The sequence below is a fragment of the Schistocerca nitens genome, chromosome 7, assembly GCF_023898315.1.
Source record: "Schistocerca nitens isolate TAMUIC-IGC-003100 chromosome 7, iqSchNite1.1, whole genome shotgun sequence".
In the NCBI taxonomy this organism is placed as follows: domain Eukaryota; kingdom Metazoa; phylum Arthropoda; class Insecta; order Orthoptera; family Acrididae; genus Schistocerca; species Schistocerca nitens.
The window spans coordinates 245,125,610-245,269,788 of NC_064620.1; the positions used below are offsets into that span (position 1 = coordinate 245,125,610).

Genomic DNA, 144,179 nt, shown 5'->3' on the forward strand with positions numbered 1-144,179 from the left:
ACACAATTACAAAATTATGATTATGTATCTACCTTAAAATAATTCTACAAATTCTTTCCTGTTTCTCACATGCAGTTTCTTTTCATGAATAGACACCTCAAATTCTTCCAGCAGGTCGAATTTCCTCCCCCTCTTTTCCATGTGTAATATTTCCCAGTATTTCTGAAGGAGGTGGCCTGTTTCATATACATGACTTGCAACGGCTGATTTGTCAGTTACTTAATCTGAATGCACCTTTGTTTCTTTTTAACCCACGAGTTAAGTTTCACAAGCTGCTGATGAGAGCCTCGTCTCTCTAAACATGTTAAGTTGTACTGAGGACAGAGAGATGGTTGGATGCTACCAATTACTGTGTGCCTTGACACGAATTGCTTCAAGCAGTTTCACAGATAGAGGTAACATGCTCTTAAGTCATGATTTTTCAATGATTGTTTTCCAATTACTTCAATTTATTTTTTAAACTTAAATATTCTAGTTTACACGTGAATTAATGAAAGTATTTTCTGCAGTTACACACAAACAAGTAATACCTAAGTGTGCTACATTTCACTAATGATTTTTCAACAATTGTTAACCTATGAATTACGTATTCACGTTTATATCCTAGGAGACACGTAAATAAAAAGTATGTAATTATAAATGGACAACATATAAATACACAGTTCTAATGTCAACCACAATCTTATGTACTCGAGAAGTGTACTGCATATAATTTAGAAATAAACCCTAATGTGCACCATCATGAATGTCTTTTTATGAAGGTACTGAAAAACAGTGTTTTTCTGACCTAACTGTAGACTATAACTAAAATGAATACTAGAAGTTAATAAAACTGAAACGGAAAAAAAATTAGGGCTGAAAGGGATATGCAATGACTGTCGGACTTGACACTAACTAGCTACATGCCCGAGAATAAAATTCAGCACAACTTCACTTAGTCACTAGCAACAATATTCATTTGCTCACTTTCTTCAGAGGGCATGGCATGGCATGCTCTCGTATCTTTGGTCTACATTAAAGCCACGCTTAATTTCAGACAGCTTGTGGGTGTACTGCATCTTATTTTTGTTTACAGGTGTCACCAGAGACGTTTCATATTGTCAACTTTTCATATGGACAGTGAGGAAGAGCTAATTAACATCTTCGTCTTTTTGACATATCAAAATTTTCTTCTAGTACTTACCGCTGACTATGTCACACTGACTGGTCATCATCTACCTAATGGCTCAATTTAAGGTAGTCTAACACTTTGAAATTGAAACAATTGAAACTTGTAAAAATACAGGTTTCCTTGTAACAAATCAAAAACCAAGACCTTTTCATCCCCTTATGACAAGGCCAATAAAGATTCCCTCAACAAGAGTCAAAGATACTTAATTGCTTGCATTAGTGTCTTCATTGGACGCACATAATTTTAAAAAATCGTATTTATGAGTGGATTCTAACAATCTGCAAATGATCAGGTGACAAATGCAAATGTTTAAGAATACTCTAGGTCAGAAGGAAAAAACTGATTTATTTTCTAACATATGAAAGCCAGAAACCATTTCTCTCTAAACCAATGGAAGTAATACTACTGAGTGAACACGAATACATGAAAAACTGTATCATATGTGCAATATATACCTGAAGGACAATTGCCAAAATAGGCATATCAATGTATGAATATGAATAACAATGAGTACAGATGAAAAGCACAGTGACATAATTAACAACAGGATCAAATAAGTCCAAATAAATCACGCAACAGCTACAAGATCGAAAAGTTTTATTTCGAACAGCAATGCTATACATTTTCAACAGCCAAAAATTCAATACATCAAAAGACCGCAAACATTATAAATAAATTCAGAACTCTCACTCCCCACAATCTTTGTGTATGACAAGCAGAACAGAAATGGTTAACATTTTCCCCCCACTGTGATCCTAACCCCAAGGAAAATGTAGCACTTTTATCTACGACACATTATAACTAAGAAGGTACCCCTTAGTTACAAATAAATACCAGAACTGTGGGATTATTTAAAAATATGACTTACGTGGTCACCGAAATGGTTGCTGATGAACATCTGATGGGTTGTGTCAGAAGAAACTGTTCATTTGGGTGCACAATGCTCCATTCAGTTCTTCATATTATGGAAAACCGATATTATTGGATACTGATAATGGTACTGTTCCTATCACATTCACTGAATTTCACACACTTTCACAAAACAATACTGAGTAACTGTAATTATTAAGTCCTGCCCATATGCAATTGATTATCTTGGCCAAGACACTGAAGTGCCCAACAGCCCATGTGTATTACTCCAATAAAACCCAGCCATGCACAGGCTTACAGGAACTGGTGGCAGCAAAAATTCCTCTGGAAACCTTTTACAATCAAAAATATAAAAGGATGTGAAAAAGCAATAACTCACCAACAGAAAATGAAAACAGTAAAATGACGACAACAATAGTCAATTACTAAAAACTGAAAACAATGTTTAACAGAAAGAGAACTGTCATAGTTGACCCTGCAACTGTCATTCACGGAACACTAAGATAAAAAATTTTAAATAAAAATTTTTAAAGCCCAACGAAACCATTGTTTTTCTACAGATAATTAACATTAGCAATGACAATTGCTTTCAGACTGAACAAAGAGCAATCTGTATCATATTACTGGTGCATCAAAAAGAATAATGTGACAATTACCCCCAAATCCTAAAAATGTTTGTGGGCAACAAAATTATGAACTATAAAGAATATTATACCAAGAAGTATAACACTTCACACTCCAGTGTCCCAAGCTCATTAATGACAACTACATGGAAGTTTCATGCAACATCTGTTAACTGTATCGAATAGCCTGCTTTACTGCTGCACTGTCAGCATTAGAGATTAATTCTGAGAGATCCAAGTATTTCTTTTTGGAGATTATCTGGTCACAAATATGTATATCACAGTCGTAATTTATGGTAACATTCACACATGGACCCTCCCCTCCGCGCACACGCACACACACACGAAAACTTTATGTACACAGAACTGCATTCTATTAGTACATTCACCTATTTCATACATTTACAACAAACTATGCTAGTTGCAACTACTTACTATTAACAGGCCATTTCAATCATTTATTTTCACTGACTTCCATCACTGAGTCTATCTTTTTTGTCCCCTGGAGATCCTAATGCAAACGTGACATCTTTTTCTGGCATTTAACTGTTACCTGTCATTTCTGGTTAAAAAACACAAGAATAAGAAAGGACATGACAGCATGTATGCAAACAGTCATTTGTTGATTAATACGACTGGTAGTAGATGCATAGTTTCTTTCATTTCCATTACTTAGTGACAGAGAAGGGAAAGTCTTATGCCTTAATAAGTGTGTCGTCATTGTAACCATACTTTATCAGTTCCTACAGCTCGAACATAATACATACACAAACATACAGCAAGAAAGTGAGAAGGCTGTCAGCATCAAGAGATGAAGAATTTGTTAGACATCAGTGAGCATAGACATAAATTGAAATTCATTAATAGACAAATGCTCTACAAATTCTGTTAGCTGTTCTCTATAACCATAATATTGGAAAGGAAGCTGGAAAGTAATAACTAAATGCCAAAACAACAGAAGCATTTGACACAAATACTGGAAACAAATTTGTGCACAAAGTTTCTACATCTTAACTGGATATCACAGATTAAAAAGATTTTTCAAAAAGTAGTCAAGAACAGCACTAATAAACAAAATTAAACCCATTAAAAAGCTGGTAACTAGTTAAAGATCACACAGAATCAAGTAACTATTAACTTATGTGTTTTCCAACCCAGCTAAGTAAAATGACTAAATTAGTAAGTCACAAATGTTGCAGAGATTTCTTAGTACCTAAACAATACAAGACATTGACATAACAAGAAAATTGACAATTGCTTATGCATGCACTTTACTTTCTTTAGAAACTGTTAAATAGAAGCATCAGAAAATCATAGCCTCCCAAAGACTATTTGAATTACCCCAATGTACAGAACGTCAACAATAGCAGATAGCAAGACAATTATTCTTCTGCAACAAAAAGCTATTTTACACAAGACATCTATGGTGTAGTGAATGTAACCTCCCTGACAAGGGTCAGTTATTTCTGGCAACTGATGGCAACCCTGGGAGTATCTGTTGCTCCAAAGTGTCTTTTTTTTACCTAGGGCCCACTTTTGTATCTCTGTTAGCAGTAAAATTATCCAACAGCCAATATGTTTAACAGCAATGGTGATTTATAAAATAAGGGAAGTAAATTTATTTTTAAAAAATTTATAAAGGAGGGTTACAACAAGTTAAACCATATAATAATTACTAACCAAATACTGGTCAAACTTTCATGAGGACCCAATGAAAATGTTTTTGAAACCCTACCGCCCAATATGAAAGCTAGAATGCCCACTAGTGGGCATTAGGGGTCAGACTGACCACCACTGACAGTATTTTCAGAAAGCAGTACTCACAATGACAGTGTAGTACTCAGACAGGATTAAACCAAGAAACTGTGTGCAGAAGGAGAAAAAAGGTGAGGGGTGGCAGCAGGATTATTTCCATGAGAATTTGACACACACACACACACACACACACACACACACACACACACACACACACACACACACACACACACACAGAGAGAGAGAGAGAGAGAGAGAGAGAGAGAGAGAGAGAGAGATACAACCAAAATCTTGTAGGGATTTAATATAGGATGTCTGATGTTTAAGCTTAAGTTTATCATAATAAAATAAAGTGAAACTGGTACACTCAAGTGAACTCAAACTTCACTAATGAAACACAAAACATTACTCCAAGAACAATCAGTTTTAGCTGCACGTACACTTTCACTTCGGGAGTTATGTACTCTTTTTCCCGGTTAAACAATTACTCCACCAAGACAAAAATGGTAAGCATTCCACAACAAAATTATAAAGCCTACCTTCTTCAAAGAAGTGAATATTTCTCCATACTGTGGAAAGATAAGACACCACTACACCTTGTGTGCATAATTAAATGACCAGCCCTCTTAAATGATGCAATTAAATTCCACATAGCTGGCAGCTCAAAGCAGTCAAAACTTAAGGAAACATTGCATCAGAAAACTTTTCTTGTCAGTACTGCAGGACTAATAACAATTTTGCAATGGATACAACCGCCCAGAAAAATACTTACGGACAGACTATGTTTTCTGGGATAACTGGACACTGAATGTAAACGAAATGTGTATAAAAAGTGTCAGAAGCTTTAGGAATTCATTCTCAATAACAATCACTATAAAACGTTAATACTAATTTGGATTAGAAAATAATTCAATATGGAGTTATGAAAGAATTCCCTGTAATGGCTCTTGGTTGTGTGATTTACTTTAGATGTGCATTTTCACTCTTTCTTCTTTATAGTTTACCATGCCACTTTTTATTCTGTCTGATTGTAGTTTGTTCTGTTTTAGAGTAACTTCCATCATAACACATTACAAAAATGTACTAAACATCTGGTATGACGGATATGCAGTACGTGTGGACTATCCAATGTGAAAACAGATGCATCACGTCAACTCTACACTCAAAGTTACCTTATGCAAGAATGTTGGTACAACTCCACCTACACTTGCAAGAGACAACCTCATTTGAGAAGAGAATTGTAGATGGTGGGAATCCATGTGATGTATGAACACCTGAGCTTGAGGAATGGGTTTTTCATACTTTGGATAATAGAGGGAGTATAGTGAAAAGGGAAGACATGAATCACTCGACGGTCTCTAACATTCTCCATGAAAATCTTCAGCATATTCATCACCTTCAATGTGTGAAAGGATTAAGTGAGTGAGACATTTGTCTACCCATGTTAGGGTAGAGTCATGCCAAGACTAACTATAGACAAGAAAGTGAGTAAAAAATGCACATTTGACATAGCTTATTCAACCAGGAGTCACTAAAGGTAAGTCTCTTTGTAACTCACTAGTGAAGGAGTTTTGTACCCACCCTCAAGTGAACTATTCGCAAGTTTTGGCGTCGAGAATAAATCCCTAAGGTTTCGTAAATGCTCTTACAAAGTGGTCAAAATTAAATTAAGGTCAGATTATCTACAATAAGCGTATGATAAAGCTCTACAGAGTAGGCAAGAAAGAATTAAAAACTCAATTTTGTTAATATTGATAACAAGACACCTCTTTCATGCAATGTCTATACCTACAGGGGCTTCACACTTGCCCTTCATAAGTCAAACACAAACAATATAGTATAGACTAGTGAATTTCATGTAGCGTAATATGGCCAATGTAGAAGCTAAATTAGGAGGTAGTATAACACTTAGGTCTTGTTAATGAAACACTGTACAACTGCAGAGCAATAAAGTAGTTAAAAAATCACTCATTTAACACACACAACCAATTACAAATACAAGCTATTTAGCACATTTATGGCCAGTGAATTTCAACTGTTTCATGCTGTACCTCCTTGCAGAGCAGGTAATGACATATGCACAGGCAAACTTTCTGTATATAGTTACTAGCAAACAGTGTCATGAAAGTAACAACACATGGAACCTAAAATACTATTACAAAATCCATAACCAAAGATGATAACTACTGATACTACAAAACTAAAACGACTTTGTGCACAAACAATTGCATTAGAGAAAGCAGGAATTTAGAAATGTCTTAAAGAGTTACACACTGGGCAAAACTGGGTTGGTGGAATAGTATTAGCAGGAGGACAATAAGTGGAGACTAGATCCAACTCGTACTGATTAAAAAAATCAACTATAACAGACTGCATGGGTAAGTATCATTGATTCACAAAAGCTCATACAAATGCACTGAAGTTAGTTTGCACACCAACCCATGTAGATATGGAATAGCAACTATCTACCTACCTTTGACATAGCTTCATTTAACATATGTGTAGTAATATGGGAAAGTCTTGAATATGCATCACAACACGTCCAAACAAACTAAATACATCAAAAGCAGAGCAACGCATTTAAAAATATCAGATTCTTATGAGGCAAGAATGTAACTCAGTTAAAACTTTCAGAACTAAAATGTAGTAATGTTCAGAATTACTAACAGAATTGCATGACAAGTACACACACAAGAAAGGGGGAGGGGGAAGAAGAAGATGAAGTAACACATGATATTACATATGTAATGTAAAAAACCTCAACTTAAGAGAAGTTCCTCTCTGCAAGTTTAGACTGGAGCACGAGTTTCTCGTATGTGAATAAATATATCTTTAAAAAAATCAACCAGAGTTCGTTATGCCATCAGAGTTAAATAGCAATGCACTGCTTACAAAGTGGAAGAAGATCACAAAGTTACAAACCACATCTCCACATCTAAGAATACATCAATGCATGCAGGGCAAAAAATATAAAAATAATGGAAGTATAACTTTTTGTGCTATCTACAAAGGCATCATTGATGAAGCTTGCTGTGTGGCTCATTTTTCCACTTCCAACTTAATTTATCAAACTTCAAGATTTATCTGCACTTTTATATTTTGTAATGAGAACACCACCAAATTAAATTATAAATTAAAACATTTACTACAACTCTGGTAATATTTTTAAACATTCTGAATTGCAAAACATCAAGGTGGATATTAATTTAAGAATCTGTACTTTCAAAATACAAATGGTTTATGCTGAAGGAGCAAACCATTTTTGGGGCAAAATATAAGAAAGTGGTGATTTATGTTGTTTCAGAAATATGCACAGTTATGAAACGAGTAACAGCAGTTTCAGTTTCAAAATAAAATATTCAAATTCAGACTGAAGAACATGATATACTATGAAACTTTACATGTAATAGGAAGAAATACTAACAATTTAAGGTTCCACTGAGATTACTAGAGTGCAAGGACACTGCTCTTACTGACATGCGTAACCCTTCACAACCACTAGGGTTATTTTGACACATTTTAACAATAGAATGATTTATCAAAATACGACTCAGAAATTTTTATCATTACAATGCTTGAAATAAAGCACTGTAACTATGCATTTGCACAAACTTAAGCACATATCCATTTTTATCTTAATTTTACTGAAGTTACAGTTCTGGAATGAAAAAGAGCTAATTTTGAAGCAAATAAACATATGTAACTACTTTTACAAGTCGAACAACGAATATAATGGCTTATGTACTGAATTATTTAAGTTAGTGATGATCTTCAGCCACAATATTTATCAGAAGTATCATTATTATGCTGCAATACAAAACGCACCAACGTAGAACCTTATTATCTGGTCATTAAAAACGTATGTGAGTGCCTATCAAATCAAACTCATTAAAACTATTGAAGTAAAGCATGCACTTGAAGCTCTACTGTCAGTATGAGAACACACACGCACACGCGACCACAAAGTGAAGCACCAGGAACGGAAGGAGGCTACGAAATTACTGTTCGAACTGGTCCTTGACACTCTGGATACTGACACTGGGATGTATTTGACATCTGAGCTGGTCCCACACGTTGTATACGGGATGGATCAGGGAACTTGCTGCTCATGGGAGTACCTCATATCACACGAGCTGTGTATGAAAGAACATTATGCTGTTGGAAAATGGTACCACATACTGCAGCAAGACAGGTAACACATGAAGATGCAAAATGCTTGAAGTACCTTTGTGTCATCGGTGTTGTCTCAATGACTACCAGCTGTAACCTTAAGACATGTCTGATGATTCCCAGACCATGAAGCTATGAGTAACACGACTGTGCCTCTCTGAAACATTGGAAGAATGGGATATCTCTCCCTATGCTGCCACCATACTCACCAATTATGGTCATCTGCGGCATTGAAGAACTGCCATTCTTCACTGAATGCAATTCGATCCACGCTTCCCATTCGCAGCATCACTCCAAACAGCCGTTTCTGTTGGTGTGTTATCAGAAGCCTACACATGGAAAGTTACTTTGCTAGTTCAGCTGTTGCTAGTCTCCAACAAATAGTGTGAGTTGAAACTGAATGTTGCATGAATCTAGTACTTGTTCTTAGGCTGCAGGTACCCATATGACAGGGTTACCGTCTACCTGGTGTACAGTATGGCAATCCTTCCTTGCAGTGGTCAGACTGGATCAATCGGAGCAACAAATATGCCTGCCCTAAAGTTACCATACTGTCGAACAACAGGCCCCTGTCATATCCGAATGCCCACAAACCTGGGTATATACAATTCAACTTGTCAGCTAAATGGCAACCCAGAATGAGGCCGCTTTCAAACTCTAAGGTGCTGATAATACTTTCTCATGTGAGTACACAGCACCTCCTGTGTCGTTCACAGTGACATCTGGTGCTGTTCACATCCCTGACAGGTCTGACAACACTAAACACGGACAACATTGGCGTACTCTGGTAGCTGTTCTACCAGTCGGAGAGCTGCAACTGTAATAATTTACATGCCTGTCGATGGCACACACGTTTATGAAGTTACATCGACATCCGACCGCATCTTCTGAGCACTTCAATTTTTTGTCAGACTGTGTGTGTGTGTGTGTGTGTGTGTGTGTGTGTGTGTGTGTGTGCGTGCGCGTGTGTTCTGCTGATATTCCAAACACAAGCAACCTAACGATTTAGCTGTAAAGTTTACTGAATAAATGCTTCTTCAGAATGCTACCTCACCATGTGAGTATTTTTTTATATTTTTCGGCACATACAATATTTCTCATTTTATTACAACCTTTTGTAAAATTATTATATTCTGGTATTCTTCATTCTATACTAGAGAGTTAAATCACTACACATATCACTAACAACATGTTTTATGAGTTCAGTTACTGTCACTGGCTGCAACGGGTAACACTTTCCACATACAATCTTCATGGGCTTTAAACATCAGATACACCGTGATTTAACTTTTAGCTTTAGTATCTGAAGTGAAGGTGCTATACTGTTGCCACCTGTTTTCCACCATTGTAGCATCTCTCTCTCTCTCTCTCTCTCTCTCTCTCTCTCTCTCTCTCTCTCTCCCCCCCCCCCCCCCCAACATGTTTAGGCAGGGTATGAGTGGCTGCTCTCTTGCGCACTACTGGGTTTACTAAAGTTTTTCCCATTTCACATAAAAACATTCTTTGGGAAATTCTCTCATTGTTATACTTGCATATATAATGAAGGTGTTAATGATGTCAATCATTTGGAGAAACAGGCAAGTGGTTAGCATCTGGTTTTCCTAGACGTTGAATACGTAGAGAACATTTCATCTGTTGTGTCTACTCATTTTCTGGTCTTATTGTGCCATGTTATAATTTCTGGTTTCTCCTCATCCATAGTATTAGTTTCAATGACAATATCACAATGAAAGGTGGATAATTTTCTTCCCGTTTCTTCAGCTACGAAACTATGGTACTATCCTTTCTGGACCAAAAAATTCTACCTCTCATGTGAAGAAACTCGAGAAGTAGCTCCCTCTTAATTCTTTCTAGGAGCTTCTGCACAAGTTTATTTACTGTCTCTCTAGACGAGTTTGACAATGTGAAGTGACCCTTTTTTTCCCTCCAGAATAAGATTTCCATGCCCTAAGTATATAATGTACTCTTCAATTCCTATTTTGCAGACTTGCTTAGTACATACTGATGGAAACGCATTTGCCTTTAAATGCAAGCAGTTATTCACCCACCATCGCATACTAAGAAACAGTATGAATTATGTCTGTCAAACTGTGTATAAGTATTAACACTTCTCTGAAAGCAATTAGGTGATCAAGTTCTGTAGGCTTTGGTCTGTATCTAATATTATCGAATCTCAAACAGCATAACAAGAAATGAAAGCACCACAAACATTTTCTTCTGTGAAATATTGCAATGCTAAAAACCATTTCCAGGTTTTCGTGTGCAGCTCAGGAATGCCCTACAAATATCAACAGATCCAGAAGAGATTCCATTGGCTGATTTGGAATCACAGTGTCTTGTGAAATTTGATGCAATGTTTGATCAGTTGAATGATTAAGTCATTTGTAAATAGCAGCAAGAAGCAGTACACATCAGTTGTTTTGCAGCTTTTGTGAAAGCTTTCGCACCAGGGAGATGCCTTACAAAATCTACACTTTGAATTCCAATGATGCGACTAGAACAGTTTTTCATCCATTTGCAAAACTTTATCCTTTCCAACAAAGAACCCGCGCATGTTAAATCAGCTGCTGTACTTACTTGTGATTCTAGGTTGTCTCTTGATGAGAGAGAATTTAACAACAGTCCATTTCCTCTCCATCAGAAAATTCATCAAATGCCTCTTGCGGAAGCTTCCACTTCCTTCTAGTTCTACTTCATATGGATCCATTGCTGAATTAACTACACAAAGTGACAACAGACAAGCAGCTGATATGGGATACAACTGTAAGGTTTCTTAGTGCAAAATGATGGGAAAGTGCCATACAGAGTGTTGGCACCACCCTAAAGAATACTGTTGCATGTTTTCTTAGAACTCTGGTTTCCATTATAGATTCTATTTCTGCACAAGGCTCACACATTACTTCCTAGAAACAGTATCGAAGATCATGAAGACAAATACCTATCCATTATGTAATACACACACCAACAAGAATGACTAGTTGTTCCGAACACTCCTTAAAGGTATAATCCACAACTTGTGTCCCTATATACAACGAAAGAGATCAGAAGTCCTGAAAATTACAGGCCAGTATCACCTATTCCCACGATATCAATGCTGTATGAAAGAGCAACTATGCAACTACTGTGAGGACAATAAGTTAACCACTTCTTCACTGTGTGGCTTTAAGGTTGGCCTACCCACAACCAAAGCTGTTAAACCTATCATTTCAGATGTTCTGCAATATTTTGAAAGTCATTCTTTTACCTGTGCTAGGCTCAATGATCTGAGAAAAGCATTTGACTCCCCATAATATGATATTCCAGTATCGAAATTTGTGAAGTGTGGTATCAAGGATAAATCTTAATCTGTTAGATAGGAGGCTAGTTGTCACCCTAAGAAGTGCAGATCAAACGCCCTACCTGTTACTACAGCAGTGCCACAAGGTTTCGTGCTGGATCCCTTCTCTTTTTCTAAAATAGATGGAAGAACAATCTAGTACTGCCCAAAAAGTCAATGATATATGCAGATGATGCAACCTTTGTAATGACCAATTCCAATATAGACGAAGTGAAAAGAAAAGCACTGACAATGACTGAAATTTCTGCACAGTGGCTACACAAAAATTAATAGGAAATAAAAGCTGCATTGAAACTTTTCTTCATAAACTAAATTACTGGTTAACACTGATCTGTCACATTACTGGATACTCATTGGAGCCAAAATGGGATACACATAGCAGCTATGCATTTAAGTATTACAAGTGATCTACTTACTACATAAATTAAAACCCTGTGTCACTAAGGAACAGCTTCGGTCTTCCTATTACACTTTCTTTAATTCTCACTTACACAAAAATTCTACGGGGCAACTATCTGCTGCAACAACTGTATTTATTTAGCAAGAAAGCAGTGAGAACGATTACAGGCATTTCAAGCGAAATGTCACACATGTTACATCTCAAAGAATGAAAATTATTAACTGCATCTTTCCTCTTACTAAAGCTTGTTTCTTCTCAATGAAAGATCAGTCTGTGACCAACTTGCGGAAGATTACTTCTCTTTCATTCCAAACTTTAAAGCAGTTTTTTTTTTACACCCTTGTTCAACTTTAATGCCTTTCAAGTTCGTTTCTGACAAAATGTAATTACCCGATTCCTTCCCACAAACAGCAATATATGCTCTGCATAGCATCAAAGATTAGGAAACTTGCATTTACATTAAACAATGAGCTAAAAACAATCTACACACTGTCAGTCTACCAATTGATGGATACCTTCCTCACCCATCTACCACTAAAAGCAAAATTACTATTTGATAACAAATTAGCCATCATATCAACTCTGCCACACATTAATAGTTACTTTGCAGAAAGAGCAACACACATTTACACAAAATGAACATTGTTTAAGGCTACAGTGTGATAATTTCAAGAGAGCACGAGACTAAACCAATCATGGCTCAAAGAAAAGTAAATTAGAAGAAAGTGCGTGCTGTAATGCGGACAGATAAGGGAGATTATATACTTTGGGGGAGGGGGGGGGTGTACGTGTGGATGCTATGCTCTCTTCCCCAATGTCACTCAGTCTTACATCCCCATAAGTCACTGGATTATCCATGTGCAAAAATAATATTCATTTAGAGAATTTAGATTTTGGGGAGAGGAGGGCGGCAAAGGTCAATAAATCTCAACACTGATGCTAATAACTTGTGATGGCCCATTTTTAAGACCTATAACATGACAGACACTGTGGGCATGGGATGCTGATGGTTATAAATTAAAATCAATGTCATTTATTTGATGCTTTCTGCCAGGAGTGGAGTAGCTCTGTGGCTCCCTCCACATATTTCTCACACATACATAGATAGCATGACAGGTACCAAGTTTCATGTTTTATTTGCACTCGTTTCCATTATTCATACTGCACAGGTACTCATGAAACCTAAACACCTGAACAAAAGAGGCTGTCTACATGAACACACTTCTCCTTACACGAATGAATGAAGCACATTACTCGTTAATTTATTAAGATCTATATGTGAAACTGTCACAATAAAAGCCCCCCCAGGACGTAATTCAAAATGAAAGAACTGCTGCCACATTATGTATTTGCAGGAAAATATGGTCATGGACTTCAAACTGGACACCCACACACTGCATCCTTCCCAGGAATTTTGTGCCCCCACTGTAACTTCTTACCATTTTAAAACATTACAAACCAACAAGAAATTGAAATTAAACATGCATTCGGAACATGTGAACAAAAGAAACTTCATTAAAAACACCATTTCTAATACACAAACTTCAATCTCTTTCAATAATGCGCTCTGTACAGATGAGAAGAACAATTTCTTTAATGTTAAAAGCATTATTTGCCACCCTTTTTGTTCATCCCACGTATCTAGTGTCAACCAACACAATTCTATCAGGTGACATCGAATTATCAACTAATTGCAGATGTAATAGAAATAAAATTTAAGTAATGCAAATATCAGTAATCACAATCTCCAACATACATTATTTCTTTCGAACTGGAAATTCATGTGTAAGTTTTGTGCCTACCTGCCATGTTAACTATTGCTGCCATACCTCCAGATCTACTAATCTTCTTTAGACACTTCAGTCTCTGAGCAGCTTCACTCAAAGTGAGTAATGTTGTGTTCAGTGCTGTTATCCAAACTGGAATTTAGTACAGACACTGCATTAAAACTGTATGCAAACAAAACCCTTTCTCTGCTTGATAAAAATCAATCTGCAGAATCACACAATGCACATGTTATTGGAAACTCATTTTTACAGAATGGACGCATAAATTCTCACAATAAGGTACACATTACCAACTGAAGTTAACACACAACCTCAGCAAAACATTGTGTTTTGTATCAACTGAGTCACAAACTATGTAATGAGAGCCAAAATGCAATAAATCTTTCAAACATCTACCTTACAACATATTCAAATTTTCACTCCCACACACTACCTACTTGCACAGTATTGCAAATAATGATTACAAATACAGACCAACACACACAGAACTGAATTGGCCAGTAGAAGTATTTCATTCTGTGTAAGCATTTTTTTTTTCTGATTACCTTACAGATGATGCATTTGTGTATCTCATCTTAACTGGGAGCAGTTGCCATCTGATGCAGTATGGGAATGTGTGATCTTTGATGAGAAATTTATCACATGTTGCTGAGGTGACTTCCGTAGAATTCTCAGGACTAACTGAAATTTACACATGAATGGAAAGCCACACACATCACTGTACTGATGACCAACCAATTATTCTAAATTGTCTCCAAGCTGCCTTAATTTTAAGTATTGGGCAACTTCATATATACTTAACATCATATTGCACTCTACTACTGTAACTCTCATACAGCAATAAACTTGTGAGCAATTTTTTGATGGTTTCCAACATTACTATATCCTAAATACTTTTCAATTAATGTTCAAAGTTTACCATGGGAAAAATAACTTCTTATATGCTCAATAAATACAGTGACTTAAGACAAAATGTCAAGCATAAAAAACATGTTTTCTCTGTTCATTGCTGCTAACAGCCACAAATTTTAAGAGCATTTAAATACCAAAGTTTACAGCCATCTTAACAGTTGCTCAGAATTTCCCATGTCATTGGAAAAATGGGCACAAAATCAGAGAATTCACCTCTTTAGTGTGTGTCACATTTAAAGAACACCAAACACAGTGAAAGAGTTCTTGGCAAGAAATAATGTCGCTAGGTACAACATTAGAACACTAGTGGACTCATCTCCAAATTTTTCACAACCCAAAATTACCTATCAACAATGTGCATCATAAAGGAAATATGTTTTACTGAAAGAGATTTTAGGGATACCTTCAAAGATTAAGAGTGGTAGTCTATACTCACCTTGAGGCATGAACTGCTGGTGTTGGCAGTTGTGTGCATGAGATGTGCTTGCTTGTGTGTATGAATGGTGTGTGTTTCTCTTTTGCTGATGAAGGCTGTGGCTGTAAGTTTTATGTTAATGTTTTAATTGTGGTTGTCTGCAACATAACACGTCTTCCTACAGTAAGTAAGGATCTATCTTTTCTTACATTGTAGAGTGTAGTGTAAGCATATACAGTTTCTGAACATAACAAATTCTTCCAAGTACAGCAAGTTATTGATTATCTGGATGTGGATTACGCAGTTTGTGGCTTTTCCATTTATAATTGTGTAAACTTTGAAAAATAAAAGCTAAGCCTTTGCATTTCGTTACACCTACAACGAATGTTTTGTTTAGAAAACCCTATTATTCAGATGACTCACATTTTATCCTGAGGATCCTGTAGGCAGGACAAAATTCATTTTGCTATGCCAAAGTTTTGATTCTCCAAAAAATGAGAACCGGACAAAAAAAGACAATGAGAAACAGAAAAAATTGCATAACCATTTCGCCAAAAATGAACTGAAAGCAAAGATACAGAAGAAAGGGGGGGAGGTGTGTGTGTTGGGGGGGGGGCAGTTGTCAGTACATCAATACAAGTAATGCAGTGATCTTTTAAATGTAACATGTAGCACCCAGAATGAGATTTTCTTTCTGCAGCGGAGTGTGCGCTGTCATGAAACTTCCTGGCAGATTAAAAACGTGTGCCAGACCAAGACTCAAACTCGGGACCTTTACCTTTCGCGGGAAAGTGCTCTACCATCTCAGCTACCCAAGCACGGATCATGACCCGTCCTCACAGCTTCAATTCTGCCAGTACCTCATCTCCTACCTCCCAAACTTCACAGAAGCTCTTCTTGGAAGGTAGGAGACAAGGTACTGGCAGAATTGAAGATGTGAGGACGGGTCATGAGTCATGCTTGGGTAGCTCAGATGGTAGAGCACTTGCCCGCAAAAGGCAAAGGTTCAGAGTTCGAGTCTCGGTCCGGTACACAGTTTTAATCTGCCAGGAAGTTTCTCAATATGTAGCATGTCTCGTAATTACAGTAACTGGCAATTTCCAGTAAAAATGTGTATTTAGGATTGCAGTTTCACATCCACATTGAAACAAAGAATCAGGATCCTGCTGTATAATGGTAGCCAATCAATACTGGAAATTAAATACACGTGAAACTAATCTATCTGAAAGGAACTAATCCAGCAAATCTTCCTTTGTTAAGGGAACTAAGGAGATCTTAGTTAACATTCACAACCTGTATAAGTAAGACTGAGAAAATTGCGCCATAACACACTATTTGATCATAAGTATCCAAACAACTACCGTATTTACTCGAATCTAAGCCGCACTCGAATCTAAGCTGCACCTGAAAAACGAGACTCGAAATCAAGGAAATCACACTAGTTTCGTAGTTTATTAGGCTAACAGGATTTAAATGAGATAGCAGCAAACACAAAAGAATACATGGCAAAATGTTTATATTCGTATTATTCTTATGGTGAAGAGAATACTGCATGTGATTCACAATTCATAAAAGTTCCTATTAGCAACCATCTCTTCTCAAAGGTAGGAAAAAATTCAGAACATTGAGTTTCCCATATTGACAAACATCCTTAACAGTCTTGCCAGTCGGATTTTCGTAGTACATTGGAATGCTGCTACATTCGAAGATGAACAATACGGAATTTGTATTTACTTCGTTGGATAATGTATGAAAATACAGTGGTCGAAACTCGGGGTGGAGAAAAAAGCTTGTCTTCCACCTTTCTTTAAATTTATTTATTGACGCAGAGGTTTTGGCGCCAGTATTTATCATTGTGGCTGCAAAGCATGCACGTGTAGCGCTACATATATTTGTCGGCTGAAGTTAGTTGTGGCGGCACCTACCAACATTTTTCAGAATTCCCACTTATTTTGCACTTGATTCTAAGCCGCAGGCGGTTTTTTGGATTACAAAAACCGGAAAAAAAGTGCGGCTTAGATTCGAGTAAATACGGTACTAGTGGACACCTTTATGACAGCTTCCAACTCTGCTGCAGACACTTTCAACCTTTCACATTTTGAGTTCTATTAAGGGGATCACACTGAAACCATGAGAAATACCTCCATGCCATAACACATCCTCCTTACTTCACAAATGGCACTATACACGATGGCAGGTAACTACCTCTACACATTCGCCAAATCCTTTCATCAGATTGTCTCAGTGCATAGTGTGATTCATCACTCAACATAACTTGTTTCCAGTGATGCACTGCCCAATGATTATAGTGGACTACCTCAAATGTTGCTTAGCACTTATAACAGAAACGTGTGGTTTATGAGGAACTGCTTGACCATTGTAGCCTATCTTTTAAATTCCTACTCACAATCTATGTGCTGGCTGTACTGATGACAGCACTTTACAGCTCAGGAGTAATTCTTTCCACTGATTTGCTTTTAATTTTTACACCCACCCTCCCCAATACTCTGTCACTCGTCAGTACAGATGTCTACCTGATCTTTGTTTAGCTGTGGTGGTTCCTTCGCATTTTCACTTCGCGATCACATCAGAAGTCAGCTTTTCAAGCATTGAAATGTACCTTATCACTGTTACACAGTTGACATCCAATGAGTCGTCCACATCTGAAGTTCCTGAGCTCTCCTCAACAACCCATCATGCTGTTACTGCTTTCTGCTGACATCGAAATACTCTTCACCTCCTTTTATACTGTCTAGTCTGCCTCTCAACAGGCAGTGGTCAATTCACCATTACATAGGATTGTCCAGATACTTTTTATCAGAATGTAGCCTGATAGTTCAAAATTTACACCAATCGCTACACTAAATGACAGCATTCTTTTTTTTTCCATTTAATATAATCTCGCCTTTTTAACATTTCAATGTGTGAAAAACCAACCTGAATAAATAGGACACATCACACATTATATTCCACAGTACATTAGAACTGGGAGTTATCGTATGCAAGTGCATACCACCACCAGTAGAATCTTATGTGATGAAGCCTGTAGCACTGAAAACCAATTAAATTAATGGCAATTTTGCAGAAAATTTCTGATAGCAAATTTATGAGGAATGGTTGAATGTTCATCTCAATGAGGGGAAAAAATGAAGCAGTATTATGGTTAACAGCATCCTGAAAGTTTACATGGGAACACATTTCTGACAACTTTTGCAGTGCAATTACATTAACAGGATTGCTGAGTCTTCTATAAATTAAGCCATTTTTCCCTTCTGACTTGCAATGTTTATACAGGTAATCTCAGAGTTTCAACATTGAAAGCCACTATCTAGCACTTACTAGAGGCAGGAGTTTTGGTCAGTAAGACAATTTCCATTAAACAATCACTCATGAGCTTATGACAGCCATAGGGAACACATGAGACAGGTGAAGCTGCTCCAATTTTTGCTGGATTGCAGAGGGTAGAAGAATTTGTCAATGTTTCTCAAATCGGTAGTGTTTTAAACTATCAGAAGTGTAGAAGTATTATGTAATGAAGCACAGTTTGCAAAGAAATAAAATTTCAGCTAATAAATAAAGTAATAAACTAGTTATTTAATAGAGCACGCACACACACACACACACACACACACACACACACACACACACACACACACACACACACACACACACACACAAACTTTGAAAATTATTGGAGAAACCTGTACATGGATAATAATATAACTCATGATTAGGTCATCAAATCCCACATCAAATATTGGCATTTGGAACAAACATTTACTGTAATGCAATGGCTACATATATAGAACCACCAAGTCTTAAACTAATGTAACTGTATTCCTGCCTCACATGTTTGCCTATGAAAAGCAAAATGAAGACTATTTTAACAGTTTATTACACACACACACAAAAAAAAAAAAAAAATATCTGCAGGACAACATACTGAATTGCAGTTGTTTGGGGCAAAAAGCAAGTACTACTTACAATTTGCAGGTAAATGCTCTCTCCAAGTCTCATCATTCTGCAGTAAAAACAACCCCAAAGGAGAGGTGGTACAGATTCATGATCACAAGCATTCATGCAAAATCAGACTGAAGGAAAATTTTACTAACATAATAACAAAGCACACAAAAACGATTTATTAAGTGATTAAATGAGAATCTGTACATGACCAAATCTGTCATTTGCAGATATATTTTGTTTCAGTTCAATTATGCCTGAACATAAACTACCAAATATTACAGGAACAATTGCAACAGAGAAATCAATGATGATTAAAATAGTAAGATAATGAAAAATTACTATAACAGGAAGAAAAATTAACAAAAGCATACAAATCTCGTACACCGAGTGCAAGTAACACTAAAATTACTTAATCTTGGATTAAGCTTTTCCTTAAAATGATAATACAATGGCATATAAGGAACGAACCAAGGTCAAAACTGAGGTTATACCCATATCATCTACGCTTGTTTCATGACATTAATTCAGTGTTTCTGAGTTATCCATTGTACTGCATTAATACTAACCAACAAGTGCAGTGATAAATCAGGCAATGCACTCAACACTTGGTAGCTGGCAGGCCTATGGATGAGCCCTACAAACTTAGCTCTGCCGTAGCTTTCCATTCTTGGAAAAAGATGCGTTTTCAAGGAAGCATGAAATATATAACAAAGTATGAGTATACATTTACAAGAATATTTATAAGCATCCCTAAACAGTGTTCCAAAGTAACAAAAATAACCTTAGCACTCTGCAATGTCTCCATACATTTGCACCATTTACATGCATGCTGCCATGTAGCTGCTCGCAGCCACAGCAAGCCTCTGGCTTCCTCATGGCTGTCAGCAACATTTTAAAATAAGACCTAATAGATGAGCAGCTCTTCAAGCACACATTATTCCCTCGCCCCAGGCATATGACATTTGCTTGAAAGAAACTGGCATTTATCTGTTAGTTTCTAACACAAAAGTACTGAACACTAGTAACACCTAATAAGCACACTTACATATTTAAGTGGCACAGAACATATGTTCTATGTCAGGATCTTTTCTTCCGGTTCCTTAACTATTCATGCAAACTAATGAAGTAGTTAACCCCAGCACCATAAATATGTGACCATCCCAAAATATTTAGTTGCGTAAGATGACCAGAAAACATTGATGTCTCAAATGAGGAGTGAACTTTTTTAAAATTGTCAGAAAGACAGGACACCTAATTCCTGTAAGGCATGTAACAGAAAAAAGATCATACGTTTGGTGAAGATATGCAAATGCATAACTACAATCATCAACATGGGGTCAACCTTTCTCATTTATGCCTAGCAAACTTGCATGCATAATAATAATAATAATAATAATAATAATAATAATAATAATAAGTTCAAGTCAATGTATTATAGTAATCTAATCTCATTCTTCCAATATCAGACAGCAAAACTACTTGCCTATTAACACACAAAAAATAATTCACCTACAATTGAAAATTGTATCTCACACATGGGCATAGTCCTTTCTGAGGCCCATTCTATTTACATGGAGAGAAATGGAAGAGGCATTGGGCAAGATGAAGGGAGAGAAGTCACCAGGTCTGGATGAGCTAACTGTAGAGATGGTGAGGGCAGCAGGAGAGGTGGGGATACAATGGCTATATCGAGTAACGAAAATTGTGGGGAGACAGAAGATGATCCAAAAAGACTGGAAGAAGGGAATAACTGCCCTGATCTTTAAGAAGGGAAACAGAAAAGAGTTCAAGAACTATCACGAGATAACACTGATGAGTCATTGTGCAAAGCTTTAACTGCAGGAACAGCACTATGAATATGGAATAGATCTACTAATGACATTCCCAAAACATTGAAAAAGCATATGATAGTGCATGTAGAAGCAAAGTGTGGAAAGCCCTGGAGAACAGAGGAGATTATTTGGAAGATAAGGGAAATACACCATGAGTGTGAGCTGTGTGAAAGTGGGAGCAGAGAGATCAGCTTGGATTAAACAGAGGAATGGCTTGAGGCAGGGAAGTGCACTTTCACCATTACTCTTCATCGTAGTGATGGATGATATAATGAGAACAGTAGCACAAGCAATTGGTGGAAGGATGATGAAAGTTATGGTGTTTGCAGATCTGATGATCTGGGGGAATAAGGAGGAGGAAGTACAAGAGCAGTTGGATGTATGGGAATGAACAGTACAAGAATATGAGATGAAATTTAGTATAAGTAAGAGTGAGATGGTTATCACAACAAGAAAGGAGAGACGAACAATGGGAATAACAATTGGCAGGGAACGACTGAGAAGAGTGGAGAGTGAAGTACCTAGGAAGCCTGAGAAAGTAAGATGGAAAAACGACAGAGAAATAAATGAGCAGGGGAGAAAAGCAGAAGCATTTCAGAAGAGAGTCAGAAGCCTGAAATGGAGCAAGGAAGTACCCCAAATCAGTAAAAAGGTTATATACCAGTCATACTGTGTTCCGACCCTGACATATGCATCAGAAACCTAGGTTATGAAAGGAAGAGAGAAAAGCGAAGTACAAGCTAGTGAGATGAAATTCTCGAGAAACAGTATTGGAGTGACAAAGAGACAGGTTAAGCAATGAGAGGATCAGAGAGTTAATATAGGTGGAACCATTACAGGAGGGGAGAGAGAAATCAAGGCTGATGTGGCATGGACACATTAAGAGAATATAGGAGAACACGATACCCAGCAAGATACACGTGATGAAATTGGAAGGAAAGAAACCAAGAGGAAGACCGAGAGACAGATGGCTGAAAGGAGTAGAGAAATGTGTCCATAAGAAAGGAGAAGACTGGACGAAGGTGAATACGGGGAGATGGCGGCAAGACAGAAGACGATGGAGAGGCCTACGTTCCACAGAGACCCGGTCAGAGGCTGGAAACTGTCGAAGAAGAAGAAGAAGGTGGTGATGATGGGCATAGTAAAGTAATCTTCACAATATTTTCACTAGAAGAGCATGATCTCTTTCACAGCAAAAACTAGTAAACTTTGTCTTCGCAAAACTTCTCTCTGCCAAAAAGAGAAACACCCCCACAAACTCTGAATTGGAGAAATGCATGGAAAACCAGGCATCTACCTAACATTTAATTCGCAAGTCTGCCAGCAAAACTCTAATCTAGATTCAACGTGCACTCCTCTTTGTATTTAAAACGAACTTCAAAGCCTTGTCTAGTGTTTAAGTAAATGGAGCTGTATTAAATGTGTGTGTGTGTATAGCCAACAATACCATGTTTCACTGGAATCACACAGCAATTACATTGAAATGAACTTGTGCCATCACTCAGCTTTCCTGTAGCTTTCTTACACATTATGAACCGAATGGTTCCTCCTATTTTACTCTTGTCCTGCTGATTTATGCTGTATTATCTGATGACCATGTCAACAGACCACTAAATGTCCCAACAGAAAAAGTATGTCAGTAACGAGAACCTTTTGTTTCCTTGATATTCCAATTCAGTGCTTTGTTAAACTCGTTCTCAATATTCTGAATTTTCTCCCACATTTACCACCCAAGCATTGATTCACTAAGTAGGAAGTATTAAACTTTGAAGCCCAATTACTGGAACTTATATCATAAGTAACCTAATCATAGAAGAAGCACTACTTTCATTGCTCTAATGCAGTTATGATCTGAATCCCAAAAATTTATACCAACACCCTACCTCTCCTCTATGCCAAAATTTTTACTGGATTATACTATTCCAATCAAACTCATCATTGCAGCCAATGCTTGAAATACTTTACGTTTATTTTCTACTTGAGAACAATTTCCATACCTAAACTGCCTGTCACATTGGTAAACTCTATTGCACCTACTGTTCAACAATCTTTGCTATGACTATCAATAGAACAGTCATCATGAGTGCACGATTGTGTGTTATATTTACCGCACAATTTTTTACATTTACTACCCTCAATTCAATTGAAAGTACTAATGGTAACAATTCCACCATTAAAACTAACATCCAGGTGTACTTTCAATTAAAATCACATCTTGTGCTCTAGAGCACTGCCTTCACATCACTGTGCCTTGATCTGTTACCACTATAGTCACTATCCACTTTAGCACTGTCTTCCGTTTGTATGAAACTATTCTCCAGAATTACGTTGTTCGCCACCAACATCTACTTGCTTCAAACAAGAATGAAAAATCCATACAGCCAACCCATTCAACATTTCCAGATCATTCCTTTTATTTCCCTATGTTACAAGAGTAACAGTGGTTCCTCTCTCCAAACAGTCACTGTAGTAAGTGTTCCTCTGAACTATTGCCTCAAATATTCAGCATACTTGGATGTTTCCTTTTAATACTTTGACCTGTCAATCCTCACTAATCCAGATTTTTTTCCTTATTACCTGCTAACTGAGTACATTCAAGGGGATGGGCTTACTACTGCCAATTATTCTTTATTCACACACATCTGGACAGTTTTTCCTCCTGTTTCTGCACTGCACATGACTTACTGCATCACAATTCTGAATGCAATGAGCTGAAGTAGCTGTACCTTCTCAATACTGTAAAACCTAGCAAGCCCTAGACATTTCTCAGGTGTCACCTATACCATAATTTCACACATATTTTTGCTGTCGTCTTTCTGTTAGTGTAAAATAATGATGTAATGACTTGTTTGCTACAATAGTTCCTTGCCAAACAACTTTACCACTGAAAAGCAATGTCAAGCACAATATGTGATACAATGCATTGCAAAAACAGTCTGACATGACGCCTATCAGATATGTGATACGATCCATGGTACAACTCGTAATAGAACAATTAACCCGAGTACCTGGATGATATTTCTGATTCAGTTGCAATCATAATCTCTTCTTAACAAGGCACTGTTAGGCTATTTAAAGCTAACAAAGAGAAGTACTGGATGTGCGCGCGCGCGCACACACACACACACACACACACACACACACACACACACACACACACCTGATCATTATAGTAAGACAAATTACTGGAAGTATATAAATGAAGTTAAAATGTAACCAAGAAAAATTTATTTTTTCATGGGACCACCTTACACCTGTAAACAATAGTTACAAATAATAATAAAGTATTTCTACAGCTGTTCAATTTCACCAAGCTAGAGGAGAATTCAAAAGAAACATTGCTAGATTTGAAGTGAGATCTGTCACCTTCTATGGTGTAGCAGAGGGGCAAACTCTGCATAGGGATGGACAGTAAGTTTGAAGAAATGAATGGAAGAAGCCTCTGATACGGAAAACCCTGATTTCTTCTTTGGCATTGTGTCGAGCTCCTCATATAAAGAAACAACAGGAATTTAGCTTTAATTTTTTTTTATGTCTATCACAAAGTTTACCGAGATCTCAGAGCACAAACTGAAACATCCAGTCAGTATTATCGGCTAAGAACTCAGCTTGTATCAGCAGCATACAAAAAAGTGAAACATTAGGTAGCTCCCCACAGCAGGCAGCAATGAAGTAACGTGTGAGATGTAGCTGCCAAACTCGACAGTAGAAATAAGTATCACCCTCTTTCCATAGTTAAAAACAGTCTCTACATGTTGCTATATTTTGCACAGAGCAATGTATGACCTAAAATGCACCAAACAAACTGGCCAACAACTACCTTCTCCACTGAACACTTGACTAAATATGCCCAGTGTGAATTATCACGCTAACTATGGACACCAGTGAAGATTTGAAGGGGAACAAAAACTTTTCCCAATCTCTTTAGAATCAAATGAAAGTCTGCATAGCACAGAACACATGCATAATAAAAACCATTATTTTGATTTTTATGCAAAAAGTGGAAGCTTTAAAAAGAAACTATGAGATATTTGTAGCTTCACTTACTTAAAACTACTTTTTGTGAGGTACATCTGATGACTAAATACTATAAGAAAATTGTCAATCTCATTCCCCAACCTTTTGTGACCAACTAGAAAATTTATTTACCATTGAAGCACTTGTAATGTTGAGAGTACTTAAGGCACGTGTCTGGTCTAGCAATCTCAAAGTGACTGAAACAATGGAACATCCATGAAGGCCATGGCAGCCAGAGACAGTACTCCTACAGGAAAGTCACATTTGCGAAAGGTTAATTGTTTAGCAGTCTTTCTGTTCTGCCTGTCTGCAACTCAACATTTCCACTATATGCTGAGTAGCAACCTATACTTTCCATAATATTGTCAATAAGTGAATGACAACTCAACAGTAACAATAGAAACCAGTGCAGAAAATGATCACAATTTCTATTCACATACTGGCAGACAATCATTTGTTTAATTAAACATACACTACCACAGAAAAAAATTGTACCCCTGGAAAGACAACACCAGTTTTGATCCAATGACAGCATATGCCACCTGGCCAACAGTAGATGTACTGATAATGATTTCAATATCATCTGTCAACAGATAGCATACTGGAATTGCCACCAGAGCAACATCTATCTCTCCAATTTAATAGGGAATACTCACAGCCAGAAGACTCAATGTGGTGCAAAAGTATGAAGCAAGCTGGCAACCATGCCATGCAGAGACAGTCTTGCTTCCTACAGCCAAAAGAGTTTCAAAGGGATCAAATTGTAGTCTTCTGTGAGGCAGGATGATCCTTTTGGAGAAATATCACAGAAGTTGGACGTATTGCATCAGTTGTGCAGTGATGCTGGTATCAGTGGTCACGTGAATATTCTCACATATCTAGACGAGATTCTGGATGTCCACAAAGACAACTACTACAGCACAGAAGAGGGCTTGTGGCCTAAAGTGTCTTTAACTTTGGTGTTTCTGGAGGGAGCATTAACCTGTGCTCGGTACATGCAGAATGTTGTTAGACCAGTTCTTTTGTTATTCTTGCAATCGGAATGTGATGTGTTGTTGCAACAGGATAATGTTGGTCCGTACACTGACCACGAAACAATGCGCTCTGTAAGGGTTGCAAGAACTCCCCTGGCCAGCACAATCTCCACACTTGTCTCCAATTGAGCATGTGAGATATATTATGGGATGAAAAGTGATGTGTCAACCAATAACTCTTACAGAGCCATGTGAACAGGTCAAGCAGGCATGGCTTAACGTATCACAGGACAGTACTTGCCATCTGTATGATTGACTGGATGCCAGTCAGTTCTTGTATTACCGACAATGGAGGCAACACCATGTATTAATATCGGTGTTTCAGCATGGCACAACAACTAGTACCTAAGAACCACTTATGCTGTTTATCTGTAAATGTAATCATTTTATGTACTCCATATGCACTGTTGCAACAACAGATCTTGAGTGAACTGGAATTAATTTTTTTCCAGCAGTAACAGATTTTATCACTGCCAAAGACTGTGTGTGTGCGTGCATTCTGAAAAGACTGCTGTGCTGCATCTAGGACCACTTTATCACGCATGGAAAGTGAGTTTAGAATTCCATGTGGTCACATGTAGACCAGAGAAGACACCAGCACTACTTTATCTGCTAGTTGAACACATTAGAATCTTACAGTAAACTTTGTTTTAAGAAAAGGATGTGACACTGGTTCAGTATCCCCTTTACCTCAATCCTTCACAAAGAATTATGATGTTTGAAACAAATGAAAATTCAATGAGAATAATTCTTTAGGTGTTAAATGGCACCAGCCACCAGTGACACTAGTTCTCTTTCCCCATTTGTAACAGTGGTTACGGCTTAAGATGTTTCCCCTCCCCAAGCATCATATTATAAGCTACTTTCTTTCTTAGCGAACCTTTCATTCGAAAAGTTTTACTGTGGTCACAGTTATGGCATAACCAATACGTACATTTCCACTTTCACAAAACTTGTAGGACAAAATTTATATGTGTTGCTGACTTAATAATCATACACAATAAAGCCATACAACATGATTCATGCCACAAAATATGCTTCACATTGTCCATAATTATTAAAATTGCGTGATTTATGTAATAAGAACTCCTCTATAATTTAAAAATTTTACATCTGCTCTCCACTGTTCTTCCATAGAGAAACATTGGTGAAGCAACACTCACAATTCAGTGAACTACGAATGAGCCCACAATACTAAAAAAAACATTACCTTCAATAAAATAACTTTAAATTGCTGCCAAACTAGAATATTAATCGCTCAAAGAAATTCCTAACAGCACACATTCAAATATAGTTACGAACTATAATATACTTGACACCAATCCTTTGAGCTAATGCAAATTACTACATACCAGCATACAATGAATGCATGTATATATGAAAATAACGTACAAGTGACAGTTCAACTAATAATAACTGAAATGCTGTACACACAAGCAAATTAACAACCAAATCCAGACTTTGCACTTGAAATAGTGGAGACATGTTCGTATCAGCAAAAACAGTGAATGAAAACCAGCACAAGTTTACAATATTGCATTAGCAATAGCCAAAAATAGCTATACTAAACAAATTATAAGCATATGTGCAACATGAAACATGATTATCTACATTAAATCATTTCATTAGAAGTTATCATTTAATGAATACTCACTGAAAGCAAGCTGATCAAGATGTTCCCATTTTTGCTTCATTATTATTTGTTTGAAGACCTGTAGTGGTACAACATTAAGATCCTTTTCATATAAAGAAGAGAGTTAGTCTGATGTGAATTTGTTGGCTACAAAATTTTGTCATACACATCCAATGGCTTTCAAAAACCAAAGAAAACCCCAAAACAATTAGGAGTCTAGCATTTCTTTGTTGTACAAGCATGCTCGACAAACTTTGGGAGAACCTCATTACCTATCTGCATCATGGGCCGAGATCAGAATGTACTTCATTCCATTACTATGACGCTCAATGAGAAATGTTTCAGATTTACTTTATTTGTAACAAAATGCTACAGCAGATGTTACTGTGAAATCTAGCACCAGAAAGTAAAATTCGAGAATAATGAAACAATTAATTTAGTTTCACTACCCTAAATGAAACAGACTAAAAAAACCTGGAACAGATGACATTTCACTTGGCCTTTTAGTGTATCAGCTACATTCCTGTTGCAGTTATTAACATTAGAGACCACCCTGCCAGGGTACACCTTTTGTATAATCAATGCTGGCTCTTGAAATTTCCCACTTGGCATCAAATTGCAGTCAATGATGGATAATGATGTTGAGTTTGATACCGAACTTTGGTTTTTGAAGTGATGAAAAATGGCATTACATTGTCAGACAACATAACCAATACAAGTACTGAATCACACGAATGCAACGTTTGTACAATATTTAAGGAAGTTGAGCTCTCAGCATCATGATAAATTCTTTGTACGAGCACTACCAAATGTCCACATCCTTCTGCCATTGATCTCGGGCCCGAGAGGTCTGTAAGAGTGTCCTCATAGAGGACCATCATAAGATGGGAATAAATCAGCTTGCAGAAATGGGACACAATCTAATGTATGTTACATACTTGGTTAACCATGAGCACTAAAACCTAAGCCCATTTGAAGAGCAACTGTTCATTATGTGATTAACTAATAACTGGTAGTGGCATGTGATAGATGCAACTGCTGTGTAACAGCCCGCCCCTCTGAGATTTCTGTTTAAATAAGTCCTGCAAGTCATCTAACAGAATAACTTGTGGGCAATCGCAAGCACTACTACAATGAGTTAACAGGCAACAACTGACCCTTGTCAACTGTAACCGTCCATCCGTGTGTGTGTGTGTGTGTGTGTGTGTGTGTGTGTGTGTGTGTGTGTGTGTGTGTGTGTGTGCGCACATTAGCACTATTCAGGTTTAAGGTTTGTTACCAGTACCTCCATTTGACATTATTCTGTGGCATGAATACTACTGACAGTTTAATAATACTTGCGTAAGAGTTATTTTCTGCAAGTCATTCAAATGTAAAAAAGCATTGACAATTTGATGAAGTATTTCACTGTACGCAGTCAAATAACAAATGGTGATGACACTGGTTGTTTCTCTATATTAGAAAATTAATCCTGCTCATTGCTGTTTACATTCCTTAAAAGCAATGTGAAGAAGCCAATGTGAAATATATTGAACAGAATCACGAATGATACAATAAATTCTCCAAAAGATTAATATTCAGACAATACAGCCACATATTGCATGCAATATGATTCAGTATTATTGGTTTCACTCGTCAAATGAAAGCACTATCAGATTATCACTGCTCTGGAGGTAACACAGTAAGGGGTTAAAAGCAACTTATCTGGTGAGCAAAGCTGATAGTGAATCCAGCTGTGTTAGATCTATGGGTGCTTTATCTGTATACTAATGTTATGTGTCACAATGCTTCAGCAGGCAATGCTTGTGTTTTCTATGCTTCCAAAAGATTGTCAAGTTTTCCCAGATTTTTATACTAAAATATTCCTTGCTTACGAAAGTTCTGCAAGCACTCCCGTAAACTTGACTAGCCAAAAACTAACAAATTTCTCACATTTTGCAGCAGATAAGCAAAATATTAACAAGTTTATGAATGATTCTCAACCAAAAGAGATAATAAGTACAATATCTACAACCGGAGAATGCATTATTTGAATTCTTTATGTTCATGGTTTAGTAGTTTTAAGATTGGCACGTGAGGCTGATATCAAATAAGCAGAAGAAAGAATGAGTCTGCTGTTTGTTTAAAGAAAAAAATGGTTCAAATGGCTCTGAGCACTATGGGACTTAACATCTATGGTCATCAGTCCCCTAGAACTTAGAACTACTTAAACCTAACTAACCTAAGGACAGCACACAACACCCAGCCATCACGAGGTAGAGAAAATCCCTGACCCCGCCGGGAATCGAACCCGGGAACCCGGGCTGTTTAAAGAAATGTCATGTATGTGTGTGGACAACCAGAAGGAGACATGAATGTTAGTTGCAAGGAACAGAAAAAGGTTAAATCACTGCCTTTCAAGAGGGAGAATAAAATTGCAATTAACTAGAGGTAAGAGATATTTGCACATCTTTACTACTATCCACAACTGCTAACCGAAAGTTCAAGCATAAAATGTTGACATTTTTACATGCAACATACAAATTAGAACAGTACTTAATAGTAGACTTGGTGCCACTGAAAATAGAAATAATTATTAGAAGAATGATATTGTTAAGCATTGTTGAATTTTATTGGTGGAAGACTTAATATAAATGGTGAGAAAAAGGCTCTGCTTGAATTCTAAATAGCTATTATTGAGAACATTTTGAAGGAACCAAAATGATTGATGTGTGTCGTAACACACACCACTTGCCTCCAAATACCAAGCTCAGAGAACTTATCAGTAGAAATCTAGAGACTTATTCCACCTATTACAGAGACCTGGAGATCAAAGACGAGTTCCAAGATTCATCAACATAAATGGACAAAAACTGTGCCTTAACATTGTTTAGTATCCACACTTTCATGCATATTACACCTTCAAACACTTCAACATACCGTTAAATACATCATCTTTCTAATTTAGTAACGACACGTATGAAAAGACGAAATTCTAGGTAATCTTTCTGTTCCTTTAAGCACACGTAAATACTAATTTTAGAAAAACTAATTTATAAATTATATCAATATTACCTTAGGATTAATCTTTTTCATAAAAATATCTTCATTAATCTCTCTGTAACTGATATAATTACTTGTGAAGTATAATTTGCAAATATCGAGATACTGCAATAAAATGGTCACCTATGCTGAGGACTACGTCATGCTATGCTCCCGATTTTGCCATTAATGAACCAGATGAAGATACGAACCCAGTCTCACTGCTGATCTTGTATGCCAAATAAAACCCAATGAAAACATTGAAGTATGCAAAAGGGCAAATATCTTTTCCAACAGTACTGACTGTGTTAGGTTTCTAAGAAATTACATTGTACAAACAAAATCTAACCTCATACATTAATCCTACAAAAATAACAGAAGTACTTGCCAAGGGATTTTAAGATCAGTGCATGGATGTCATTTCTGGTTTGTAATATTAGTTGATCTAGAAAGAGTTAAATTTATTGGAATAACAAGTTTTGACAGGTTTTTTTTGTTAACTGTTCGTGACCAGGAATGTCAGCTGGCAGAAATTACCTAAAATATGTACTGCTCTCATATTCCATGATTAACTGTTGACCTTAAATTCCACTTTACTTTACCTTTGCTCAATTACCAGTCTTAAAATGTATGTAGCACAATAACGACAGAAGTGCTCAAATGGAATATAAAATAGCCAAGAAGAAATGGTTACTACCACTTGTTCACATTTTCTTTAGCTCTTCCAGAGTCTGCAGGTAGTAGAGTGACCTTTGGCCTATCACAGGATGGAGACAAAAGCGGTAATTTTCATGTGATCCATCTTATGAACCTAAGGAAAAAGTAGAATCTTTCGTTTATTCAGCACACAACAAACAATAAATCACCTTAGGTTTGAAGAACGAAGCTCTTCACCATATGGCTATCTTCAACCTAATTAATTTTAACAAGCGAAGTAACAGCAATAAAATATAGGCTCTTGAAAATGTCATTTTACTACAAAATTTCCAACTTGGCACCTTTGTTCTGGCATATACTACCTCTTATTGATCAGTGTGCCTCATTTTCTTCAGTAAAGCCCCCAACCATGTCCTTTTGTCACACTCACTGACTTAACACCACGGTTTCTCCACTTCACAAATGCAAATTGTCACATTATTACAACTGTTTCTTCCTATTAAAAATATACATATTACACTGCTAATATTTACATTAATTATCTGACCATTTTAATTCGTGGTTTTTGTTACATACTGATAAAGGCCAAAGGAACTTCTGAAATGCAGTCTGGCTCTATCTCATTCATACATTATTAAATCTGTCCCAGTGAACTGCTATTTTGCTTCAAGATCAGTTTCCTTCACTTCTCCAAATGCAAAACCCCTAAATCTTCAATTTCTTTCATGTCTTATGAGCAACTGGCTACAGTTTCTTTTCCACAATGACCCACTTTGCTCTTTTTTTTCTTACTGAGAATGTTCTCAAATTGTTTGCCTTACATTATATTTTACAATCAGACACTTGTTCCATCTTTGTAAACCCAATTTTTCAAGTTGTATTCTAAAATACTTTTTTATGGTATGTGAATTTTTGCACTACATGGTTCAAGAAAATTTGGCAATTTCTCTGATTTTTTTTTTCTCAGTGTGAGATGACTATCCTCCCTTTATCCTTAGCTTATTCCAACTACTCCTTTAACTCAGCCCCCTGTGCCCACTAATGCATTTGCTGTCCTGTGCACCGAACTTTGAAACATTACTTGTTTACTAGATCATGAGAGTTTTGTGAAGACAAAGGTGTGCAAATTACTATTAAGCATTCTTACAGTGGTCTAAAAACTGAAGAACTATCACATTCAAGCTTTATGCTGAACATTCTCTAATGAAAACATTCAATTTGCTGACAATTCTATTTAAGTACCACAATAGAAGATGTCAACAACATGGCATTTATAATGACCAAAAAATGTATTCAAGAGAAATGATATTCGAAACATTCTTTTCTGAACTGGTAACAAAAACATTTGCCATTATAGTATAGTGGAACAAAACCAGAGAGACAAGAGTTGGAAATTTTATGTAAGACAATGACTAGGGACCTGAAAAATTTGCATTTTGCGATAAATGCGAACTCTGCCTCAAATTTGAAAACACGAAATTACTTTAGACTGTTTCACAGCAAACTGTATGCAGATGAACCATTTTATTACAGATAGTTTCAAACAGTATTATTTTCTGCATATAAATATAAGAAATGTACCTATTTTTGGTCACTGGTATTGTACATATGGTGAAGCCCAATTTCAGAAGTAAGATGCTTAACAATATGCCCAAATTAAAAAATGCAACAACACATCATTCACTCGATGCTATAGTGTCATGCCAATTGTGTGTGGTTTGCTGGTCTGTATACGATATAGGCCCCATAATCCAACATAATACTCAGCTGAGGGACCTAGCATCTTAGAGCAAAGGGCAAGTGTACATTTGTTTGTTAGATGCAATTCAGAAATTGGCATGATGCAGACGCATGGCAGTTTTAGATGGCAGGTATTTAGAACTGTGGTTGCATCAAATACCACTACACACTGGGCCCAAGTTATGTTGTTAACAACAGTCTGCGAATGTCAAGAAGCAATTATGAGGTCGCCGTTCCTAACTGCTTTGTACTGTGCATTGCTCGTTTTCCTGTTCCGAAATGAGGAAAGAGAGTAATCACAGATTTCCATTATGATCTTAAACACCAAAACGGATCAGCAATCCCTCCAACAATGTGTCAAGTCTCCTTTCACAGAACACGGGTGCAGGCTGCTGCACTGTGAGAGGGAGGCTAGGCCTCTCCCCCATCAGTGCTCCTCTACCCTCTGGTGATCAAGATACCGCTTTCTTTGTGCCCACAACAATCTGCAAGGTATATGGTGTTCCCACTCTGCACTATAATGACTGCAAAACAAAACCGGTCACTTATTTCAAATTTCAACTGTGCCAAAATTCTGCCCCTAACGTTTCAATAGAGGGGGGGGGAGGGGGGGGGAAGAGAGAGAGAGAGGCTGAAAATAATATTTTGTAGATTGTGAAGTCATTTAACTGAGAGATAAAAGAAAAATGTGGAGAAAAACCTTATATCAGACACACGTTAAGCTCACTGGCTGCAAATGATTATGTTTCTCAAACAGATGAATCATTTGCCGAAAGTTTACATACAGCTGAAAGAAGAAAACAGAATTTCAGAAAAACTGTCGAAGTTTGTGTGAAAACAAACATTCAATTCAAGAAGTTCACCAATATGCACTTCTCTGTGTCACTTTTTCAAGACACTAAGACTTTCTTCACCACTCATGACAAACTTTTAGATTTGTGCATCTAATTGTTTCTTCAACAGGCTGGCAAAATCCAAACTACATATACTGTCTGAAGAATTCAGACTATTACTCTAAGTTCAGAGCTAAAGAAAAAGTGAACAAATCTTATTTCACACCAGAAGTGAAAAATGGGACTCAAGAAAAGGTACCATGCACACAGGAGACACCAACAATCCTTCGAAACTAGTAATATAAACATCTCAACTGAAATTTGTTTAGTGCAATATTTGTGAAGGTACCTAATTTCTGGCAGGAAACGAGAAAGCTCTATTCTACTTAAAAGTATGAAGATCTAGCCAGGCCTAGCTCGAAAATAAACCTGGTAGTTTGAAATTATTCATCAGCTTAATAAATCCTAACTGTGACAGAATTGTAATAAGTATAGACTTATTTCAAGCTAGACTTTAATCAAAGAATGGAGCTGTACTCCCTGCACCAAACCCTCAGCTAAATAAAAAAAGGTTATGATCTCAAAATGTTATTCCAATATCAACCCGCACATGAACATTATAGAAGATTCTGGAAGTAAGCTGCACCAATCCACCATCTCACAGCAGGAAAAAGAATGTTCATTGAGTCACTCATCACCCTTCAGTAAAAACCTATCCAAACCTATCCCTGAGTAATGTGACGTGTTCAAAAATTAACAGAGTCAACATGACATATTACCACATTACCACACCTATTGCACAAAAACTGATCAAATCCTTGTATTAAAATCATAATGATACATGAGAGTAAAACCATCTTATTAGGTGATAGCTGCTTGAGTGAAGTGCTTAAAAATGTACATGCACATTTGAAACAACACTGCAACAAAACCAAAAAATTCATGGTGCATCATGCCTGCAAACATTATGTTACAGAATTCTCAAATTTTATAGCACATCACAATTTTCTCCTCTTGTTAGAAATTACATGTTGCAGACATTCATTTCCACAAAATCTCTGTATATATGATTCTTTATATTTAACGACAATTTCGTTGTATTTTACAAACCATCACTTATAAAGAGCCGCCTTAATACCAACCATTTACAGATTTGTGTATCCTTACCTCCACTCTTAGTATACATCACTGGTCACTGGGTAATCCTTTCTCAGAGACCGAAGCAGTTTTATACTATATTCTTTGATTAAATACCTGGAGATCACCGGAGATTGTATAATTTCTGAAATCCCAACATTTTATATATGTCAAGCAAACAAGAATCAGGTACATCTGGAGCACTTTAGTGAACACATTCTGCTCTACAACGACAGACTCGCAGCAAACCACGAAAATTGGTCAATTTTATTTATTATTTTCTTTTACGTATGAAGCTCCTCATGTGACCGGATATTTTGTAGTTCTCCATGTATTTTTGCTCTAAATACAGTGATAATCATCTTGTTAAAAGCTACATTTCTTTAAATACATCATTATCAGGACAAATACAGATGGATGGGATCTATACCACCAACAGCTTTCTGCACATGATGGAAGGATTAAAACACACATTCAATTCAACCCTTTTTTGAATACAGAAACATTCTTATTTTCTACACTTTCATTTACACATTTTGTACTTGTAAACATTTGCATCATGACAGGAAAAAGTAAGTCAAAGAAAACATCACATGCACATATACTCATCAAGTGACAAATGTTTAATTTTCTCTTTTATATAAAATGTTAACAAGTTACACTAAACAGAAATTGGAAAGGGTAATGTCAACAATTTTTTAAGGATGAACATCACTTCAGAAGATGTCTGTTAAGAGTTACAATTCATTGCTAGTACGTACCAGCTTCTTGTCGAATTCCCATCTACAAACAGCACATCTTTAGCAGTTTATCAGCTTTGGAACAAGATTTACTCAAACAATAAAAATATTGACAATATGCAGGCTTATACTGGCAGTATAAACCAAAGTGCACTTACATATAAATTCAACAGAAAGTGATACTTCGTAAGAAATAATTTATGAAATGTTAAATGAAGAAGCTGGCACATGTGTGCTTATACTACACTATTATCTATTTTACCTTCTAACTATCTGTTGACAATATTATTCGATCCATTTGTCATTGAAGATAGGTCACTAAAATGGAATACTGTGGCTAAAGATTCTCTTGACAGCCACATATGTGAACAGCCATACAATGCAGGAGGGCTCTCCAGATTCTGTGCCATGGTCACCTTTCATCCGCAGGAGACTGCTGAAGTGCCTCTTGAAGATCTTGGCATACCCCAAAATAAAAGCAGAAAGTCCCCCCCTCCCACAAATCCCTCCTCAACGAATCACACAAAGCAAATACACATTAAGCAAGTGTGATAAGTAAGGTACTCTATCAATGGGTATCTGAGTAACAAATGTCAAAATCAACACACTTTCAGTACAAAAATTATAATCAACTCAAACATGTCGCAGGAGCTAGGGAATAATTTCAATCTTACACTATGCACAAACATAAAATGCTGAGAACTATCAGACAAAATAGCATAATTTTTCACAGTTACATCAATGCTTATGCTAAAATATAGGGAACCGGACTTAAAATTCGATAGCCATCAAACTGATCTTGCCGTCTGAGAAACAGGACACAAGGCGAAATGGAAACTCAGAAACCCTTGCACAATACCAAACACTTAAAAAATTCACGAATCCAAAGTTTTTGCCAATTTTCTCGGATTATTTTTGTATGAACCACATCGAAGAATAATCTGAAAGGAAACGTAAAACACACAACATATATATCCAATATTCACAAGAAGTTCAGGTACCTGTAAAGAAAATTCGATTATGCTTATTTAACAACTCTTCCACTAGACACTATCCTTTGGTGACAATGTTTGACACCAAAGAAATTACTTACAACTTCAGTGATTACACCAAAATTTACTGGCAGACAATTATGAACATTATTTATCAATATTGCCACTGGGCAAGAATTAAGAACTGATAAATATCTGCTGCCATGACTACATATGGCAATATATCTGTACTAAGACATGAATTCCTTATGATTAAAGCCATACAAAAACTGGAACACACATCAAAGGACATGAAATGCAAAAATTTACTTACAGTCCCAATCCATTACTGGCTCTCAGGTGCACCAGGCTGTGCACCATAACCTCCGTAGTTAGGGTAAGTATATGGAGGTTGTCCTGGACCAGGTTGCTGAGCAGGTTGTGGTGCAACTGCAAAATATCTTAAGTAAATATCACAGGAATATCTTCAACAAAAATAATTGCAACAGTGTAGATAAATGGAGGGAAAATTTAACGTAAAATTGCAACTGTGAAACTTCCTTAGGTTCAATCTTAATCCACATGGATTTTGAAAGCCTTTATAAGATTCTGGAATTAGGTATATGTGTACCCATGCACACAAATTCATAGAAGCACAAATTTCACATACATGGCCACTACCACTTCCTTGCACTACAGCCTGACTCAGGCCTTAGCATTCAGATGAAACAAGAGGGCAGTTGGCAGTTGCAAATTTTGCTTTTGTGAATATTTGAGTTTTTCACATCTGATGAAGGGCTTAGCCCAAAACCTGGATATATTCTGCATCCTTTTTCCCTGTGTCTAGTAATCAATATTTAATCTGAAGGTACATTCACACAAGCCACAGAAATTTTGTATTACCAACAGTGGACTGGTAAGGTAAGGAATGAGTTCTGCACAAAATTGGAGAGGAAAGGAATACGTGGAAAACACTGACAAGTAGAAGGGACAGGATGCAAGGACATGAGGAAATGACTTCAGATAAAGAAGAGGTTGGAATATATACAGCAAATAATTGAGGATGTAGATTTCAAATGCTACACATCAAACTAGGCAGAAGACCTATAATCCCTCCCAAATAATAATAATAATAATAATAATAATAATAATAATAACAATAAACCCCGTGGAGGCCCGGGAAAAGAATAGGCCTCCGGTATGTTCTGCCAGACGTAAAAGGCGACGAAAAGAACAAACCACTAATAGGGCTAACCCCCCTTTTAGTGTGATTAGTTGGTTCAGGACAGAACTAAAGAAGCCTCGGACAAGCACCGTCATGGTCGGGGACGACGCTGGAACCCTATGCCCACCCACAATGGTAACGACACTGCTAGCCAACTGGAAAATGATTTAAATCCAAATAGAGGTGTTTTGCAGGATATGCTTCCTGCAACCACCCTAGAAGGAAAACAAAGACAGAGGATGAGTTGGTCTGATGAAGTTAACCGACATGTTCTGTTATTACAATGCAACAAACTTAGGAACCAACGCAACTGGATAGAGATCACAAGTATACACAACATTACCAGATACCCAGAATTAAAATTTTTAACAGAACGACGACTAGCTGATCAGATCCGTGTAATAATCAAAAATAACAGGATACCCCCAGTCAGAATTAGAAAACATCAAACAACAAGTACAACAAATACTGGAACAAAATAATGTGCAATCAGAAGAAGAAGAAGAAAATACAGTAATGGACTCAAACATCCCAGAGCAAACAAACAAAGAACAACACGCACCAATTAAACAATAAGAGGAAAACGAAATCTTAAGACAGCCACCAGGACAAGCACAAATACAACACGAAGTGACATACATGTTAGATATAGAAGAAAAATTTCAGCTGACATATACAGAATACAAAGACACAAATACAGACATTAGACCATTCTTGCATAGACCACCAAATAACCAACAAGTCGAAACAACAACAACAACTATCAACACAATCATACACAACAAAATAAATGAAAATACAACTACGGAAGAGTTACAACTACTGGTTTATATAGGAGCACTCACTACACTAAATATACACACCAGGCAGAGATCAGAGCCAACACACAGAAGAAACCCACAAAACCAGCATGGCAACACAGGCTACAGATCAGAATAGAAAAACTGAGAAAAGACATCGGACAGCTAACACAATTTATAAGAAATGAAATCTCGGAAAAAAAACGAAAAAGGTTAGGTAAAATCTCACAACAAGAAGCGACAGAGCAATTAGACGAAAAGAAGCAGAAATTACAAGCATTGGCCAAACAACTTAGAAGATACAAAAAAAGTGAAAATAAAAGGAAACCAAACATTCAACACAAACCAAAAGAAATTTTATCAGACAATAGATAACACACACATTAAAATAGACAATCCACCAAACATAACAGACATTTAACACTTCTGGAGCAACATATGGTCAAACCCGGTACAACATAACAAACATGCATGGTGGATACAAGCAGAAAAAGACACAAGATGATACCACAAATGCCTGAAGTGGTAATTTTGGAACATGAAGTCAGCCGAGCAATTAATTCTACGCACAATTGGAAAGCCCCTGGAAAAGATAAAATAGCTAATTTCTGGCTAAAGAAGTTCACCTCAACACATTCACATCTAACTAAATTATTTAACAGTTACATTGCAGACCCATACACATTCCCTGATACACATGGAATAACTTATCTGAAACCTAAAGATCAAGCAGACACAGCAAACCCAGCTAAATATCGCACCATAACATGCCTACCAACAATATACAAAATATTAACTTCAGTCATTACACAGAAATTAATGACACATACAACACAGAACAAAATTATAAATGAAGAACAAAAAGACTGCTGCAAAGGAGCACTACGATGTAAAGAGCAACTGATAATAGATGCAGAGGCGACATATCAAGCTAAAACTAAACAAAGGTCACTACACTATGCATACATTGATTACCAAAAAGCTTTTGATAGTGTACCCCACTCATGGTTACTACAAATATTGGAAATATACAAAGTAGATCCTAAATTGATACAGTTAGTAAACATAGTAATGAAAAATTGGAAAACCACACTTAATATCCAAACAAATTCAAATAATATCACATCACAGCCAATACAGATTAAGCGTGGAATATACGAAGGAGACTCAGTAAGTCCTTTCTGGTTCTGCCTTGCTCTGAACCCACTATCCAACATGCTAAACAATGCAAATTATGGATACAATATTACTGAAACATACCAACACAAAATCACACATTTCCTATACATGGATGATCTAAAACTACTGGCAGCAACAAATCAACAACTCAACCAATTACTGAAGATAACAGAAGGATTCAGCAATGATATAAATATGGCTTTTGGGACAGACAAATGTAAGAAAAATAGCATAGTCAAGGGAAAACACACTAAACAGGAAGATTACATATTGGATAACCACAGCGACTGCATAGAAGCGATGGAAAAAACAGATGCCTATAAATATCTAGGATACAGACAAAAAAAGGAATAGATAATACAAATATTAAAGAAGAACTAAAAGAAAAATATAGACAAATACTGAAAACAGAATTGACAGCAAGAAACAAGACAAAAGCTATAAATACTTATGCTATAGCAATATTGACCTACTCATTTGGAATAGTGAAATGGAGTAACACAGACCTAGAAGCGCTCAATACACTTACACGATCACAATGCCACAAATATAGAATACATCACATACATTCAGCAACAGAAAGATTACCATTAAGCAGAAAAGAAGGAGGAAGGGGATTTATCGACATAAAAGAACTTATATTATGAACAGGTAGACAATTTAAGAAAATTCTTTCTAGAACGAGCAGAAACTAGCAAAATACACAAAGCAACCACTCATATAAATACATCCGCTACACCTCTGCAATTTTATAACCTCTTCTACAACCCTTTAGGTCACATAACATCAACAGATACGAAGAAAGTAAATTGGGAGGGGAAAAAAAACCCTACATGGCAAGCACCCGTATCATCTAACACAGCCACACATCGATCAAGTCGCATCCAACACATGGCTAACAAAAGGCAATATATATACAGTGAGACGGAAGGATTCATGATTGCAATACAGGAGCAAACAATAAACACCAGATATTACAGCAAGCATATTATTAAAGATCCCAATACCACAACAGATAAATGCAGACTTTGTAAACAACAAATAGAAACAGTAGATCACATCACAAGCGGATGTACAATACTAGCAAATACAGAATACCCCAGAAGACACGACAATGTAGCAAAAACAATACATCAACAACTTGCCATACAACATAAACTTTTAAAACAACACGTTCCCACATACAAGTATTCACCACAAAATGTACTGGAGAATGATGAATACAAATTATACTGGAACAGAACCATTATAACAGATAAAACAACACCATATAACAAACCTGACATCATACTCACCAATAAAAAGAAGAAATCAACAAAACTAATCGAAATATCCATACCCAATACAACAAATATACAGAAGAAAACAGGAGAAAACAGGAGAAAAAAAATTGAAAAATACATCCAACTGGCTGAGGAAGTCAAGGACATGTGGCATCAGGATACAGTTGACATTATACCAATTATACTATCAACTACAGGAATCATACCACACAATATCCACCAGTACATCAACGCAATACAGCTACATCCAAACGTATATATACAACTACAGAAATCTGTAATTATTGATAGATGTTCAATTACCCGAAAGTTCCTAAATGCAATGTAACATATACCGTACAGTTAAAAGGAAGTCACGCTTGATCACGGTCCGCGTCACTTTCCATTTTTGACCAGACATAACGTCTGAGAATAGAAAGAATAATAACAACAACAACAACAATTATTATTATTATTATTATTTACAGACAGTATATCACGACATGTTTGGCAGCATTGCAGCCACATAATGTGCACCGTTACCAGCCACTGTTGCCCAACACTGTTTGCAGCAATGCAATTTCTGGGTCAGAAGCGTTTACACAAGGCCACACTATTGCCCTAAGATGGACAAACCAACACTAGTGAATACAGGTGTGGTACAACCACTGTTGCATTACAATAGGAATAACATTAGAAAGAACACGAGATTGGGATTTATGGATGTATTCTTTATTAACCAACAGCATGTTTTAGAAATTATAACTTGTCAACTAATGCTGGATATGCACTTTTCCTACTATTTTACCAGTATCTCAAAACATGTTTTCAAATATCTTAGAAGCAACTGATTAAAGAACCACTAAAACCAATACAAATATGATAGAGGGTATAGCAATTACAACTCTAATGGGGATCATCTTTCACTTTTTAAATACTGGTGATTTGTAGGGAAATTTAATGTACCTCTTTAAAGTGCTTTATACATTAATAAGCCTGATTGAACCAGAAGTATGTAATGTTTTGGTAAGACTGAAGACTCATTGAACACCATATACCACTCGACAATTGTCTCCTTGTAAATTTGTAAATTAAATATCATTCTAATAAATCCAACCAAGTCCCCATATTTTCAGCAACAGTTTATACATAGTTCACATTAATACCTACAAAAGGTGCTATCATAGCTCTTGTTTATGGATACTAAGTCTCCTTTCATTCATTCGTTCATTCAGGCAGCCCAATAACACTTCCTTCACAAACTGACAACATTATACACAATATAATTGTCAGGGTGACAGTGTTAAAGGCGACAAGATCTACACGGACCAAATGCGTCTACCAATTCAGAACAGGGCTCAAGAAACATTTTGTTAATTACACATCCCCTTCCACACCTGTGAATGCTGTTTTATTACATGGGGAGGGTAGAAAATTTTGTAATAGTTAGTAACATTGTGAACATGGGAAATTTGAATGGGCTGATAAAAAGAATGGTAACAGCTACATAAACTGTTACCACAGTTACTCCATAATTACAATACCCTAAGAATGTATCCCATACAGAATCTGCAAGTTTAATGGAGGAAACACTTTACCACACACCATGTGATGACTAAGACAATGTAAAACTACAGCAACCGCTAAAACTTCTTTAAGATAAGTGGACTGCAGGTGAAAAATGGAAATACCAACAAATAAAATGAAAAAGTAAAACCTAGGGAACTGCAGAATCTGTAACACAGAATGAATAAAGTTCAGTTGCTACTGCAACAACAATGGTATTATCACTTAACCTAACACGTTAGACAAACCTGCCTGCATATTTATGACTACAGTCCTATCCCACAATCACACTACTTTAACAACACAGTAAAAATTGTGTCTATATCCATGCACAAGCAAACAAACCCAATATTTATTTCTCTTCAACACACTTTGTGAACACACGATCATACCTGCACGGCTTGTGAAAGTACGCACAGGAATTTCAAAACTCCAAGTGCATTTAATCTACAGTCAAAACAAAAAGCTAATGCACGTGTATTTTTTGTGTGGTGATGAGAGTGCATGTAATACTATCAGCCAAATGTTACCCATCTTTTGTACACAATGTCACCTCCTGTGGGGGAAAACACTTCAATGTGAGCAAATTGTAATGCCCTCCAATAAAGTTGGTACCATTCATTTCAAAAACAAAACAAATGATACACGTTGTTGTTGTCTTCAGCCCTGAGACTGGTTTGATGCAGCTCTCCATGCTACTCTATCCTGTGCAAGCTTCTTGATCTCCCAGTACTTATTGCAACTTACATCCTTCTGAATCTGCTTAGTGTATTCATCTATTGCTCTCCCTCTACGGTTTTTACTATCCACGCTGCCCTCTAATGACAAATTTGTGATCCCCTGATGACTCAGAACACGCCCTACCAGCTGGTCCTTTCTTCTTGCCAAGTTGTGCCACAAACTCTTCTTTTCCCAATTCTATTCAATACCTCATTAGTTATGTGCTCTATCCATCTAATCTTCAACATTCTTCTGTAGCACCACATTTCGAAAGCTTCTATTCTCTTCTTGTCTAAACTATTTTCGTCCATGTTTCACTTCCATACATGGCCACACTCCATACAAATACTTTCAGAAACGACTTCCTGACACTTAAATCTATACTCGATGTTAAATTTCTCTTCTTCAGAAACGCTTTCCATGCCATTGCCAGTCTACATTTCATATCCTCTCTACTTCAACCATCATCAGTTATTTTGCTCCCCAAATAGCAAAACTCCTTTACTACTCTAAGTGTCTCATTTCCTAATCTAATTCCCTCAGCATCACCCGACTTAATTCGACTACATTCCATTATCCTTGTTTTGCTTTTGTTGATGTTCATCTTATACCCTCCTTTCAAGACACTATCCATTCCATTCAACTGCTCTTCCAAGTCCTTTGCTGTCTGTGACAATTACAGTGTCATCGGCGAACCTCAAAGTTTTTATTTCTTCTCCATGGATTTTAAAACCTACTCCGAACTTTTCTTTTGTTTCCTTTACTGCATGCTCAATATACAGATTGAATTACATCAGGGAGAGGCTACAACCCTGTCTCACTCCCTTCCCAACCGCTGCTTCCCTTTCATGCTCCTGGACTCTTGTAACTGCCATCTGCTTTCTGTACAAATTGTAAATAGCCTTTTGCTCCCTGTATTTTACCCCTGCCACCTACAGAATTTGAAAGAGAGTATTCCAGTCAACATTGTCAAAAGTGTTCTCTAAGTTTACAAATGCTAGAAACATGCCTTTCCTTAATATAGCTTCTAAGATAAGGGGGTTGGGGAATGGGAGCTGGCTGTTGGCAAGAGATATGCTAGGAGAAGAAGATTTTCAGATAGTTTTGCTATTGGTGTTTACAATAGATATGACCAACTATCAGAGTCTAGTGGAGAGGAATCTCTAGTAGCTGTAGATGCAGCAAGTATGCAGCAGACCTCAGTAGTTACGGTGGCTAGAACAGTTGCAAAGTCGAAGAGGAAGAAGAAGGTTCTGCTGTTAGGTAGTTCTCATGGCAGAGGTGTAGGCCAGCAGTTGCAGGAAGTACTGGGGACTGAGTACCCGGTCACCAGCATTGTGAAGCCTAATGCAGGATTGGCTCAGGCGACTTAACATAGAGGGAGTTATGTAGGGACTTTACTAACGAGGATCAGGTAGTGATTGTGGGTGGGGCAGGTAATAGTATTGATAGGGATGGGGAGTATGACATAGATGGTGACCTGGAAAAGATAGCCACTCGGACTGGCAACACTAATGTGCATTTCGTGGAACTGTTTCAGCGCCATGATCGGCCTCATCTTAATACAGCCCTCAGGCGTAATAACATGAGACTTGGGGGTGTGCTGATGACAGAAAGCATGGGTCACATTTCAGTGGTGTCTGTTGAGTGTATCAACAGGACAGGTTTCACTACACATGGTCTGCACCTCAACAGGTATGGGAAGGGGAGGTTGGCAAAGCTTATAGGTGACAGCATAGGTGGGGTTGGTGGGATCACTCATGGGAAAATTCCTGCAGTAGTGAGTGTCAGAGCTGCTCCTTTTTTAGATTGAAGTCAGCTGACAGGTATTCCTGCTTAAGGGAAGTCTCTCTAACAAAGGAACCACTTTTGACAAAGCTTAGGTACCCGAGTAATGAGGGAGTTAGTATATTTCATCAAAATATACAAGGTATTAGAGATAAAGTTAGTGAACTGCTTATAGATGTTGACTCAAATTATTGGCATATCTGAACACTTCTTAAATAAGGAGATAATTGAGAGGCTTCCTTTACCAGGATACAGGTTGGCTGGCAGCTTTTCGAGGAGCTCTTTGCGGTGTGGGGGAGTAGCCATGTATGTGAAAAACGGCATCCCATTTGAGTCAATATATGTTTCAAAGTACTGCACTGAAAAGGTGTTTGAATGTTGGGCAGGTGTAGTTAAATTTAACGGAGCTAAACTTGTAACTGTTGTTATTTATAGATCCCCAGATTCCGATTTCACAACATTTTTGCTAAAGCTAGATGAGGTTCTTGGTTCACTTTATAGGAAATGCAAAAAGTTCGTTATATGTGGTGACTTCAATATTAATCGTATAAGTGATTGTGCAAGGAAGAGGATGCTGGTAGACCTCCTTAATTCATATAATCTTATGCAAACCTTATTCTTTCCAACGAGAGTGCAAGGGAACAGTAGAACAACCATTGACAACATTTTTGTTCATTACTCATTACTAGAAGGGCATTCTGTTAGCAAAAAGGTGAATGGCATTTCAGATCGTGATGCACAAATTTTAACTCTAAAAAGATTTTTGTGCTGCAACACGTGTTAAATATAGTCATCAGCTGTTTAGGAAAGCTGATCCAGTCGCTGTAGAGACCTTTGTAAACCTTATCAAGGAACAAGAGTGGCAAGATGTTTATAGTGCTGATACAGTAGACGATAAATATAATGCTTTTCTCAAGACTTTTCTCATGCTCTTTGAAAGTTGCTTTCCGTTAGAACGTTCAAAACAGGGTACCAGCACAAACAGGCAGCCTGGGTGGCTGACTAGAGGGATAAGAATATCTTGTAGAACAAAATGGCAATTATATCAAAACGTTATAAACAGTCAAAATCTACATGCAGCAGCCCATTACAAACAGTATTGTAAGGTGCTTAAAAAAGTTATTAGGAAGGCAAAAAGTATGTGGTATGCAGATAGAATAGCTAAGTCTCAGGATAAAATTAAAACCATATGGTCAGTCGTAAAGGAAGTGGCTGGTCTGCAGAGACAGGTCGAGGATATAGAATCAGTGCGTAGTGGGAATGTCCGTGTTACTGGTAAGTCGCATATATGTACAGTATTTAATAATCACTTTCTGAATATAGCAGGTGAACTAATTAGAAACCTAGTCCCAGTAGGGAATCATATAGCGCTCTTACAAAAAAGTGTTCCGAGACTTACCTGAAATGCTCCTCCATGATACTGACAAGAGGGAGAGTGAGTTAATAATTAAATCACTAAAGACCAAGAACACTCATGGATATGACGGGGTATCTAGAAGAATACTGAAGTATTGTTCTATGTATGTTAGCCCAGTACTTAGTCATATCTGTAACTTTTCCTTTAGGAGTGGTCGGTTTCCTGAGCGATTAAAGTACTCTGTAGTGAAGCCACTTTATAAAAAGGGAGACATTGATAATGTTGACAATTTTAGACCATTTCTATGCCATCAGTGTTTGCTAAAGTTATCGAGAAGGTTGTATATACAAGGTTACTTGAGCATTTAAATTCACATAATTTGCTGTCAAATGTTTAGTTTGGTTTTAGAAATGGTTTAACAACTGAAAATGCTATATTCTCTTTTCTCTGTGAGGTTTTGGATGGATTAAATAAAAGGTTGCGAACGCTAGGTGTTTCCTTTGATTTAACGAAGGCTTTTGACTGTGTTGACCACAAAATATTACTGCAGAAGTTGGACCATTATGGAGTAAGGGGAGTAGCTTACAATTGGTTTAATGTCGTTCATGAAATAAGTTCATGGCGCGTGGAAAATAATTTGATGCAAAATCACAGTAAGACTCTGTTTTTACAGTTTCTAAATCACAATTCAACAGGAACCGATATTTTGATCAGACAGAATGGGCTTTATAAGCGAGACGGAACAGTTCAAGTTCCTAGGTGTTCGGATAGATAGTAAGCTGTTTTGGAAAGCTCATGTCCAGGATCTTGTTCAGAAACTAAATGCTGCTTTATTTACCATTAGAACAGTATCTGAAGTAAGTGACACATCAACATGAAAAGTAGTCTACTTCGCATATTTTCATACGCTTATGTCGTATGGTATTATATTTTGGGGTAATTCTTCTGATTCAAAAAGGGTATTTTTGGCTAAAAAACAGGCTGTTCGAGCTATATTTGGTGTAAGTTCGAGAACCTCTTGTCGACCCCTATTCAATAGTCTGGGAATTCTGACATTGCCCTCACAGTATATATTTTCTTTAATGTCGTGTGTTGTTAGCAATATTAGCCTATTCCAAGAGTTAGCAGCTTTCACTCAGTTAATACTAGGCAGAAATCCAATCTGCATGTGGAATGCACTTCCTTGACTCTTGTGCAGAAAGGAGTGCAGTATTCTGCTGCATCCATTTTCAAGAAGCTACCACAGGAACTCAAAAATCTTAGCAGTAGCCCAAGCTCTTTGAAGTCTAAACTGAAGAGTTTCCTCATGGCTCATTCCATTCTGTCGAGGAGCTCCTGGAAGAGCTAAAAAATTAAGCAAATTTGAGTGTTACGACTTGTCACCTGAATATGGTTTTTATATTTCATTTTATCTGTTTCTAATATCGTGTTATAATTTCATGTATTGACTCGTTCCATGACCATGGAGACTTCTCCTTGATTTGGTCCCACGGAACAAAAAATAAAATAAACAAATAAATAAATCGTAGGGTCAGTATTGCCTCACGTGTGCCAACATTTCTACGGAATCCAAACTGATCTTCCCCGAGGTCGGCTTCTACCAGTTTTTCCATTCGTCTAAAGAATTCGCGTTAGTATTTTGCAGCTGTGACTTATTAAACTGATAGTTCAGTAATTTTCACATCTGTCAACACCTGCTTTCTTTGGGATTTGAATTATTATATTCTTTATTATATTCTTGAAGTCTGAGGGTATTTCGCCTGTCTCATACATCTTGCTCACCAGATTGTAGTTTTGTCAGGACTGGCTCCCCCAAGGCCGTCAGTAGTTCTAATGGAATGTTGTCTACTCCCGGGGCCTTGTTTCGACTCAGGTCTTTTCAGTGCTCTGTCAAACTCTTCACGCAGTATCATATCTCCCATTTGATCTTCATCTACATCCCCGTCTATTTCCATAATATTGTCCTTGTACAGACCATCTATGTACTCCTACCACCTTTCTGCTTTCCCTTCTTTGCTTAGAACTGTGTTTCCATCTGAGCTCTTGATATTCATGCAAGTGGTTCTCTTTTCTCCAAAGGTCTCTCTAATTTTCCTGTAGGCAGTATCTATCTTACCCCTAATGAGATAATCCTCTACATCCTTACATTTGTCCTCTAGCCATCCCTGCTTATCCATTTTACGCTTCCTGTCGATCTCATTTTTGAGACGTTTGTATTCCTTTTTGCCTCCTTTTACTGCGTTTTTATATTTTCTCCTTGAATCAATTAAATTCAATATTACTTCTGGTACCCAAGGATTTCTACTAGCCCTCGTCTTTTTACCCACTTGATCCTCTGCTGCCTTCACTACTTCATCCCTCAGAGCTACCAATTCTTCTTTTACTGTATTTCTTTCCCCCATTCCTGTTAATTGGTCCCTTTTGCTCTCCCTGAAACACTGTACAACCTCTGGTTTAGTCAATTTATCCAGGTCCCACCTCCTTAAAATTCCCACCTTTTTGCCGTTTCTTCAGTTTTAATCTACAGTCCATAACCAATAGATTGTGGTCAGAATCCACATTTGCCCCTGGAAATGATACACAATGGACAGGAATATAGCCTTGTTTCTTCCTGATACTTGTAGCATGGGACAGTCATTCCAGTTTACTACATGTGTGGAGAAAGTATATAGTAAAGTTTGATTATAGAGAAGCTTAAGTACCACTTCGTCTGACTACTGAGGAGATCAAGACCACCTGACAATAAGCAAAATCAGCGTTTTTCAAAGACCTGAAACTGATGATTTAAAAGGAAGGAGCTAAGACTCATGAGCAACATCACGCTTTTTCAGTCAAGAAATGAACATCCTCCATATTTTAGTAAGCTTTCACACAGTATACATTAATGGAAAAGTACACAAAAGGCCCAATCAAGCTTATCTGCAGATATAAACAGCAAAAATCAAACAAAGGGGGGCTCCCACAGTTTGAGCAGATTTTTAAAATAATATTTCATTAGTTTTAAGCGTTTATGTTCAGCTTCTCTACCAGAGGGGAAAACTGCTGACCTTTTCATACAGTCAATTTTATAGTTTACCTGAAGTTTTACTACGTAATTCGTACTTATTACACTGTAAATACAAATAATTTTATGAGATTCTATAGGACAAATATCCTGATCTTATGAATTGTGAAGGCTGACTACCATCATGACTCTTATTATCTGAATACTAAGTGGAGGGAGGTATACAAGGACACCTACCTGGCGCTCCTCCATAGTATCCAGCAGCCTGATACGCATATGGCTGGCCGTATGGTGGCTGTGGTTGGGCAGGCTGGGTCGGCTGTGGTGCTGCACCAGGTTGCTGTGGAGCCTGTGGCTGAGGTTGACCTGGCTGTGGTCCTCCAGGACCAGCTTGCCCAACCTAAAGAGAATACAGAAAACAATTAGCACATCCATGCACACTGATCTACATTAAAATATTGTGACAGTTCAAAATATGGTCATTTCCATAGGATGTTTTAACAAAGGCTCTTAGACAGTAAGGTTTAAAAATGTAAAAGCTATAGCTTTAGTTCATTTCTCACTGCAGTTTTTTAAATAAAGTATTAATTACATCAGGCTTAATGGAATTGTATTTAAATGCACACACAACATGCAAATTGTGAATTTAATTCTTCTCATGGTGGCAAAATTACATCTTTAGGTTTTGTGTGTGTGTGTGTGTGTGTGTGTGTGTGTTTTAAAAAATCACAAACGGAGAATGAAATGTAAGCAAACACAATTCTGCATTATTAGTTTTTAAAAAATATTTTCTTCAGAATGCTTCACAGAAAAGGATTAGCCTGGTGGCAACTGTTTGATCAAAAAAATTTCACAATAATTTAGAGGTTGGGATTCATACAATTTTTGCTGTAGAAAAGAGCAGGTTTTCTAGGGACCAACTTTTTTGGTTTGCAATGTCCCTTATTGTTACTCACTGTTTAACTGGCACCAAAAATCAAGATTTACACAAAACAACTAATTTTCAATTGTTATAGAAATACTGCTAATCTTAAGGTTTTTGCAACAGTTCCTATAGTTAAATTTTAAATAGAAATTCCATCAACACAGTCATCTGTGAGACAACCAGGCATGTAAGAGGAGGAGGAGGAGGAGGAGGAGGAGGAGATTAGTGTTTAACGTCCCGTTGACAACGAGGTCATTAGAGATGGAGCATAAGCTTGAACTAGGGAAGGAAATTGGCCACACCCCTTCAAAGGTACCATCCCAGCATTTGCCTGTAACGATTTGGGGAAATCATGGAAAACGTTAATCAGGATGGCCAGACACTGATTTGAACAGAGGTCCTCCCAAATGAGAGTCCAGTGTGTTAAGCAATGCACCACCTTGCTCCAGTAGATGTGTAAGAAATACTCAAGTGAACATGCTTCGACCTGATGTCAATGGAGCATGGCATCAAACTTCAATACCAACACACATTACAAGCAGAAGAACATTAGCTAAGTATTACTTTAAACTATCTGACTGATTAAACATCTTTGGGAAATATTGTGAAAATAATAACTATGTAATAATGTCCTACGTTTTGAATTGTGCTGCTGACATTGCTAGAATAAGAGTATCTTGCTCTTTCATAAGTCCCAAAAACAATCACAAACAATGAGTGATGCAACATAATTCATCAAACTTTACTACCCTCATACTTCAATTTAACATTAACCAAAATGTATTTCTACTAATGTTCAAGCTTTCATGTGTTCACAGTTACAGAAACAAGTTAATATGTTCATTCATAATGATTGTATGAAAAAATATAAACAAATCTAATTTTCTGATAATCATACCAAATAAGTAAGTTCTGCTCACGTCACAAAATTCTATTTTTTAATTTCATCTCTCAAAATATGGTACAAATTATATATTAACTCGTTTTGCAGAAGTAAAGAAAGAAGTAATTGAATTGTTGAACTGAACAACTCATTTCACTACCAATTACAGTGACCTTTGTATTTAAAAACATGTGCCTGAAAATTAGAAGTATTTTGCCACCCAAACTGTCAACTGAATGTAAAACTTTGCATTAAAATTAAAAGCGTTTGGAACAATTAACCCACTGTAGTGTTTACTACGAACACTGGCAGATTTTTGTAGCCAGCAGGCCAGTCTTCTGTCAGATTCTGAGATGGAATATTTTCGTGATCAGTCCTAACGATGTGATAATAAAGAGTATTATTTAACATGGTGCATCTGTAAACTTTATTATTATACATATCACACATTAAAGTCTGTAGATCAGAAGAATTTCAGGTTATCGATGAGAATCAACTGTTGCAGCAAAGAAAAATGGTTCAAATGGCTCTGAGCACCATGGGACTTAACATCTATGGTCATCAGTCCCCCCTAGAACTTAGAACTACTTAAACCTAACTAACCTAAGGACATCACACAACACCCAGTCATCACAAGGCAGAGAAAATCCCTGACCCCGCCGTGAATCAAACCCGGGAACGGGAAGCGAGAACGCAACCGCACGACCACGAGCTGCAGACTGCAGCAAAGAAAAACAGAAGTATTTTTACTTCACTTAATTACCCCCCTGCCTGATAAACTATTCCCAATATTAGCAGTTGTTACAAATAGAAACAAATTCCTTTACATTTCAGCAGATTTTGAAACAGCGTAACTACAGTATTCGCATATTTTGTAAAAATAAAAATGAGCAACTCAGCTTGAAAGATTCACAGTTATGTGACATATTTTGAAATGTTATGCTCCCTGCACATTCGTATTTTCTTATGCAAACTCAGAACAAACTGTTTCCATTGTAAGACCTCACAGTAGTCTGCAAGAGAATGACTTCACACATTTCTTTGTGTTGGAAGTAAGTTATCTTATTGTTGATTTTTCCCTGCCTTTTTATGTAAATTTTATTTCCCTGTTAACTCCTCATTTCCAGACAAGTCACCATGCTGGTTAGAACTTTTGGATAATACATCTGATTAAATGCACAAACTGCTGCTCAGAACTATACCACTGAAACAACCAAACAGCAATGTGAGTAGAACCTACCACTTTTAATCATACTCAGTACTTTCTTTTTTCATATAATTGCTCTTCTGGAAGCTTTTACTGAGATGACTTGGCCTTAGTTTTAATATGATATCCCTACATCTTTACTTCATAGGCACATATGCTCAATTTGAATGGTTTTAGACATAAGGAACATACGTCAGCTATTTCCGTGCAAATTCGTTTGATACAGCTTTATATACAGAAATCAATTTGGGAACATATTTTGCTGCCATAGGCTTAATTCCTAAAATGCTCCAGTCACAAACCCCCTCAGATTGACTCAGTAATTAGCGATAATTTTCTTACATTTTTGTTTTCGTTTGTACTGGGACATACCACCATGAACCTTTTAGAGGTAGGTGGCTTGCACAGGTAGGTACCATATGCCCAGATCAGAATAACAAACTGATTGACATCTAGCCGTTTGCATGGCTGCTACCATAGCAACAGCCAATCAGAGAATGCCCTTGGCTGCACCATCTGTTCCATTCACTGTTGTCAAATTTCTCTGCTACAGCAGAGAGCAGCTACTTTACTGTAGCCACTTGCAGACGACACTCATGGCCAGTAACTTAAACAGTTTTCCGTTTCATTATATGCTTTGTTTCTCTGTGTGGTGAGTTTATTTTGTGCTACAAAATGTCTGAAGCTTGTAGTGGAAGTGGGCAATGAAGTAAGGATGCAAAACAAAGTTGAGCAATCTGCTCAACGTTTTGCACAGTCAGACACGAGTTCGTGTGCCTGGTGCAGGAATCTTATGGGAAAGAGACAGGCAATGGTGCAACTCTACTGCCTCTAATGAAGATGGCTGAGAGAACTGCAGACGCTTCAAAGATGTATAAAAATACTGTCATCAACCATTGTAAGGAAAAATACTGTGCACATGGGGAAGAGCCTGGATCATCCAAACTATGGACATCCAGTAAAAAGAATACAAAAACACTAGTAACAAACTTGCACTCTCTTCAACAAGACGCTGTTTGTCGCCACAGATATAGATATTACAAGGGAAAAGAACATCCAACTACAAAAAAACTGTGCTCTACTCTTCTTGAAGTAGAGTTATTTTGTGGCAGCTAGACTCCTTTGTTAATGGTTGTCAGAGCCCTTGGTTTTCAGTACAAAGAAAATTAATGGACGGAAAATTATGAGGGAGACAGCCTTGGCATTGCCAATTTTTAAGAAATATCATTAAAATGCAGTTTTCAAACACTATGTGGCCTGATGAAACTTGGATAAACACCTTTCATTCAGTCAGCAATGACGTGACAGACGACAGCATACTGGGAAGTTCTGTTCACAGGGGAAAAGGTGCAAGACTTATTGTTTGGAACTGCATCTGGTACAGGTCTCTTCGTTTACATATATATATATATACAAACATGGGGAGATGTAAGCTTAGATCAGTCACCTGTTGTCATAATGGGTAATTCCCTCATACCACTGTTAGGTGCTCGGCGACCGCCAACTTGTTTGTCCGAAGATCACAAAATGGACAACAAACATATCAGGGTCTTGACACAGACATGTAAATACTGGGACAGCGTCGTTAGAGAGGCTATCAAAATTCATACCAGGGATGGACTCATCAACTGAGATAGCAGCTACAACCTCAGCAGGGCATGGGAACCAGCACTGAGTCTAATTAAAAAGACACTCAGCAAAGGAAACAAACAGGTGACTAGGGTGGAAGAGCAATTACAACACCACCACCACCACCACCACCACCACCACCACCACCACCACCACCACCAGACGCAGACGTCTCACCAACCACTGACGCGGGGGCGCAGAATGCTTCGCAAAGGGAGGAGATTTAAGACTGCCGCCCACCCCCAGGAGCTCAGTTTGTCAGCGCACCTGACGATTGCAACATGTCTGATCGCCGAAATATTGTGCCTGTTGGGACACTACGGACCAGCAGTACACCCATGGACTGTTCCGAGCATTACAAAACTTAACTCTTTTAGTTATATACAACAGTAAATAATATTTTTAGATATGTTAAAAATTATGAACTCTGTTTTTAAACTTTTTAAAGATTGCTATATGTTTTTCACCAAGAAGCTACTGAACATAATGACCTGATTTTGCTTCCTTCTGTTGATATATGTAATTGCATACACCCCAAATAATTTAAAAGCTTCATGTTATTTATTTTTTGAGATATGAAGGAAAAGAACCAACTGAGATGAAGTGCAGGAAATGAGCGAAACATTGCTAATGTGTTTATCATAACTTTTTGGTTGTTTTAATGTAAATCAAGAGCCACCAACACAGTACACTGTCCCTTCAAATGATGACTGGTTATCCATCTTTAGTCTGAGCTTTCTCCTTCTGCCTCTTGTTGTTTCTAGATTTCTTTTCTCTGCTGACTTTATTCACACTGTATCCACTGGGTCCAATTTAATTTTACAGAAAGTTCCATACTTAATTACTTTTGTTTACCTTTCATGCCTTCATTGAATGTAATTACTGCATCATCATTAGTTGTAATTTTAATAATAATAATAATAATAATAATAAAAATAATAATTTTCCCACAAAATCCTGTTTCTAAATTTTGCTGTTCAGTGCCTCATTAACATATTTTGTATTAGCTCCAACACATCTTTTTACAAGCTCTCTGGCAAATAAATTTAGCACAGGCTTAATAGCTTCCATCACTGCAGGTGGTGAAGTATTTTTGTGCCTAAAGCTGTGAACAGTTCCTTCATATACTGTACATCGATACAGACACAATGCCTCATTGCCCTTGGGACAAACATAATGCATTTGCTTGGAATTAGAAGAGCATTTGCAGTATCATACAGCACACAAAGGCTTTCATGTTAAAAATGGAATCTTGATTCTCTCTCATTGCATTCCCACAAAATGAGGTTATTGTATTTATTGCAGCATCTGTCAGTCTACATCTACATGACTACTCTGCAACTCACAGAAGTGCCTGGCAGACAGTTCTTCAAACCACCTTCAGGGGGCAGACATTCTTCAAACCACCTTCAGACTATTTCCCTGCCATTCCACTCTCTTAATAGTGTGCAGGGAAAATGAATACTTAAATCCTTCTGCATGGACTATTTTATCACAATGATCATTTCTCCCTATGTAGGCTGGAGACAATAAAATATTTTCACATTCAGAGGAGAAAGTTGGTGATTTGATATTTCACGAAAGATCTCACCCCCAACAAAAAACTATTTTAATGATGGCCATACCAACTCGCATATCGTATCAATGAAACACTCTCCCACACTTCGTGACAATACAAAATGAGCCTCTGCTCTTTGAATTTTTCTGGTCCTCTGTCTATCCTATCTGGTACAAATCCCATGCAGCACAGCAACACTATCAGAGGATAAATAAGTGTAGCATAGGTAGTCTTTAGCACACCTGCTTCATCTTCAAAGTGTACTGTCAGTAAAACAGTCTTTGGATTGCCTTCCCCACAAAATTATCTAGGTGACCATTGTAGCTTAAGCTACTCCTAACTGTAATTCCTTGGTGTTTGGTGAAATTGACAGCATTTAAATTTGTGTGATTTATCGTGTAGTCAAAATTTGACGTATTTCTCGAATAACTTAAATTTACTGGATTTTTTCCTTACTCGTGTGGATGACCTCACTTCTTTATTCAGAAACTGTCTCTTTTCGTACCAATCACGTACCGCATCTAAGTCATTTTGCAATTGTTTTCATCTTCCAATGACTTTATTAGACAGTACGTGACAGCATGATCTGCAAACAATCTAAAAGGACTGCTTGTATAATCTCCTAAATAATTTATGTAGATTAATAACAGTAGAGGACCTCCTTACCACATGCATATTTTCTATCGGAAATCTTTTTACCCTTATATTTTAACTGTATTTTTCGCAACTGCGCAATCATCCTCTTTTGGACAACATATTCCAGTATAGTGATAAGGTTACTAGGCCCATTAAGACTAATTCTGAAAGTCTTCAAGGACTTTGTATCATCATTACCTATTGTAATTAATATACTGTGCATCACGTTTGATCTCTGACTGCAGAAATATTTTCTCGATTCCCTTCATGTATGTAGCACATGCTATACCCATACGGATAACTGAACAATTCCACATAAGCCATAGTATTTTTACCATCTTTCCAACCCTTGCAAGAAGTAGTGACCACTTTGGCATTCATAACTTTTCCAGATTTACTTCCTATTATAGACCATACTCCTCAATGTAATGATGTCCCCCCGTACACCATTCACTATCGCACAAAACTTATTACTTGTTTTGTGCTCTTTTTTTTAGTGTAATTTCTTCTGCTGCAGCGTTACTGGCACATAACTTCTTCACACCCTGAATCAATATTAATTTTACTGTTGATGAAGGTGTTTTATACGACAAAATATTGAGACTTGTTGGACCCTGTCCTGAACATATCCTTCCATACACTGGTCTTCAATTAATAGTGTAGACTTTTTCCTTTTCTCTGACTAGGGGCTTTATGAAATGAGCCTACTATTGCATAGTTAACGTGTTATGGCAATTTTTGCAATTGAACACTGATATATTGTTTATATTAAAATTTATATTTCCAACACACATGTAGCAGAGCCACATTAAATTCAGCAAACAGTACATTTATGTCCACAATAATACAGCCTGTAGCAGCATCAGTAATGCCTGAAGCATGTTTGTTTCAATAGTTAACCTGTTTCATAAATTTTTCATTTCTAAGCACATACATTGTTATTTTCAGAGATATCTTTGGCTTAATGTAAAAATGGAATTTCTAGGTTGGAATATCACCAATATTACGTATTAGGAAAGGAACAGATTGCTACTCACCAAAAAGATGACATGTTGAGTTGCAGAGAGGCATGTTGAAAAGGCTGTTACATATAAGCTCTCTGCCAAAGTCTTCCTTCAGAAAATGAAAGGACGCTCTGGTCAAAAGTTTATACGTAACAGTCTTTTCATCATGCCAGTCCGTGTAGCTATCTGCCCTTTTCATAATACTGTTTGGCTAAATATATGTTCTTATACCGATTCCCACAAAAAGACTGATCATCTTATAGGATACTTTCTTCTTCTACACGATCAATCATAAAACATTTAAACTAAACACAGGACCTGTTCAAATATCATATGCAAATGTTTACAATTTACTTCACACAAGATGGCTGCAAGTATGAGACATTTAGCTTTCAAACTGATGTCTATAAGTAGAAGTTTTAGTTTCGACATTTTATGTGATGACAAATTTCATTGAACACAAAATTAGACTCCAGGAAAATTAAAAGCTGTTCTCAGGACATCGGGTGGTGGTGGTGAAGGAGAGCTCTTGATAGGCACGTCAGAGAACACTGCTTTAAATAAGCTGTAACGCTGAAATATTAGAAGATACTGCACTTAATATTTTCACCAAGATGTTCCTAGACAGTTGGAGCATAAGGAAAGTAATTTTGGAACTACTTTTTGGTGACCTTAACCCTCAAATGGTACGGTGCAGGTCGGATCCAACCAAGCACTTCAATTTTCCCCTACACTGTTCTAGCCGCTCAGTGCAGGAAGTGAGTCGACCAAGAGCCCTACTAGCCAGTCGTGCTCTGCTTATTGGACTGACTGCAGTTATCGTGCAAGTAATCTTAGCTCGCTATGTGTATTCCGGGTCGTATCTGACCCGACCTTACCTGTTAAGTTACTAATTTTACTGTGCATCTTTTTCACAGTCGTTATACGAACATGGCTTGGAAACAACGATTATACGCACCTGAGGCAGTTATGAGTATTGTTATGCCCCGCCAGGAGGATCCTTCAGACCAAGAGGTACATATGACAAACAGGTTATAGGTGTTGCCTGTGGCTGATGTTGCCCCTGAGCCAGATGTAGCTGGTTGGTTGGTTGTTTGCTTGGTTTAAAAAGAGGGGGAAGGGACCAAACTGTGAGGTCATCAGTCCCTTGTTCCCAGTAAAATAATTACACAACGGAAAAAAAGAAAAGAAAGGAGATTTATAGCACAACAACTGGGGAAAGGAAGAACCCGAAGAACAACACCATTACGGACAAAACAGGAAAAGAAAACCACAGAGAAGCAAGAAACAGGTAGAAGGGGTAAAAAAAAAAGAGAGCAGATGACCGTGGCTTGCCAACCACAAGAATAAAAAGGAAAAGCCAGCCACTCTGCGACACATTAAAACATCCACCCTAAGAGCATTAGAGTGCAGAACACAAAGGGACAAAGGACATGCGCTAGAACTTATATAGAACGATAAAACCCACCGTCACAAATAAAAGGTAAAACTAAATTAGCCGATGAAGATCCCATCGCAGAGCAACCAAAGGAGGACAGCTCACCAAGATATTGGCCAGTCAGCAGAGCTGGCAGAGAACTACAGGGGTCCCTATGAGAGGCCCGCATGCAGGACTGCCACACGTTCATAGTCACCTAAATGGCACGCTGTTTGTTGTGCATGGCTGAGGTTATGCCATTTCATCACCCAAAGCCGCAAAACCTTGCAGCGTAGTACCGAATGCAGGTCAGCTGCAGAGAAGCCGATCTCTGTAAGTGTTTTCCACATAGCCTGTCAGCAAGTTTGTTGCCCGGGATTCCGACTTTACCTGGGGTCCATACAAACACCACTGAACTACTGGACCATTCCAGGGCATAGATGGACTCCTGGATGGTTGCTACCAAAGGATGACGAGGGTAGCACTGGTCGATAGCTTGCAGGCTGCTCAAGGAGTCAGTACACAGAAGAAACGACTCCCCAGGGCACGAACAGATGTGCTCAAGAGCATGAGATATAGCCACCAGCTCTGCCATGGAAACACTGCCGCCATCGGGCAATGAATACTGTTCAATATGTCCTCCATGGACATACGCGAAGCCGACTTATCAGTCATCGAGCCATTGGTGTAAACCAACAGCAGAGCCGCAGTGGTAACTGAGTTCTTAGGGCCATGTGGAAGGTCCAGGTGAAGCTGCGGCCTAGACGTACACCACGGAGATGTACGTGAATCGACCTCAAATATAGGTGGTAAAGGCAAGGACTCCAGTTTGGAAAGAAGGGATTAGACATGAAGTGTAACTGGAAGCCCTAACCTGGGCCGCCGATGTGGGAGATGAACTGCCATGGGTGGGAGAAGCAGACGGTGATTCGAATGTGCAGGAGAACTACGAATGAGCGCAATGTAACTGGCTAGCAGTTGTACACGCATAACCTGCAATGGAGGGAGCCTGGCTTCCACAATGACTGGTCACCGGACTCATTCCAAAAGCTCCTGTCACTGGACGAATGCCAGAGGGGTGTACTGGGTCGAGTAAGAGTAAACGCAACTCTGAGAGCACTGCTAAACCTTAAACCGGACACCTACAGTCAAGGCGGGATTGAACAAGGACACTGTAGAGCTGTGACAGCGTAGAGTTGTCTGCACCAGTTGGTGTCACTCGCTCTGGCAGTGGAGGGCATTGAGGTGCTGCCAGCAATTCAACTTAAGCTGACGAAGGTAAAAAAGCCAAGTAATCAAGGGTCAAAAACCAGTCCTAAGAATCAATATGTCTCCACTGTGAGTGGATTGTCATTAAGGTAAAGCTCTGGTCCTCGCTGAACGGTACGACACCGACAGAAGTGCATAACACACGACTTGGTGGCCGAAAACTGGAAACCGTGGGCTAGAGCCCATGACTGCGCCTTGTGGATGGCTCCCTGTAGGTGCCGCTCAGCAACACCAGTACTGGTGTAGCACTACGAAATGCAGAAGTTGTCTGCATACAGAGAGGGTGAGATGGACAGCCCTACAGCTGCTGCTAGACCATTAATGGCCACTAAAAATAGAGACACACTTAATACAGAGCCCTGCGGGACCCCATTCTCCTGGATATGGGGAGGGGGCCTATGTGAGGCACCAACATGGACAAGGAGAGTAGAAACAGACAGGAAATTTTGGATAAAAATTGAGAACGGGCCTCGAAGACCCCATTCATATAATGTGGTAAGGATATGGTGTCGCCAGGGGGGTGTCATACGCTTATCGTACATAAAAAAAAAAACAGCAACCAGGTGTTCGCACCTGGAAAAGGCTGTTCGGATGGCAAAGTTTACGGACACAAGATTATCAGTGGTAGAGGGACCCTGGCAAAAGCTGCCCTGTCATGGAGCCAGTAGGCCACATGACTCCAGGACCCAACCCAACCACCGACAAACCATACGTTCCAGCAGCTTACAAAGAACGTTGGTGAGGCTGATGGGCCGACAGCTATCCACATCAAGCGAGTTTTTACCGGGTTTGAGCACTGGAATGATGTTCTTTCCCACCACTGCAATGGAAAGATGTCATCGCACCAGATCCGGTTAAAGATGAGGAGATGTTGCTTTTAGTCAGATGAGAGATGTTTAATCATCTGACTGTAGATCAGATCTGGCCCAGGAGCTGTGTTGGGGCAATGTGCAAGGGCACTGAGGAACTCCTACTCTGTACTCTGTACATGAGGCATTATAGGATGCACTGTGGCGTGTAGTAAACAAGAGGACTTTCCCTTCCAGCTGCCGTTTGAGAGTGTGAAAGGTGGTGGGGGTAACATACCATTTATGTTAACACTGAGAACACCTGTTTGGGTGTGGTACCCGAAAACAAGTTTGATCTTTGCCAAGACTTGGGAAGGTGATGTATGCCACCCAATGGTCGGGAATGCTCTCTCCCAACACTCCTGCTCCAGTCATTTAATAAGTTGGAAAACGTGGGCACGGAGCCATTTAAAGGCTATGAGGTGCTCCAGGGAAGGGTGCCACTTATGCCGCTGTAAAGCTCACCGACATTCCTTAATTGCTTCAACAACTTGCAGTGATCACCAAATGACTGGCTTTCGCCGGTGCACCCGAAAGAGCGAGGGATCATGTTTTCTGCCACAGAAATTATTATTGTATTCACCTGCTCAACCATCACATCGATGTTACTGTGTGGAGGAGATTCAACAGTTGCAGCAGAGGTGAAAGTTTCCCAGTGCACCTGGTTTAAACCCTGTCTGGTCAGTTGTCCATGGGCCTGATGCCAGGGCAGTGATAGGAAGATGAAGTGGTCACTACCACACAGGTCGTCATGTGCTCTTCAGTGGATAGATAGGATAAGTCCTAGGCTGCAAACTGATAAATCAATGGTCGAGTAGGTACCATGAGCCACATCGAAATGTGTGGCGGCCCCAGTCTTTAAGAGGCAGAGGTCGAACTGAGACAGTGAAGTTTCGACATCTCTGCCTCGGCCAGTAAGCACGGTGCCACCCCACAAGGGATTATGGGTGTTTAAATCTCCCAAAAATAGGAAAGGTTTAGGGAGTTGATCAATCAGTGCAGTTAATACATTCAGGGATATTGCACCATTTGGAGGAAGATACACATTGTTGACAGTTATTTCCTGTGTCGTGCTTATTCTGATAGCCACAGCTTCAAGAGGGGTTTGAAGGGGCACAGTTTCACTAGAGACTGATTTTAGGACATAAACGCAAACTCCACCTGACAGTCCATTACAGTTACTACGGTTCCTGTAGTATCATTTATAGCCACGGAGGGCAGGGGTCCACATTGCCGGGAACCAGGTTTCCTGGAGGACAATGCAGAAAGCAGGTGTAAAGCTTAACAGTCGCCATAAGCTCAGCCAGGTGGTGGAAAAACCACCACAATTCCATTGGAAGATGACATCATAGTGAGACTGGGAAGGCATGGAACATTCAATGAGGCAGTTTATGCCTCAGGGTCACCTACTGCCAGTGACTTTTTGCCTGAGCAGTCTATATCCATTGCGTCTGAGGGTCCGGCGAGATCTAGGTCCTCAGCAGACACCAGAATCTCCACCTCATCCGCAGAGCTCGTGGGTAGCAGTGGTGTGGGTACCACCGTAATTCCCTTGGTCTTGGGGACCTTCTTTTTGGATTTCTCTCACTGATCCTTGGGTTTCCCTGGCTGGGAGGACTTCACTGATTCAGTGTCCTCAGCCCTACAACCAGCTGCTTTTGGGCTGTTCAGCCACTGGCAGGTGTCATCTTTCCCACTAGCAGAAACCTGGGAAGGGAGTGACCCAAGGGACCCCTTCCTAGCGAGAGGAGCCGAAGAAGACTTATGCTTCTCTGGCTCAAAAGTGGGTACTGATATCGCCGATGGTTGGGGGGGGAGGGGGGGGGTGTAGCGCCTGAAGATCGTGGTGCGGGAGGAACAGGGAAGGAAGTGCCCCCAACATCAAGTGGGCAGGTTTAGTCTACTGGTTCTGAGAGGCGACAGAAACATGAAGAACTGATGGGGCGACAATTGTTCTCATAGCGGCAGCATAAGACGTGGTCATTGCCACAGGATGTAAGCACTAAACTTTCCTCTTAGCCTCAGTGTAGATTAGTCGGTCCAGTGTCATATTCCATGACTTTCCTCTCTTTCTGTAAAATCCTGCAGTCTGGTGAACAAGGTGAATGATGCTCTCCGAAGTTGACACAGATGGGAAGCAGGGCACATGGAGTATTGGGATGTAATGGACGTCCACAATCTCGACATGTGATGCTGGAAGTACAGCGGGAAGACATGGCCGAACTTCCAGCACTTAAAGCACATCGGGGGTAGGGATATATGGCTTGACGGCACAGCAGTAGACCATCACCTTGACCTTTTCGGGCAATGTGTCACACTCCAAGGCCAAGATGAAGACACCGATGGCAACCTGATTATCCCTCACACCTCGTTGGACATGGCACATGTAATGAACACCTCGCTGCTCTAAATTGGCGCGCAGCTCATCAGACTGCAAAAGAAGGTCCCTGTGGAATATAATACCCTGGATGATATTTAAGTTCTTATGGGGCATGATAGTAACAGAAACATCCCCCCCCCCCTTGTCACAACTGAGTAATGCCCGTGACTGTGCAGAGGATGCTGTTTTTATAAAGACTGAGCCAGAGCGCATTTTGGACAAGTCCTCAACCTCCCCGAATTTTTCCTCCAAATGCTCCACAAAAAACAGACTTCATGGACATATGTAAGACGACTCCCCATCAACTCTTGTACATATGAGGTACCGTGTTGAATAGCCTGGTGTTCCTCCCATGGTGTGGCCAGGGAGGGGAATGATTTGGTGTCTTATTTCTTAGCATTGAAGTTAGACTTCGCCCGTTTAGAGACTGCTGGTGGCGGACCACCAGCAAGACATGACGTACTATGCTCCATGGTGTGTTATCCACCCTGATGCCACCCACTCCGACCAGGGGCCCTCACCACGGGCGCCACCCAGCCACATCAAGGGCCACCTGGAAGGATGGTCATTGCCCAACTGGCTCGCTCTTAAGGAAAATTTTGAAAAATGGAGGTCAAACCCTATACCTCGGGCCTATTCTAACCCCCAGGTATGCACGGGGGCCAGATGCAGTCACTTGTCCTTTGTCCTACACCAGTGGAAATCTATCAGCCTGCAAGATCCATGCAATCACTGAGTGTGGTTATTGGTAGCTGGAATTTCCAATGTTAGGTGTGGTATGGGGACCATTAGGGACATGACGTGGAATGGGCTCCTTCCAGATGCCATGAAGAGCACAGGGTGCAGCCAACTGAGGGTGGTGACTAACATTGGTAACAATGTGTGTGATTTTGGATTGGAAGAGATTCTCACTGGTTTCAAGTACCCATCAGAAGCTTGCAGGAGGAAAACACGAGCTCACCATTTACAGCATAGTTTTTCATCATCATGTGTTCTGCCAAAAGGCAGGTTATCACATGGTAGTTCTTCAAGCTGTCCAGTCTTCTGCCATCCTCTTCAGCTTTGCGTAATTTCCTCTTCCCTTTATGTCGTCTATCATCTTGTATCTCCTTCTTCCTCTCAGAGTGTGACAGACACCGAACGAACACATCCGCCGTAATTTCACAAGGAGTCGGCAAAAATCCATTCACCATGCAGCTAAACATGCCCCCGATGTCCATCTGGCATGTGTTGCATCAACATTTACACATAACTATACAAAATTCAGCTACAGCAAGCTCTTCGTCAAGGTGACAGAAATCATGTGGAGTTCTATAATTTCATCACTGGAAAGATGGAGGACGACAGTTTTTCCACTCTTAGTGTGTAGTGATGAGGCAACATTCCATTTAAATGAAAAGGTGAACCATCAATTTGAGAATATGGAATACAGAACAACTACATGAAGTTTTACAACATGAGAGGGCCTGTCCAAAACAACGTGTTTTGTGCAGTTTCACGGGAAAAGGTGTATGACTGAAGATGGAATGGTCGCACTGATCCAAATGATTCAGCCTTACATGGTGGAAGCTGTAACTCCAGACATGCTCCTGTATTGTGGCAACAGTCTGAATACAGCGATGACATATCATGCATCTCAAGGGGAGCATATTTAAGACCTATGAAAAGGTATGGGGGGGGGGAGAGAGATTTCACTGATTATTCTTTTTCGTACACCCTCCCTGTACAATGGGAATCTACTGTTTGAGATCGGCCGGGCAGTACCAACGTTATTACAATTAATTCACAAACCCATTTTCACCCTTAAATCCGGGAAAAAATATGCACACATTTTTCGTGTACACACAGTATTTATTCCATGTACCAGCAGCATTTCATAGAGAATCTGAGCAACTTAGATGTAATGCTCATGTGAACCGCACTGCACCATGACAACGTAGTACGTTCTCATCTGCAGCACTATTTCCTACACTGATGAACCAGTAACTCATATCACAACAGAACTATGTATACAGGAAGCCCAGAACATGTACTTTCTCCGTTCCATTGAAGTGCCACTTTTGTGTAATAGTCTTACTGCAAGATGACATGTGCAACAAGTTCCCTGGTAGTAGCTGAGTTTGCTAATCGCGTAGCAAAGTTGAGTTAGGATGGCCAAATTTAACTGCAGACTTGCAATATGAAAAAACTTTTCTGAGAAAGAAAAAATTGTGAAGAAAAATCTGTTTTTAAGTCTTGGGGAGGTATCTGTATGAAAAGCAGAGATTGAAGTGAAATATGGATGAAACCCCTCAGGCAAAACAAGAGTAGAAGCTTTTGAAATGTGGTGTTCCAGAAGAATGCTCAAGTGAGATGGCTTGATCAAATTATTAATGAGAGGTAACGAAAAAGTGGGGAAAAGAAATTTATGGCGTAGCCCAACAAAAAGAAGGGGTAGTTATTTTGATACAGATCTGTTAAGTCGGCCTAGACTAAAGAGAATGGCAAGTGGGACATCCAAAGCACTCAAACTAAAAAGTATGTAAATGGGGAGTATTCCTGAAATTGAAAATTGTTAGTATTGGACTACACAACCTGCAAAATTAAATTCCATGGAACTTTGGTAATTTTTCAAAATGAATGAAATACAAGCTGGTAGCTAATAGATCATCCTTTTCCACTATAGTAAAATTAGTAAATCATTCTTGGCAAACACTACCAACCATTGCTTAGGCTACTCGTCTGGTCATATCTTCTTTCCTACTACATATCTGATCATGATTTGAGTTTGATCTGCTGCCTACGTTTAAGTTTTGTGTATCTTTCTTCTTCACAAAAGCATGAAGCCTAAGTTCAAGTTAAATTATTGATGTGCCTGCATTTATTACTTTTGACTAATCAATTTCTATTCATGGAGTACTGCTGCAGTGTTTACTACTTGTTACTATTATAAGCTATGCGATATGAAAGTTAAATTTGGAAACTTAATAGCACTAACTTGTTCTATTGGACAACTCTGAACTACTGTTTTGTATTCCAGGTCAAAAATTAGAAAGCTACTGGCATTTAACAAGTGGCATTAACATCTAAATAATTTAAAACTTCAGTTTTTATTTCAGCAAAACATCTGACAATAACAGCTCTTACTAAGTTTCCCTCTACATACTGACCTTCCCAGCTTTCATCTGCGCCTCAATTGCTTCTGCTTCCTTAATCTTGCCAATGGACCGGTAGTATTCTGCCCACTGCGCACTGTAATCTGGCTGACCATTCTGAGTGGTAGCAGCTTGAGGACCAGGGCCAGCAGGCTGCTGTTGAGGACCAGGCTGTGGCCCAGCACCCTGTTGCTGCTGACCAGGGCCAGCCAGCCCCTTGCTCGCCTTCGCTTGCTGTTCTATCATTTCCGCCTCTCTATGCATACCCAGAGAGCGGTAATACTCAGCCCACTGAATGCTGTAGTCAGGTTGGCCAGTAGCTGGATTAACCTGAACTTGTCCAGCCCCAGCACCTATAAGGAAACAGTTTCATAATTCTAGAATGTTACAAAGAAACTGAAGTACACATACAATAAATTACAATAGCTGTTGTAAAGACACAATCAGCTCTCTCAATGTGTAACCTTCACCTCTGAATATACTGAGTACTATAATCAAGCTGCTGTAAGAATGTCTGTGGCAGCTGACTGTGTTACTAATTCTGCTATGCATTTTGTTTGTTGCTGCACCAGGTGTCATCCATCGGTAAACCATGCTTGACCTCGAGTTGTAAAGGTGGAAATATGGGACTATCAATACTGTGACTTTTACAAATTCCGGAACTGTCACTGTCACTGGTGCGCCCCCTCCACAGAATGTGCTCCATGTGCACGAAATTTAAGTTCTTCCAGCTGCCTGATTTCTACACTCATTCTGTGAGTAGTGACACAAATGTGTGATGTTGTTGTACTTAGTTACAACCATGTGAATAGCACAAATGGTTTGATTAAACCTTATATTCAGATAATTTCCAAGAAACAGACCCATCCCTTGCAGAATGGGAAACAGCCTTTCACACCACACTACCAATATCCCCCCCCCCCTCTCTCTCTCTCTCTCTCTCTCTCTCTCTCTCTCTCTCTCTCTCTCTCTCCACATGCGTGTTCACGTGCGTGCGAGACTAACTTGAAAAAGAATTACTCCAAAAGCAAGTTAAGTTTTCTTCCTTTCGTTTGTGCCTATTGACAACTCGACATTCCGCTTTTCAGTGATGGCCTATTTCATCCGAGAAGTGTATAATTCCACCAGAACATTCCTACAACAAACACAAGTTTGCATCTTAAAGCTCTTAAATTTGATCCAAAGGAAGACAAGATTAATAATTTTCAGCAAAATCCATTAGAATAATAATTTATCCTTTTGGATGCAGTGCAAGGTTTCCACAGGAAAAGCAGAAGCATCAATCCGTCCATTTGTCACTTTTTTCCAAAATCAGAAGGTGGGATCAATGAGTTTCTCACATCATCACTGACTGACTGTAACACAGCAGAACAACTATTCATGTTTTCATCAAGGAGCTGATCAAATAGGTAAGAAACAGCTTGCTTACATTTTCCACATCCATTATTTCAATGGTGTTCCAGCACACACAGTACAAAACTTTCAAAAATTTGTGAGACCATGAGAGAGTTTGGAATTGAAAATATATTTTTTTTTGCTAAAAGTCACAGAAAGTCATCTCATGATGGGATTGAAGGGACAGCAAAGTAATTAGCATGAAGCATGAAGAGCAAGATTGCAAGGCCCTGTTTTTAGGCCAATTCTTCCACCTATAGATCTGTTTGCTAGTGCACCAGAAGTATTAATGACATTAAATTTGTTTCCATCAGCAAAAAAGAAACTGAAAATAAAGCATCACAAGATAAAATTTAAACATGAGGACACTTTAACAGGAACTATCAGAAAGTTTTTTCGAACTTATGAAAACTCCAGGTCAACAGAAGACATGATGCCTTGTATTTTCTGGCCAAAATAATGAGACTGAAGAAAATATATTAAAATCAGACTTTCATCAGCTGCATGAGCAACAGCATCTGGCTGACAGTATTGTTTCCCTTGTGATATTCAACAGCAAATTAAAGAAGCACATAAATAATTCATGTAGCTTGGATTAAATGTAAGCTGAAGATCATAAAAGAAACCTTTTCTAGCTTTGCCCTGCAACACAAAGAAATGAATTATGAGGCTCGAGAGCCTGTGGGAACAAACCCTTATCAGGCTAGGGATTCTGTGGAGAAGAAACCCACCCATGTCTGCTGTTACACAGATTCAGGCCAGTCTCCAAGAGTTGCAGAGATGCTGGTTTTCTCACTTCAAAAAAAACCAGCAACGGTTGCTGTACCATGGATTACACAAACACATTAATACAATTTTCATCGCACAAAATATGCTCTACTGTAGACCAGAATTAAGTTAGCACATCAATAGCATCAGAAAATAAATTTGAAATTCCCATTATACGCATTCTTTTCCCAAAAAATGTAAGGCAGATTGCTATGAACTTTACCAAAATTTACGCACAAAACAATGATGTAAAACTTTAAGGCAAAAAACATAGATTTCAGTTCTGCAACACTTCCACTACCATAATTTCCAGCACCCTAGCAACACATGGTTAACTTCTGAAGTTCACAGCTAGTGTTATTCTGTAGTTACCACAGTACAAAAAGTGACAAATATGTCATGATGAGTCACTACAGAAGTCATTTTTTGTACTTTTGAGTTGTAACAACTAGCTCACTTTTTCACGAGGGATTTTGGTATTACCTATTTCATAACACGAGCAGGTCCATGGCGCAGCACTTCATACAAATGTAAAGAATGGCTGTCTATGTTACCAAGGTAAATATGTATGAGCAAAAACAGTTTAACTAAATGACAATAAGACAAACTTACAGAACAAGCTAAAGCACCAATCATTTAAGAAACACATCACTGCTGCCATGGACAGGAGTTACCCAGCAGTTATGACTCCTCAAAGCATTCTACAATGCAGTTGCATCAGATCCCAGGCAAACACTTATTCAATTACTAATTGTCTCTTTACAACAGCCTCATCATGGAGCAGTGTTGCTAGCTCATAACTGCTTTGCATGTATCTTAAATTTCTCACCTAGCTCGCTGTTTATTTTATACTACTGTTGCTCACTTGCATGTAGGACAACACACTATCACTGTGTTAGTTGAACCAATAATGAAGGATTGGGTATGGACTCGCAACTGTGAAACAATAGAACAGTACCAAGAATTTTTTTTTTTTTTTTTTGTGGTTGGTGCACTTTATTCATAGGCAAACCCACTCTAGGTTTAATCTGTAGAACATGACAAATGTCATATCAATATGGGTGTATTATCACTGCACCTTCACCTCGTCAGTTCTAGAGTCTTATCTGTTAACATTGTAAAAACATATCTTACTTATTACATATTTTAGAACATGATTTTTCTAATGAAAATGGTTTTAAAAATTTTGCAGGAAATACTGTTTTGGGAAAGTGGTTTGAAAATACTAGTTTTTGCATTTTTCCAAAAATTGTCAACTTTGCCCTCAATTTATGAACTACTGGAAAACAGTAAGAGAAATTTTAAATTTTTAACATACATTGCCTCAAATCACCTATACGAAAATTGGTGTTTAAATATTTTTCCCTTCAAGAGAATGCATAAAATTTTTAAATATGGCCTCACTTTGTTTCTTCCAAGAAAATATTGCCAAAGTATTGGTGATCGTGAAACTTTACCAATGTTCATTGGGAATTGTGTACACTAAAAAAATTTCATCAAAATACATGGTCATGTGGGAACCTCTAGACCACCTGGCATGGAATGACACTATAGGCAATGTGTCAAACTATTTCAACAGGAATTAATAAAACTGTTTCCAGTTTGAGCTGCACTAAAGGTGCAAAATGTGCAAATTTATCCACTCTGCAAGAAATTATCAGATGGATGAATGTGGATTAGCTTGACAAAGGGAAGTTGGTAATGTCAAAAAGCTTTCATCATATTTTACAGAAATTTACTTACTAGCACAGCAGGTCATTTTGTGATCTACATTAGTCATGCTGTTAAGACAACATATCCTACTGATATGGTCTTATGCAACTGCAGTTATCAATGTTTCCCTTGTCTCCAAAGATAATGAGATCAAGCACTGATAATCGTTTTTCAGTTGTTCAATTGTCTGTCTGTCTGTTAGTCTGGTGTGTACATTTTGTGGGCTGTTGTCTTTGGAATGTTTAAATGGATTATACAGTAACCAGAAACTGACTATTTGCGTCATCTGCAGTTCACGAGAAATGGGAAAACTGTATGGGGCGTGGTTTCACTGAAAAGAATTAAAATTTTAAATGCAACTTGTCAAGAGGAATGTAACAGGTGGCTGTGTAATTAAGATGATATGGAGAACCCGATCAGCTCTATGGGACGTGTTTCTTCCCCATAGTGTAATTTTTTGTGAGAATGTTTTATGTCCTTATTGGCGTGTATGAATAAAAAAGAGAACACTTTGCAGAGAAGGTTCTCAGAGCAAAAGAACATTCTCTGAGAAAGTTCTCAAATTCATGTGAATATAAAATTTGAAGTATAGTCTCAACGACGCAGTTTTTTTCTCAGAAGCTCCCATCCTCGAGATGGTTCTCGACATGTGTCATCTGCTGTGTCCAGCTCAGAACATACGCATAATCTTACATTTCATTCAACTCACTCAAAGAGGCAAACTATTCAATGTACAAATATGGAACTGGCCTCAATGTATACTGGAAGAATTGCACATGTTTGTATTTTACTTCTATGTGAGGCAACAAATTATTAAGACGATTACAATTTGCAAACATGTATTTTCTTACAATCTAACTGAATTTTCACACAAGGTAAACTACTTTTGCCACTGAAATTAGCTGAACACATTATGCACACAAAATTTGAAAAATACAAGACATTTTTATCTACTCTGTAATGAGATAATTTCGTTAAATATAACGCATAATTGCTCATGTGTGTAGCACTTTAGCTGTTGCCCGTGCCATTTCATTAGGAGAAACAGATCGCTAGGTTTGTAATAAACCAGTTAATTTTCCTTATCTGCCTACTTACGAGGTGCGTTCAAGTTCTAAGGCCTCCAATTTTTTTTCTAATTAACTACTCACCCGAAATCGATGAAACTGGCGTTACTTCTCGACGTAATCGCCCTGCAGACATACACATTTTTCACAGCACTGACGCCATGATTCCATGGCAGCGGCGAAGCCTTCTTTAGGAGTCTGTTTTGACCACTGGAAAATCGCTGAGGCAATAGCAGCACGGCTGGTGAATGTGCGGCCACTGAGTGTGTCTCATTGTTGGAAAAAGCCAAAAGTCACTAGGAGCCAGGTCAGGTAATTAGGGAGCATGAGGAATCACTTCAAAGTTGTTATCATGAAGAAACTGTTGCGTAACGTTAGCTCAATGTGCGGGTGCGTTGTCTTGGTGAAACAGCAAACGCGCAGCCCTTCCCAGACGTTTTTGTTGCAGTGCAGGAAGGAATTTGTTCTTCAAAACATTTTCGTAGGATGCACCTGTTACCGTAGTGCCCTTCGGAACACAATGGGTAAGGATTACACCCTCGCTGTCCCAGAACATGGACACCATTTTTTCAGCACTGGCGGTTACCCGAAATTTTTTTGGTGGCGGTGAATCTGTGTGCTTCCATTGAGCTGACTGGCGCTTTGTTTCTGGATTGAAAAATGGCATCCACGTCTCATCCATTGTCACAACCGTGGCACCCACCTGGATGACACTTTTCGCATTTTCAGGTCGTCATGCAGGATTATGTGCACAGAACCCACAGAAATGCCAACTCTGGAGGCGATCTGTTCAACAGTCATTCGGCGATCACCCAAAACAATTCTCTCCACTTTCTCGATCATGTCGTCAGACTGGCTTGTGCGAGCCCAAGGGTGTTTCGGTTTGTTGTCACACGATGTTCTGCCTTCATTAAACTGTCGCACCCACGAATGCACTTTTGACACATCCATAACTCCATCACCACATGTCTCCTTCAACTGTCAATGAAATTTAATTGGTTTCACATCACGCAAATTCAGAAAGCTAATGATTGCACGCTGTTCAAGTAAGGAAAACATCGCCATTTTAAGTATTTAAAACAGTTCTCATTCTCGCCGCTGGCAGTAAAATTCCATCTGCCATACGGTGCTGCCATCTCTGGCACGTACTGACAATGAAATCAGCCTTGTTTTAAAACAATGTGCCTGTTTCTCTCTCTTTCCAGTCTGAAGAAAAAAAATCGGAGGCCTTAGAACTTTAATACACCTCGTATTTCCAAACCTGTCTGCACACAGACCATGCTTTCGAACGTCAATGGTGATTGTGTCGAGTTCAATGCGCTGCTGAATGTTCAGAAATGATTTAACTTGTGCATACAATACGTGTCCCCAACATGGTATACGTGATTGCAACGCACTCCAATGGCAGTTGTCAGTATTTGGCTCATAAATAACACTATTTATGAAATGGACGAGTGTAAAATTTCTATATTAGCTCTATTAAAACATTTCCTAGCTTGCCAAGATGCTAGTCAGGTTGTTATGTCTGTAGTATACATAAATAAAGACTTTAATGTCCATGAAAATCTTATAAAGCAAAAAAGAAAGTACCATGTCCAGTCAATGAAGACTTCAGTTTAACAGAAATAGTGCAAGAACTTTACAATAGCTCTTCACAAGAGCTAAATATTATTTCATCATTCTCACTTCTTCGTACACCCGTAAGGTCGTTCTTACTTGATCACTATTCCTATTCAGAATCAGAATCTTTGCAATGTATGAAATACAAAACTTAAAAGGAGAAAGGGAAAAATATCTTACTGTGATAGTGCGAGCGGTCCTGTAGATTAAGCCAATCAAATAAACCCACTCCTCAAAAAAGAAAGCACTTACATTTACATAACATTGAATGGTGTAGTATAGATAAATACTGAACTAACAAGAAAGTATCAGAACCTATAAAAACATGAAGGTTAGTAAAAAAAACTGGATATACTGAGGCAAGAACCACCAACACATCATCACACTTTTGCTTATGAATCTGTGAGGCTACCTACTGCTCTAAAGCAACAACCAAGTGTTTGACAAGTATACCTAGCATGTTACAGCTCCTGAAAGTTTTAATCGTAGCTACATTACTAACTGGAATTTAATTATGGCAAATTATACCAAAAACAATGCATTTTCGATGGTTCATTATGTGCCGTTGCCTTTAAACAGTATAATCTCATAAGACACAAGTTACAATAATTATTTAACCACGAATTTGAAGGTTCTCATAATTTTATTTAAAAAATCATAATTAACAGGGTGTTTTCAGCTATGTACTGAAGGGCGACAGCTTGGCTGTGACAGATTATGTTCTGCAATCTCACTGATCAACATTTCTGACAAGCTAGATACTGCTTCACACAATGGCAAGACTCCCCAACATGCTAGTTCACACTAAGACGCCAGAAAATTGGCATGCTCAACATTCAAATACACAGTCATTTGTTAACAGACTAACATAACAAAATGTAAGATTTATACTGTGAGAAAACATGATGAATTTCTGAAAATGTCAGTGACACAGTTGTCTGATGTGTACCCACTAGGTCTTCTGTACATCAGTCTGAAAAGTTTTGTCTGCTAAATAGCACTAAAGTGTTCTCATTTTTGCTTCTTTTGAAAGCTCATCCCCTCCTCTCATGATTTTTGAGAAGGTAGTTCACCAACCAAATAACATTTTTACGGTTTAACTTCTATAGCTACTCTCTTCGGTATTTCTTGGGGCTACCTTCATCTTTTTTGCTCCCAAGCAACATGAATTCTATCATTTTTACTAAAAAGGAAAGGAAAAATAAATATCAGAACTCAACCTCAACACAACTTACTCAGCACTAAGTACGCTACACAGCTCGCTTCAAGAAACGAGATATCCTCTGCTTGTGAGAAACTTCTTTAGTTTAATTCATATGAAATCTGAGTGTTCTTCTTGTTGTTGAGAAAATTCATCTATCCTTTTACTCAATCTGAGAACATTCTCGGGTGAAGTATATTCTCAGTCTTACTTCAAGTCATGCAAACCTGGAATATTTTCCAAAATTAAGAGAATGAAGTACATTTATGTTTTCCTCATACAACCCATTATTTCATTCCTCATACAACCCACATTTCACAACTTAGCTACTTCGTGTCAAACTTGAAATGAGTCACATGAAAGAAAATTGTCATCATTCATTACTTGAAGGGGATTTTTATTTTTTGTACTTCGTGTTCTGTTGCTTGCTATCACAGGACTGAAAAACTTGGGTAGCAAACACGCACTGACCAAAATAGATTAATCTAAGCTTAGGGGAAGGGTATTAGGCACAGGATACCCGGTGTTTAGGCTAAGAGGTTTTGGGACATGATTCATTTGTGGGATGGAATGCAAATTAAGGAAGTGTTGCTAAAACCATCTCATGAAGTACTACCCATGTACCAATTCTTACCTACAACTCCCTCCATCACAGGTCTCTCCATTGAAGACTGTAAGCATCTCAAGCATCTGTGTGAACACTTGTTAAATTTGGAAATTTCAAGGCAGGACATTGTATGCTGCAAAGCACTCACTCCACGCCACAAAAATTCAGTTCCCCTTATTTGAGTATGTATGGAGGAGATGGCAAATACAGAATGAGTTATCAGTGCACTGAATTCTTTTTTAGCAATTTACAACATGGCATTATCTCTTCCCACATATTCTTCAAATTCTATTTTGTGTTCTCTTAAATATAAGTTTTATATCATCTTGACAAGTTTCCTTTTAGTGTAGTGTGCTACTTTGGTATTTGTGACCATCATTACTAGGCTTATTGCGTACATTATAATACATCATGTCAATGAACTGATGCAGCATACTATCATGAAGAAAACTTAGCAATATTTGCCACAATTTAACTTTTGACTGATAACATCTGGTGCGTGACTGATCTCCTGCATAGAACAAGAGCTAGATTACACTGGAAAGTGATTTGGGTTGGCAAAGCAAACAAACGCATAAGTGCTAGGTAGCCTACATTGTTTCTGTATTCCTCTGCTCCCATTGCGAAGTGCAGCATTTTGTAAAGTGTGTTTAACAGTTCAGTTTTCAGCAGCTGTTGCTGTGAACTAGCTTTACTGTATTCGCACTGTTCAGTAACAATGTGATCTCTCTCAAGACGACATTTACCACAAAGTAAGTCACCTAACAACATGTAGCCCAACTTCAAAGTTATAGACAGTTGGAAGGTGAATTCCAGTCTGCAGGTAAGATTGCAATTGTTTGTACTCATAAGGTGAGTACTTTGAACTGGACTGCAATAGTGTGGATCAAATTTTAGATGTTTTGAGAAACAGATTATTATATTTGGTTTGTTTGGCACTCAACTGCATGTTTATCAGTACCCATACAAATTCTCAACCGAGAAGCGCACACAGGAAGGTAGCAGAAAGACTGTCCTTCATGCTGGTTTGTCTCATGCCTTCCTCTGAAACATTCTTTCTATTCCATTCCAAAGAGCAGGACTGCACCATGAAGAAATGAACAATACTGTTTTGCTGAATGGTTTTCTAATTTGTTGCTATGAAGTATTCCCCAGAATTCAACAATAGTAGTAATGGACAATACACCATACTACTATTGTTATGTTAATGATGCTCCAATAATGCAAAGGTAGAAAACATACTCTCCTCTGGCAACAATGGAACTTTTACAGCTGTACAAGTCAAAATATGCACACACCATATCGACAAACAAATACAATAACAAGGCTTCCTCTATGCCATACTCATTTCAGTCTTACTACATTTCCATGACCGGGTGAAAAGTTACTTTACAAGAAATAATAAGAATTTTAACCTCTGTGAGGTGAAATGTTGACAAAAGAAGCCATTAACAGACATTGCCCCACCAGGCTGATCTCTATTTATGAGCCATACCAAGAAGATAGTGAAACATTAATCAAGGATTACTGGAAGAACAAATCAGAGAGATCATTTCTGTCAGCTCCAACACTAGTTCTGGGTCAAAGAAATAGGGCAGTGTGACTCATTGCTTACATGATTATCACAGATACATACAGAATATTTGTGGACGTTAAGTAACCAGTTCAGTACTGTTATTTGTTTATTAATTACTATAGCTTACTGACTGCCTGTTAAAAATTATGCAGCGGAAGTAGGTATGTCACCTTTGGTCTGCACTGCTAACAGTGGTCTTCTCCATTTGCTCAATGCGGAACTGTCAAAAGTTGCGATTTATTGCCATTGCACAAAAGCTCAAAAACTCCTACTGAAAACAGCGAGTCAGGTCCAGTAAGTACATACCATTTTGGACAAAAACATTTTTCTAGAAAGAGCATTTCTAAAACCTTTTCCTACATGGTTGCCATCGTCGTTCAGCCATTTGTCACAGCAAGAAACCACCTTTTCTCCGCCCTCCTCTTAGTAGAGTGATGCCACTAGTGAACATTGCCACTGCTGAACACCTTTTTGCATAATCACTATTAAAGCATCTTCCCCCAAAAATCACATTTCTAGTTCAAGAACAAATGGTAACCAAAATGTGTAAGATCGAGACTGTTCAGAGGTGATCCAACTGCTCCCAACCGAATTGCTGAATAAGGTTTCGAGTGACATCAGCAGAATGGGGACATGCACTGTCATGAAGCAACACAATGCCTTGAGTAAGCATTGCAGACCTTTTGCTTTAAATTGCACACTTTAGTTTTTGAGGGATAGTGAGTGCCTCCACTCCACTGGCTTGTCTCGATTCTGAAGTGACAAGACAAACCAAAGTCATCACCAGTCACAATTCTGTTAAAGAATTCATCCCCCTCATCACTGCATCGGATAAGAAATGTCAAAGCACTACCAAGTCACTTCATTTTGTGTACATCCAGAAGCATTTTCAGAATCCATCAGGAACAACTTTTAAAAATTTTGGCAATTTGTGATGCATGCAAAACAGTTTTTGAAACTTGTGGAAATTCATCAAGAAGAATTATTATTGTGAATTGTCTGTTTCTTAAAATTTTCTCATTAACTTTCTCTACTAAGTCGTCATTGACAATAGAAGGCCAAACACTCCATGCACCATGAACATTGGCTTGTTGGACATTGAAATGCCTCACCCCCTCCTCCTCATTCCAGCAGTCAGACCACCATAAATCTCTACACGTTTACGATTAATCTCAGCTGGCTTAGCATTCTTTGCATTAAAAAAACTATATTACAGAATGCACTTCACAGTTGACAGACTCAAGATTCTATCAAAGACTGAACAACCACTAACAAATGCAAACAGCACAATCCTGCTGTAATGGCATCAGCTGAAAGACAATGAACAAGAGAGATGAGGGTGAAGTTGGAGGTGGAGAACTGTGACACTAGTGCTGCAGTTGGCGATAGAACGAAATGGTACTTACTTCCTGGACAGACCTCATACTTTTTGCTCCTATTCATGTACTTTTATTCGTTAAGTTGCACATTTCATGAAATTTTGTGACTTTTGTTTCAATTACCATAACAATAACATCCTGGCAACAATCATATGTTTTTTACCAATGGCTCACTCAGACTGCACGCTCATTCTAAACCATCTCAGGATTTATATTTTTTACTAGCAAATAATAAAATTTCATGAAGTATATAAACCACATTTCAGTCTCTTATTCTTTGGACCTGTGTTTTCATCAGAACCTGGAAAATCACTTTCTGTAAGTAACTGCAGAGAAACAGGTCTTCCTGAAGAACCAACAATAATGCTTGTAGTTTTCCCACTATGAAAACCAAATAGACATTAAAAAATTTTTCATGAAATTCCATCACACTTCCGTCTGCACTACACATATGGCATAGTATGTCCAGGCCCACAAAATACTTACTACAGAAGTAAGGGGCAAAAGCTAATTGTCAATGAATGAGTCAACAGATATAATTTTTAATATTTATTCTGAGAGACAGGGTGGCTTTACCAAAACGTTGATGCGACAACGATCATTTCTTGACTGGAGATAAAGAATTGTCAAAGATCAGTGAATTTGTAAAAACCTATTGAGCTTGCATTGTGAACTAGCCCAACATGCCCAAGGACACGATTTTCAGAAATGAAGTTCACAGAGAAGTATAATGTAATATGAAATAAAGAAACTCGACAAGCTACCCATTCACACTCACATAAGAATTATTATGTCAAAAATCTCCTCACAGCATGCCAAAATAAACCAGTACTGAAAGGCCAGAATTTCAAACACTGCATTTTATGAGAAATAATCTAATTTGGCATGAATGCGAACACATGACACCTGCATCTTCCCCATCACAAAGCAGGCAAAGCGGTCAGCTATCCACGAGGTACCCCTATTTTAATATGTTGGCCTTGTTAGGCCATAGGAACACAGCCCCTTTTAGACAGCTTGGTTCAGGAAATTTTTTGAACATCTTTTCACTAAAATACCTACTAACTTATTTTGTTGTTACCACTGAACTGTGCAGATCTGTTAATTTTGAGATAAGAATTTAAATTATCTAGTGCACAATTTTTAGTTGCACCACTGGAAAAGAAATTAGAAACGAATGATTTTACAAAATTGCACTCTGCTGACTTACAGGTATTACAACAGCATGGATTTGTTGAAACACAACAAACATCAAATTGTATGCATCTTACACAGTTCCTTTCCACCTGCAAGCCTAGAGCTCGTAAGAATATATTTTGGTAAGTGATTCTGGAAAGGTAAACCCTATTGTTTGACAAGGGAGTAGGTGACAGTGCATGTTGTTTGGAGCAGTAAAGAAATGTATGTGTGTTATTTTTGTCTTATTTCACATGAAGATTGTATCCAGACAAATTCAGTAACAATGCAACAGTATCAAAATCATATAAAGTGTCAAGCCTTTAAGCACTAACAACCATGTGTGCGCTACTGACTAATCTGAATGGCCAGGATGCAGTATGACCAGCACAAGTGTATAATGTGAGCAATATGCTGCCTATTGACTACTTACAAAGCCCAGCGGGCAAAATTTTATGTGCTGGCACTACAGCTGTAAGACAAGTTAAACAATCATTAGAGAGGAACACTGTATCCCCATACTTATCTTTGAGGAGCAGATAGTGACCTCTAACATTATTGTTGAATTTATATAGTCAAATCAAGACCTTCTGAACAACAGATGCAACAAAACATGACAGTCATGGCTGCACAGTGAGCTCCACCAAATTCTCTTGATAGAAATTTTAACTGTATGTGCATTAAATTGAAGTCAATCCTCAAATTTTTTTGAACATACGTCAACAGCACATCAAAAATTTGTATATCAATTGACTTCGACAAACCATTCTTGAAGAAAATGTTGAAAAATGTTTAAGTCTGAACTCTTAACAACCGAATTCTGTTGATGGCACCCAGTAATCCACCATATATTTAATTCTGTGGGACTTAATAGCTCTTAAAGCAACTATTGACCTATTTAACATTAGTAGATTCTTTTATTTGAAATAGACACAAAGGAGTATACAAAATGCTTCAAGACATTTCAACATGTTAAACTACTAGTGAGAAACAGTTCCCACAATGTCACTTTTTAGATGTCTTCTAATCACTGTACCACCACTATTGTGCAAGTATGGCAGTATGGCATGCAGAGGAATGGATATGGCAAAAAACGAAACATTGTAATTGAATCAAACATGTTGAACGGAGATTTTGTTGGAAAAATGCAACACTAAATTATATACCTATTGCTGTTCACTGACAGAATTCATCAGCATATCACAACAAGGTGGCTTTGAACACACTGCAATTCCTTTGAACAGACCACAAATCAACTATTTAGGAAACAGAATTACTTGACAACTACTCAGGAAATGGACTATTTACCAATACACTTCAGTTTGTAGGGAGGATTCTGACAGACCAACCTCACATTGTGGAAGGAAATCAGTCATGCTTTTCAAAAGAACAACATTGATATTCATTACCTTAACCAATTTAGATAACACACTGAACAAAATTCTGGCTAGTGGGAAAAAGGTTCTAACTGACACTACCCACCCAGTGTGAATGTCCCACCAGTGCACCACACCCCTCATAAGTGGAAGCCCTCAGACATGGCCAACTGATTCAGCTCACTTGCAGGTTGCTTGTGCACAACCTAAATTTTAAGACTCAATATTTTAGCTCAACACCTTCCATTTTTTGAGAAAAGCACCCCTAAAGCTCAGCAAACACAACGGAATCAACGGGATCAATAAATAATTGAAATCTGAACATCTATCATAATATACAGGGTCCAAAAACTTCCTAGAAATTAAAATTATGACTGCCCCTTATGTATCCATAAGCCCAAGCTGGTGAGCAAAAGGACTGCTAGCATAGTGACTAAGGTATTTGGCCAGGAATGGAAAAAACAATTCGTTTTCAAAATTAATTCTGCTGTTTTCTTAACTATATTTCTTCCATATCAAATTTTGTGGGAATAGGATGATTTACATGGCAAGTGAAACAGCAATGAATAATGAGAAGGTATGCAAAATTTCTGAAATGACTGGCTGGTAAATAACTAAAATTTTAATCCTGGTCACCTTTACAACTTTTTTCACTCAATGTTCCATATCTCCATTTTCCTTCGAACAACTGCATGGATGTATTTGGCCATGAACACTCAACGCAAATTTAGTCAAAGAATCAAGAACATCTAACAAATACAATCTTTGAGCAATTATGCTGTTTCATCTGAAGAATCAACAAGTAACTTTGGTAACATTTCAAATATTTGTTTTTAGAGAAGTAATTTTGACAATTGCCAGACACATTAACATTGCCTGAAAAATTAGTGCTAACCGTCCAGCATAAATTATGTTATGAATCGTGACTGCATCCACGTTATTGGCCAATTCTGACTGGGTTTAAGGACATTGCAATTTTGAAGCCTCAGAATAAAATTCTGCACCACACCTGACTGTAAAGAAGCTCACACAGCTGTGGTGCCTCATTATTAAATTTGCACTAGTCTTAATATGGTTTTCATACCATGATGCTTTAAACATTTAATTCTTTAATAATTAAAGCCATTTCATAAATTTACTTGCCTACCTTATTATTTGTTTGCTTAACTTATGAACCCTACTATTCCTAAAAATAAATGTGCAAGAAGTATAAATGAACTGCATAATTTGTTGTGGAATCTAACACAGGTTTCCTGCTCCCCAGCCTAATGCATCCGTCACTATGCCAACATGCCAGTGATGCTTTCATTACTCTGTGCGTGCAAACTGGGGCAGCTGTGTACCAAGTTTCTTTATGCTGTTCATAGGAGAATAGAGGAGTGCACACCCTATATGCAATGAAAATGCTCAATTTTCAATTATCTATCAACCTCGCCGATTTTGAGGAGATTGGGCATCACGAAATTTGAGGATGGTTTTCTAAAAAGTGGAAGGGTGTTAAGATACTTTGCATCTCATTTTAGGTTGTACACAAGCAAATTAACAAATAGAAGTCAAATCAGTTGATCGCATCTGAGGTTCTCCCCATCAGTAAGATGTTAGTTGCATTTAATAACATTAAAAAATGTAACTGTACAACACAGGAAAATTGAAAGACAAACCTCCAATGGAAAATCCAGAATGGAATGTCATATTATGAAAAGGATAGATTGCTACTCACCATATAGTGGAGATGTTGAGATGCAGAGTCGAAAACATGCGAGCGAAAGACTGTCTCCGCCGAAAGCCCTAAATTACACACACACACACACACACACACACACACACACACACACACACACACACACACAGAACGACAAGTGTCTCTGGCTGCTAAAAAACCTTCTAGTGATAAGCACCTAACGAAGGTGCAGCACATCCCTGGGTTCATACCTTTTTTATAACCAGTGGGTGTATACCATTCAGTATTCAATACAACAAACTCGCATACAATCCAATAAAGTAAACCACTTTTATTCTTTTATTCTATGCACACAAGAAATTTCACTGTTATTATCAACTTAGCCAACTAATTGACCTCAAACCACAGAAATTAATATTACCATGTTAGCAACTGAAAATTTCATGCTTAACTAAATTATTCAACATTTAGACTCATCATGTAGCTTACGGAAAAGCTGAACCATTTTCATATCATCCTACTTTGCCCAATATATAATGAAATTTTTCTACAAAATTCTATATCCAAGGAAATACAAGTACCAGTCCTGTCCACTGCTCAATTCAATGTCATGAACATAATCTACATATTTTTAAATGTCAAATTCTTCCAAAGGCAATATACAAATTAAAATTCAGCCATTTGTCATTTTGCAATGACAAATAAGTAATGTAGATTGTAACATACATTTCACTTACTTGGATCAGTGGGATGTTGCTGATTCTGCCATGGCTGATAGCCTCCGCCCCATCCTTGCGGGGCGAAGTGTTGGGGAGGGCCTTGCCTGGAATAATACATCCTACCAATAGTTCTTTTTGGGCTTAAATCACCACCTTATTAGATTAAAGATATTATAAGTACAGAACTATGCTCTTAATATTTTCATAACTTACCCTCCAGGTGGGCCTTGACCAATGGGGTACTGCGTTGGGGGCGCACCGCCAGGACCAGGTGGCTGAAACAAATAAATCGGCTGTCTCGAAATAGTTTAATGTTGTCGTGCAAGACTTTACAGTATACAAGCAAAATAAAAAACAAACAACATTATTAATTTTAAATTTCTGACACTACAGCTAAGGTTTTAGAATACACTCAACTGTGTAAGTAATATAAATGAATAGAATGAGGACACTTTATGGTCAGTCCGTATCAAACAAAGAAGGTTTTGATCTAACTTCCAAACTGCTGACAATAGGAATCAAATTTGGAACAAGCTTTAGTTAGATATGTAATGTATTAATGCTGCCACATCTGTTTAAATTACCTACAATCTAAATGATTAATACAAACCTATTGTTAATCTAATACTAAATAACTAGCAAAATATCTGCATAACTTAAAAGACACCTACAATATAAACACAAGCAGAATAATTATTTTAAGTATGTTATGTGATGATTTGTATGATATAATGATGGCGATCATATCCAAGGTTAATGGGTAGACTTCCTGTACGCTCCTCGGGCTTAACCTTTCCTTGCATAGAATTAACTGTCAGGTCTTTAATTTCAGGAATGAAAAATGAAGCACTCTTTCAGTAAAAAAAAAAAAAAGTTTACCATGTGCTGTGGCCAAATAGTGATATTCTCAATCTTTTGAAAACATGTTACGAGGTTTTCCTGTTTTTTACTGCACAGCAAGGCCATAATTACAGTAGTCTATATATGTTACAAAATTTTTCCTTTAATATTGGATCAGCTCTGAAAAACTTTAATTGCTACTGAAGGCACAATTCAAATGTTTGAGCATTCTCATCATCATATCACATAAAAAGGCTACAGTGCGACCGCTAGAGGTCCAGTGGCAGGACTGAGAATCTTTAAGCACAAAGAGATGCCTAAGTACCTAAACAAATTAACTCATAAGAGAGGTTTAGTTCCTCGGATACTTTAAACTATGGAAGTGGAGAAACTATCAAACGGAATCAAAGCCACAACAAAAACTCTGTCTGTTCCTTGCAAAATGATCTAACAAGGGGAGGGTCAAACTCAACACATCAAAATGTCCCCTGGAAAAATACATAAAAAGAAAAGCAGTCAAAATTTTACAACTGTTAAAAAGCACTGCATTAAAAGACTTCAAAAATGCCAAATGCGAAGACCACCAGGTGAACGGAGAAATGTACAACACTACCATGGCTGTAGCAGACTGTGTGTGTGCAACACAGCAGACACACACAGCCTCGGTCAACAGCACATCGATAAACAGATAACATGACAATCTTAATTTCTAACGCGGATTTAAGTTTTTGTTCATTGTGCCCAAACATCTGTTAGTGACATTATTTGCCAGAGTTTATATCTCATTAATGTTGATAATCATTACCAGTTGCTTTCTGTGGCAGAGATTAGTGATTTGGGGGGGGGGGGGGGGAAAAATCAGTATTTCACTGAGGTTTTTTTTTTTCCATATATCCCTGCTAATAACATCTACCCTTGTGCAGTTTCTGGAGTTTCACAGTAATTTGGAATCCAAATAAGATTCTCAATCTTGCAAAGCTTAATACCAAGAACATGGTATCCAGTAAACATCACCTACTTATTTGCTTGTTAATTCCTTGGACATTCATTTGAATGATGAAATTTCACCTGACTGTGGAAGAAATAGGAAATAATTCTGATGATTAATGAATTGTGGTTCGAGCGAAGGTAGTTGTGCCAATTTGAGCCTGAAACAAGAACACCCTGCTAGCCTAAACAAAACATTTATTGCAGTAACTTTCAGTGACAAACTGAGCTTTTTGTTGAACAAACATGGGAGAAAATGCTTTGGATTAAGCTGTGTGTTAGTGTGGTTCTGTTCTGTAAAATGTGAACGTGAACTGCATAAATTCAAGGAATTTGTAACATGAAATGCATGTCAAAATGAAACCAATGGTAAAAAAGGAAAAAAAGAATTTGAAAGATTTGGAATTGTTCATGAGAGAGAATGCACCATTACTGATGGATATCTAGGAGACTGGCCCCACCAAATTGCAAGAGATGAGAATTTCTTATTTCTAGGCTGCTCTAGCCTTGAACAGGTTTAGGCAATCATACAGAACAGTACGTAATAAAATTACAAGTTTACTTCAAGTAAACGTGTAAAGGATACACTGTAATATGCAATATTATGCACAAAGAAATTCATATGAAGACAAAGCTTGCTGTTATTCCCACAGCTTCTGTGTGTAATGCTAATTAGTTAGTTTCCCTGGCAGAACTGCATGCAAATTGTGATTTGTCTTTGAGGCAAAAAAGGTCACTTGTGCAATCAATGAATGCTGTGATGTACATGGTAATGTCAGTGGCATATATGTGTGGTTTACTGTTCCTGTATCATCATATTTGTCTTCAGCAACTTCAAGGTAAATTAACACCAAAATAAAAAAACTGCAAAAATCTTGGAAAGAACATATCAAAATCAGGGAAAATAGGAAAGAATTTTCAACATTTCATTCATAATGTCTTCCCATCTGTTACAGAAAATAATTCATTGTTTTTGTTGAACTCTTGGCCTGGCCATAATGCTGCCTCTTGTTTCTGTGGACAGTGAAAAAACTGTTGACATTCCATCCAGAATAACTACAGTAATTCCATCCGAACAACTACTGTAATTCAGTTCCCAATTTTGACAGAAAATAGCACTTCTCAGATACTGTCAGTCAGTGTAACTTCCAATAGCTCTTGTCATTTCAGGTCAACAGAACAGTATTCTTAAACTTCTGTTTGTGTGTATTTTTTGAAATTTGGTGCAGTAAACCTGGTATGTAGCACAATATGCTGAACATGTCCAGGACCATTTTTACTCCAACCTAATTGTCTAAATAAAAGCAGTAATTACTGTGAGGCGCTTCAATGCATTAATTTTTTGTCAGCTGTGACTGGTGTAAGAAATACATTTACTGCATTCAACGTACACTGCATTTTTGTGATAACGATGGAGAATGAATAAGGATCCATTTCAGTTTGCAAAATGTACAATTTTCACCATTTATAAGAACTGTGTTACAAGAATTTTAATAAAATCACATATGCATAAGAAATCTCACTTCAACAGATTGAAGTCCCAATTGGTGCCAGTCTCTGAAGTGACAAACACTGCCACAATTTTATTTCCTCTGCCAGTCTTCTTTGTAAGAGTTACGTCTACAACAGTGAAGCTGTCTATAAGAACTACAAGCTATTCAAAAAGCTAATGTGAAATTTTTGGTGTGGTTTATGTGCATAAAATTCCCGTGTGTGCACTACACTTCTATGCACTACACTCAACAAATATTGCTTCGTTGTTACCAATCTGCACACTAGTCAGGAAGGGCTGCACGCACAATTTCAATGACGACCTTTTTGGCCAAAAGCTTACTTGTTTGACAGTCTTTTTGTCGTGCCTGTCTGTGACTTAGTATCTCCACTATATGGTGAGTAGTATTCCATCCTGTTAACAATGTTGTCATTCTATTATGCCTTTTCCATTGTTTGAAGCACAATAATTAGTGCGGTAAGTATCTCACCATCCACATTGGCGTAACTCCCTTGCAGTCATATGTATTACCTAAAGGAAGCTTTTTAAGTAAGAGGACATTTCACTGTTCTGCCATGCTGCTGGTACAAAACATTTCTGATATACTGAAAATTATAATTTTCTTCTTTGCCAGGCACTTGATGCAGCACTGATCACTGCTTTGATTAATGTTTCTAACATTAAAAGAAAGCCACATTTCATTCACAATAGATTGTGGCACAATATCAGAAATTAATTCTTGCATTTTCTCCAAAATAGCTATCATTAAGTACTTCATCCACGTGTGTCAAAAGCTCATCACACTTCAAATACATACTCCAGCACTTTCTCAAAGTTTCCATCAATTGATGCAATGCATACTGCAGTCAGTCTCATTTGGTAACAGTTGATAATGCACACATCAAGCAAGCACCATTTCTATTAATTTGTTCGTAAATCTTAATGGCACACTAGTTTTTCTTTATCTGAACAAAACACTCAATTCAATTTGTACCATGTGTACAAAACTAACTATTCCACGCTTTAAGCTGGCAAGCAACTTATTTTACTTCACAGTGTCGAGCAACACAAAAGATCACATTTCCTTAGCCAACACTCAGTGCCTGGATAATAATTATATATCTTGTTTTTATACGAAACTAGATGTTATGAAAGTAGATCTTACCATTCCAATCTTTTCACTAATGATTCTCTTCGCCTGTTCTATTTGGTCTGGTGTCCCACGTATCACAAACACTTTTTCAGCAGGATTAGGGGGCGGTCGCCTGTCCAACTCACAATGTGCCCCCGACTGCTGGTTGATTTGTTTGATTGTCTCACCACCTGAAAAATTCAGCTGTCTGAACAAATCTTAACTTCTGACATACAGAGTTCAGTAAATTGATAACAATCCAGTGAAAATAAAGGAACTAAAGAGGCCTACTTCCAAACAAGTTTATAGACAAAAGCAGCATTTAAATGTACTTGCATTATAACCTAATATTCAAAAACAAGCACTTATTTCTGGCAATAAACTTATGTTATACAGGGTGATTCAAAAAGAATACCACAACTTTAGGAATTTAAAACTCTGCAATGACAAAAGGCAGAGCTAAGCACTATCTGTCGGCGAATTAAGGGAGCTATAAAGTTTCATTTAGTTGTACATTTGTTCGCTTGAGGCGCTGTTGACTAGGCGTCAGCATCAGTTGATGCTAAGATGGCGACCGCTCAACAGAAAGCTTTTTGTGTTATTGAGTACGGCAGAAGTGAATCGACGACAGTTGTTCAGCGTGCATTTCGAACGAAGTATGGTGTTAAACCTCCTGATAGGTGGTGTATTAAACGTTGGTATAAACAGTTTACAGAGAATGGTTGTTTGTGCAAAGGGAAAAGTTCTGGACGGCCGAAAACGAGTGATGAAAATGTAGCACGCATCCAGCAAGCATTTGTTCGCAGCCCAGGAAAATCGACTCGCAGAGCTAGCAGAGAGCTGCAAATTCCACAATCAACTGTATGGAGAGTCCTACGAAAAAGGTTAGTTATGAAACCTTATCGTCTGAAATTAGTTCAAGCACTGTCTGCAGCTGATAAGATTAAAAGAATCGATTTCTGTGATTTTATCCTTGCTCAAATGGAAACAGATGAATCTTTCGTTTCAAAGATTGTGTTTAGTGATGAAGCAACTTTCCACACTAACGGGAAAGTCAACCGTCACATTGTCTGTATATGGGGCACTGAGAATCCGCGGGAAACAACTCAGTATGAACGTGACTCGCCTAAGGTGAACGTTTTCTGTGCCATTTCAGCCAATAAAGTTTTTGGTCCCTTTTTATTCAAAGGTGCTACTGTAACTGGACTACAGTATCTGGAGATGTTAGAGAATTGGCTGTTCCCTCAGCTCGAACAAGAAGCACAACAATTCATATTTCAGCAGGATGGAGCGCCACCACATTGGCACTTATCTGTCCGTAACTACCTGAACGTCAACTACCCGAGGCGACGGATCGGTCGCCAGGCAGCCCGTGACAGAGCACTTCATCACTGGCCTCCAAGAAGCCCTGATCTTACCCCCTGCGATTTTTTCTTATGGAGGTATGTTAAGGATATGGTGTTTCGGCCACCTCTCCCAGCCACCATTGATGATTTGAAACGAGAAATAACAGCAGCTATCCAAACTGTTACGCCTGATATGCTACAGAGTGTGAGGAACGAGTTGGAGTATCGGGTTGATATTGCTCGTGTGTCTGGAGGGGGCCATATTGAACATCTCTGAACTTGTTATTGAGTGAAAAAAAAAAAAAAAACCTTTTTAAATACTCTTTGTAATGATGTATAACAGAAGGTTATATTATGTTTCTTTCATTAAATACACATTTTTAAAGTTGTGGTATTCTTTTTGAATCACCCTGTATATTTCCAACTCATTATTACCAAAAAATTTGAAGAAGCGAACAAAAAATTATAAAGGCTTTAGGATTTAAATGAACTAATTCTGGAAACAACTTCTGATCCTGCAATCATTTTAACTATTTGAGACATATTTCTGATGTCCTCTTGTAAAGAATTTGGTGACGTGGATTGTCGAGAAATAGCAATGGAAGAATACATGAGAACTATGCTTGTATACGTCTAAATAAAATTCCTCACTGGAACCAACACTACTAATCTCATTCCTACACGCAATCAATCAGTTAAAAGTCTCCGATTTTCCATGGAGTTCAGTCCAGTCTAATTACTACAGATGTTCAGGTCAATGAGACAAGATGTTACCTTCCCAATACTGACTGCAACTATAATAACTATCATATCAGTGGTTCATCCCTTGTACTTACAGAAGTAACTATCCTGTCAGTAGTAGTTTCAAATATAGCCAATTTAACTTTCAGTTTTGACAACTGCAGCTACCACACACCACTAATTACTAAACAATGCTTATTGCATAGTTCAGAACACCAAAATAAAATTATTAACATAGTTACCACAAAAATTGGAAGTGTGTTTTTTTACACTATCTTTAATTGAACCTTTCCTCCCATTTTTGTTTTCAATTCCTGCTCAAAAGAAAGGAGGTTTGAGATGGAAGTACATCAACTATTTTACTGTGCGGTGTCTGCTTGCTTTCAATTTATTCTCAAGTCATGAAAAATGGCATGTAATACAAAAATTGGAGCTCAAGGTATGCTGGAGGACTGAGCAACAATTCTGAAACACCTGTACATGCCGCAGAATTTCTCACACTAGTTTCTTATACGCAGTATTTGCTTCATACAAACTACAACATTAATTAGCAACTTTCATTGCATTTTGACACCAATCAGATCTGCTGCGCGCGCGCACACACACACACACACACACACACACACACACACACACACACACACACACACACACACACGCGCACACACGCGCACACACACGCGCACACACACACACACACGCGCGCGCGATGATCAATGGCAAAGTTTGTTTTCCTCTAATTCTTTACACATGCACCTTACGTTCAAGTAAGTCACAACACGACATTTCAGTAACTCATAATTAAGCTTTACTTTTATTTACAAACACACTAAATCCTGACTCAGTTTATCTTCTGACAAACTGGCGACATGAATAGTCGCAACTGCTCAGGATTAACAACTTAATACATGTTAGCGACACCAAAGTTTTTACCCACTAAGTATGAAGAATTGTAAGCTCGATGTCCAGCAATATATGTTAATGACAAACTCAATCAAATACGGCTACATCCTGGGTTGTAATTAAATAATCAATAATACAGTCAAATGACTTCATTAAAAAAAATGTAGAACTTCAGGACATCACAGTTCAGTGCATCTAACTTGCCTTCTCTCCAGTTCCAAAAGAAAAAGATTATTGTTTAACATCTTGTCAATGACAAGGTTATTAGAAACGAAACAATGTGGAAGGAAGTTTAGCTAGTCATTTTTCAAACCAATCCTCCCAGAATCCGTTTTAAGTTATTTAGGAAACCATGGTCCTCCGATCAGGATGGTCCGACAGTAATCTGAACTCATCACCCCCGGGTACATGTCCAGCCTTTCCTTGTATCCAAGTCCTTCATAAGCAGTGACACAGGCATGTAAGCACAAAGATATTAGGAACTACACAGGGGATAATTACTAATAACTGATATCCTCAAGGATTCATATGGTGTTCCATTTGTCACATGCTAATCACATGCAATGAATCACAGAAGTGTTTCCTCCCACAATAATTACTAATTGATTGTATATATTCAGATTACTAAAATCCTTTCAGCCAAACTAAGTCAACGTTACAACAGAAAAAAATAGTTAATACTGACAAGGGAAAATGAAGATTTATGACAAACGGGTGGTGTTACTAGTGTTAGTTCTACATAAATAATTTATGAGTATAGGTGACCACTCACCCACTGAGTCGTCATGAGGTGCGCGCACGCACGAGGAAGAAAACTTGCTAACTTATTTTGGCAGGTGGAGTAGAGCTGGGATGGGCAGAGTGGAAAAAGGGAAGGCAGAGGAGTTGGGAATGAATAGCCAGTGGGTTGGAGGAATGTAGCCGGTTTGCTGCCTTGGAATGCAGCAAGGGAGGTGGAATACATCGGTCTGCGAGCAGGTGGGGTGTGGCACACAATGAAGGTGACGTGGAAGCATGAGCTGGAAGGAGTTGACAGAACAGAGGAAGAGGAAACTGTTGGGTACAGCTTGTGGGGACAGTGAATTAATGTAGACTGAGGCCAGGAGGGTTATGAGTGGATGTGTTGCAAGGATGACCCGCCTGTGTAATTCAGAAAAGATGGCGATGAAGGGGAGGATTAAAAGGTCTAGTGTTAAGCGGCCATTGAACTCCAGCATGTTGTGACAATGGATGTTCAACTTTGCTCTTTACCAGTCTGGCAGTGGCCATTCACTCTGGCTGACAGTTTATTGTCATACCAACATAGAAAGCTGTACAGTGATTGTGGCAGAGTTGTTATGACATGGCTCATTTCATAGGTGGCCCTGACTAATGAAATAGGATACTCCTGTGACAGAATGGAATAGGAAACGATGGGTGAATGTGAGGTTTTGTACCTGGGTCTTCCCCTGGTATAAGATCCCAGTGGCAAGGGGTTGGGAGTGACACAGAAGATGGACCACAATGTGCAGATCGGGTATGCGACGGAATGCGGGGTGGGAAGTATCTTGGGCAGTATGTACATTGCCAGGCATGATAAAGGATTTATTTTGAAAGCTAGCAAGTTTTCTTTCTCTAATGTGTGGCCAACAATTGAATTATTCTGCTATCAGGGAATGTCCTTTTTACTGGTATGTCTTTTAGAGAAAACTCATGTAAAGTACATAGCAAACAGAAAAGCAATTTAAAAAAGGAAAAACTACGCAACATTTAGGAGCATGGTAATTTGCTGCTTTCTGGGAACTGTTAAGTTACTGCAAAACAGAATATTAAATCAACTGTAAACGTCGTTTGAAAAATCATGATTCAGCCTACAATCAAGATTTTCTGCACTCAGGTTATAATCATCACTTTCAAAATTAAATGTACACATATCTTGTAGGTTGAAAAACCTAAAACAGTAGTTGTCCTTAAAGAGAACTGACTGTTTCGCAAAACTGTATCAGCTTGTTTGTACCATTGGTCACTTTCTGAAAAGCCATGGGACAGCACCTAATGCAAGTTGATGTTTCGATATAAATCAAATGGTCTCAGTCTATACCAACAGCTGTTTCACTGCAGCCAACAGACAACCATAGGTGGCAGACGACAGTGTGTTCAATATGTGCTTGTAAACAGAAGCAGACGCATATAACGTAATTCTATATCACACAAATGTTAAATACATTTGAATTTTTTGTGGTTTAAATCTGATGTGTGTTCAACAATTCTACTCTTTCCTACAAAATATGTAGCAGTTACTGTGTAAGTCAAATTTATTATTAAAGGTATTTTGAAGTCTCTTCCTATTTCTAAAGATGTGTATCTTCTACTTCAAGTATTTAATTTTATCAAATTGCAAACATTGTCAGTTGTGGCATTTTTGTCCTATTTCCACTTACATCTGGAGATGTCATACACTTTCACATTTTTAGCAGTTGCAAATATGTATTTCAACTACCCACAAGAAGAATGAAGCATTTCCGCCCATTGTGACTGCACAAACTAAGAATTGTAATCACATCTAATTTACAAAGATTGGAGTCAAAATTCACGTAACATTGAATAGATTACCAGTAACAAACTTTATTGTTTTTGCCAAAAATATAGAACTACAAGCACTTTAAATCAGAAGACATTGAAACATTACATAGTGCGTCCAATTTACTTGAGTATAGTGCATCCAATTTACTCGAGTATCAGTTTTACCCAAATTAAGCACAATCACTTATCAGCATCAAGAGCACCTGAATCTTCACCCTCGCTAGATGATCCAGAATGCTGCTCACAGTCGATCATAAATAAGGACATCCCCAGTCCCAACAAGATGATTAGAGATTTCGGTTTTTTAAAACTTAACAAAAAGTTCTTCCAATATTGACTATCAAACAGCCCAAATCCAATGGCACACTTCTTAACAAGCACGTTGCAAATGGGCTAAGTCAGTTTCCTTCTTTCAGATTCAGTTTCACTCAATCACCAGTGTGGCCATGAAAATTCTCCAACATAAGCACTGATTTTGAGCAAAGAAGAGCCACTGGCCGCTTATTCCAAACAGCTGAAATTCTGCCTAAGACCAGTTCCTTTGCCATCCATCTATCACAAGCTCTTATTGTGATAACAGGTGGGAGGCTTTCTCCCTTGGGGAGGGTGTTCCAATTAAAACCATATGCAGTGGCAATTTTCATCCATCAGCCATAATGTTTAACGTTAACTAGTACTGTTGCTTTTCAGCGATGTTCATATTTGCACACTAGGTTTGCCTGCTTTATGTTACCACAGTGCTAGTTGGCATATCAAAATAAACCAGCATTTGGTCTACATTCCCTATCTGGGAAAGTAAATTATAATTTTCACATCTAAGTCTGATTACGTACCACTGAAAAAATAATAAACCGTTTTCCACACAAAACTTTAAATTCTACAGGCAATGTTTCTTCTACGTGCTATTTTGCAGCCTTCAATGTAAATCATTTCAATCATAAAAGTTTATCCACATTTTCTACTTTGAAGTAAAAAGTCGAGGCAGTCATCTGGATATTTGCACTTTTCGCCTCAAAATGCACACCAACTTTTCGAAGTACTTAGGAATTTCAGCTCAGCTGCACACCACAAAGGTTTTTTCAACGACGTCATATCTGGGTCCATCTTTCCACTTTCCATATTCCTCTGTATGGCTGATAAATCTGAAATTTTTCCACATAACTAATATGCTCCTTTCCCACTGTCACTTAACTTTTCACTCATCTTCAACTTGCATAACACTATTCCTTGAATTAGTCACATCACCACACCTCCCAATAAATCCAGTAGTATCGGAACACACACGTCGAGTTTAGACAGCCCGCCATCTAGCGGCAGAGCAGATGAAGCTACAATTTAGCAATACCTTTCTACTCTGCCAACGTAATAGTTACACTAGTTATGCTAGCATTGAAAAAGGACAACGAGAGAGAACTAAAAAATACTGTCTAATTGAAGTCATTTTTGAATTAAGTAGTGGGGCCTATATTTAAGATTCACTTTTCTACTGTAATATTGTGTCAAAAGTTCAGCTGCATCCACTATTTGCACGTGGCCTATATTCGCACTAATGCAGTACATCTACGGGCTGATCTCTCAATCTAAATACTGATAACTTGGAAGTAATGTGTTTAAGCTGTTATCAGAAGAATTCTCCGTTCCTAAGATACAGTGTACAGGAAGTGCAATATCAGGTCCTCAATAGAAGTATTACAATTACTAATGTACGCATCACACTGCTTGAGAGGAAAATCAGAGACTTCATAAAAGGACGTTCTTTGCTCCGTTGTTAAAAACGGATGATCAGCTGATCATGGTTAGCTAGTATACAGTGTAACTGAAGAAAAATGACATCATTCCATAAGAACTTTTACATGCTTGAAAGACTGTCTCTTCTCACAGTTAAATGCAAAAATAAACAGTATACCTTTGTTAATTGTCATGCTCCAATCAATGATGACATAAGAAAAATCCAAGTAAAGTGGAAGCATTCTGGTAACTTCTAGAATAAGAAATATCAAGAATTCCAAAATCATATGTTCTTATACTAATAGGGGATTTTAATGCACAACTAGGGAGGGAAAAATCGTTTCAAAAAATTGGATATTATCCAGCCCATAAAAGAAACAAAAATGGCACAAGACTAATGAGTCTTTGTAGAACATAAGGTAATGTCAACCTCCTTCAAAAAACTACAAAAAAGGCAAAAACATGGATCTCTCCAAATCCAAAACTAGAGAAGTTCCAGTTAGATCACGTGGCTATTTCTAAATGCAATTATAAAGAAATCATGAATGTAAAAATAGCAAGAAACAAGGAATTTGATTCAGATCATTACCGGACTAAGATTAAACAAAACTTTTCCCCAATAAAAACCAAGAGACAGCAAAAATTCAATATAATATAGGCAGGCTCAACATCACCAAATAGGTAATAAATTTTCAGGAAGAAATTAAAGGAACTAAATCAGGTAAACGGGAAGAAATATCTAAAGAAATCAAAAGGGCAGCGAAAAATGTATTTGGAACAACAAAATGAAGAAGAAAGTCTGGTGGAATGAAATCTGTGAAGAAGCAGTTACAGAAAGAACAAAGCAGTGGAAGAAATGGAAATGTTCAGGGAAGCCTGAACACCTTGATGCATTTAGAATGCAAAGGAAAGAAACAGCAAGAATAATAGAAAGGCTGTAAAAAGATCTTTTGAGCAATTACAACTTCTTGACATACAAAATCATTTTGTAAAAAATAACTTCCAGAATTTCTATCAGATGTTTTAAAAGTCATCTAAAGGGCTACCACACTCCAAGTATTTGCTTCACAGATGAAAATGGTAAAGTAGGTCTACGCAACAGGCAGAATTGTGAACTACTACGAAAGTACTTTGAAAAATCATTTAACTGTGAAGAACCAAACTCTAAGCTAGAATTTTCAGATCCCCATGAAAATACAGAAGCAGATCCACCACCTACAGCTGAAGAAATTAAAAAAGCAGTTAAGTACCCTAAAAAACATACAAGCCAGTGGAGAACACTCAATTACAGCTGAACTTATTAAATGGTCTCAACCAAAACTTGTAGCTAATCTTCAGCTTATGTTTGAAGAAATATGGGAAACTGAAAAGATTCCAGAAGACTGGAAAGTTGTTGCCAGTGGGTTATAAAATATTTTCAACAATGCTACTAAACAAGGTAGAAACACCACTTGATAGCCAATTGGGAGAGTATCAGAGTGGATTTAGAAAGGGCAAATCTTGAGAACAAATTTTCAACCTTAAGTCCATAATTCGCCAAAGACTTACAAACTCCAAAGATATAGTTGTAACATCTATAGATTTTAAAAAGCCATTTGACTCAGTTGATAGGGAAACACTAGATGAACCGATCAGAGAATTTGGAATCAAATCTAAATTAGCTAACCTTATTCGTGAAACACTCACAGACACCAAATCAACAGGGTGAAATATCGGAGGCATTGAACATAAGAACAGGTGTAAGACAAGGTGATGGCCTGTCTCCACTCCTCTTTAACTGTGTACTAGAGAAAATAGTAGAGAATGGAAACAAAAGCTAAAAGAAGAGAAGCTATCACCAATCAAACTGGGAACTAAAAACAAAGGTATTGAAATTCACTTTTTAGCATTTGCAGAGGATTTTGCCATTCTTTCTGAAAATCTAACAAATGCTGGAATACAAATCAATCTCTTAGAAGAAACAGCCAACAAAGCAGGTTTAAGAATATCTGTAGAAAAAAAATTATGACAAATATAAAAAATGCTCCAGAATCCCTAGCAACAGATATTGGCCAGATAAAGAGGGTAAACAAATTTAAATATTTGGGAGAAATTATCCAAGAAAATGGCTTAGAAAAATTCACTACAGAAGAAAGAGTACATAACACGGAGAAAGCTTATGGAATAACTAGGAATGTCTACAACAAAAGGAGTCTGTCTAAAAATTTGAAGATACAGCACAACAACACAGTAGTAAAACCAGAATGTCTTTATGCAAGTGAATGTGTAATTTGTAGTTCAGTACAAAACAATCTTTAAGTCCTAGGAAGAAAAATCATTTGAAAAATATTTGGACCATCAAAAACAGCGATTCTCTTCCCGAAGTTACCTAATCGGTATTTGAAAATCATTCCACTTGCAATAAAAGGAGAAACTGACCTGAGAAAATGTTCATGTTTGTAACAAGACAACTTGCCAATATCTCCAACAGGTGAAATTTTAAGTAGACATACATGCAACCACAAAGAACAGTTTTAACTCTCATAGTTACTTAAGTAACGAGGAGAGACAGGAAGGGGTTAAGGACACACAGATCACTCAGACTTAGGGGTGTGAGAGCAATATAAAGGACTAAGGGACAGAGGTCAGTGGCAGCACTGGTCCAGCTTCAATCTGGACATGATAGGGCTCACCGACAATTTTTGTCTGTGTGTGCACACCCATGTTGCGCGCGTGAGATGGCTGTACTTTGAATCCACCTTCTTAAACCAATTACTGGCAAGTCATTTTGCCTCCAGATAAGCATTCCCTTTGATACTGAAATACAAATCATTGTTCATATGTGCAAATTTAACTATTACCGACTACACGACAACCAAAAAATTGAATGTCAAGTTCACTGCACACTGTTTTACAGTTTCATTTCCCACATCCTGTTGCTTCCATTCCTTATGGTTAACAAGTTAACAGTCTAGTATTTCAAATTACACCAGCTCCCTAAAAAAACTAAAATTTAAGACAAACCAATTTCTTATAGGTATTAAAAGAAATACGTCACTCACCTCTACCTATCACAATACCACACTTTGCAGCAGGTATACTGAATGTAGCCTCTTGTTTATCCATTTGTCCTTGCTGCATCCCACCAGGTCTTCGATCCCAGCCACCACCACTGTTGAAATCACCCCCCCCTCGCATGCCCATTCTGTCATAAGGTGGTCCGCCCCCACCACCTGGACCACCTCGGCCCCGCCCGCGACCCATCTCATTGTCACGACGCTGTAATCACACATATTTTGTCAATATGATGCTAAAATTGGATTTGTAAACTCAAAAGAAAAGCTATGGCTCCTGTTGTGGCAGATATACATACCTAAATTAGCATAACCACAGGCATTACGCCAACATTTTAACTGAACTCTTCACAGAGATTTGGATTATCTTATTGAATTTTGCACTTTAAAAACGATATAGCACATGCTGTTTTAACAGTAAGAAATTGCTCTCTAAGATGAGTATACCGACACTGTCATTGCCAAAATAGGCATATACATATATAAAGCATTTAATGAGCTTCCACGTCTGTTCTTACATTAATGCAGGCTAATTAGCACCGCACATTATTCCCTATGTTGACGAGAAACTTCTTACATTACCACTTATTTATAGCAATAAACTAACTTTATTATACTAAGAACCGTTTATTAAAAATTAACACACACAGAAGAAATAAACTGTTTGTGAGCATTGAATGTTATTCGCATCCTACAAGGAAATTATCCAACTATGCCCTGCCAAGGATTAGATCAACAGCACCTCAAATCTATACCACCCTTTTGTATTTGAAATAAGGCTGCCAAAACAAGCTCCACAACCATAGCTCACAAATACTGCAATGCAGAGGAACTACCAACTAGAAAGCATGAAGGAACCAGTAAAGACATGACTGAGGAAGGATATTGGCTGTTTTCGGTACTAAAAGAGCGATTTTAGTTTGTATCAATCCCTCCAAATGTTTACCTGCATCAAGACAGCTAAGTTTTATATTCTGAATGAACCGTCAATTCATTATTTTTAATGTTAAACCTCTATACTGCAATCTGAAGGGAAAAATACCAAAACCTGATTTTTATCAGATCCAGCTGCATTGCTACTAATCAAAGGACAGACATCGCATCAGCTACATTTCATAGACTTTCCCCACTAAGGTAAATAGAGAAGACAAAACAGAAGCAATAACTAAGAACAGTTATAGAGAGAGAGAGAGAGAGAGAGAGAGAGAGAGAGAGAAACCTCAATTGTCTGAAGCTGTGCTTTTCATTTTCATCACATGCGCAATTTCAAAAATTCGTTCCATCAACAAAAACTACTGCGTTAAGTAGGAATTTTCCTCTGCCCAATATTAATAGCCCATTAAGAATTTCATGAATTAGCACAATGTTCTATATAAATTACTGTAATTCATGGAACAGAAGTCCTATGTTACAAAGCTGAAATTTACTTTATCATTTCTCTAAAGAACTAGACGCATGTAGCAGCGATTTAGAGCCCTATATGTTGAAACTATAGATGGATATCTTATGTATTAATTTAGGTTAAGACAATAAGTAAATCCCAAGAAAATGGGGAAGAGAGCAACATGCAGAGCCAAATATGAATATATGTCCCTAAAGGGTGGCATAGGTGCAGTGGTAGCATAGTGGTAAGCCACAGTACTAATATGCAAATCAGCCTATATTGACAGACACGACAGGAGCGGAAGGAAACTTCTCACCATGACACTCTCAATGAGATCCTCTATCCTTCTACGAGCTTGTTCCACCTGGTGAGGTTTGCCTGTTAATAGGCACTTTCTCTCTCCAGGGTTTTCGTCACGGCCCTGATGCTGAAACTGCACACGAGCCCCCGTTTCATTCTGGATCTTCTTGATCATATCTCCCCCCTTCCCAATAACAACACCTACTGCTGCCTTTGGCACTGCAACCTGAAAATAGACATCAACAAACCTTCAATACAGAACTACTTGAATGCTTTAAATTCACTAATCAAAAGAGTTAGTTCAATCCAACCATGCAGATTTCATTACAAATTCCCAAGTATCCAAGTACATGCAGCAGGTGATTTAATGATTCAGGACTATTTATTCTTCGAAATTAAAGAATATTTGTGTCTGGAAACAACGCAAAAATCACTACCAAGCTGCTCAGTCCTCAAGAAGCATTTCATCAGTTGATTTGGATAGTCAAAGTAAAGAAAACATCCAGGTCTGATGTAATTCAAGTTACAATAATGTACTGATGCAATGTGTTGCACATGCTGGGGAACTTCAATAAGTAAACTTTTGCACACCATTTAAATGTTACAAAATTTAGCACTGACACAAATACCGACGTTTGGGGATAGCATATTGAATTGTGCTTAAACCAACTGATGAATGCTTCCAAGAGACTGTCTTAATGAGTGTCCTTTAAATATCTCCTGAATCTTATCACCCAAAATTACAATACAATTTTAAAGAATAATGGAAAATTAAGAATTAGGAGGCCTCTTCACATTCAAAACCATGTCCAGCAACAAGCACCACTTGTAACCATGTGAACATTATTAAAATGAGGTCTCCAAATAAATGCAGAACAAGGAACAAATTTAGGTCTCCTATGATGCTGGTAACACCAATTTGAAAAGAGGCACATATCCACAGGTTGTGAAAAGGCCTTCTAAGTAAGGACACTAAGGGTTCGACAAAGTGAAGGCAAAACTAACCTCAGCTGTGTCTCCGCCTGCTTCACCACCCCCACCAGCTCCACCATATTCATCGTAGTTGTGGTTGCCCCCCTGACCCCCACGCTGCCCTCCGCCCCCGCGGCTGAATGCCTGCTGACATGTCAATCACTTGCAAGTCACTCAGTGCTTCACAAACAATTTATTTCTTACGACATTTCTCAGTGATTCCAGTAGAAAAACTACTGATATATCAAACACTGTCCGAATCTGCAACTTGACATGCTTACCTGCATCTCTTTCTCAGCAATCAAGTCATACACCAACTGCTTCGCATACTGAAATGAAACCAATTCATGTAACACCGAGTCTTCAAAATTCAGCTGTATTTTGAATCTTATTTTTTAAAGAATTCTAATCATGGTTTTAAGTAATAAAATCCAGCAGTGATTAAATTCAAGCACTCCATGCTCTGCAGTATGGAACATCATTCTGACAGTTCTTATACATAAAAATAAAAGCAACAATTTGAAGATAATAATACACATCTCACAGCAGTGAACATCACACCAACTATTTTTAAACAAGTCAACTCTTGCAATGCTCACCTCCACCTTCTGAGGATCTCCACTGATTCGCAGTGGTTTTTCCTGCTCCTGAGCAGGGCCATCTTGGATGACCACCATCTTAGCACCAGATTTTTCTTGTAGCTGCTTGATTGTTTCACCGCCTTTCCCAATAATCAGTCCTACTTTTGGACCAGGTACCATGATCTCCACCTGTACAACATGATAGTCTTCCCCAGTTTCTACTACCCTACCCTCTCTCACTCTCTCAAAATATTTCTACAAGCTTTGTTTCTTCAATGAAAATTTAAATTTTGCTCACAATTAATAGATTAAGTTTACTTTATATGAATGGTGAAAGTAAGTTTGGCATAAAATTAAAGAGACCTCAAAAATGTTCCTCTTGTTTCAGCAAAGTGCAGAAAGTATGAAATTATAAATCTATGTTTCCTGGTTACAAGTGGTGTTTTGTTTTAAATTTAATTTGTCACTTACATGTGCATGGTTTGATGAGCCCATGTTCATATCACCCATACCAGAACCCGTTCCTTCAGTTCTACTGCGTTGTTGGACAATATTCATGATCAGCTCCTTCGCACGACTATATGAAAGAAAAAAGAAAATTACTAGGACACAACAAGTGGGGAACTTAAAATGGATATTTTTAATGTTAATTCTAATTACAACTGGAAGAATACAGCAAAATTAAGCATTTTGCAAACATTTTGCGAATGACATTACAGCACATCCTGCAATAGTGAACAATTTAAGTGCCATTTAAGCTGCAATGAATTTAAGAAATATTTCTGACACCACGTAAAATGCCCTCCAACTGCCTTCATGATATTTTTAAGTAATGGGAGCCAACTTAAGACAAATAAGTAGCAAAACAAAATACAATTCTGATGTGCTAGAGTGTGGGACTGTTAACTAACAAAACTATTAGGTCAAATTACTAACAATCAACAGCAATTGTTAAGTCATCATCACTTTCTTGGCCCAGATGTGAGTTCAGCAAAAAATCAATGTCTCTAGTTACGACTTTTTCTTTCTGCACTGCACACTTGCTGAACATGACTGTTTTCATAGACAATATGCTAGCTACAAAAAATACCATTCACAGGCAGCAATTAAGAATGTTTCACTTTTGGCTAAGTTGTCATTTAAATCTGGTATGTATAGCAGTAATTGATTTGCAAATGTTTGAAAACACTGGCATGTCCATAAGTTATGCTAATAACTTTGAAACTGATGCACTGAATGTAACATCACTGAACAATAAAGGCCATGCCTACTGATTGTGTGAACTGTGACAATGCAGCACCCTCTTTTACACACTAGAATTTTCTAAGCCCATCAATCATTTTCTATGAAACTGGTCCTGTGTGGTTCTGGTTTACACAAGTTTCATCAATGTAACAACAGCAGAATGCTGTGCTGTCTCATACATGTTTTGTTCTTTGCTGACACAATGTTATCTCTATGACCTATTTCCTCCCCTTAGTCATTTTAAGATGTCTGAAGCACATCTTTAATATTCATAACAACAGTGTTTAATATTAATATTCGAAATTTTAATATTTAGTATTCATATTTAATACAGTTCATTGCTTTAAAATTTATAGCTCTGTTCACATGTGAAACATTCTGGAAGTAATGTGCAGATTTTTTTTTTTGCAAACTCATCTATATCACCAATTTCATTGTTATAATGGCACTGTTTCCCTAGCAATTTAGAAATATGTGCTTCCACTAATACAAATGTTTAGTTCACTGGATATGCACTGCATGATTCTTATGTCAGCCCTACACATCATACTTCAGCTGCTAGTCCTACACATGTTTCAGCTGCTGTCACGTGAAACCAGCAACGGTGAGGTAGACATCGCACGAGCACTTCTTTTGTCCCCCACCACACACACACACACACACACACACACACACACACACACACACACAGACAGACAGACAGACAGACAGAACACTAAATGTCTTGCTCCGTTGTGTAACACTTTACACTTCCTTTTTACCATTAATGAGTACTATGAGAAAAGTGTAGTGTACACTAGCAAGTAACTTTTGCAACCACATTCTGAAATGTTAAAGAACAAAAACTTGCTGAAGCTCACTTCTGCAAGTCCTTTTGCCAAATTAATTTCAGGAACTCACTGCACGTACTTGCAGAAATGTATCTGCTGAAGTTATCATTAGCAAAGAAAAATTATTATGAAGAACATAATTAGGAAAAAATGAAATGTTTGTGTGAAAATGCATACAGAGGCATACCTATTTCAGCTTCAATAACTGAATGAAATAAAATCCTTGGACTTCACACCGATTAGAAATTTTCTGAGGATGTAATGTCCAGTTTTGGATATCTCATCTATTATACCATCAAATATTCGAAAACTGGAGCCAAACGTGAGGCATGCTATATAACCAATATATTACAAAACTGATTCTATTTTGCAAACAGTATTTATTACTTTCATTACGATTGTAATACATTGATATTTCTGCCAACCTTAAAAATTCAGCTCAAATTTAGAGATGTCTGTACTGCCATTCTATTTTCCCTTCTGGTAAAACAAATGGTAAATTCATTTTAACTTTTGACAGCTGCGTTGGCCAACTAGAAATGTTTAATGGTTCCATCAATGCATTTGTCTCAGCACTGCTTTTGCCCCATTCTTTTCGACACACATTTTCGTAACAGTACTGAATACACAAAACTACTGCAAGTTTGAGAAGAACTTCCAGCATCTTGCAACTACTTGCAGCAAGGTGAGATACTCTTTTCCACTAACTTGCAGAAGCTACTTCCTGCAGTGGCACAATTTGGTTTGTGCTATGACCAAAGTGATGAAGTTTAGTGAAAAACAAACCACTCACTGCTCAAATAAAGTCATGTTTAATAAACAAAAAGTTTAGAACATAATTATATCTGACCAATCAACCTCAACAATACACTTACAAATACTTTAAAAATAAATCTCATTGTAGCACTCCAATAAAAATTTGTTGGGCAAAAAGTGGGACAGGCCTCAAAACTGAAGAAAATAGGCCCTGAACAATATACCTGAACCAACAATTCTTTAAAAAGACTAGTGTGTGATGAATCGGGCTACAGGTGTAATGAACAATTGGTTCACACCTGAGAAATTTCATCTCTTATTATTTGCCCAATAGAAAACTGATAAGCACATACTATGCTTCCAGTCAAGCAAAGGGCACCAAAATAGTTCTGAAGTACTTACTTAATGGCCTCCCGTGTTCCTGTGAGAGTGCATGTTCTGTCTGGCATACCAGCACTGTCAGGAGCCATTTGAATCTTACAACCCGATTCATTCTGTAATCTGCTGATCTGCTCACCACCTCTTCCGATAACTGTAAATCAATAGTACAAGTTATTAGATTAGCAGGTTATTATAGTTATAGAACTGAAAGCAAACTATGAAAATTTATTCTTGAATGCAAGTCTACTTTAAATCCCACAATCATCGCAACCAATGACATTAGAGAACTGGCGTTTCTTATAGATAAGACTGGATGGATTAGACGTAAGAACTATTCTGCTGATTTAAAGAAATATCAGAATGGAAATATTTATTGAGAACAATTACTACCTATTTTCAGTAACAACAACAACCTTCAGAATTCTTTCTTAACAGTAACTTCTGATCAAGTTTCTTTTCTTTCTCCCTCAATACTTTCTAGCAATATTCAAAACATAAAAAACTGAAAGAAAAAGAGCCACTAAAGATTGCCGTGGAAGTGAAGGATCTTTAACAAAGAAGTTCATGAATTTATAATCCCCTACAAGAGCTTCTAAATGCATTAATGTTTCTGAACAGTTCTTGTTAATGGTTTGTGATACAAATATTCACAAACAATGATAATCCACAAACTAAAGAATGCTACAGAATCAAAATGTGATAATAATGCAAAACTTCAATTAAATGTATGTTTCATGATGGTGTACTGTTGGATCATCGAACTTTTTGATCAAAAAACAAAATGATAAAATTTTTTACAGTAAAATGTTAACAGAAGATTACATTACAATGTATTATATAACAGCTTACTAAAACTGGATGAAGATAATCACCACAGTATTGATATCGTTAGTTAAAAGCCCTACTAAAACACGCTGGCTTCCAGACCACACAGCTGTAAAACTAATTCCTTTACTTCATCCTGAATGACTATCTCCAATCAGTTGGAGAAAAGATACTTAAGCCCTCCAAACAAGGACTCATTCAAAAGCAACACTGTCCACATAAGCTGGCAGTGAATCTTTACCCAAGTAATTTAATGCATCTTTACAGACAGCGTGACTGGAGTGACTCCAGTCAATCACTTCCAACCTCTTGCGAATCAGTTCCCAGCGATTCGGTGCCCTTGTTACCACGGGATTTGAGTTGTGTCATGTCTCTAATAAAACTGTGTGCCAGTTTAATTTGAAGATGTTCAAATATGTGTGAATTTCTAAGGGACTAAACTGCTGAGGTCATCAGTCCCTAGACTTACAGACTACTTTAACTTATGCCAAGGACTGACCAACCGACCCCCCTCCCTCCCTCCCATCACACACACACACACACACAAAAAGCACGTGCGTGAGGGAGGGAGCACTCAAACTTCCGGTGGGTGGGGCCGCAACTCAAACTTGCAGCATTTCAAGATGAACAAGCAGGCTGTGAACATTAGGTGTGTACAGAAGTCTAAAATCATCCCATTTTATGCAATTACAAACTCCTATGCTACTGTAGGAGTAATCTGACAGACAAAGCAGGGTGTGAAATGGAAAAAGGAATTAATAATATTAAATATGTAGTGTATACAATAGAGGGAAACATTCCATGTGGGAAAAATATATCTAAAAACAAAGATGTGACTTACCAAACGAAAGCGCTGGCAGGTCGATAGACACACAAACATACACACGAAATTCAAGCTTTCGCAACAAATGGTTGCTTCGTCAGGAAAGAGGGAAGGAGAGGGAAAGAGGGAAGGAGAGGGAAAGACGAAAGGATGTGGGTTTTAAGGGAGAGGGTAAGGAGTCATTCCAATCCCGGAAGCGGAAAGACTTACCTTAGGGGGAAAAAGGACGGGTGTACACTTCCAATCCCGGAAGCGGAAAGACTTACCTTAGGGGGAAAAAAGGACGGGCGTACACTCGCTCGCTCGCTCGCGCACACACACACACACACAGATATATATCCATCCACACATATATAGACACAAGCAGATGCTTGTGTGTGTGTGTGTGTGTGTGTGTGTGTGTGTGCGCGCGCGTGCTCGAGTGTACACCCGTCCTTTTTTCCCCCCTAAAGTAAGTCTTTCTGCTCCCTGGATTGGAATGACTCCTTACCCTCTCCCTTAAAACCCACATCCTTTCATCCTTCCCTCTTTCCTGACGAAGCAACCGTTGGTTGCGAAACCTTGAATTTTGTGTGTATGTTTGTGTGTCTATCGACCTGCCAGCACTTTCGTTTGGTAAGTCACATCATCTTTGTTTTTAGATATAAATATGTAGTGTACCATACATTCACTATTTAAAGTAAAATTACCGGTACGTCACTGGAAGCAAATGTGCAAAAGAATTATAAATCATACCGATAGTGTTCTCTTATGTGACTAAATATCCTTTATCATTCTGCAAAATTACACTGTCAAGCAGAAACTAGCAGTGCAAAGACAAATCACCGACAAATGTAAATACAATGGTGTTCACATTAACTGACTTGACAAGCACAAACCACCAGCACCACATTTCCATGTATATAAATCTCTCAATATTTGGGCTATAAAACTACCGTTGTGTCACAGCACAAGAAATCAACTGCACCGAATCACAGTTGCACTGTTTAGTTGTTCCATAAAGAGCTAGAAATTTCTAATCTGTTACAGCTCCTTGGCTGCTACATATAGCCTGAAGTTTACATTTCTTTGGATGAACCAATGAATCCAGAATGTTGATCATTTCCTTATTAGTTTGCAACAAGGATCATCATCTTCCTCCGAGCCTGAATCTATCTTCTACACGACGAGTGTAAAAGGAACATGCTTGGGTGCAACAAGCAATACTCTGCTGCCCCGTGTGTGGAGCAGTGTTGCCAGCTGGTCAGCAACCCATTGCCAATGCAGACCAACTGCCCATTGAGCTGCTTTTCAATTGCTCCACGTGCACATGGCCTTTTTCTGCTATTACCAAAAACCATCTCCCCTTCTACAGAAAATAGTGTGTCTTTTGGCTTTAATATTAAGGTTTGAGGGAGATTAGGAAGCAATCCTTACAGTTCATTTTTATACCTTAGCATTCACTATCTTTATTAAGTGAACAATTAACACTGTAATAAAAATTGTGTCATTCAAACCGAAATTGATTCTACAGTATACCACATTACAGAAAAACTGGAAATAACCATTTCATATTCTCAAATTACAATAACTTTAGATTCATAACGAACTCAGCAAGTAAGTTTGCCATTTATCATGTATTTATCTTTAAAAATGTAATATCCACATCCATTTCATGTAATTTAACTATTAGGAAAGTTCTGTTCTGTCAAAAAAACTATCAATTGTCCTACAGATTTTAGAAAATAAATAAGTAGCAACTGCTTAATACTGTACTTACTCAGGCCAACCATTTTGTCAGGCACTCTGATGTCTTCATTTTGAACAGCTCCTAGGCCTGGGACACCAACGCCCCCCAGGCCTGGGAGTCCAGCTGCTGCAGCCGCCGCCACCCTGGCTGCCACGGCAGCCGCCTGAACAGCTGCCGCTGCGTTGTTCACTGGTTGTGAAGTAGTCTGCTGTGCCCGAAGTGCCGCTATCTGCGGATCACTAGTTGTGGCCGCTTTCTTGGCCTCGGGCTCCCCTGCAATTGTTTTCCCCATTCAACTTGTTCCACAGGGTCCACAACAGAATTGTCACGCACACGCACACACACACACACACACACACACACACACACACACACACACACACAGTACAGTTTTCCTTTCCTGCTGTACCATTTATTTGCCCAAGCACCAAACACACTGCAAATTTAGTTCTGCTAACACACTTCCACTGGTGAAAATGTAAAAAAGTATATGTACTATGCAGAGGTGATTAGATAAATTAATAGGAAAGAGTTTCCACTCAACAAAACTGGTTATATAGGAACAATACACATATATTACACATGATTGAAACTTTATGTTTCAGTCTTAATTTATAGTTGACAAGTTTGATATTACACTCTTGGAAAGTCTTACCTGTCCCCTCTTCCAAAGGCCGTTTTTGACCAGTGCTCTCACTTGAGCCACCAGGATTGATCTTGGCTGCAATCTGTAAACAAAGATTTATTTTACAGATAAATTAACATACCACTGCTGTTTACAACACCACCCTACATGCTCTAGTTTGAGAGCTTACAACAAGATAAAACAACATCTAAATATCCTCCCCAGCCTGCTTGATTACAGGAGGCACGCACATCTTCGCGCACGCACGCACACACGCAGAGAGAGAGAGAGAGAGAGAGAGAGAGAGAGAGAGAGAGAGAGAGAGAGAGAGAGAGAGCAGGTCACTTCACAAAAACAGTTAATGTGTGACATGGAGCACTGGTGGAAGCAGCCATCACGAGGGATGACGGTAATGGAAGATGCTCTGTCGATAGCTGATTTTTGGTGATCAATGACTGAACTGTGGCAGACAGATTTTGTAGATCTGAATTTAAACTCTTGTTCTAACCTAACCACAGCCTCACGATGTGCAATTTATCCAAGAAAATGGCGATCAACAATCTGCAGCAGAACTAAAATCACGCTAACTTTGTTCACGGAATTTAAAGCTAACCCTACGAACAATTTCAAGACAAAAAACTTCATAATATGTTTGACTATGAACATAATATGTTTGTTTGCATAGCCATCTTCTGCAGCAGAATTTCAGTTTTAGCAATGAATACTAACTAATTTCCCGCTGTCACTGGTTACACGAAACTATTCTCACATTGGCTACATGGAATTCCACATCACCAACCAATAAGCAGTTCATGTGGTCACTTCATTGTTGTTTATAGGCAACACAAGCAGATTCCAAACAAAAAAGACCGACAAAATGAAAAAGAAGAGCAACTAAAAAACCAGTACTATGATGAAAATGATGCAGCACAGTATTTGACAAGATTTGAACCTTTGACCTTCTACTCTTAATGTTTATACTTTGAGCACTACACTACACCATTATACAGAAAAAGGCTTTGTATTTATGACTGGTGTCCCAGTCACAATTGACAGCCTTAAAAGTTGCTTCAGGCAATGTCACGCGAAGCTTATCAACATAAGCCGATCACTGATTATATTAACTGCATAAATGTAGCTGACTCAATTCTTGACCAGAAGGATACAATAGTGTGATTAGTGCTGTGTATGAAATGTGAGTACTTTGGCAGCAATGTGCGTGCATGTGTGGGGGGAGGGGGGTGTTTATGGGGTGATAAAGTGCTTTCAAACAAAGATTTCAGCAATGTACTCAAATTTAGGAATATGCACTATTCAATCACTGGAAACACACACACACACACACACACACACACACACACACACACACACATTATGTGGTATCAAAAACCATTTGTGAGTGAAGGACATACAGGAAGGGGAAAGCATTGGCAATGAAAATTTTTCAACTATGACAGCTATCAAAGAACCACACATTATACACCACTAACCTTTAAATTCACAGACTACTCACAGGTTGTATCAATATGAATAAATTACGTAAGGTAAAGTGCTGACGGTCATGACACACACAGGAAGAATGTCAATGATGTTCCGGAATGTACTGACAAGGATGTGGATCCATGGTGCATGCAACATGATTGAGTTGGTTCCACAGATTCTTGACTGGGTTTCAATCCGGGGAGCATGGTAAACTCATCCTGGTGCTATTTGAACGACACACCTACAATTCTAACAGTGAGCCATGGTGCACTACCCTGCTGGCAGATGCCATCATGCCAACGGAAAAAAAACTGCCTGATTGGGTGGACATGGGTCCCAAGGATAGATTTGCACTTATGTTGATCCACTGCATGGTGAGATCACACACAGAATGACACGAAAACATTCCCCGGACCATAAAATTCCCTCCCCAAGTCTGGCCCCTTCCGACGATTTTAGGCATTTCATGCTGTACATGCCAACAGCCATCTGTCCATGGATCAAAAAACTTGATTCACCTAAAAAGGCCAACTGCAGTATTGCTGTGCCAATTCCAGCCTTTTGTCACCAATGAACAGCAGTCAGCATGGGTCCATGAAACTAGCACCTGCTCTGGAGACCCACACATGCAACGTCCGCTGAATGGTCACTGGGGAGACTGTTGGTACTCACTCATCTGGGCACTCAGTTGCTCAAGAATTTAACAACCACTTGCAAATACAGATTGCCATGTTTTTCACCTGTCACCTAAGGCCCATAGTGCACCACACTTGCCTCAGCACAAGTTTTGGATAGCTCCATTTTGCCAGGCACAGTATACTTTGGCCACAATGGCATGCGAACAGTTTACAAACTTTGCCATTTCAGACATGCTTCCACCTCTGGTGTGAAACCCAATGTTCATGCCCTATAGAACATCAGGCAGATCACTCCATTTCCACATTACGACAATTGCATTTTTTCCCCACATCCCCCATTCTTATACCCTCCACAGTTAGTGATGACACCTGCAGTCTTGTTAGTGGTTATTGCACACTGATTTCTAACAAAGATGGTCATCACATTATTGTGACAGGACAGTGTAGTCAATATGTATGACTACTGGAAATTTACAGGAAATGAATGACTTGTGAATAGCGAATTGCTGAAAATGCAAGGAAGGCCACAGAAATACAGCTACATTAAATTCAGATACAAGGCAATAAATGGCTAAAAAACTTAGTGTGTGACAACATTAGTAACAACAAACATGGTTTACATCATTTGGTGTAAATAGTGTGAATTACTAACATGACACCTAACTTGCTAAATGTTATCATTGTGGAAACAGATCAGTATAAAATAAATCCTCGCACAATGACAAATTTATGTTTAGATAATACCTTTCCTTCAAATGAACTTTCCAGTACCACATCTAACACCATTTAGTTTAACAATTTCATACGCTCAAACTGACCAAACACAGCTTAGTGATACTTACTCAAAAGTAAATTCTTCCAACATCCACATAAAAACTACGAGACAGCAAGAATCAATACTTTTAATGACAGCTACAAAATGAGAAAAAGGACTTTTGTTATCAGGCTAAATGCAATGCTGACCTACTCCATTACGAATGGAGTAAGACATGAAAACTGGCAACTGAACATTTCTACCAACTGGAAAGTATTTGCCGCAACTCAATGGAATGCCAATTTGCTGAATATTGGAACTAGAAATGACAAAATTTGCTGAATATTGGAACTAGAAATGACAATCACATGGCAGGCTAAACACATGTACACTGTTTCCAAAATATGATCAGCATGTACACAATTCACATAGCAGTGTCACTTGAAAACTTGGTTGTATCAGAAGACTGGTATTTAAACCTTCACTGGAGAAACATTCTACTTAACAGTTCACACAACATCAAGTTACAATGGCTATACTGGAATAGTGATGTTGCAACTGCAGCCTCTACACACGTAGCAGAAAATACAGTTTTCTGTCCCATTTATACCCGTGCCCATAAACTAAGGATAATGCTGAAACATAGTGAAACAACACTCTGGTAGGCAATTTGCGGGTTCAAATCACCTCGCGGTATGACCATGTGGTGCATTTGACCTGTGGTGGTCGTACGCTGGCAGCAGTCCACATACAAAGAGGTGTACTAGTGCATGGCAGAGTACGGTGAAGCAAGTAAGTCTGGATGTCCAGTGTACAACACCACAAGACCGATATCTTACCATCAATGCCCGCAGACAGCCACGGAGTACTGCAGGTAGCCTTGGACCTTAACACAGCCACTGGAACAGTTGTCTCCAGACATACAGTCCGGGGACGACTGAACAGACATGGTTTATTCGCCCAGAGACCTGCAATATGCATTCCACTGACCCCTGGTCACAGGAGAGCCCGTAAAGCCTGGTGTCAAGAACACATTATATGGTCATTGGAACAGTGGTCCCAGTTATGTTCACGGACGAGTCCAGGTATTGTCTGAACAGTGATTCTCACCAGGTTTTCATCTAACGTGAACCAGGAACCAAATACCCATCCCTTAATGTCCTTGAAAGGGACATGTATGGAGGTCGTCGTTTGATAGTGTGGGGTAGGATTATTATTGGTGCACGTACACCCCTGCATGTCTGACACAGGAACTGTAACAGGTCAGGTGTATCAGGACATCATTTTGCACCAGTATGTCCACCTTTTCAGGGGTGCAGTGGGTCCCACCTTCCTCCTTATGGATGATAACACACGGCCCCACTGAGCTGCCATCGTGGAGGAGTACCTTGAAACAGAAGATATCAGGCGAATGGAGTGGCCTGCCTGTTCTCCAGACCTAAACCCCATTGAGCATGTCTGGGATGCTCTCGATCGACGTATCGCTGCACGTCTTTAAACCCCCAGGACACTTCAGGAGCTCCGCCAGGCACTCGTGCAAGAATGGGAGGCTATACACCAGCAGCTGCTCGAGCACCTGATCCAGAGTATGCCAACCCATTGTGCGGCCTGCATACATGTGCATGGTGATCATATCACATATTGATGTCTGAGTACGTGTGCAGGAAACAGTGGCATTTTGTAGCACATGTGTTTTGTTTTGTGACTGTTTTCTCAACTTATCACCAATACCATGGACTTACAGATCTATGTCGTGTGTGTTCCCTATGTGCCTATGCTATTGGTGCCAGTTTTGTGTAATGCCACATTGTGTGGCGCCACATTTTGTGATTATCCTTGATTTATGAGTACCACAATGACAGCAAATGAACAACTGCATAACAATGCAGAAAAATTCGTAATACAGCACACGGTTTCAATAACTGCATAAAGAAACAGAAAATGTACATTTAACGATGACCAATACCTTGAAAACAAAACAGTACATAGTTTACAAAATAAATAATAACCGAGATGCTAATATCTCTCTACATATTATAAGGGCAACGATGGAATAAATAACCGATATTCATAGATTTTCATTCACCATTTTATGGTGACAATAGTGCAATTCTATCCAGCTCCTCATCGTCACTGTAGTCTGAATCAGCACTAAAACCGTATTCATGGTCATTAAAAACAAAAATTTACTTAATGTTTTTGTCCACAATTTTGTGCAAAAATATGGTTCAAGGTGTAACAATATGTGCCATTTCTAACAGGACTTTGCATTTGTTTAGTGCTTTGTTACAGAACCAGTACTTTACAGAACAATTTTCAGTAACTTCTCACCCCTGAAAAGTTGACTTTCTTTTAATGAGACTAGTTAAATTCGCTACAGTAGGATACTCTTTCCTGTTGTAGTAAGCATAAATATGCCTGCAAACTGCATCAGTCTTGCAAGAATCTGTGTCTGTGACAGGGCTAGGCTGCCTTTCCTACTTTCCAGGGCTCGCTAAAAATATATTACCTGATCAGGATGGCTCTGAATCATTACAGCTCACATATACATCTTTTTTACTTTTACAATAACATTCCCTTGCTTACCACTGTTTTTGCACTAACTCCAAGATCTTTTGAAGTTTGTTCCACAACTTTGTCAGCAGGAACTGATAGCTGTCCATGAATACTTGCATATTCTTTCTCCTGCTCTTACAGCTCACAAGTTCTCTGTAGCAACTAACTTTGGTGCTGCACTGTCTAGCAGCACACCTTGACACAAAGGTGTGTCACTGGGCCAACTAAGTTTTTTCAGTGTCATTTTCTAAATCACAGTGAAACATAGCACAGTACAATGCAAGAACACGGTAGAAACCACACCACTGTGCCACCTCACTAGGTGTTAGAAGAGAAGACACTGCCTGAAGCAGTCTCTGCCAAATCTGGCACACACATCACTTGCTGCCTGGAAAAATTTTGCTCTAACAGACACCCCTAACGCAGAGGGTTTGCAGTGAAAAGACATGACTGAAGTATAACTGGAACACCTGGAGCAATTAAAAAAATAGTGTAAATGTGACATTATTTGCATACAAATACTGTGGCAGCCCTATTACCACTGGGTATGAGTGATGAGAAGTAGTAACACATATAAACATCCAAAAACAATCTCTTGTTATTTCTTTCCTGCACTCAGTTAGCTGAATACTTTAAAGAGTATTAAGCACAATCTGCCTCCCTAACGATGTTCAATGTGTCAACCACACATTTTCAGGTCAAAGATCATGGGCATGCAGGCAAAGCCATCAAAAACCTTGTCACCACGTAATTTGTATGTAAGGCATAGCATAAATACAGACATACATGGCACAGTCAAACATATTCTAAAAATCAAATTACTTGGAACCTAGGATGTTAACACCTTTAAACATTAAAATTTGAGAATATCAGGTCACATTTTGAAACTATGGGTTTCCATTACATATGGTAACAACTGCACAATGTGCAATGTACACAAGTCATCACACTAAACAAAATGCCACCTTCCACGGTAACAAGATACCTGACTACACGACTTACCACCACCACCACAAACTTCTTAAAAAAGAGTGCCAACAGCATCATCCGTGGTCAAGCCACTATGGCAGTATCGTAAACTTCACTAAGCCTTTCAACTCCCCTCAAATAATTTGCACCCTGTCATTTGCTTATCACGGTTTGAAAGTCATTCACTACATATGTAAAATTATTAAGATCAGTTGGTAGAGTGTAATATTGCAAACCCCTCAAATCTTGGTTGTGTTGGGAGACTAATTTGAACAGGAGCCCAAGGTCTAGGTCAGATTGGAAGGTGGTAAACTGTGAGTTGGCGAAGCCAACAAATGTTAATACCAAATAAAGGTTCTAATGAAGTGACCTGTAATGCAGCATAAACTCTAGGTTCACAGCACACTTAAATGCACTTTGTAAACTCAGAAAAATTCTTTACCCTTTGGCTCCTGCAAACATGCTTGCTACAGTCTCAGCTGAGAACTGTGACAATCGCCTAATAGGCTATTTCAGACAGCATAGGAGCCTGTGTATATTTTTCTACCCGGGCTGTTATTATCCAAGAGCCCTCCCTCATCTTTTGCACTAGAGTGCTTTCCACAAAATCTCTTCATAGATATGCCACCACTGAGGCATGATTAAAAAACATTTCCGAGTTCAAAGCTAAGCTGCAAATTCACAATTGTTACAAATGCACAGATGTAAAGATGGCTTTTCCTTCAATAGATTAATTCAATTTGGTGTTCCATTCCCAATGTTATATCACTTTCTTCATATTCAGAATTATTAATTACACTTGTTGAAACTTGAGACAGGAGTGCTACACTTGCTGATGCAGGCAATTTAGGATTGCAGCTTTCAGAACCTATGAATAAGTTATCACTCATGTCAACACAAATAATACATACAGACTGTCACACTCGTTCGAATATCCATGATCTCTTCATGTGTAACCATGATGCCTAATTTTCTTTATAGAAAATGAAAAACAGACAAATCCTGAGTAACAAACAGATGTAAATCAAAACTTAATGAAGCAACAGTCGATCACAACAATACACCGATCAAAACACAACTTAGTGGTCAGAACTACTGAGATATGGTGCAGACACTGTGAGCTTGAGCTCATCACAGCACTGAAGTACCCAAGTGGTGAAGTTCAAGAATCAGCAAGGACACCCAAGTTAATTCAGCATTAGCACTGAAGGGAAACAAGAGCAGACACTACATCAAACAGCATCTGTAGAGTGGCGGAGCATGAAAATTTCACTATCTACAGCAGTCAAAGATTTCACAACTACACTACCTTCCTCATTATCATCTACTGTTAAACAATTTCTTAAGACACAATGCTTACTGACGATTTGTCGGTCAGGATCAACCTGTGTGTTGATAACTTTCAAACCATTCATTTCCATGCAAACCTTTAACCAATGCTAACTAGTTTGTTACATTGTGGAAATATTAGTCAATAATATAAGTAAACTGCAAAAAGACTCTGCAGGGAGGAAAATGTCTACATTCAGTTATCCACGTCCTAACTAACACCAGAACACTTTTACACTTCAGACCATACACGAAACAACTGCTTAAACAGCCACCTACAACTGAGCATCCAAATAAGAAACTAAGAAAAATAGACATAACAAAAATATACAAAATATAACAAATGTAAAAGCACATCTGCTCTCCAGGACCATAATAAAAGTAGGTTGAAAACTAACCACTTATAAACATCAAAACCAAACAAGTATCTGACACGTTTACATCTAAAAATGATGCAGCCTGGTTAATCTCTTAATAAATTATTAAGCTGATCAGTCTCGTAACTAAAGAAACGACGTTAGAGACTGGAATCATTTAATTCAACAGTAACATTTGGATATAGCATGCAGATTTCAATCTGTCATCCAGCACACAATAAAAAGAGCAATACCATAACTCATTGTTACACATTCAAATACACAAAGATTACCATGCTTACTTACACATGCTCAAATGTGAAAACAACTAATACAAATCACCAGGAATACACGAATGACTATGTAGTCTATGAATACTTCACATTACTTTCTGGTAAATTTTAGTAAGCTGATTGGGTGCAGACTTGCAACGCCCCCTATCAGCCATTCCCTGTAGTATCAGTTATTTGTAACAATTATAAATTAAGCGTCAACACCAACCTAAGCAAGTAATATACCTGAAGCGCATTTTCCATTGTGAGCCGGAATTTAGTGCAAGTCCTCCACAAGTCAAAGGTACAGCTTACATTTATCTTCAGTGCAACGGAAGTATACGAATATCCGAACAAGTCTTATAAGTGCTATTAATCACAGTGAAATTTGTCAGTGTACATTAACACACTATTCAGCGTCGTGTACTGCAGGGCCATGGCTCTGCTGTATTCGCGCCGCGGTAAGGACTACGCAAAAAATATCGATTTTGCTCGAGTAGCCCTGAAAGATGGCCGGTGACGGCCGAAATATAAAGAAGTGACACACTTGCAAACTGTGAACCCTACTTACAATCCGAACCACTACTCCTCACATCACATTCGACAAATTACACTCATCCTTAAGGTGGCTGTCCTCCATTACAAATTCCAAGGCCGGTCATTCCAGCTGAAGCGACACGAATAAGTATTAATACCATTATTACTGCACTCCACTCCTAGACGTTTATGGTAAAAGACGATTTAAAACACAGAAAAACATAATAATTATGATAACACTCAAGCAAACAATGCAACACAAAAGCATGGCGCTCAGCCACACTTGGTACCCATTTTAAACGACAAGATCGAATGAAAAACATAGTTATTATAATTCATTTATTGCTTATTTTTATATTGAATTCGTACCTGTCTCGCACGTTGAAGGGCGGCAGCAAAAGCTGAACTTTGACTGAAATTTGATGGCGGCGCAACCGCTGAATAATCACTCATGTTGAACCATGAAGCAGAATAGGGAAAATGGCGCCTTCCTCAATGACCGATCTAGGCTGTTTGCCGCCAGGGGCGCTAACATGACGCCAACATCACCTCACGTGATCAGCCGCCATTCCAGTTGCCGCCCATTTCAAACTCCGACATGATGCAATGCATTTCATGCTGATGGAGTCACGTAGCGAGAACTAATTATTTGTGTTATCATTCTGTATAATACCGTTTAAGACTTTTTCCCCTTGTGTGTCACAATTATCGAATTGCTTAACGGTATTTCCATGCTTTATTGGCACTGCGAAGTTGTGGATATTACTCTAACAGTGGCATAAACACTCCAGTACGTTGACAATTCATTTAAGGTGACATATTACAATGCATTTACTTTAAAAAACATGTCAGAGTTTCTTTTTCCGCAAGCTGCCATTTCGCTGTATTTCGCATTGATTTTGGAACCCGCAGAACATATACGTTGCCTACTTATTATCATTCTGTGCAGAGATAATAGCCACACATCGATTACAAAAATACTTAGGTCGATTGACATTGGCATTTCCACACGTAAGGATCTATCTCTACAGGAGTCTGTGCATGCAATAAATCTTCGCGAATCTCGTTCGACCAAACGGCAAAGTTCAAATATACTGCTGGTCTGCCATTTGTTGGTGCAGGAAAAAACTTTCAGTGGCTACCGTCTAACAAAGGACATCCAGGAGCTAAAGCCCGGTTCACACATGCAACTAATGTGGCGCCATAGCTTGTGGCTTTCTGTAGTGATATAGTCAGCTGCCTTTCACACAGGACGCCACAAATTCTACGTAGTTATACAACTTTCAATATGGTGTCACCTGAAATCATATGAGCGTGTGGAGGTTATGGTATTAGACAAGAGATACAAATAAAGAAGACGAAAACTAAATGTTGGATCCGAAAATAGATTCTGCACCCAGAGAAATCAGGAGCCAGAAACACATTTATAAAAGAAATAACACTCGGAGCCGAAACTGCTGTCTGCATTGCAAACTAACCAACAGCTGCCGAGTAAATATCATCTGCAGGCACGCCGCTCTTCCAAGACTTTAAAATTTTATTGTATTCGTTGATATAGGCATTTCGAATGACTAATTTTTAGTTTAATAGCTGTTACATCACACTCAGGAGCTATATCCTGCATATAATCCACAATTCATTCAACGATTGGTCTCACAAAGTTGATACAACTCACCTTTTTGGTTACATGTATTATGATTATTTATTTCACATAGACACTCATATACAGCTGCAGAAAATGAAACATAGATTACTGTTCTTGTCTTTCCAAAAGCTGCGAAAGTGTACCTGCCAAACATATTTTATACTTTTCAGTGATAAAATGGAAACATACTGAAATCGAATGGAGTACAACAGCACTCCAAGGTACAGTGACAGGATGCTCGTGTTCCGAAATACTGCCACCAGGGAGCAGCAATGGAAGGAAAGTGGCCCAACAAAGTACAACGAAGTTCAACTTTTTGTGGTATGACATAAATTGCATCTCTTAAGCTGCGCCATTAAAAACTGGTAGTCCACACCTGCAACTGCAGTATGCCACTAGCTGTGCTGATACTTTTATTGCGTGTATGTGAATCCGGCTCAACTCGTAATGCAGGTAATTCTGCTGTTTTCACAACTACACTTAAAAATGCTAACAGTGTACCGGAAGAGGAAAGAACGGTTTAAATGAACGGCAGTTTACATACATTAATTTACTTCAAGAGTTACACAGCGAACCTGATGACTGGCGAAATTATTTCCAAATGGACATGGAGTATTATAGCTGTCTTTTGAGACCTGTAACTCCTCATATAACACCGCAAAATACTTGTATGAGGAGAGTGATTTCACTACATGAACGACTGATAACGATATTCCGACTCCTGACAAAAGGATGAAGTTACAAGGTTTTGCAGTTCTCGACACTGATGTCCAAAGGAGCACCTAGCTAAATAATAACTGACACAAGCTAAGAGATGTTTACTGTCCTGGAGAAAGATTTCATGAAGACATGTAAAATATCTCAATTATGTAATATGTTAATTGTGCAAAGTTATAGGCAATATTTTTAAAGTTTTACGTTTGTTTTGAAATCGATATACAATAACAAGTAATAGGAGTGGCCAAGAAGGTTTCTTTCACTTTGCTGCTGAGTGTCTGGGGATTTTCAATTCCCATTTATTCAATTTACACTGAATTCTAAATGGGGATTCATAGTCTACAACACCCTGTCTGCACGCCACAAGTGGTCCATCGGGACCATCCAACCGCCGTGTCATCCTCAGCTGAGGATGAGGATAGGAGGGATGTGTGGTCAGCACACCGCTCTCCCGGCCGTTCTGATGGTTTTCTTTGACCGGAGCCGCTACTATTCGCTCGAGTAGCTGCTAAGTTGACATCACCAGCCTGAGTGCACCCCGAAAAATGGCAACAGCTCATGGTGGCCTGGATGGTCACCCAGTCAAGAGCTGGCCACGCCCGACAGCGCTTAACTTCGGTGATCTGATGGGAATCGGTGTATCCACTGCGGCAAGGCCATGGCCACAGTCTACAGGGTGTTAGGAAATTTCTGCTACAAACTTCTAGGACTTGCAGAGGGCAGTGAGTACATAATATTTTGAATAGGAACCGATGCCTGGAAATGTGGTAAATTCTGGTGTCCGATTCCATTCGTCAGATCTGAGCAGTGACGTCATACATAAGGCAAAGATACTACGTATAGGCAATTAATGAAAGCAATGTATCTTACTGTAATTAAATGAATGTAGCATATGATAAAATTACAATCACATTCACTCAGTTATTTACTTAGGCATGATTTATATCGAAATGAAAGGAAGATACGGAAAATAATTAAGAACAAGAATTGAAAACAAATTTTCATGTCTGGCAAGAAGTATTCTCGTAATTATTCTCGACTAGAAAAGCACAGAGAACCTCTAAATTGCATTACAGTAAAGCGCATGGTGAAGTCATACCGTTACACCGTAGTGTTAATTTTACTATTAATTATTGAATCCAACAGGAGAAGCACAGGAAAGTTGGGGTTTTGGGTGTAGAGAAACTAAAATGTATCAGAAAAATGGGGAAATGTAACGAATGACAACAAATACTTCATTGCACACAAGTGATGAATAAAATCATCGAAACGATCTCAATAACAAACAGTGAAATGGTTGGAATCGGTAACTAGATTCAACCTACGAGGGCTGTCCACAAAGTACATTACGTTTTCGTTTGTGTCCGTTAGGGGAGGGGCTAGCGCGGCCATCTTGGTGTCATGGCATTCCGCCGCTCAGTCGGCATCCTCCCGTGCTAGTGAGAGGTTCGTGCTGTACTCCGTTGAGTTACTGTGACAGTTCGAAATGTCAGCGTTAATTGAAAATGTTGCGAAGTGTGAAGTGCGTGCTGTAATAAGGTTTCTGACTGCAAAAAACTGTACACCGATAGAAATCTTTCGGCAGCTTTGTGAAGTTAATGGGGACAACATAAACACTGAAGGTGGAGTGCGTCCATGGGTCACAAAATTTAAAAATGGCCGAACTAACGTTCACGACGAAGAGCGAAGTGGAAGACCCAGCATAGTGACTGCCGAACTTGTCGAAAAAGTCGATGCCATGGTCTGTGAAAACGTAATTTCACAATAACGGAACTCTCTATGAGTTTTCCACAAATTTCACGAAGTTTGTTGCACGAAATCATTACCGAAAACCTTGGTTACCACAAGTTTTGTGCAAGATGGATACCAAAAATCTTGACAGAGATTCACAAAAATCAGCGAATGGCTGCAGCGTTAACGTCATTACTCGATCGCATCGTTACTGGTGACGAAACATGGGTTAAGCATGTGAACTGCGAGACAAAATTGCAGTCAATGCAGTGGGGGCACACAAATTCCCCCCAAAAACGCAAGAAATGCATGCAGACAATGTCGGCAAGGAAGGTGATGGCGACTGCCTTTTGGGACAGAATAGGTGTGATTTTTGTGGATTTCCTGGAAAGAGGCACTACAATAAACTCTCAAAGGTAGTGCCAACTCTGCACAACCTCAGAAGAGCAATACAAAACAAGCGCAGGGGAAAGTTGGGCTCAAAAATCTTGCTGATTCACGACAACGCCCGGGCCCACACGGAAAATGCCACTCGTGAAGTTCTCGAATCTTTTAAGTGGGAGTTGTTTCCTCATCCGCCGTACAGTCCCGACCTGGCACCGAGCGACTTCCACTTATTCCCAGCAATGAAGAAGTGGCTATGCAGCGTTTTGATGACGACACACAGCTTCAAGAAGAGGTAACCACGTGGTTGAAGGCGCAGGCGGCCGAATTTTACGAAGAAGGAATTTCCAAGCACGTCCATCACTACGATAAGTGCCTTAATTTAAATGGCAACTATGTAGAAAAGTAGTATTTAAGTGTGGCTTTCAGCTGTATATAATAAAAAAAATTTCCAACACTTTATTTATTTTTAATTCCAAAACGTAGCGTACTTTGTGGATAGCCCTCGTATACAGGTCAGTTACGGTTATCGACTCCAGTATTTGTTAGACTCTACTTTTTGTCAGTGTTTGTTAGTTGTTTATTGGTCCTGTTAGATTTAATAATTAGTATTAAAAGTTATGACTTCATCATGTGCTATACTATACTGGATTTAAAAGCTGTCTGTGCTTTTCTTAATCCCGTAAATTACGATATTAATTTATTTCAGACATATATAATTCTCTTTTTCTGTTCTTATTTATTTTCGTTACCTTTAATTCTTGTTGTTATAATTTGTGGCTAAGTAATTAATCATATGTTCCTTGTTTGTAATTTTATCTAATGCTACATTTGTTTGTTTATGAATATGACCAGTTGCTTTCAAAGATTGCCCTATTTATCGTCTCTACCTTAGATATGACATCATCACTCAAAGCCGATGAGTGGAATCGGACACTAGAATTAACCCTTGGAAACATACCATTTCCATTATATGACAGTTTCAATTCAGATGTATAACCCATCCACTTCTGTGTGAGGAACTGAATTAGGAGTGATCCAGTACAATTATTAGGTAATAATTCGAAAGAAAACATTCATTTATCACTTAGCCACATAAACATTACGCATTAACATTAACCCAAAGCAAAAATAACCCAGCATACAGTACATGCACATCAGTACTGGTGCATTACAATGGCACCTTGATGTGGCGACCACCAACGTTGTTACAGACATTGAATGTATGAAGCATGTTCCAGTACACACTCTCCAACCCACCTGGTGTCTCTTAGTTTCTAGTGCACAGCTGGAACTCATACCAACAGCTCTTCTTCTGTCTCTATAGGAGTCTTGTAACAAGGCAGATGTTAAGTGATATCAGGTGACCATCAGATGTAGTACACGTCATCCCGTCAGGCCTATATATAAATAAAAAACAGAATTAATCTACATTCTGCAAGTAGACTGAATATTCCGAACGCCCGATTTTTTAATCATGGACTTTCAGGAACTGTCCTTCAACTAGAGTGTGGTAAGTGTTAGGTAGTTGTTTCATCAACGCTGTTTTACACTGCCTAGCAAGCATCTGCTACCACAGAGTGAAGGAACATCGCCAAGAATCCTATCGAGGTAGGTGGGCTGAATGATAGCATTAACAACAACATAGACGACCGTCCCCGCCCCGCCACAATTGCGTCTAGGAAACGTGAAGTTCAAATGAGTGCGAATTCAAAAGCAGCAGTGCAGCTAACCCGAAAAGGAACGACCCACAAGTGCATAAATAAACTTTGATATAAAGACAGAGGAACAATGTGATCAGGGTAAAGATGATTCAGAAAGGACAGCAATAGCGAAGTAGGAGATTTAGTGGCTAGAACAACCGGTGGAGAAGGCGGCTGACGACGTCGGCAACAGCTGAACAGCGCGTGACAACGAGCAGCAGCAGCTAGGACTGCGGCAGTTGGCAGCAGTGGATGGAGTGTGGACCCAGAAACTACATCTGCGGGGGCAGAGATTGGCGAACGGACCATCTGTAACATCTCGCTGTGCTGACGATGATCGAGAAAAGCTAAGTTGTATTCTACTTCGTTTGGCGTGTGTGTGTGGAAAGAAACTTGTGAACATGGCGGAAACTAACAACCCTGCTATAGTAGACGAGAATGTGGGGGTAGATTTGGAGAAAGTAATACATGTAGATGATGCAGTGGCTGGTGAATTTAGTTTTGATGCGTCACAAGGAAATGATAGAGGCTTGCCAGATTCGATGCATGCTAATTAAGGGGCAGACAATGAGCATAACACGGTGAAAACTGATGTCAAGTTTACACCGTTTTGTGTTCAAAGACTAAAAAGTGAATCGAACGTTGAAAACTCCACACCTATTCCTATTCTGGAGGATAAAAATTAAGCAGAATCTGAGGTTAATGTTAACTTTACACCTGTTACTATTACAGACCTAAAACAAGAACCATTGTCAGTTGCTTTTGAGCAGAAAGATATTGTTTCAGTAATGTTAGCAGATATTTTGAAACATGTGGGGGATATGAATATCAAAATGATTACCTTGGGTTCTGAAATTAAAATTTCATTAAGCTGTGATATTAACACTAAAATGAAGGAAATGGGTTCTGACATAAGGAATTCTTTAAGTTCTGAGATAAAAGGGTTGAACACTGAAATAAATGGGTTGCATACTGAAGCTGATGGATTGGCTTCTGAAGTTAATCAAGGATTTACGAAAATGTCAGTAGAAATGGAATCCCGAATAGAAAACAAAATTTCTTAATTAAGAGATTCATGGAAAAACGATATGACTTTGTTTAGTGACAGTGTAAAAAGTGGAATTAATAAAGTAAAACAAGAATATAATAATGCTGTTGTAACAGTAAAAATGAATTGACATCTCAGATTAAGCAACTTGCTGATGACATCAAACAGCTAGGGGAACAAGTACATGCAGATTTAAATACAATGGAGGAACAAGTAAATAATGTGGAAAAACAATATGAGGATAGTCACAATGTAATGGGAAAACAAAGCAAGGAAGGAAAGGATGTGTGTGAAAAATTTGGTGTGCAATTGGCTGCTAAATTTCCTAACCTGGAAATTAACATAACCCAGTTTAGTAGAACTGTAGGTGAACAACTGCATAACCATGATGGTAGACTGAAAAGAGTAGCACAAAGTGTTAATAACAGCAGGGACTATGTAATATCCAATGGTGTTGTAGAATCCTCAGCAGTTTTTGTGATTTGATCCAAGTAAAAATGTACATCCTAAAGAATTTTGGGGTAATTTTGAGGACGTTTTGCCCAAATCATGGAATGATAAGCAAAAATTTGGCTTCATAGCATTACATTTGATGGGTGAAACTACAGTGTGGGGAAATTGGGCAGTAGATAAATATGTCAAGATAGAGGAAATAGGCGTTTTTGAGGACTATTGGAGCAAACGAAAGCAGATGGAAGTTTTGAACAAATTCTGGTCAGGTGAAAAATATGATCTGAAGAAAGATACTATTCAGAGGTTTGTGCAAAAATGGGTCACAACTTAGTCATGTTTGAGCTCTAAAGTGGAGATGGAACAGATCATTACGGAGGCAGAGAAGAAGTTGCCTTTGTACTGGCGTAACGAAATAATCTCGGTTCCTAGGGATGGTACTGATAAATTTATTCATTATTTTGAGAAGGTAGAAAATCTTCTAAAGGTGGAGGAGAATGCTAGGAAGGATTATAGGCCTCCCATTAAGCATAATGAAAACAGAGTGGAGGCACGTGTAAGTCGAATAGGAGTGCAAAGATCTAGTAATTACAGAGGCAGGTACCGAGGGCAGGGGGTCCTGTTGGAAGTAGACATAATGACAGAGATCGAAACGTTGAATATAGACAACAGCAGTCCGCTGACTGGTCAGAGTGGCGTAGACAGCCAGCCGAAAGAACTGTCAGTGGCAATGACAGTGTAGGAGATAGAGAAAACCAATGGCAGTCTGTAATGGTGCTGGCGTTTGCAGGCTGCTGCAGCAAAACCTTTTACAAGGCAGCCACCAGTTGCACATCTTGGGGTTGGTGTAGTAGAAACAGATGTTGCAGAGCAGAGGGGCACTGTTAAAATATGCGTTTTTCAGTGAAGTTAAGTAGATTTTTGCGAAAGAAAAGGTCATAACAGCGATTCCAGGAACCACATTAATGAGGAACAGCTATTAGAAAATAACGATTCAGAACAGGATGTTAGTGTGAGTGACACTGCAATGTATATGAGGAGCTTCCAGTGAACTGTGGAATTAGCACTATAATAGGGGAAACGGTGTAGGAGATACCTGAGGAAGCATATAGAAGGGCAGAGGAAGTTTTAAATAGATTAGATGTAGTAGTGCCTGATAGTGGCGAAGAAGGAACGGAAGTGGAGGAAGCCAGGGGTTATTTTTATAATTCTGACAACACGATGGGAAGGGTTGCAGAATCTGATATTATTACTAAAGAAGGAGAGTGTTTGGAGAAGTGTTTTGATTTGTCAGTAGTGGACAGACTAATTAAAGCTGCCACATTTAAAGAGGAAGAAGACTCCGTAAATATGTGCGTAATTTCCACAGAAGGCGTAGGATTCAATAGATGTGATGTAGGTCAAGATTTGTTAGACGAACCTGATTCTGAAGTCAGAGAGAAAACTACAGGACTGCCTATAGTAGAAGTTACTATTTTTAGTGAGAAGTTTCCTTGTTTACTGGATAGAGGTTCCAATTTATGTGCAGTGTCACAGGGTTTTTTGAATCCTCTCCCTGCTACTAAGGATGTGGTTACAATGCCAGTGTATCACATAAATATTATTGTAGCCACAGGGAAAAGTAAGAAAGTAGTTAAACATGAAGTTATGCTACCTGACGGGATCGGTGATGTACAGTTGGACCAGAATTTTCTGATAAGAAGTCGCTTAAGAGTGGAAATGCTGGTGGGAGCAGATTTCTTTCAAAAGGACAAAGGAATAGTGGATTTTGGATTAGATTAGATTAGATTAGTACTTGTTCCATAGATCATGTATAAGACGGTTCGTAATGATGTGGAAAGTGTCAGATTAATGAAAGGTGTCTATAATTACATTAGACAAAATATTAGATGACACTCAATATTTTTAATTTTTTGTGGAGGTTGGGAAATTACCTACTTACTATATCCAAAAATTCATCTAATGAGTAGAAGGAGTTGCCATTAAGGAATTCTTTTAATTTCCTTTTAAATGCTACATGGCTATCTGTCAGACTTTTGATGCTATTAGGTAAGTGACCAAAGACTTTTGTGGCAGCATAATTTACCCCCTTCTGAGCCAAAGTTAGATTTAACCTTGAGTAGTGAAGATCTTCCTTTCTCCTTGTGTTGTAGCCATGTACACTGCTATTACTTTCGAATTCGTTCAGATTGTTAATAACAAATTTCATAAGTGAATATATATATTGTGAGGCTACAGTGAAGATTTCTAGCTCTTTAAACATGTGTCTGCAGGATGATCTTGGATAAGCTCCAGCAATTATTCTGGTTACACGCTTTTGTGCAATGAACACTCTTTTACTCAAAGATGAGTTACCCCAGAATTTGATGCCATATGAAAGAAGAGAATGAAAATAGGTGTGGTAAGCTAATTTACTCAGATGTATATCGCCAAAATTTGCAATGACCCTAATAGCATAAGTAGCTGAACTCAAACATTTCAGCAGATCCTCAGTGTGTTTTTTCCAGTTCAACCCCTCATCAAATTTTCTGAAAAACATCGTTTACAATTTCACCAGTTAATTCTTATCTGTCGGGTGTGATAGCTATACTTGTATCATCGACAAAAAGTACCAGCTTTGCAACTTCGTGAGTATAGAATGGCAAGTCATTAATATATATTAAGAACAGCAGAGGACCCAAGACCGAACCTTGTGGCACCCCATTCTTGATTGTTCCCCAGTTTGAGAAATCACCAGTTTTTTGCATATTATGTGAACGTAATTCTGGACGTAATGATGCCGTCGTTGTGGTGCAGGGTAGAACTGTAACTATTTCTTTTGTTGGTAAAAGGCAATATGAATCCGACAAGGAAAGTGATATGCCTATACGTTACTACGGAAAGAAAGAGGATATTGTGGGGTATAGTGAGTATGGCGAAAGGAAGGAAGTACATATTTATGAGGTAGAAAATATCCGAATAAGAATTAACGAAAAAGTACAGGGATTATATTATTTGATAGAAACACAAAAGGATGAGCTAAAACAAATTTTGAGAGGGCATCAGGATGTGTTTTCTGACCAGCCAGGACTAGTTCGCGATTACGAATGTTATATAACTGTGAAAGAGAATACACATTTCTTCCAAAAGCCGTTAGCTGTTGCGGAAGTAAATAAGGAAGCTGTGAGAGATATGATTCAGAAAATGCTTAAATGGAACATTATAGAATGGGGAATTAGCGTGTATAACAACCGACTGGTTGTGGTGCCTCAAAATGATAGTTCAACTAGGCTCGTTTTGGACGCCAGAGCTTTGAACAAAATAATATTTCAAGGGAGTGAGAGACCTGAAAATATTGAAGAATTATTCCAAAATTTTAAAGGTACAGCATTTTCCCAATCGATGGATGTAACTTGTGGTTACTGGAATCTACCGTTAGGGAAAGAATCTAGGAAATACACAGCCTTCGTGTTCGAGGGAAGGTGCTATCAGTACAAGGTTGTGCCCTTTGTGTTAAACACCAGCGTTTGTGCATTTGTTAGGGCAATGTACCAAGTGCCAGGTGTCGATCTATTAAGAAAAATTACAGTTTATGTGGACAATGTGTTGATTTCAACTCCCACTTGGGAAGAACACTGTATGTGGTTGGATAAGGTTTTTGAAGCAATAGAAAGGGGTGAACCAAAAGTCAAATTAGACGCAACGGAGTTTATGAGGAAAAAAATAAAATTCCTTGGACATATTTTTAGTGGAAAAGGAATTATGAACGATCTTCAAAAAATTAAAACCATTAGGGATTATGTAACACCTACTACCTGAAAGGAATTAAAAGGTATGTTTGGCCATTTTGGATTCTATCGAAAATTTGTGCCTGGACAATCATTCAATCTACATTGTTTGAGAGAACTATTAAAGAAAATATACCGTTTTGATGGACAAATGTGTGTCAGAGGGCCTTTGAAGAATTTAAAGGGGCGCCGCTCAGCAGTCATATCTTAAACCATCCTGACTTTGCCAAGCCTTATTTCTTGGATCAGATACATGTGGTTCTGGTCTGGGGGTGGAACTGTTCGAAACTGAAACAGAAGGACAAAACTAAGTTCACAAAACGATCGCATTTGCTGGGCGATAGTTGCAACAGGCGGAAAAGAAGTATGGCATTTCGGAGCTGGAAGCTCTAGCAATTATAATTGGGCTACAGATATCTGAACATTAACTATTAGGCCACAAAGTAATAGCTTACAGGGACCATCAGGCTTTAACATACGTTACTGGTCATTGAAATAACTACACCAAGAAGAAATGCAGATGATAAACGGGAATTCATTGGACAAATGTATTATAATAGAACTGATATGTGATTACATTTTCACGCAATTTGGGTGCATAGATCCTGAGAAATCAGTACCCAGAACTACCACCTCTGGCCGTAATAACGGCCTTGATATGCCTGGGTATTGAGTCAAACAGAGCTTGGATGGCATGTACGGGTAAAGCTGCCCATGCAGCTTCAACATGATACCACAGTTCATCAAGTGTAGTAACTGGCGTATTGTGACGAGCCAGTTGCTCGGCCACCATTGACCAGACGTTTTCAGTTCGTGAGAGATCTGGAGAATGTGCTGGCCAGGGCAGCAGTCGAACATTTTCTGTATCCAGAAAGGCACGTACAGGACCTGCAACATGCGGTCGTGCATTATCCTGCTGAAATATAGGGTTTTGCAGGGATCGAATGAAGGGTAGAGCCACGGGTCGTAACACATATGAAATGTAACGTCCACTGTTCAAAGTGCCGTCAATGCGAACAAGAGGTGACCGAGACCTGTAACCAATGGCACCCCATACCATCAGGCCGTGTGATACGCCTGTATGGCGGTGATGAATACATGCTTCCAATGTGGGTTCACCGCGATGTCGCCAAACACGGATGCGACCATTTTGATGTCGTAAACAGAACCTGGATTCATCCGAAAAAATGACGTTTTGCCATTCGTGCACCCAGGTTCATCGTTGAGTACACCATCGCAGGCGCTCCTGTCTGTGATGCAGCATCAAGAGTAACCACAGCCATGGTCTCCGAGCTGATAGTCCATGCTGCTGCAAACGTCGTCGAACTGTTCGTGCAGATGGGCATTGTCTTGAAAACGTCCCCATCTGTTGACTCAGGGATCGAGACGTGGCTGCACGATCCGTTACAGCCATGCGGATAAGATGCCTGTCATCTCGATTGCTAGTGATACGAGGCCATTGGGATCCAGCACGGCGTTCCGTATTACCCTCCTAAACCCACCGATTCCATATTCTGCTAACAGTCATTGGATCTCGATCAACACGAGCAGCAATGTCGCGATACGATAAACCGCAATCGCGATAGGCTACAATCCGACCTGTATCAAAGTCGGAAACGTGATGGTACGCATTTCTCCTCCTTACACGAGGCATCACAACAACGTATCACCAGGCAACACCGGTCAACTGCTGTTTGTGTATGAGAAATCGGTTGGAAACTTTCCTCATGTCAGCACGTTGTAGGTGTCGCCACCGGCGCCAACCTTGTGTGAATGCTCTGAAAAGCTAATCATTTGCATATCACAGCATCTTCTTCCTGTCAAATAAATTTCGCATCTGTAACACGTCATCTTAGTGGTGTAGCAATTTTAATGCTACTAAAATACGGCAGACTGAAGAGCAATATGATACAGAGATTAAGTACATGAAGGGCTCGGAGAACAGTGTAGCTGATGTATCATCTAGAAATTTGAAAGAAAGTTGGCAAAAGTATTTTCACCATTTCCAGCAATTCTGTATTCTCTGTGTATAATAGCTTGTTTTATGTAGTCATGAGATATTTAATAGTAACTGTAAGGTAAATGTTTTTTCTAAAAAGAAGAAATAAAGAAAATATTTTTAAATTTTTGGAAAAAAGCTTTTTTGGCTTGCCTACTTAGTAATAAGTATTGCTTTAAGCAGGAACTTGCTGAGGAATTCTCCCAGTATAAAATGCATATAATCATTTTTTGAAAAATAGTAAAGCAATAGTGCCAATTTCAGTACTGTTATTTTTGAATAATGGTTAATTCACTCTTTACTAAAAATAATTAGTACTGTATGAGACTATTTGATGAAATATTTTGAATTTCAATGAATAGTGAGTTTTCTTGGAAAAGAGTTTTGTGAAAATAAGCAGTAAATGTTGAGTACACTAAAATTCTGGAAGGTTCCTCGCAAAGTTTCCCCTTTAGATTTGAGAACAAAAATACGAATTATGATACGTGTATATGTGTAAAGTTAGAGTGCAGAAATTGAGACTGGTGGCTTAGATGTAATGTATTTTGCAGGTACGAAATTTTGAAAAACCAGATGGGAGACTATAAGAAACCAGGTATAGGACAGATGACTGGACGCTGTATCACAGTGAAGTGCCTTTAAAGCAACCAAAGTGTAAGTGTGAGAAAGAAAAATTGAAAGGTGGCTACACTGAGCCACAGCGCCAGAGATCGCTAGAGAGCATTGTTCCGCCGCCTCCACGGGCTGTCATTATTGAGATGTGCTAGAAGTCAGTGCTTGTCCAGGACTCGTAGTAGTCAGTTCGTGTTCAGATGTGCTAGTAGAGAGTGCTTGCTGAGATGTGATACTGAAAGGTTCTTGTTGAGATGTGGTAATAGCGAGTCGGTGTGGAGATATATTGTAATTATGAGAGTGATTTTGGTCAATATATGAAGGTAACGAAACTTGATTTATTTTTCATTATTTCCATGTTTTAAATAATGCGTCATTACAGGTTCAGTCAACAAAGCATCTGGCTTGTGTTCTTGTATTAGAGTGTAATTCTGGTTTTCTTGAGTAATTATGGTATTCTTATTTTCTTTAATTAATTCAGTATAAATGATATTTATAAATTCTTGTGTTATTGAAGAAGAACCGTGCCAGATGCGTACGTTGAGTCATACTTCCACACACAGAACAGTTACACTTGTGCTTTGGTTTCGTAGGTTTTATAGTTGCTGGGGACTTAATTAATTAATTGTGTTAATGAAAATTTCCATTTCATTCTTTGTTATTGTTCTAAGCAGTCAGATTGCGTAATAATACTAGTCAGGGCCAACCGGTACGAGACTTCGTAATCGGACAAACAGCTACGAAAAATTAAAATTATTTACATTGCATTTAATTAAGCCCCCATGCACGTGGCGACCCTGCCAGGATTCGAACCTGGAATCGTTGATCAGGTGCACACAGCAACAGGCCACATTTCTCAGCAGAAGCAGTTCCATAAAATCTAGTATCACTGATCACATTGTTCATCAGAGTTTATAAGCAGAAATTAAACATGTCCTAGTGGCACCAATCATGTAGAGAAGGTACAAGTAACAGTCCATAATTTTTTTTACAATCACTGATCACACAGTTCATCAGCAGAAATTAAACATATCCTTGTAGCACCAATCATGTAGAAAAAGTGCAAGTAACAGTCCATACTATTCACCATAACTACTGAGACAGTTCAGTCATGAATAATAGTTTGAATGCACATACAATTTCTTTAACAAATTATTATCAATGCTTTTACACTAAACATACAAATCATAATAAACACACAAATGATATCAGGTAATTGTCACATTAACTATTACAGTACACAATAACAGTTAACCTATAATATTTATGGGTGTCAGTGCAAGCCACAACAAACAAGTGAAATAATATTTAGGAGATAGGTTGGGATCACTTCTCTGGGATTATAAAAGGAAAACACACAAAACACACTCACTCATCTTTCATCCACATTAGTGCTACTGTGTAATTGAATAGTGTTAACTGTGTAAATGCAATTCTGTCGAAATTTTATGTTCATTATGTGTATCAAGTAGTAGTGGCAGCAATGTATAACAGTCAATAATAGTTAGTCAACGTCATAGTCATCATGTCTAGACCAATGTTTGCCAAGCCAGATCAAATTGTACTGTTGCTGAACAACTGTCAGTGAGCCAAGATATGCAAATACTTCCTCTCTTCAAAAAAAAAGGTGTATACTGCTTAGTGATTTGACAAAGTGTGTGTGTAGACAATCTTCTTTCTACTTGAGTGTTCTAGTCTGCCATCTTCATCCTCCTTGTTCCATATGGACCAAAAAAAAAAAATATGCTCCTCACTTACTTTACCTCTTATCCACCAAAACTCCAATAATCATCACTTAACTTCAATAATACCTCATTTACCTTACCTCTTGTCCACAAAACTCGAATAATCATCAACTTCACATAATCTCAATACCTCAATAATACGTCTATACATATAAACCTCAGCACCAATATCATTTCACTTCCATAACAACTCTTTCCTCTAGTCAGTCTCCTCGAACAAGTACAGACAAAATCCTAGTGCAACTTCAATTCAGCATCCCATGCAATCCGAAGACACAGTGTCCACACACAACCTCTGTGTAATCCATCTGACCCAAATTTTCTACTCATTATAAATTATAAGATACATTTTGGTTCCTTGTCCATCATTAAATAAAAGAAATGCATACATGACCTCTAACAGACTTAGTTCGAATAACTCTCAGTAATTAAGTACGATTACGGAGTGTGAATGATCATAATATTTCACAGTGTGTACACCACTTCAAGAATCATAGCAGAAGCAAACATGTGGAGTATTTTTTGTGTCAATTGTCACTTCCTATTTCAATTGCTCACGAAAATGCAGTGTAATACTGTCAATGGTCTAAACCTAGTTTTGGTCTGTCATGTCGTTAGCTTCCTTCCTATTAGCATAAATTTATACAGCTTCCATAAAACCTCAGCTCATGTGACTTCTATGACTTTCTTTTACTAATGTCGTTCGTCGAATTATAGCAGTTCATTTTCTTATCTTAAAATATAAGGCACTGAGCGTAAGCAAAACATGCAATAGCGAGTAAATATACCAGTAGAGAACAGAATGTCAACAAGTGGATGCAGCACAATCCCTATAACAAGGCTCTGCCAAGCGAACAATCTACAATTAATACCATAGTGTAACCTAGTCTCTATGTTTGTACACAGTATATCAGCATTTCTATATACTAAATTGAAGAGTAGTTATGACAACAAAACAGAAATGTGTAAATATGCAATCCATAAGCAAGGTAGCAAATATGTTATCTATCATAATAAACAGGTCATTAGCATCATATCAGCATAAGCAAATAAATGTTTATATGTAATCTTAATAAGTAAACATGAAGGCGCAAGCAGATAAATCACAAAGTATAACTTACACATCTAACCACATCAGCACAATTAATCAGGTGACAATTATAATTTAAATAAATAAGCACAGCAGGCACATAATAAAAAAAATATGACATCAGTGAAAAAGCATAGCAGCCAAGCGATGCATAATATATACAAATAACAACCCTGTTCATTAATTAATCATTGTCAAAATCAGTTAATATGCGTAAGCACGTCGCTTCACTAGTAAATTCATAGAACATGAAATTAGCACAAAGTATGAATCACGTAATCGCAAGCAGCAAATTACGTCTAAAGTACGTACCTAAGTGGAATTATGTTACCTGAAAAATAAACTCAATTTTTTTTTTTTTTTTTTTTTTGAAATTACATTCTTCCTGAAATTTTCTCCATAGCAAGTCCTCTTAACGTCGGACACGCACAGAATTTACCTGAAGGTCTTAAATACTTTATACAAGCGTATCCTGAAAAATACTGAACGTTAATAACATAATTTATGAAGTCCTTATAGCTTTATACAGAATTTATTCGGAGAAATTAAACTGTGTATTTATTTACGCCTGTCAGTGCATTCGCACTGAGCGCTCGATCAGCTGTAGGCGCGTGACGTAGGAAGTGATTGTTTGCGGTCAACGACTGCCTTGTGCGGCGCGCAGACTGACTGTTGCTTTGAGTATGTGCCGCCGCCAAAACACAGCGCGGTATCCTTGTACTCTCTCCATGTTTACGTAAACTGTTGGTTTCTCACAAGTAGGTCATTCCACAAAAATTTTTACGTTTGATATATGATGTATTCCTTTAGAGCGTCGTGATTTAAGAGTTTCTACTTCAACAGTGTTATCATGAATAATTTTGCGAACTCTAAATGGACCGTTATAAAGCAGAAAAAATTTGCGACACAATCCCTTTCCCTTGTGAGACAAACGGTGGGACTTAATTAACACCTTCTGGCCAACTGACAAGATTTTTAAACGACCAGGACGCTTAGCTGATTTCTCTCTTCTAGCAGCCGCCGATGCAATATTTTGTAGAGCCAGGTTGACAACTTCAGAATGCCGCAGTTTCCGTGAAGGTGGAAAAGGAACGATTTCAGAAATGCGATTTGTTGGTACTTTATTTTTTAATATCAATAGAGGCGGTAAAGAAGTTGAGTCATTAGGAAGTTCATTCAGAATGTTTTGAAAAATATGAAGATACTGATCCCAAGTTCTGTGATTCTGATGACAATAAAGACGGCACAATTTATTGATTTCCTTCATCCATCTTTCTGAAGCGTTAGATTGAGGGTGAAAAAGTGAAATGAAGATTGGTTTAATTTTACGACGCCGTAGAGTACGAAGCCAAATTTTAGAGCGAAACTGTGATCCATTATCTGATACAACCTTATCAACATGACCAACTTCTTTAAGAAAATGTTTGATGAAAGCATTAGATACTGAACGAGCTGTTGCTTTTCGTAAAGGTGTAAAACACACATATTTTGATGTTAATTCCACTGCTACGAAAATATACGCAAAACCATTAGTAGAACGAACCACTGGACCGAACAAATCGACTGCAGCCATCTCCTTTAATTTCGCTGGAATGATAGGAAACAACGGTGCTCTGTGAGAAACTGTTGGCGGCTTAGCCTTTTGACATAATTTGCATTTGGCAAGAACAGATCGAATACGTTTTTCCATATTACTGAAGTAGCAATTTTCTCGTAATTTATGAAAGCATTTTCTGGGACCAAAATGCGCATAACTGAAATGTGTGTACCAAATCAATTTATTGACCCACTCATCAGGAATACAAACTAACCAAACAGAGTTGTCGACCGATTTCCGTTTAAAAAGAATGTCATTGCGAACTAAATAATGCTGTCTAATCGCTACGCTTTCCTTTCTCCTCCACTTCTCCTTAATGTCCTTCCAGATTGGATCCTTATTTTGCTCCTTAGCGATGTCCTGGAGCGAAGACGAAATAAAGTTCTCAAACGCAACACCTTGAATGTACATCAAACAATAATGGTTTTCTTTGCAGTCCTCTTCAGCACTTTGTTTCAAACCCATAGGTGCACGTGATAAAGCATCAGCAACAATATTTGAAGATCCCTGTATGTAAACAATACTAAAATCAAATTCCTGTAGGTACAACGCCCATCGTGACAATCTGCCGTGAGTTAATTTTGTTGACATAAGAAATTCCAGAGCTCGATGATCGGTGTAAACCTTAGTATGTCTGCCAAACAAAAATGTGCGAAATTTTGTGAAAGCCCATACAACAGCCAAAGCTTCAAGTTCCGTAATCGAATAATTCTTCTCTGATTTAGAGAGAACACGGCTTCCAAAGGCAACAGTTTTCTGTACTACAACGCCGTCTTCTTCTATCTCTTGGAATAAATGTGCACCTAGGCCTTTGTATGATGAGTCCGTCGCCAAACAAAAATCTTTAGATAAATCCGGATGTGAAAGAAGTGGAGCAGCAACTAAAGCATCACGAAGTTGTTCAAATTCTGATTGAGCTTCCTCATCCCAACACCAATTAGAATTTTTTCCAGATAATTCACATAAACGAGGTGTGGCCAAATTGTCCAATCTAACAAAGCGTCTAAGAAAATTACAGACACCAAGGAAACTACGAGCATCACGTTTTGTGGTAGGAACAGCATAATTACGAATAGCGTCTAGTTTCTCTGGATCAGGGAGAATACCTTCTGTAGAAATAATGTGACCGAGAAATTTCACCTGAGAACGACCAAATTCTGATTTTTCCAAGTTCACTGTCATGCCAACTCGTGCAAAAATACGTAATAATGAATCCAAAATTTTGTTGTGCTCACTCCAAGAACGTTTAGCAATAAGAATGTCGTCAACATAAGAAGTAATATTGTCACGAAGATAAACAGGTAAAATTTCATTTAAACTACGAATGAATGCTGCTGAAGATACAGTAAGTCCAAATGGTAATTTCCGAAACTGGTAACAGTTACCGAAGGCTAAAAAGGCAGTATATTTTCTACAATCAGGGTGGAGTTCTATTTGCCAAAAACTTGCGCGCATATCAATCGTGGATAAAACTTTAATTCCATGGAAATGTTGAAGAAGTTCATCTAAATTTTGTGGACGGTCAGTTTCAGGAATAATAATATTATTTATCTGTCTGGAATCCAGAACCAAACGAATTGACCCATCCTTTTTAAGAACAACGTGTAATGGGCTGGTATAAGGGCTGACTGCTGGCTCAATAATGCCCTGATCTAACATGTATTGAAGTTCATTCTTAACCTTGTCTCTGTAAGCCAAAGGAATAGCGTACGTTTTCCCGCGAAATGGTGTGTGTTCTTTTACTTTAAATAAATATTGTAAGCCTTGTATAGTTCCTGTGTGATGACTAAACACTGTAGCATGTGAAGTCAAAATGTGGTGCAGCTCTTCTCTTGCAACGTCATCTGGCACTTCAGCTTTCTTAACCTTTTCATTAATTAATTCTTCGCTATTAATTATATCCTCCATCGCGTCTCTGTATCTATTGTCATTGTCATGAATAAACACACTGTCGTCATAACGCTCAACAAAAGCATCAGAAGTAAGAAACCTTAAACATTTTGTATCTGATTCAGATCTTGCTAAACACTCGAAAAATTTCAAACATTTCGGCATTCCGGCAACAGTCAAATTCACACTTCCTTCTTTAAAGTTCAAAATTGCCTTATGTGCGTTAAGAAACTCCATACCTAAAATAATCTGTGTACTGAGTAATGGAACAATAATAAAATTAGCAGAAAATTCGTATCCTTGACAAATGAAATTTAGGTTGGTCTGTTGTTTAACTTCCACACCTTTTCCAGAAATAGCGCCTCGAATTGTAGTTTTAGAAATAGGTAACACAGGACAGGCAATAGTTCTTTTACATATATGAAAAACTGATTCACTAATGACGTTCAATGGGCTCCCAGAATCTAAAACTGCAGTGAACTTATTCTTACCCACACATACTTCAATAACAGGATGTAAAAATGCGTCTACATTATTTTCCTTTTCATCTAGCAAAATGTCTCTCATGTCTTCCAGGCGTACGTAGTGTAAAGTCGTAGTGTCATTACTTTCTGAACCGTCTATATTGCTGCCAGAAGCCGAAGCTGCTAGTCATTGTCGATTGTTTGCGTCACGTCTTTGATTATTCCCGACATTTCGCGGATCAATTTCTACTATTTCCACTTGTCTCTCTGAATTTCTGTCACGCGGAGGATGCCAATTAGGTCCTTCCTGTCTGTTAGATGCAAATTCTTGGTTGTGTCTGTTATTAAAATTTCTGTTTTCCTGTCTGTCTGCATAACTACTTCTTGTATAATTTCGACTGTCACTTCTGAAATTATTGTTAGACCTACTACCCTGGTTATTTCTGTAGTAAGAGTTTCTATTATTGTATGAATAATTTCTGTCTTGATGATACCGATTACTGTTTCCGTATGATTGATCATTCCGGTAAGAATTACCGCTATTATAATTGTCTGTGTAATCTCTGTTAGAACGTCTGTTATTATCATAAGGCTGGTATCTATTGTCCTGTCTGTTACGTCTGTCATTCTCAAAATTACCCATATAACGCCCGTTCCGATCACTATCCCTTTTCTCTGAAAATCTATTGTAATTACTGCTACTGCAAAAATTACAAGAAGTCCCGTCGTCGTTGTCATACTCAAGTTCTTGTAACAAAGTCTTAAAAGTCTCAATGTCGTCTTTACATCTTCCAGCTAAAGCAATTTGTCTTATGGATTGTGGCAGCTTAGTTAAACAAATGCGAATTAATTCAGTCGGGCTATAAGGGTTGGAAAGGAACTGATTCTTTCGAATCATGTCTTCAAAATATTCCGCTGGCGTGCGGAACTCAGACTGTTTGAAATTACGCTGCATAATAAGACTGTGTTTGACTCTGTCTTGCGTGTTTTCGGACCAATATGCCGATAGAAATGCATGATAAAAATCATTCAGATTATTACAATCTCTAATGAGTGCGCGCATCCGCGTCGCCGGTTCGTTTTCTAAATATCCACACATAAATTCCAGTTTGTGACTTAGTGGCCAATTTGGTGGGAGTGCATACATAAATTGATCTAACCATGCACATGGATGTATGTCATTCTTAGAATTGCGGAAGATCTTAAATTTCCGAACAGTCAAAAAGTGTTTATAGTCAAAGTTTTCGCCTCGTGGCGACAAAGACCTACCGCGTCTGTCCCAGTTTGAATGTCGATTATTGTCAAGTTCGCGCGCCTGGCGCTCTCTTGTTGCATCCCGTAAATGAAACAAATTATTTTCTTCAAACCCCTCTCGTATCTGTGATTCTAAATCTCTTTTGCCGTCTTTTCCTACGATTTCGCCTTCAATTTGTTTGACTTGCTTTTTTAATGCCTCAAATTCCCTTTTCACGCGTTCATTAAATTTTCCCTGATTTTCAACATGCTTATTTATGTCCTGATACTCTTCGGTTTCTGCAAATGGCAATGGTGCTGTATCATCTGAATCTCTGTCCCCATGTAAACTAAGATTTGTCAATTTATCTGAAATCTCCTCAACTCTTTCCGATAAGTCACCTATTTTTTCTTTCTGTTTACCTACGTCTTCCGTAAGTGTCGCGACTCGGGTTTCAGTGTTGACACATTTGGTAGTTAACTGTTCATATTGTTGTGTTAGGTTATTTAATCTGTCATTTGGTATGGATTCCTCGATTCTCTCAAATATTTCTTCCTTATCGTGTGCACGTTGTAAATTTAACTCTGAAAATTTCTGCACTATCACGCGATCTCTTTCCTCCTGTTCTCTATCCTGTTCCCTTTGTCTAATCTCTACTGCAATTAATCTATTATTGTGAGCATTCAAAATCGGTTGTACTTCTTCTCTAATTTCTTTCTTTAATTCATCTTTCATGTTTTTGAAACATGTCCCTAGTCGTGAATCTAACCGTGTTTCCATTGTTCCCATCTCAGTTTTAATTGTTCCTATCTCTGTTTTAAATTCAGATCGAAACTGCTCCATTGTTCCCATACCAGTTGTAATTGTTCCTATTTGTGATCCCTGTGAGTCTAACCGTGTTGCCAAAGTTCCTATCTCTGTTTTAATTGTTCCCATATCAGTTGTAATTGTTCCTATTTGTGATCCCAAATTTAATATTGCACCCATCAACTGCTCCATATTAAATGGTTCAAAATTCTTTTCGCCCCTAACATTTCCCGCAAAACCAGTTTCCTTCGTCATGGCTGTAAAGCTATTTGTGTTCGATACTATTTCAGAATCTTCTGTCGTTAATCTCGAATTCTGAAAACTTTCTGATTGAGAAAAATTTTGAAATGGTTCTGGACTATTTTCCCTGCTTATTAAATTGTTTTCCACTTCATTATTCATCATACTGTTCCCCTGTGTTGGCGAGTTCGCCATGTCAACAATTTCGTCATTCTGACTATCCATCATTTTTGCCTTTTTCATCGATCGCGTAATCATTTACAAAACATACAAAACTCGTCACTGTACGAAAATTACAGAGAATATAACACGTTATCACCAACAATACCATTCACACAGAATGCTTCCCTCAAACGCGATTAACGAACAATTGAAATAATTGCACTAAATCGTCAAACGCGTATACAAGGCAACAAAAAAAAATAAATTTTGAAAAATACCATTAGAAGAATGCCAATTACCAAATCTACACATGCAATATAGACTACAATTACTAGACTACAAATTACTACAACAATACTACTGTCTACTATTTTTACAATCAGAAGAATTCCAAGGGACGATCCGAAGCAGCGGTCGCCACGTGCATGGGGGCTTAATTAAATGCAATGTAAATAATTTTAATTTTTCGTAGCTGTTTGTCCGATTACGAAGTCTCGTACCGGTTGGCCCTGACTAGTATTATTACGCAATCTGACTGCTTAGAACAATAACAAAGAATGAAATGGAAATTTTCATTAACACAATTAATTAATTAAGTCCCCAGCAACTATAAAACCTACGAAACCAAAGCACAAGTGTAACTGTTCTGTGTGTGGAAGTATGACTCAACGTACGCATCTGGCACGGTTCTTCTTCAATAACACAAGAATTTATAAATATCATTTATACTGAATTAATTAAAGAAAATAAGAATACCATAATTACTCAAGAAAACCAGAATTACACTCTAATACAAGAACACAAGCCAGATGCTTTGTTGACTGAACCTGTAATGACGCATTATTTAAAACATGGAAATAATGAAAAATAAATCAAGTTTCGTTACCTTCATATATTGACCAAAATCACTCTCATAATTACAATATATCTCCACACCGACTCGCTATTACCACATCTCAACAAGAACCTTTCAGTATCACATCTCAGCAAGCACTCTCTACTAGCACATCTGAACACGAACTGACTACTACGAGTCCTGGACAAGCACTGACTTCTAGCACATCTCAATAATGACAGCCCGTGGAGGCGGCGGAACAATGCTCTCTAGCGATCTCTGGCGCTGTGGCTCAGTGTAGCCACCTTTCAAAATGTTCTACCCCAGTGCTGCTACAGAAAATAAGTTTTTTCTTGTTAAAGTATGTAAAAAAGACGCTATCCAAAGCGAGAAGGTTAAGAATAAGTGAAGAAAATTTCATTGTAATAATATAACAAAAGAAACATTTTATCCACAGTGATGATTAAAGCTAGTGTTATCCTGCTAGAAAATTTTGTGGAATAACGCTAATTAATTCAAAGCTTTTGTACAATAATATATTAGGTTTCATCAACGCTAACATAGAGACTGTAAAGAGTATTAAGTGGTTTATTTCATTTCAAAACGATATTGAAATTTGTAAAGTAATTGTTTAGAGTAAAATTTAATTTTGAGGAAAACTTGAATATTTGCTGATGTAAATCGCTTGATACATACTGTTTTTTCGTTGTTTTTTTTGGAAAAGGTTAAAATGTAGAATTTGTACAAAAAAATATTTTTTCTAAAGAAAAAAGGAAATTTTGTAAATCAATTTTATTATTCGCTATCAAGTCCAAGCTTTTGAAATGTGACGTAACATCATAAATACTGTAATATATTTTTGATATTTTGTTCATTTGAAAAAAATTGTTAGTAGAAACAATTTTCATTAAAAGTCCCATAATTAAATTTGTCAGTTCAGTTAAAGAATTCAGTAATAACATTGCCATTACTGTATCTTAAATGCACTTAAACGTAATTTTAGGTTCGTTGGGGTGTGTAATGCAGAAAGTTATTATGAGATAACATTCGTTACAGTAAGGCACACAGCCATTCTAGTATGGTGGCTGCGGGATGGTTATGTTTTTTTTTTTTTTCTTTTTGGTCCTGTGAACTGCTTAGTGTAACATTCAGTCGATACAAAGATTCATAATGAGAATTACCTAAAAATTCTTAAACCTATGCTTGTTTTTAGAAACCAAGTTAGAAACAATAACAGATTGACTTCCATTATCATATGAAGCTGTTACAAAGTTGTCAGTGCATAAAAGTCAGTTAATTAGTATTTTGTATTTAAAACTTTAGTCACTTTGCATTATGTAACACAAAAACTGTTAAAATTATTATTTGATTATATTTTGTTGTTTGAGTGTGTGAGAATGATTGAGAAAGTGTATCTGGGACATACGTTAAAATTTAATACCTCATTTTATGTAAAACCTTGTACAAACAAGCTGCAGAAATGTTATGTTGCAACGACAATTCAGTTGACGTATGTCTGTGTGAGCATGCTTTTGTATAAAAGAAGCCAGAATGGTAGTGATAGGCGGAATAAGTTTTTTTATTAATTTGAAGAATATTTCGCACTTCGCTTATTTTGATTAAACATATTACAAGAAATTGGAGTTTTGCTGACATTAATTACTATCAAATTAGTGACTGGATAAGGCAAGATTTGCAGCGATAATGATCCAGAAGGAACGTTCTGGTTGGTCATTTAGATCAACAGCCAATCACAATAAGCAGTTCCCACGCGAACTGAGTAGAGTACATCAAGAGATTCGCTTGCTACCCAGCCTATGGATAACACAATGTTAGATCGCTCCTTAAAAATACTCTGTAAGATGAGGAAATAGTGAGCTAATTTCGGTTCGAACATATCGTGACTGAAGCGACTGGAGTTACGAACATTTTAATGAAAGTTTGGTGTTTTTAAGTTAAATAGTTTGAGAGATATGAGCTTGTGAACTTTCTGGTCGAGGTAACAATTCCGTGTGGCGTGTTTCGTGCTCTGTACGGAATATTTTGGTGAGAACTTCTTACGAAGAAGACCACTAAAACGACCGAATGTTGAACTCGCGAATAGTTGTGAGTTTGTTATTGGTAGAACGTGTAAATTAGTCGGGTCGGACTTGCTAAAATTCTAGCTGCTTTTTTGAGCAGAGAGTGAAATTTCAATGATAACGTTTCACCATATTAAATACGGAATTGCTAGCCATTTCATGAGTTTCAATATAAATAAAAAACAGAGTTAATCTAATTTTAAACGCATTTCTGCAGGTAGACTGAATATTACGAACGCCTTATATTTTTAATCACGAATTTTCAGGAACTGACTTTCGACTAGAGTTACGCAGCCTCTGTGTGGTAGGTATTAGGTAGTGGTTTCATCAACACTGCATTACACGGCCTAGCACGTAACTGCTACCATAGAGTGAAGGGACTTCAGCATGAATCCTATCAAGGTAGGTGGAGTGAACGATAGCGTTAACAACAACACAAACGACTGACCCCACCCCGTCGCATAGTGATATTACTTCGAAATTTCGGTCTTGCAGACTCAATTATACACAGGAAATGTGGTGAGAAGTATTCATGGATATGTGATATTTTCAATAACGCCTCTGTTATGTATCTACAAAGATATGGATCTCGTCCACTGGATCACCTTAGACTGGAGAAGAAGAAGAATTGTTATATATGTTCAACGGATGACATAAAAGTACTATTTAATTGGATTAGAAATAAATTATTTTAAAACTACCTCTCATGTCTTCTTATTTCACAAACACCCTCCCTGTATGGTGCTCTCATGGCATGCGTCCA

General features: G+C 38.2%; 1 protein-coding gene and 1 long non-coding RNA gene across 7 annotated transcripts; both read right to left on the reverse strand.

The window, feature by feature from the left end:
- Positions 1–1,751: 1,751 nt before the first annotated feature.
- LOC126195065 (uncharacterized) lies at positions 1,752–14,853 on the reverse strand. The gene is made up of 2 exons (XR_007538551.1): positions 14,129–14,853; positions 1,752–2,373 (listed from the first exon to the last, which is right to left on the reverse strand). It is a non-coding gene; the product is annotated as an uncharacterized LOC126195065 (long non-coding RNA).
- Positions 14,854–35,909: 21,056 nt separating this feature from the next.
- Positions 35,910–117,725, reverse strand: LOC126195067 (far upstream element-binding protein 1). Of its 6 annotated transcripts, none has more exons than XM_049933514.1 (17): positions 117,585–117,725; positions 108,353–108,425; positions 107,728–107,970; positions 104,342–104,471; positions 101,580–101,685; positions 101,127–101,297; positions 100,809–100,856; positions 100,561–100,674; positions 99,572–99,781; positions 97,860–98,076; positions 87,572–87,729; positions 83,301–83,362; positions 83,106–83,191; positions 66,825–67,162; positions 50,157–50,319; positions 37,353–37,468; positions 35,910–36,988 (listed from the first exon to the last, which is right to left on the reverse strand). In XM_049933514.1, exons 1-16 carry the CDS (start codon positions 117,666–117,668, stop codon positions 37,365–37,367), a joined length of 2,307 nt encoding a protein of 768 aa, XP_049789471.1. In that variant the 5' UTR covers positions 117,669–117,725; the 3' UTR covers positions 35,910–36,988; positions 37,353–37,364. The 6 variants fall into 6 exon arrangements, with proteins under 6 accessions (XP_049789471.1, XP_049789470.1, XP_049789469.1 ...); XM_049933513.1 differs by having other exon boundaries at positions 83,106–83,206; XM_049933512.1 differs by having other exon boundaries at positions 83,301–83,380.
- Between the last annotated feature and the right edge of the window lie 26,454 nt (positions 117,726–144,179).

Excerpts from the sequence above, each read along its gene's own strand:
- LOC126195067 (XM_049933511.1), bottom strand. The coding sequence starts at position 117,668 with ATGAGTGATTATTCAGCGGTTGCGCCGCCATCAAATTTCAGTCAAAGT. Across the intron at positions 101,298-101,579 it reads GCTCATCAAACCATGCACAT|GTGGAGATCATGGTACCTGG; the intron begins GTAAGTGACAAA and ends CATGTTGTACAG. Across the intron at positions 50,320-66,824 it reads CGCAGATGAAAGCTGGGAAG|GTTGGGCAAGCTGGTCCTGG; the intron begins GTCAGTATGTAG and ends TATTCTCTTTAG.